Source organism: Syzygium oleosum, unplaced genomic scaffold (genome assembly GCF_021117445.2).
Source record: "Syzygium oleosum isolate NSW1041296 unplaced genomic scaffold, Sole_v2.1 Sole_v2.27, whole genome shotgun sequence".
Taxonomy (NCBI): domain Eukaryota; kingdom Viridiplantae; phylum Streptophyta; class Magnoliopsida; order Myrtales; family Myrtaceae; genus Syzygium; species Syzygium oleosum.
In genome coordinates, this window is record NW_026607511.1 from 1,237,098 (window position 1) to 1,350,123 (window position 113,026).

The window sequence follows — 113,026 nt, forward strand, 5'->3', positions numbered from 1 at the left end:
AGCAGAAACAGAGTTATATACAAACACTAGCGCGAGGAAGACATGCCCATATGTTGCCAAATCGGATTTTAGATAGCATAATCTCCGGCTAAGGAGAGAGTATTATATGGTGCATGGACCATGTAGATCAAGAACATCAGGACCATTGATCATGAGGGCCCCTTAGTGAGATTCACATAGTTAATGATTTGGGTGATATTGATTCACGTGATCTATAAACCATAGAGTAACTTCTCGGCTAAGGCTTACCTAATGCCGTAGCTTTAAGTTTTTTTGTCGGCCATGTAGACCGTATCTATTAAATTAAAAATCAAGTCAATGCACTGGTTTATCACATGCCAGTTGTATAATGAACAGAGATTGACATGGACTCATAAACAAGCGCTATATGTGGATGTCAATCAGTATTGACATTAGCGATACATTGCGCAACCACTCTATCCCTAAATTAGCCACTCTAAGCTAGTTTGAGTCTGTCGTGAAGCGTTAAATCAAATATAGTCTCAAATCATCCTTCTTGAGGTCACAACATAACGCCTAGTGACAAGGCGATCAAAATTCTCCTCTTGGCAAGGTTTCCACTTATTATTAGGTAGTGGTTTGGTTCAGAAGGATATCCTGAAATCATATGCATACCCATAAACTCCTAAATTCACAAAGATAATGAGCATAAAACCATCATCATCCAATAATCCACGCAAGCAATCCAAAATCAATATCATAAAAGAGAGCACATTTCACAAATCAAAACATATAACCTTTCGCAACTTAATTCATCAATTATATATCCTTTTGTAAAGCTTTTCTAAATCATTTCATAAGTTAGATTCGCAAAGCACTACATATAACCTTTTATAACACGTTTCTCAAATAATTTGTAAATAACCAAATAGTAGTAAATGTCCAATCCCAATTTATGCAACAAAAATGCTATTTTGTAACTCATAATATATAGAATCCCTATCACTTTCAAGTCATGGATTTACAAATTCAAAAAAGAGATAAGCACCACTAACCTGGAAATGTCTAAAAGCAAAAAACAAACATTACTCAGGCCGACGAACTCACAATCCTATAAAATAAGCGAGAAACAATATAAAAATCTACCTCAACTACGAATCGACTAAACTAAGATTAATCGCCGAAAAAACGACTCCAACACGTCAACAAAACGCTCACCCAAAGTAGATATTCAAAGTTATTTGCTCCACGGAACTCGTCCGTGAAACTTTAAAAATTCATTTCAACTAACCCATAACTTGAAATTGATTTCCATCAAACCCTACAGTTTCACAACATCCTAACCTATCATTTTCATATAATTCCATAGCTTAACAACTCTGAAACTGAATCCCGCAATTCAAAATTCACATAACTCCGAATTTATTACCTAACTTCTAAAATAATTCCGATTAGATGAACAAAGGGTACGAATCCTTGCCGGGCGCTGCGAAACAAGTTAATTTGGCTTAGCAAGGTCTCCGAAACATTTACTCTCGAAACCTTTATCTTCTTTCTTTTCTTTTCCTTTTCTTTCCCTTTCTTTCTTTTCTTTTCTTTGTTATTTCCTTTTCTGTGCGTGCCCTATCTTTTCCCTTTATAATAAGTGTCTACTTTTCTTTTCTTTTGTTGACTAGTCAAAAATTCCTCTTTGTTTCTTTTTTTAGGCGCCTGCCCATTTTGACTCAGTCAACGCCACTGTTACACTTCCAATTTGGTTTGAGTGGGCGAGGTGTTCGGCTTAAGCAAACCCACACCAAGTTTCCGCTGGTTGTTCGATGAATTGCCATTTTGATTAAGATCAACCAGAACTAGTACGAAATTTTGTTTTCTTAAGGTCCAAGCCACATCTGTTTTTTCAGTTGTTGCGCCATGTTCATTTTCAATCGAACCCCACAAGAGGTTTCTCGCAAGTCTATCAATTCAGTGGAGTCGCTTGACTTCTAGTTGATCACAGCTACAGCATTACATGAGAGGCAGAACTCAAGGGACCGATTGAGTCAGAGTCACTCGCTTGATCTAATACTTCTAGAGACGAAGAACATTACACTTAGCCGTGGAATAGTGTGCGATTCATCTGCATCTTGGCCCCCAAAATTTTTCTGGATTTGTCAATGATGATGGTGCTCTCCAGTATTTCCTAATGCACCTCGTAAAAACCTAGGACTCCCATCACTGTCAAATTCTCTATCAGTTACTGTCAATGTTATCAACTAGATGAATGTTGTCAATAACAACAGTGATTCAAAAGTATAACATCATAGCATCCATGTCATACTTCTTCCAATTCCTTTTCAGGGCATGGAATGATTCGGAAATGTCTGTTGGCCATCCTCAAAAATTTTGTTTCTACTAGAGCTTCCATCACTGAGATTGTGCATTTAACTTTTGTATTTCTGTTTAATCGCTCATCAATAACTCAAATTTTCAGACTTTGGCAGCTGCAGGTTCTCTCCACAATGAATAGAAGCTAGTGAAAGAATGCTGACGAGCCTCTAAATATTCGGAACAAGGATAGCTCACGGCTCAGCGAGAATGCGTCTGACAAAAGAGGCTCTAACCCAAGCAGTCTTCATCCTTTCATTAAACATTTTATCTGCCAATTCCGAAACCTTCAAAAACATTTCTTTCAATATCCCTTCTTTTCAATTGAACGATCAGAGAATAACTTTTCAGGGAAAGTCTACCGTACTGAACTCCAGCATCCAACTCACTCCTGGTGCGAAAATTCTCGTGGAGAACCCCACATACATAGCTGGCCGAGCAATGTACCATGAACCCTTGCACCTGTGGGATAGTTCAACAGGGAACGTGGCAGATTTTGTCAGCCATTTTACTTTGGCTATCGATTCCAATGAGAACGACTCCCATGCTGACGGATTGGCATTCTTTCTCGCTTCCAGTGGATCGCAGATCCCTGAACACTCAGAAGGATGCTTTCTAGGCCTCACATCAAATCTAAATTCTACCAACTCTAGTACTGCATTTGTTGCAGTAGAGTTTGATACTTTCTATGACCATTCGACAAATAAATGGGATCCGCTATGTGAACATGTCGGTATCGATGTAAACAGCGTGGCTTCTGTCCGTGAAACTTGTGTCTCATGGATGGAATACAACATACTCCATGGTCAAGAGCTCCATGCTCAGGTCACATACGATTCTAGAGCAATGAACTTGAGTGTTGTTTTTGGAGATAATGCTGAAAATTCCGTCAGCCTTCACTATCAGCCACTTAACCTGACAGAGTACTTGCCGGAATGGGTGGATTTTGGTTTCTCAGCAACAACAGGGCAGTTGTTTGAGGCTCATACTATTTTCTCATGGGAATTCAACTCTAGTCTGCAAATCCTTGACAATGTAAACAGTACAACAAATGAGACTAACGTCGACCCACCTACAGGTGGTATAACTCGAGGAGAAAAAAGCAAGTCGTGGGTTAGGGGGACTACCATGGGCTTAAGCTCTTTGGTGTTGCTTATCCTTGTTGCAGGATTTGGCTGGTATGGTTATAAGCTAAAGAGAAATAAGAATGATCAAACTGGAGAAGAAGAAGACGTTCCGGGGATTGATGAAGGATTTGAACAGTCCAGGGGACCCAAGAAGTACTCCTACAAGGTCTTGGCCATGGCAACTAACAACTTTGCCAATACCCGATTGCTCGGGGAAGGGGGTTTCGGAGGAGTGTATGAAGGACACCTCTCTGATGCAAATTCCCATGTCGCTATCAAGAAGATCTCTCCAGAGTCCAAACAAGGCGTAAAGGAGTATGCCACTGAAGTGAAGACGATTAGACATCTCAGGCATAAAAATTTAGTGGAGCTCGTCGGCTGGTGTCATGAGAGAAATAAGTTCCTCCTTGTGTATGAGTTCATGTCTAACGGTAGCTTAGACTCTCATTTGTTCAAAGATAAAGCGCCGCTGACATGGGAAAAGAGGTACAATATCGCTCAAGGCATTGCCTTAGGGCTGAAATACTTGCACGAGGATTTGAAACAATGCGTTGTGCACAGGGATATAAAGTCTAGCAATATCCTACTTGATGCACAATTCGAGGCTAAATTGGGGGATTTTGGCTTGGCTCGGATAGTCGACCATGCCAAAGGGTCGCAAACAACTCTAGTGGCTGGGACCACGGGATATTTGGCCCCTGAATGTATCTATACAGGCAAGGCAAGCAAGGAATCTGATGTCTACAGCTTCGGAGTCGTCGTCTTAGAAATAGCGTGTGGAAGAAGAGCTATTGAACCGAGAGCATCACAAGGCCAAATCCAACTCGTGGAATGGGTCTGGGAGCTCTATGGTATCCGAAAGCTATTCGATGCGGCAGATCCAAAGTTAGGAGAAAATTTCGATGCGAGACAAATGGAGTGCTTGATGATTGTAGGCCTCTGGTGCGCTCATCCAGACCCTAAGGAACGGCCTCCCATAAGCAAAGCGATAGCCTTTTTGAACTTCGATGCTTCACCACCCATTCTCCCACCAAATTTGCCCATGCCGACATATATTGTGCCTCCATCTTCGATGCCCGAATCGTCGCACGTTACGTCCGCCAGCTTCAGAAGTAGTGAACCACCGAGTGCTTTCAATTACGAACTGTCCACATTTACCGGTTCTTCCAAGAAATCTTGCAGTTCATCTTCTTCTGCGTTGCTTTCGAATGCAGAGTAAGTTCACTGTTTTTATGGGTTCTGTAATGCGACTTTGGTGTTCTATGATTCGTATGTATTACATGTACACAAGCAGACCTTTAGTTTCAAGTTTCTATTTCCTCTTATTTTTGGATTTTCACATTACGTGTTAGATTTTGTGCCAGCATTGTATGGATTTTGATGTGAAAGTGGGTGTATATGTGTTAGTGGGACAACACAGCAAAGGGTGAAAAGGAAACATATATGACTTTCATTGAGAAAGTATTACAATGTTGATGGGTTTCATACTTGACTGAACAGTCTTGCCTATTAATAGACTCAATCCACGGACCTATACATGCAATTTATCTCTGCAATTGTCAGATATTATTTCTTGTTTTTAATTTGGGCTACAAACTTCAACTACTACCTATTAAACTCATGATCTGTTTCAGTGGCTATTAGTCATCTCAATCCAGGATTTTGTAATTTTGTGGCTTGCAAAATTATGCAGTCATAACGTAAATCGCACTGTCCTTCCTCCTACTCTCGACTTCTCTCTCTCTCTCATACTCACAATCTATATTGGTAACCATCAAACTTACATTAGAAGTTTGAGGAGGGAAAACCAGTTCCAAGGTCTACCTAGGAATTGGCGGATTCGGTTTTTAGTTTCTGGTTTTGAGAATGAAGACAGAGCTTGAAACTATCTCTCTTTTAATTAATTTTTTTTGGATTTGAAATTCTGATATAGTTCTTCCTTAATCCACTTGAATTTGCCCAGTCGGCCGCCTCCTGGAGAGATTACTGAAAACGAAAGCCAGGTGGCTCATGCCAGTCCCAACTGTCGCGGTGTGCTTGGATGGAACTCTGCGATTCTAAGCTATCAGCTGGACAATAGTTAAGCAGCCATTGAAGTCAATCAATTTAAGTTTTCGAGATTTGGTCACCTATAAAATCAAATCTTCAGTTTCCAAAAATATAGATGCTAGAACTATGGTACGTAATCTTGTCTTCAAGATGAACGTCAATTAATCAAATTATCATGTGTGATTGATATTTTCTACGTAGATATTTCTTGAGATTAATAATCAATCAATTTCTTCGATATGAAATCAAAGTCAAATCACTAGCTATCATGAATATTAAGATAAAAATAATCATGGGATATTTTTATCCACAGCATGTGATAAAGCTGCTATATGGGCATCATGGTCACTCAGCTCATATCAATTGTTCCCGGTTATGTTTAGTTTTCCGGTTGTATCAAATTTCCCGGTGATATCTAACTAATTCTCGAGGACAACTTTGAGTACATTAGAAATGTAGATTTTCTGGTTCTGTTCACCGTGGTACCTCCAAGTCTTTTCACACTATATTATACTTGTTCACACGTAGGTTCATCCAATCTTCACCAAGTCTTTTCTTTTGTACATATGATTTCCCTTAAAAGCGAGTATTACCTGAAAGGCAAGCAACTTCTTCATTCATTAAAGCTCATAACGCATATGGATAGTTTGGTCTACTTCAAATTATTATAAGAGGTTTTCTCGTCAGCACTTCCCTGCTCACTAACCCAAACGGCAGCTAGTTGCTGGTACAACTTGTGCTCGCTCTTGAATTGGTTGAAGCTGTTGTAGTGGGCTATGTCGGTTCCCAGGATCAGGTCAAGGGTCGTGCTCGGCCCATCATGTTCTGGGACAAACAATAGAAACCTAATCTTCATAAGCAACTCGATATTAATCATACATTCGCTATATTCACGCTCATCTATTGTAAACTATAGTAAGGTCAATACTCGGCCCTGCGCGCATTACCCTTTATTTGGGGTGTGAAATTAATAGCAGGGACTAAGTCGCTAGTGCAAAAACAACCACCATGACAAGGGTCGACGACCCTTACCCAAATTTATCAAAAAGGTGGCCCTCGCCCAAGCTCTGTCTCTCTCTCTCTCTTCATCTCTGTGTCGTGTCAACAGTGGAGTCAACGGCGGTGAACACGCTTGCTTAAACCCAACAACGGACACCAGAATCTTCCTATGACGGGTGCCCACCAAATTGTCACTTTTGTAGTTCCCCCTCCCTCTTCCCTCTCTATTTTTTGTTCAATTTTATGAAAAAGTCCCTGTCATTGCGCAGAAAGCACCGCATGATTGCACATGCAAGTCACTTGGCGAAGATTTGGCCGGTCTTTGCGCTGGGGATGCATTTGGAGACTAATACGTGTTAAATATGTCTTGAATTTTATGTACTCGGTCCGGTTCATGACCCGACCCGATATATTTTTGTGCGACTCGAAAATTGAGATTTAGTTCGCGACGCGGAGAGTTGGGCCGATAGGGGGGTTCGGGGGCGTAGCTCCCGAGGAAAATTTTCGGGAGCACTATTTATACTGCGGCTAGGTTTTCTCATTGATGTTGAGAGAGAGAATTTTATTTTTCAGAGAGTTTTGTAAGCCGTGAGCTTTTGTCGTTGTTTCGACTTCTGAAAACTGTATTCTCTTTGATTATAGTGGAATCTTGTCTTGCCTCGCCCGTGGACGTAGATCACGTTGTGATCGAACCACGTAAATCCTCGTGTTCTGTGTTTGCTTTTCCGCGTTTGCTATAACAATACGCTTGTTTGAGGTCCTTTTTTAGACAAGGCCTATTCTCGAAACTCTTTTTGAGAAAATGGTTCCACTTTAGAGCGCTATTTGAATTTTTACCATCAAATAATGGAAGTGCATGTGTGAGATTCAAAATGAAGTAAAAAGAGCTCTCAAGTGGATGCAGGTCTAACTAAATATTTCAATGGGCTCAAGTATGGAGCTCTCCGTTGAATCTCCCAATTCCGAAGGTATTGGACAATTGCTGACGCTTTTTACAATAGTGGTGCTAGAGTCTATGGCTGTTACGTGAGCCTCGGCAATATGTTTTAGTGTATGGACTCAACAAGGAATCTTATGGATCATCATCGGTTGCCAAGTTATGGTTTTGGAATCAAATAGTTTTAGCAAATAACTCGGACCGCCAGTTGTGACTTTGTCCCTGAAATTCTTCTTTGTGATGAATCATTTCATTGCTCAAAACCATTTTGGCGACGGGAATTGGAATTTTGCCGGCATAAGTCAAGTCTGTAGTGATGGACAAGTTTTTCTTTGTGAAATGCTCAAGCTTGGGCATCGCAATTTGCATTTTTGTCCTTAAAGAAGAATTTTGGCAACGAAACAGAAGCTTCGCCATTGGAGTGGCACTGCAGATAACCTTGGGGACCGAGTCTTACCCACCGTTGCCAAAATTTAGTGGCCAGAACTTATTCTTCTTAAGTGTCTATTTGAATTGACTTTTATTTTTTACTTTTTTGTTTCATTTATATTTTGCGATTCACGCATTTTGACCTTTCTATTAAATCCGAATCTGGCCTTTAGATTCGAATATAATTTTTTTCATGGCATTTTGAAATTAATTTTGATGGGATTTATTTTTCATCTAAGTCTCAAACAAACAGGTTACCTAAAACATCATATACACATTAAACCTCGGCGAAAATATTGGAAGCTCCAAGGAGGCGTGGAATTTACATAACTCCATTCACCAGTGGCCACGTTCCATGACTGGCCTCACTCTGACTTCATCTGAAAATTCAATTTTTTTTTCCTTTTCTTCTTGCTCTACGTGGCTCGCTCGCTCCTCCAACTATCTTTTTGGGATAGTGATACAAATAGTTATAAACTTTGACCCAATGTGTAATGTGATTCATGAACTTTAGCCAAATGTGCAATGTGATCCTTAAACTTTTAATATGTTTAATGTGGTCCATAAAATTTGGTACATCTTTAAACTAGTCCCTGAACTACATGGAAGAAAAATATTGAATATTTTCATATAATGCAAGGACTAGTTTGAACATGTACCAAAATTTATGGACCATATTGAACATATTAAAAGTTCAAAAATCACATTGCATATTAGGTTAAAGTTAAAGAACCACATTATACATTGGGTTAAAGTTCAGGAACTATTTATGTCATTTTCCCTTTCTTGTTCTTCCTTCTTGAAATCCCTAAATCTAACCCAAAACAGAACTTCATATGGAAAGGAGAAGCACGCCACATTTCCTTCGAGTCTTCTTCCTTCCGGGGATCTACATCTTTCTGTTAGGTATTTCAATGAGGGGATTCATTGCCTCAATGTATGATCTGGGTCCACCCACAAAAGAGAGGATTTCTAAATCTCACTGTGCTCTTAGGGTCCTTGTATCTTGGTTGTTCGTTTCTGGGTTTCAAGATTTTCCATGGACCTCATAGAGAAGATGGCTCCAAGATTGGATTTTTCAGATTGGTAGGAAAAGGAAAATGGGAAGGGAACGCCTGTGACAGTGAAAACGGAAAACCCAATTCCATTTCAATGGTAATTTATGGTCAAAAAGGTATCGTCATTCTCAAATAATGGTGTCTTCACCATAGCAGCACTCACATTAATATTATAGACTCAGGCTATATAACTGGTTCTACACATAATGTCTCTCACGGTTAATTTGAGCAGCTAGTAACATGTTAAAACAATAATATGGGGATGTGTAAGAAAAGGTTACACGGCCTGTGATGACAAGTGACGAGGATGACAGGGATAGAGTTGTGACAGAGTAGAAGGTATTTTATGTGACGGATGTAGCACGTGACAGTTACAAGGTGTAACCGATCAATCAAAAGTGAGAAACATACACACATAGGACCATGGGCTATATGGCTCCGGAATGCATTCATATTGACAAGGCAAGCAAGGAATCGAACATCTATAGCTTTGGGTTTCCCTGGTGGAGATAGGGTGCAGAAGAAAAGTCGATGACTCAAGGCAGTCATGGGACCATGTGGGGCTTGTGGAGTGGGTTTGGGAGCATAATGGAACAGGAAGCCTTTTGGAGGCATTAGATCCGAAACTAGGCAAAGAATTTGATGAGAAAGAAGTTCAATGCTTGACAATTCTAGGGCTTTACGGTGCTCATCCAGCTTATAAGCTCGGGCCTTCTATCAGATAAACAACAGTGATCTTAACGGTAAGGCTTTGCCACCAGACCTTCCCACGAAGATGCCTGTCCATACATATCTAGCTCCTTTTTCGGAAATATCCATGTTATCACTGATTTGTTCATACAAGATGGCCACTGCCAATGAAGCAGGCGATAAATGTGCTCAGTTCTCAACATTTTGTTTGTGTTTCAGAATATGTTAATGGCTTCATAATTATAGATTTAGTTTGCATGGACAGAAAATTTCGGAGGCTAAATTTCAAAGCAAAAAGTCTAACCAATTTTGTTGATTATAATGCAAATTCAAAAAATTTGATATTAAATGTTGAGAAAACCTCCGAATAAATTTTGAAATTGACAAAACTATCCATATGTGTATTGTAAGTCTGATAAATGTCTTGAAGTATTTTGATTCGGAAAGTTATTCTTGGAAGAGAAGCATATGGCAATTTTGTTTAGATTGTGAAATTAATTCAAGAGGTTTAGACTTTATACTACAGATGAAGAGGTTCAGACTTGATACTACAAGTGAAGAACTTCGGACTTAGAGAACTTTGTATGTTCCCATTTCAACACAAGTTATGAACGTAAGTCCAGAACGTAACAGAGTTCAAAACGTGACACGTATTCAGAAAGTACATAATAGCTAGTAATTTGGATTAGATTTCACATATAAAAAGATTCGATTAACTCAATCTTGAAGATTGTTTTGCAACGGATTAATATGCTAAACATCTTGATTGATTGGCAATTAATCTCGAGACAAGCTACTTTCTAAATGGAGAAGCTCTACTTATGAAAACCGACACTTTGGTTGTATGGGCGACTAGATTCAACGGAGATTCAGATTTTATCTCTCAACGGCTACGCAATCTTCTTGATACAGTTCTGTCCAACAAGTAGATTGGAAGACGATCTTCTGGAGACTCTCCAACGTCTAGATTGGAAGTGGAGGAGTATAAAAAGAGACCAACGTGCCGAAGAGTAGAAGTAAGAGACGAGGTCCAGAATCTAGAATTCCAAAATTTGAGTGATCTTCTATCTATATACTTGTCTTTCGTTATCTTTAAAGTGTAATCTTTGAAAGAAACTGAAAAGAGTGATTGAGTGAGATAGTGAGACCTATCATATACTGAAGATTATCATTCACAGTTGTAATATCTTGATTGATCATCTAGTAGAATCCAGCCAGTATGCTGTCATCGTGGGAAAGTGGTCATAGGCTTGATCTAAGCCAAACCTCTATACGTCTCGTATGCATATTTTCTCGTCCCTTAAAGTTCTTTATATTTATTACATTGCACACTTACACAATTGCTATCAAAAACTATTTTAAATCTGAAGGTTATTCAGATGATTCTTGATCTTTTACTTCCGCTTTAAATTAGTCAAGAATTATTTAAAATCACCTATTCACCTCCTCTTGGTGATCCTTGCTAGCCACCTTATTAAAGAGTTTAGCTACCATTAAATATTTCAGTGGGCTTAGGCTTTGAGCCTTCTTATTGGATCTCCTAATTCCGAAGGTATCAGACTTTTGCTGCATTTTTTGCAACAGTGGTACTAAAGCCAATGGCCATTTGGTGGGCCTTTACAATGTGTATTAGTATATGGACTCAAACAAATAATCGTATTGATCATCACCAATTGCCAAGTTGTGATTTTGGTATCAAGAAGTTTTAGCATCAAACCGGCGCCGCAAAAGAGAGGACCTTAAGGGATGAAGTTGAGATTTTGTGGCGGAAATCATTTTTTGTGATAGATCTTTCCATTGCTCAAAACCTTTTAGGTGATGGAACTAGAATTCCGTTGGCATATGTCAAGCATCTAATGATGAACAAGGTTTTCATTGGGAGATGCTCAAGCTTTAGCAACAAAATTTGCACTTTCAACCCTAAAGTTGAATTTTCGTGACGCAACACTAGCTTCACCATCAAAAGGTTTCTTCTTAAATGTAGACCAAGATTGTCGTTTGTGCATATCACCATTGGGCCAAGTTTTATTCTCATGGCAAACATTTAGTTGCTATAACATATTCTTCTAAATGGTCTATTTGGATTTACTTTCACTTTGTACTTTTTATTTAATCTTATTTAGCCTAAATCTCGCGACTTACGCACTTTGACTTTTTTGAAATCTGAAACTCCCGAAACACTCAAATGCTGATATATAGATTCGTTTATAATTTTACATAATTTTGTGAAATGAATATAACGTTTTAAATCTTAACGAGAAAATAAGAAATAGATTTATTTTTATTGAAGTCCCAAACACGCTGGTCACTTAAAATTCCATATATATGTATACATCAATGCACCTCTTTGGTCTTCATGTGCCAGTAAGAGTGTAGAACAAACGGCCAAAGCTTGTCCCAAACGTCAGTCAACTTCTCTTTTCCTAGAAAACCAAGTAACAAGTCTTTTTATCCAAGCTCCACCCCACCAAAACTGTCATGACGTAACAGTCTGAATTTTTTATCCTTTTTCCCGAGATCTATGAAATGAATATTGATCAATGCACTTATAGTGAGATCTCACCCGGGACCCGCGCATTCTCGGGATGCTAACCTTAGGGGTAGGGCTATTACGGGATTGAGTTCGCACGATCAAAGAACTCGACTTGGGTTTGATCTTCGACCATATGGATTGACGAGAGAATGTTTTGAGCCAACCGAGACTGGTCTATCTAATTGATGGTGTCCGAACGGAACTAGTGACAGACCCTCGCAATTATATGACAACCGAGGTCGTTCTGGGTAGAGTAAACTTAAACGTGATTGGACTTAGTGTCGGTCACGGGTCGAGAGCGCGTAATCTCAACGAGCCACCCGTTAGCCAAAGATAAGCTAAAGTCGCGATTGTTCGATTTTAGTCATTTCTTGGAATTTAGGCCCGGGAATCGAGAATTTTGAAAGTAACAATTTTGAGCGGCCGATGATGTTTTTGGCTTGGCCAACCTTGGGGCCACCCATTTCTGCAAAAAAATGGATTTCGGTTCGGGACCGGAAAAATTACGATTTTGCCCCTCGGGACCCCGATGTCGATTTTGAGGCCGTATGAGATTATTTTTAGAGACCGATGTCATTTTGGGGTGGCCACGCACATTTAGAGTTGTTTTGGTCGAAAATTGGAATTTTGGCTCGGAAGTGAAAAATAATATTATTTTAATCCCAGGACTTTGCAGTCGATTTTCGAGAGCTTAAGAGACTATTTTCACGATTCCGACGCCATATTATGTTGGCCACACACATTTGGGGTTGGTACGGTTGAAAAATGGAATTTCGCCCCGGGACCGGAAAATTACCATTTTGCCCCTGGACCCGGTATTGGGAATTCCGAATTTTGGACAATTTTGGGCAATAATTGAGGACTAAAATAAGTGAAAAAGAAATTGGAATTATTGAATTACCACCTTGCCCTTGAATTATTGGATAAAGACAAACGAGGACCGTTGGATCAAGGGTAATTTGGGAAAAATTGTGGATCGCCGACATGTGTCCACCCTAGGCCCACTATTTCTGACCTCTCTCTCTCTCTCCTCCCCCTCATTCTGGCCAGAACCCTCACGATCAGCCTCCCCCCCTCTCTCTCTCTCTCTCCCTCTTTCTCATTCTCTTCATCCTTGTTCCTCCCATCACCATGGTTGCTGCTGCTGCTGTTCCGCCCGTTTCAGCCACCCATCCAGCTAGTTTGTCTCACCTTTCTTCGGTAAGTGACCTCCCCAAATGTCGTCTAGGACCTCGGGTATTGTTAGGCTTATTTAGGGCTTGGTTTAGGGTGAGTTTAGTGGCTGGTTTGCTCGGTGGTGTGTGTTGGCTGATTTCCAGTTAGGTTGCTGCTGCATCGCTGGTTTTTGTTATTTTTACTGTGACTTGTGTGGCCCGAATTTGAGGAAGGTTTCTTCATGAAAGTTGTTCCCAACATATTTAAGTATAACATATTTTAATTTGGGAATTTTTTGAAATCATTTGATGCCATTCGGAAGTCCATCTTTGGACCAAAATAAAACTGCCCGATTTACTGTTCACCCGACCTTCGGGTCTGTTCGAATTTTTATAAATTTTTCCAGGCCTATTTTAAAAATACTTCCTTCACATAAATTGTTGGGGAAATTTGTGGCTATAACATATAAAAATTTTAAGGTTTTCCAAAATTATTTGGGTACCGAATGAGTTGTATTTTGATGGCCTGAGGGGCTGTCCGAGCGAATCGGATTTTGTCCTACTTTGAGTGTTAAAACGAAGTGTTTACGGTTAAAACTGGGTTTTGAGTTCTCACAGAAAATCTTCATTGAGATGTTTTGTACAACATATTCAAATTTCATAATTTTTGGAGTTGGTTTACTATTTATTTCAAATGGATTTCTGTCACTGCGCAACTGCCCAGTTTGGACCCGATTTTATATATTCTCGGTTTTTCTCTCTCTCGAGAATTATTCGGTGTTATCGTGGCATTTTGACGGGTAGTTTGATGCTTGAATGGGCTTGTATGTGTGATTGTGTGGCTGCGAGGTGTGGTGGACCGACTAGGGGCTGAATTGTTTGATGATTGGTAGAATTACGTTTTGAATGGACTTGTACATATAGTTGTGTGATTAGTGATTGTTGGCTGGTTGTGAGTGTCCATTGGACCGAAAATGTGTGACCATGTGTGCCAGGTGTGTGGCCGTGAGGTGTGGTGATGTGATCGCGCATTGAGGTCGCGTGCTAAGTGTGTGTGGTTGTGTGGTGCGCTCGTGTGACGAGGATGTGCATTTGCGAAGTGGATGTGGAGTGTGAGATTGTGTGTGTGTGGCTGTTTGTATGTGTGGCGTGAAATTGGGTGTGGACGTGTGTAAGTGTGGTATGTGTGGAATGAGTGGAATGAAGGTACGGGAATGTGGGATTGGTTGGAAAGGATCCGTCTTGAGGCGTGTACGTTTACGCGGGACGATGCCGTCCCTGACGAGGTGACGATGCCCGGCCTGACGAGGTGTCGATGCCTGACGTGGTCAGAAGACCGTTAGCCTGATGCGTTTTACGCGGGCACGGTAGAAGGAAAGTGCGTGTAGGATTCCGTCCTGAGGCGTGTTTGTTTACGCGGGACGATGCCGTCCCTGACGAGGTGACGATGCCCGGCCCGACGGGATGGCGATGCCTGACGTGGTCAGAAGACCGTTGGCCTGATGCGTTTTACGCGGGCGCGGTAGTGGTGGAAAAGTTGAGAATGAGCGGGAATTGGCTTGAGGTGCGAGGTTTGAGAAAGTGACGCATGGTGTGAGTGGTGTGCGAGTGTGTTTGTATCGCGTGATGTGATGCTTAATTATGGGGTAGAAACTGCTAGACACGGTATGGGACGTGCCCAAGTAGTTTCTGTCTTATAATTGAGACACGTGCGCGTCTGTGAATCATTGCTGCGATATGTGGGCAGTGTTATTGACTAACGTGCAGGGACGTGTATGATGGATTCCAGGTAGGTTCGTGTGTGGTTGGTAGTTTGATTGATCCTTGCATGTTATGCGTGTTGTCATCTGGCGGTACGTGAGTGCCTACGTGGGGTTTTAGGTTGTACACTTATTGAGATTCGTCTCATAGTTGTATAATCCACAATTTCAGACCCCCAGCCGTAAACCCAGGGAACCGCCTCCTCTTTTTGAAGTGTGAAGGGTCGCTTTTAGTGCCCGGTGGAACTGCAGGTGAGTGTCCGGAGGCTCAAGCCCGAAGAATCAGGAGCAGATCGGAAGGCGACCCTTAGGTTTTTCCCTAGGGCATTTTAGGGGTTGTGTAAATCGGGTTGACCCATAGGGAAGTTAGGTTGACCAGAACCCTAATCTTTTGTAATGTCGGTGGCTGAGAATGTTCGTCTGTAATTATGTCTGTAATATGATGTTTGTATATTTGGTGCTGTGGCTGTTTAAAGATGATTGTAGTGTTGTTTGATTGTTCTAGTGTTCTACCCCGTTGTCGTCATCTTTTTGTCCGAGGGTTTTTATATCCGCTTCCACGTGTGGCTTTGATGTTTGGGTTGGGTCGGCGACGTTCCTGGGACGTCGCATCATTTCGACCGGAGTAGGGGATGTCGCGAGCTCGATGGGGTTCGGGGCGTGACACATGAGGCTTGTTTGATTGGTGGATATTCTTCCTCAGAGTGTCGCTTGGTTCCTACCCAGGTCGACTCTATTTCCCAAAGGATGATTCTGTTGACTTGGACTCGGGCTGTAATTTTTCACGCCTTGATTTACGCAAACAATCTGTCTTTCTACAAAATCATTGTGAAAAGACAGACACTCTCTTCTTCACGGTTGGACCTTCATCCCTCTCTCTCTCTCTCTCTCTCTCTTCTCCTGACTGGCTTTGTAGCTCCACCTCAACCCTCATTCGAAGATCCAGGTTTCCTCTCTCTCTGTGCACGTGTGTTAGTCCATATTTAGCGAAGCTTTTTGTATCATTTAAGCGTTAACAAGTAGCCATTAACAGTTTTATTGTCATTTTTTTGGCATAAACAAGTAGCCATTAGCAGTGGCTGCTATACATTAGCGTGGCATCCATCTTGGAATTATACACCGGCTTTTATGGCGGCATTAGAAAAGGCGGGGAGAGTTGGGGACAGGTTCAAATCTCGGTAGCTGGCCGGGATTCTGGACTCGTGGAGTTTCCCCGTCTTACCGAGCGGAAAAAAGAAGAAGAGGATTATATTGCTAGAAATATTCAACAAGAAGGATAAAACGATTATAGGTTGAGAAGATTTTTGGGACATATAGTTTAAACTGGTCTGATGAGACAGTTAGAACGCAGTTGTTACTTAGTCGCTGGTAAGTTTCTCGTGGATGCGTCCATCCAAGAGGGAAGTGACTTCATACCATGATTCAAGTTGATAGGTTTCTTTTCCAAGTCACTGTGGAGTTGGACCTCAGGCCATGTAGTCTCCTTCATCCTAACGTACAAACAGTAGCGTGAGGAAGACATGCTCATATGTTGCCAAATCAGATTAGCATAATCTCTGGCTGAGGAGAGAGTTTTTATATGGTGCATGGACCATGTAGATCAAGCACATCCGGCCTATTAATCGTCAGGACCCCATAACGAGATCCACATAAGTAATGATTCGAATGATATTGATCGCCATGATCTATAAACAGTAGAGTAACTTCTTGGCAAATGCTTGCCGAATGCCGTAGATTTGAGTTTGTTTCTTGGCCATGTAGACCTTATCTATTATTTTAAAATCAAGTCAACGCACTGGTTCATCACATGTCAGTTATGTAATGAACAAGGATTGACATTAGTGTTATGTTGCGCAACCACTCTATCCCTAATTTAGCTACTCTAAGCTGGTTTGAATCCATCATGAAGTCCCCATAATTCATCTTCCACGCTAGAAGCGTTAACTCAATTTAGTCTCAAATCATCCTTCTTGAGGACGTTTCATTCGAAACGATATAAGTTGTGACTGTTTGAGGCTACAGGTCGCATGCCTAAAGTAATTGTTCAGTTGATAGGGTCAAGGCCGTCTGTGTGATGTGGTGGAGGTACTTGGGTTTTGAAAGAAACTGATGTGCATTTCTAGATTTCAAAAAGGCACAACAGGTGGAGCCAAAGGTAATACAGAGAGAGACCTACAGTTTGGTTTTAGTGACGAGGTGTTTGGCATTAAGCACACCAACACCAAGTTTTAAAAGGTTGTTAGATGAATTGCCATTTTGATTAAGATAAAGCAGAGCTAGTACAAAATTTTGCTTTCTTAAGCCACATCTGTTTTCAGTTGTTGCGCCTAGTTCATTCTCAATGGACCCCACAAGAAGTTTCTCACGAGTCCATCAGTTCAGAATCGCTTGGCTTCTAAGGGATCACAGCTACTGCATTACATGAGAGGCAGAACACAGGTGAACGATTGAGTTGAAGTCCCTCGCTTGATCTGATACTTCAAGAAACTACATAACGCTTTGCCATGGAATAGTGTACGATTCATGTACATCTTGGCCCCCAAAATTTACTAAATTTTGCAGTGATGATCATACTCTTCATAAATTTCTAATGCACCTCCTAGACACCTAGGATTTCCATCACTCCCATAACTGTCAAGTTCTCTATCAGCTGCTGTTTATGTAATCAACTAGAAGAATGTTGTTAATAACAACAGTGATAAATTAGTATAACATCCATGTCGTACTTCTTCCAATTCCTTTTCAGAGCATGGAATGATTCGAATTGTCTGTTGGCAATCCTCAAATATTTTGTTTCTACTAGAGCTTCCATCACTGAGATTGTGCATTTGACTTTTGTATTTCTGTTTAATTGTTCATCAATGACTCAAATTTTCAGACTTCAGCCACTGCCGGCCGGCGCTCTCCCCAGTGAGCAGAAGCTAGTGAAAGAATGCAGACAAGCCTCTGAATCTTTGGAAAAATGATAGCTCATGGCTCAGTGGGAATGCGCCTGACGAAAGAGGCTCTAGCACAAACAGTCTTCATCCTTTCATTAAGCATTCCATCTGCCAATTCCAAATCCTTCAACGACATTTCTTTCATTTTCCCGTCTTTTCAATTGAACGATCAGAGTATAACTTTTCAGGGAAATGCCTCTGTTGTGAACTCCAATATCCAACTCACTCTAGGTGAGCCATTGGAGTCCCCCACGGACGCAGTTGGCTGAGCAACAGATCATCAGCCCATGCGCCTGTGGGATAGTTCAACAGGGAATGGGGCAGATTTTGTCAGCCGGTTTACTTTCACTATCGACTCCCATAAGAATTGCTCCCACGCTGAGGGAATGGCTTTCTTTCTCGCTCCCAATGGATCACAGATCCCTGAACACTCAGAAGGACGCTTTCTAGGCTTCACAAGTTCAAATCCAAACTCTACCAACTCTATTACTGCATTTGTTGCGGTAGAGTTTGATACTTTCTATGATCATTCGACAAATGCATGGGATCCGCCATGTAATCATGTTGGTATTGATGTAAACAGCGTGGCTTCTGTCAATGAAACTTGTGTCTCATGGATGGATTACAGCATATTCCATGGTAAAAAATTCCATGCTCAGGTCACATACAATGCTAGAGCAATGAGCTTGAGTGTTCTATTTGGAGATAATGCTGATAATTCTACGGGCCTTTACCATCAGCGAGTCAACCTGACAGAGGACTTGCCGGAATGGGTGGTTTTCGGTTTCTTGGCATCGACCGGGCAGTTTCTTGAGGCTCATACTATTTTCACATGGGAATTCAAGTCTGGTCTACATATCCTCGACACTCCTACATGTGGTGCAACTCGAGAAAAATAGAGCGAGTCATGGATAAGGGGGGTTATCATAGGCTTAAGCTCTTTGGTGTTGCTTATCCTTGTTGCAGGATTTGACTGGTATTATTGTAAGCTAAAGAGAAATAGAAATGATCAAAGCGGTGGAGAAGAAGATTTTCGTGGGATTGATGAAGGATTTGAACAGTCGAGGGGACCCAAGAAGTACTCCTACAAGGTCTTGGCCATGGCAACTAACAACTTTTCCAATACCCGATTGCTCTGGGAAGTGGGTTTTCGGAGGAGTGTATGAAGGCCACCTCTCTGATACAAATTCCCATGTCGCTATCAAGAAGATCACTCCAGAGTCCAAACAAGGCGTAAAGGAGTATGCCACTGAAGTTAAGACGATTAGACATCTCAGGCATAAAAATTTAGTGGAGCTCGTCGGCTGGTGTCATGAGAGAAACAAGTTCCTCCTTGTGTATGAGTTCATGTCTAACGGTAGCTTAGATTCTCATTTATTTGAAGATAAAGCGCTGTTAACATGGGAAAAGAGGTACAATATCACTCAAGGCATCGCCTTAGGGCTGAAATACTTGCATGAGGATTTGAAGCAATGCGTCGTGCACAGGGATATAAAGTCTAGTAATATCCTACTCGATGCACGTTTCGAGGCTAAATTGGGCAATTTTGGTCTGGCTCGGATAGTCAACCATGGCAAAGGGTTGCAAACCACTGTGTTGGCTGGGACCATGGGATATTTGGCCCCTAAATGTATCTATACAGGCAAGGCAAGCAAGGAATATGATGTTTACAGCTTTGGAGTTGTCGTCTTAGAAATAGCATGTGGAAGAAAGCTATCGAACTGAGACCCTCAGAAGACCAAGTTCTACTGGTGGAGTGGGTCTGGGAGCTCTATGGAATTGGAAAGCTATTAAATGCGGCGGATCCGAAGTTAGGAGGAAATTTCGACATGAGACAAATGGAGTGCTTGATGATTGTGGGCCTCTGGTGCGCTCATCCAGACCCTAAGGAACGGCCTCCCATAAGCAAATCGGTAGCCTTCTTGCACTTCGACGCTTCCCCACCCATTCTCCCACCAAAGTTGCCCATCCCGACATATATGGTGCCTCCATCTTCGATGCCCGAATTGCCGCACATTTCGTCCTCCAACTTCAGAAGTAGTGAGCCACCGAGTGCTTACAATTCTGAACCGTCCGCATTTACCAGCTCTTCCTAGAAATCTTCCGGTTCAACTTCTGCATTTCTTTTGAACGCAGAGTAAGTTCCCTGTTTTTATGGGTTATGTATTGCAACTTTCGTGTCCTATGACTAATAAGTATTACATGTTTACAAGCACAGCTTTAACCGGTAGTTTCTTTTTTGTCTATATTGATGGAATTATATGAAAGATACATAGCACGGTCACTTTCAAGGGCTATTACTCATCTCAATCCACGATTCTGTAATTTTGCTAAATCATGTGAATCAGTTTGTTCTCCCTCCTATTCTCGACTTCTGTGTCATATTCTCATCCCATATTGGTAACTGTCAAATTTACACAAATTTACATGACAAGTTTTAGGGGGAAAACCAATTCAAGGTCTACCTAGGAATCAGCGGGTTCGGTTTCTGTTCATAGTTCCCTAGAACCAAGATCGAGCCTGAAATCATCTCTCTTTTTCTTTATATAGTTAATGATTTATTATTCTTGGATTTGAAATTTTGATAAGGGATCATACTTAATCTGTCACATCCCGAATCCTACAAGTATAGGGGAATGAAACGGCAATCCTTCTACTTGAAAGACATAGTGTCAAACATAACCAACATTAACCTGTTATCAAACATATATATTCATCTACAGATATGCTAAAACAGTAATCTGGTTATCGCATCAGAGTTCTACAATCCATCAAAAAGAGATATGCTTTTCCAAACTAACAAACTAAATCTCAACAAATACCATTTCAAACATATATCCAAATATCTCAACTCATATCCAAGATTCAACTACAAAAAATTCCCCGTCAATATCGCTCTCATCCTATTTACCGCTAGCTAAAGCATCTGAAAAGATTTGAGATGAATAGTATGAGCAAACACAATATCCAACCATGGTCAATATCCAATCATGGTCACGACTCGGTGACTGGTGACAAGGCGACCAATATCCCCCTGGCAAGGTCTCCACTATATTGCCGGTGGCTTGGCCCAAATCCTATCTTCATTACAATTCAACTAAACTAAGCTTATTCGGCGACAAAACAACTCCTATGTGCCAAGGAAAACCTTGCCCATTGTCACGCCCCGAACCCTCGAGCGCGCGAACATCCTTCCTTGATCGTGAAATTACGACATCCCAGGACGCAACGTCGACCCATCCATTTTCACTTTAGATCATGCACATACGGAAGCGTATATCTCCAGACAACAACGGGGATAGACGGGAAACATACAACATATATATACACATCATCAGTAGTACATCGGGGATTAATATATTACCAGTCCGCCACGCGGACCTTCCCGATTACAACAACAACGGATAGGGGGTTAACCTAGCTCCTCTATCTACAAGGACAACCTCAACTTATATTTCCCCCTCGACATAACCATATCACAAGAAACGCAATGCGTACTCATATCTGAGCACCTGAAAAGATGGTTAACAATAACGAATGAGATAAAATCTCAGTAAGTTAACGACCTAAGCCTTGACTAGGAGGTCAACTCATCTCGGATGCACCTAAAACATGCAGCAATCTATCGATGGCAGATCAATAGCAAAGCAACCCCTGCTTTGCCCTAACTATTCACACGAGCAGGCTACCCAGCCCAACATAAACATACGTGCCATTAAACAATTGCAAACATTCTTACCTTACCTTGGCACACACGCCCTGCACGTTATAAACTATCATATACAATCATAATGCAACAAGCATATAATGTAATCAGAATACGCAACAACTTTCCCATGCACAATGCATCCACACGTGTCCCGATTATAAGGTGAAACCGCTTCGGCCCGTCCCATACCGTGCCTAGCAATTTCATCCCATAATCAATCGCAATGCCACCACAATCTTTCACGCGTATTCCAATTACTACGGCCACACCAGGGGCTACGGCACAACCCGCGATATTCGCCTTAGGTTGGCAGTCTTCCGGTAAATCCGGGCATCGTCCCGCCCCATCGGGCACGGCATCGTGTCACCCGACCACAATGACGGCATATCTCATAAATGGGTTCATTCCAAATCCGATTCGTGAATGACTACGTCTCCCCTGCTACCAGCGACGGCTTCCAATTACCAAATTGAGGACACCCGTTAGGGCCACGGCCAAACCCTATGTTGGCGATCATCCGGTATACGGTTTTCCGATATAACCGGGCACGAAAGGAACCTTTAGGTGATCATGTACACATAGCAATACTCAGGTTCTATCATTATAATTTTCAATAGCCGATGCAAACATAATCCGTGCTAATACGTTGAAATATCCAACTTCCACACATAAAAATGTACTAAAATATTCACACGTGATTATGCGCATATCAATAAATTCCCAAACTTGGCATGCTTCTATATTCAAGAATCCACAACATATTTATCACATAAAACTTAACAAATAAACCCGACACCTCAGGGTTTATTAATTAAATACCCGTAATTCTATATTTCACCATAACCAAACAATTCAATTTGGCATACAAACCAATATATAAGGCAAATTCTAGCTTAGGCATCACAATTTAAGCCTAAAATAAATACAATTTAATTTCGGAATTTCCACAAAAATATTAATAAAATAATAATATTTTTAATTCCGAAAATTAATAAAATATTATTATTTAATTCCCGAAAATTAATATGATATTCCAACATCTTAACAACTAATTCTTAATTAATTAACACTAAACATAATTGACTTAAACTAATCCGCTCTAATCAAGTTTAACCTACTAAGCAAGGGATTAGGGCGATAACTCACCTGTTAGCGAATCCGACGACACGAGCGCGACGGCGGCGGCGAGGGCTACGCGTTGCACGGTCCGAAAACGACACGGAACGACGATGGTGGCTGGGTCTTGGCTGGACAGCAGCTTTGGGGCGGCTGTTTTGCCTCGGCGAGGCTCGGTTAACAGCGGAAATGGCTTGGATGAGCAGCGTTCAGCTCCGGGGCGGTCACGGCTTGTCACAACGCTCGACGGTTGGCTCCACGGCAGCAAAAATAGCAGCCAAGGGGCTGTTCTTGCTGCTTTAGCCGAACCAAAGAAAGAGGAGGGAGAGTTGGATGTGACTGGGGGGAGAGAGAGAGAGAGAGAGAGAGAGAGAGAGAAGTGGACGGATGGGGGGAGAAGTGTTGCACAGAATGTGCTCTCTGTTGTTACAGAGAATGTGCTCTGAAATGTAGAAGAACAAGAGAAGATTGATCTGGAAATGCACTTGTTACATTCACAAAAACGAGAAGAGTACATAGCTCTTTTAAAACAATGAAAACTGAATTGCACTAACTTAGTAACTGACAAAAACCACTACACCACTAACTAGCAACAAAATAGGAACTGAAAACAACAAACTCCTACTATCTCGTTGACTAAGTAAAACAAAAAAACAACCAGCTAACAGACCAGAACAAAAATGACTGAAAATGGTCCTTAAGACATAACCAACATACTCCTCTTTGGCTTAAGGAGCAGAACACATTCCAGCCTTCTTCTTCAGTAACTCAAGTCTGCTTGCTTGCAGTGGCTTAGTAAACACATCAGCCACCTGATCTTCTGTCTTGCAATAGAGTAGCTTCACTTCACCTTCTTGTTGCACTTCTCTCAGATAGTAGAACTTGATCTTGAAATGCTTGGTTCTCCCGTGAAAAACAGGGTTTTGAGATATGGCTAGTGCAGCTTGGTTGTCCACAAGTATCTCGGTTGGTCCTTCAACTTCCATTTCCGGATCCCGCATCGCCTTTCTCACCATATTGCATGATTGGCTCTGCCGTAAGAGTTGCTAGAAACTCGGCTTCGCGGTGGGTCGAGCAACCACTTCTTGTTTCTTTGAGCTCCAGGTGAAACATCCAGATCCCAAAGTAAAACAAAAACCACTTGTACTCCTCATATCCTCGACTAAACCAGCCCAATCACTGTCAAGAAAGCCTTGCAACCCGCAATTGTCCACTTTAGTAAACTTGACACCAAATGACTGAGTGCCTTTCAAGTATCTAATCACTCTTTTTGCAGCTACCAAGTGTTCTTCACCAGCACAACTTAGGAATCTTGAAAGCACACCTACTGCATACAGGATCTCCTGGTCTTGTTGCAGTTAGATACATCAAGCAACCGACTAAACTTCTGTAAAAACCTTCATCAGTAGGCTCAGCTCCTTCAGTCTTCTGCAGCTTCTCCTTTAGATTCATAGGAGTGTTCACACTTCTACATTCCTCCATCTCAAACCTCTTTAAGATCTCTCTTAGGTATCTTCTTTGACAGATGAATACCTCGCCTTTCCTCTGCTGCACCTCCATTCCCAAAAAGAAGGACATTAGTCCAAGATCAGTCATTTCAAACTGCTTCATCAGCCCTCTCTTTAGTTCTGCAATCTGCTTTTTACAATCACCAGTAACCAAAAGATCATCAACATAAAGAGAGACAATAGTTACACCTTCCACACCCTTCTTCACATATAGAGTCACTTCACTCAAACTTTTTTTAAACCCAAGTTCTTGCAGATGCTTATCAATTTTACTATACCAGGCTCTTGGAGCCTGCTTCAAGCCATACAAGGCTTTCCTCAACTTGTACACATAATCTTCCTTGCCTCTAACTATAAAGCCATCAGGCTGCTCAACATATATCTCCTCCACTAGCTCTCCATTCAGGAAGGCTGACTTCACATCCAGCTGAAATACTTGCCAACCCTTTTGTGCAGCAACTGCTAGCAGCATTCTTATGGTATCCAACCTTGCCACTGGAGCAAAGGTTTCAGAGTAGTCTACCCCCTATACTTGCGCATAGCCTTTGACAACAAGTCTTGCTTTGTACTTATGTATTGAGCCATCAGGATTCAACTTTGTCCTGAATACCCACTTCATTCCAATCACCTTTCGCTTCCGGGCCTCTCAACTAGATCCCATGTCTGGTTTTTTTCAATCATTCGATTTCTTCTTCCATTCAAAGCACACCATTTCACATCTTCACTTGCTTCCTTATAGCTAGCTGGTTCAAGCATAGCTGTATTGCATCTCTCATAGATTTCAGCAAGAGATCTAGTGCCTCTCGCAGGAACATGATCAATTAGATCCTCGACTTCCACTTCATTTGGTTCAACCTGCAATGGCACTACCTCCTCTTCAGCCTTGCCACCTTCCACAGACCAGTCCCACTTCTTATCTTCCATAAAACTCACATCTCTACACACCACAACCTGGTTGCTAGCAGGATGATAAACTCTATAAGCCTTAGATTGCAAACTATAACCCACAAAGATACATGCTTTTCCTCTTGGATCAAGCTTATCTCTCTTAACAGAAGGAACCAGTGAATAGCAAATGCAGCCAAACACTTTCAGGTTACTCACCTTAGGCTTATATCCATGCCATGCTTCAAATGGTGTCTGTTTGTTGAGAGCTTTAGTGGGCAGTCTGTTCAGAAGGAAGACTGCAGTGTTGGCAGCCTCAGCCCAGAACTTCTTAGGGAGTTCTTTCTCGTGTAGCATGCATCTGGCCATCTCCATGATACTTCTGTTCTTCCTTTCACTCACTCCATTTTGTTGTGGAGTGTATGGCACAGTGAGCTGGTGCTTGATCCCTGCATCATCACATATAGCCCTGAAACTGCCTGAGGTGTATTCTCCTCCATTGTCTGATCTAATTGTCTTGATATTACATCCACTCTCCTTCTCTACTTCTCTTTTGAACCTCAAAAAAATCTCATTAACTTCAGCCTTATTCTTCATGAAGTACACCCAACACATTCTAGTGCAGTCATCTATGAAAGTGATGAGGTATTTGCTGCCGTTCAGTGATTCTTCTGGCATTGGACCACACACATCTGTGTGGATTAGTTGCAGCTTTTCACTGGCCCTCCAATTTGACCTCTTGAAAGGAATCCTCACTTGCTTGCCTTGTAAACATGCTCTACAACCAGTTACTTCCTTCTGCAACATAGGTAGCCCCACTGCCATTTCATTTTGCTGCAAGTATTGCAGCCCCTTGCTATGGAAATGACCCAGTCTTCTATGCCATAACTCCTCCTCATCTTGTATACTTTTCATGGCTTCAAAATTCTCATCAACTGGATCAAATGTAAAACACTTGTTCCTCATAGGAATCCTGAAAAGGATGTGACCATTCTCATCTCCTATGGCACACTCACTCTTCTCAAACACGACCTTCAACCCTTTCTCTACTAACTGACCCACACTCAGCAGGTTTTGATCTATCTTTGGCACAAACATAACCTCTGTGATAAGCTTAACACCACCAGGACCTTCAAGCACTACATCACCTTTGCCTTCTACTTCTATGCGTTCTCCATTGCCAATCCTGACTTTAGACTTCACAGATTTGTCTAAATTGCTAAATAATCCTTCATTACCTGTCATATGGTTGGTGCATCCACTGTCCACGAGCCATCCATCTCTAGATGCATTTGAGATGAAGCAGGAGGCAACAAACAGGCGCTCCACTTCACTGGCTACTGCAGTTTGACCTTCAGCTTTCTGTTGCTGATGCTTCTCCCTGCAAATGGCATCAACATGGCCCATCTTGTGACACCTCCTGCACTTCACATCTGGTCTCTTCCAACACTTGAAATGAGGATGATTTTTCTTCCCGCAATGCTTGCATGGAACTGCATTCCACTTTCTGTCATATCCACCACTGCTTGAACCTCCCTGACTATGACTATAATTGGCCTCAACATGTCTTCTATTTTGGTTCCATCCTCTTCCCTTTTCTGCACTATGCAGCTTCAGCTTGGCTTGCAGAGCACTTTCGATAGGCTCATTTTTCCTCATAAGCCTTCTTTGCTCCTGAGCCTGTAGAGCACTTAGGACTTCAGCAAGTTTGATGTCTGAAATGTCCTTAGTGTTCTCAAGGGAAGCAATGGTTGCTTCAAACCTTTGCACCGCAACCAAAACCTTCGAACCAGCCTTTTATCATCTACATCCGTCCCTAGCACCCTTATCTTATTGGCTATATCAACTAGCCTATCAACAAACTCTTTCACGACTCATTCTCCTTCATCTGCTGCCTTTCAAACTCCCTTAACAAGTTCAGCACCTTCATTCCTTTCACTCTCTCATCCCCTTCATATTCTTCCTTTAAATAATTCCATTTATCATGTGCTGAATTTTTTTTCATGATTCTAGTAAATATAGTCGAGGAGACAGCAGAAAACAAGCAAGATTTTGCCTTTGCTTTTCGGGTTACCCTCTCTTTATGGTACCTGATTTGATTGATAGTTGGGTTGTCGGATAGATCAGCAACCTCGTAGTCCTCTTCCACAGCTTCCCATAGGTCTGCACCCTCCATGAAAGCTTGCATCTTCACTGCCCATGCCTGGTAGTTGTCTCCATCGAAGATTGGAGCTATGATGGTTGAGAATGAGGCAGCAGGTACACCAGTTTGTTCCATCTTTCTTGCTCTACTTCGAATTTAGCACTCTCTCACAAGTCCCTTAAGATCAATAGTGCTCTGATACCAGTTTTGTTGCACAGAATGTGCTCTCTGTTGTTACAGAGAATGTGCTCTGAAATGTAGAAGAACAAGAGAAGATTGATCTGGAAATGCACTTGTTACATTCACAAAAACGAGAAGAGTACATAGCTCTTTTAAAACAATGAAAACTGAATTGCACTAACTTAGTAACTGACAAAAACCACTACACCACTAACTAGCAACAAAATAGGAACTGAAAACAACAAACTCCTACTATCTCGTTGACTAAGTAAAACAAAAAAACAACCAGCTAACAAACCAGAACAAAAATGACTGAAAATGGTCCTTAAGACATAACCAACAAGAAGAGGGCTAAGAGAGATATTTTTCTCAATAAAGAGAAGCCACCAAAGTCTAATTTCATTATGGCAAAGCCCCAAAGTCTTCTTCATCAATTTCTTTTATTTCTTTGTCATAAATGCAAGAAGGGCATTTTGGTAATTTCACCATTGAGACTATTCACGGTTACTATTCACGTGGGCTCGGGCCAACAAACTTGGGCTCGGGCTTGAATAGGCCCAATTGGAAGAGAAATGGGCTTGAAAAGCTTAATGGGCTTTCCTTGGGCTTTGGTCTTGGGGTGAGGCCCATTGGGCTTTTTTCTCGGCCCACTCCCTTGTGGGCTTCCATTCTCGGCCCACTAGTTCCTTTGTCCAAAATTTCGAGGCCCAAAACTATTCCCGAGTTTTTACCCCGACTAACTCGGACCGGAAAGTCTCGAAACAATCCTTAATCGAAAACCTATAATCGGATCAAGGCTTGTGCCAAAACTTCAACGGGAAGTGTCCCTAATACGGCCTATTCGAGTTCGGCGGCCTCTTGGAGTGTCGCTAGCGTGACTTATGGTTGATTCGTCAATCAATCCATATTCGACTCTCGTTAATCCATGGATCATTCTCGGTTGTCATGTAATCGTGTGGAATTGACTTATTTACCCGGGGCACGTGATCTGGTGAAATTGACTTAAGATCGTTCGGGTTTAGTATAATGATCATGCGGAATCACCCGCAATATGACTATGTATACTTTCGCCGAATCGATTCCTAACCTTTCACTGCTTGACTCGTGACGTCATAATGTCATCCCGCATCGATCCTTATGGTCGAGCTATTTCCATGGTCGAGTACTCTAGTCGATCGCATTGTCCAACCCTCAATTGCCTTTCCTAATCGAATAGTTGACCCATAAACGATTCGTGAATCGACTCATGGTCTAATCCTGCTATTAGAGCATTGACAGTTTAAGCCACTTCACTTGTCGAATTAGGTTCTGAATCGAGGATGTCACACCCATAACAGATACTCATTTTTGTTCGCTAAGTGCTACTCACGTGTCGAATTAATTCACACCACAACTCTTCCCACCGAACTCCTTTTTAAGTAAACTTATTGTCAAAAGAAAGCTCTTTCTAAGTATGAAAAGATCCTAACCAGCGCTGACTTGAAAGACGGTCAAAGATAGGCGAAAATCATCTGTAAAAACAGTAATTCGTACTTGACCAGCACGCACAACAAACTTTAAAAATTCACTCCGACTAAATTGTAACTCCAAATTGACTTCTGTAAAGTCCCACATCTCCATAACATCCTAATTTATCAATTCTACGTCATAGCTTAACAACTCCCGGATCGGATCCAAAAAATCAGAATTGACTTAGATCCCCATCTATGCCCTAAGTTTAAAAATTCCTCCAATTCGATGAACAAAGAGTACGCATACCGGGCGCTACAAAATGGCGTTTATTTGACTCATCGTGGTCTTTGAAGCGGGTACGCGCGAAACTCCCTCCTCCTTTTCTTTCTTCGGTTTCTCTCTCCCTCTTTTCTTCTTTCCTTTCATTCTCTTCCTGTTCTTGCACGACTCCTCAGTAAAAGTGAGGAGCTGCTTTTGCGAAGCCCAATTCTTACAAAACCACTTGAATTCACCGGATCGACTGCCTACTGGAGAGCTAACAGAAAACAAAAGCCAGGTGGCTTGTGCGGGTCGCGACCATTGCAGCGTGCTTGGATGGAACTCTGCTATCACGAGGCAAGATTTGCATATGCCAAGGCTCAATTTGATTGCAAAGATAGTTAGGCAACCTTTTTATTTTCAGTTTTAGTAATTAAAGATAGACCGGCATTTTCATCTCCGTCTCAGTGAGCCCCGATGAGCACTTAAGCCAGATTGTGAGAGATATCCCTTTTAACGAGAGGGACGTAAGAACAGAGGCATTGGCTTTTCTTGAAGAAAAAGATTGAAGCTATCGAGTTAGCATATCCCCGTTCTCAACATGAGAAAGTCTTACTTGAAATGAGCCTTAACGACTGGATCAGTCATCTACAAGAACACGGGTATCACTCCATTCTATATATAGGAGTTGTATCGTATTCTCGTGGTGACGGTTAGTTGTGAAACTAAATAATTTGTCTAGGCATTACATTTTTTTTTGTCGAGCCCGGCTTTGGTCTCTAGTTTGATTATTCTTAATTCCTAGTCGATAACGGCCCTTTAGATCTTATGCTTGTCATCCCAGGCCACTTGAATAGTCAGAAACTTCTGCACAATGGAGGAATACGTTTCCCTGAAATACTTATTAAATATTTACTTTTTAGCGTTTCATATCAAAAAGCAACATTTTTCAATGTCCATTACGTGCAATTGTCAAATGAAAGTACTATACATGAGTTTTATGATATTCCATAGCCTTGGAAAGCCCTGTTTAAAAAAAATTATATATCCTCATTTATTTTCATGGTTCAATATCAATTTATAGCACACGAAAGAACTACAGCTCGTACCGAAAAAAGAAAAGAAAGGATAAATTCACTCAAAATGGCAGGTAGTTCAAATCGGATGAGCTGGATTCCGGTGTTGAAATTGTTTCAAAGGTAATTTTTTTAGCAGATGTTCGTGACAATTGAGAGGTTGAAGTATACATAGTTTCTGTTAAATTGATTCTGAAACCAAAACATTCATTCTTTCTGAAACCTAAATTCTCATAGTTACAGTCACTGTGAAATTCATTTCGAATTTCTCCTTCAATCCATTTTCTGGGGAAAATCCATTCGGAAACCTAAATTCTTTCCAAGTTTGTGACGTTTTAATCATCTAAAGAATCGAATAGTCTGTTGCGAATAATAGCCAAGCGAATCGGATAAAATAGTGGGAATGAAGGAAAGGAAATCGAACGCCGTATTTACGTCGTTCGGTCCAAATATTGGAATCTACGTTCACGGGGAGAGTAGCATGGAATTCCACTATAGAAACCAAGCGATACAACGAAGATTACAATCACTCGAGCACTCAAACACTCTCTCGGTGTTTCCCAGCCTCTAATTACACCCAATAACTCACTTAGTATTTAACCTTTCACAATTCCTAGTGAAATCTCACTCAAGGAATTATACAAAATCTACTCACAAAAATTTAACTGGCTAAATCACTCGGGTGTAATTACGACATGAAAATCCCTCACGAGAAGAACTCTCTCTTCTCTCTGCCACCGATTGGAACTTGGCGCACTTTTTCGTTGAACGTCCCTCACTCTCCTTTATAATGCAGAAGAGAGAGTCTTCATCATTCAATGGCCATGACCTAATGGTCATCGGTGCACCTCACGATGCTCACATGCGAAAGAGACATCTTGCCCGTTTGCTTCTCTTTTGTGACGTAAAAGAGAGCTCCAACAAACCATGACGAAATAAACAATTCTTTCCCAAGTTCGGAAAGTCCAACTTGCATTTGCGAAGGGGGACTCCATGCAGCTTCCTTTGATCAATGTGCAAATAGAAATAGACAAACAAAGCCCGCATTCCTTTATCTTCTTCAATTTCTCTTGCACCGAACATGTCAGATCTTCCACGTGCGACAACATGTAAGTCTTCTTCCTGCACCCTGATTTCTTCATCTTCGAGCGGCGCATGCAGAGAAATTAATGCACGAACAAACAAGGTCAAAGGACGGTCGCCAGAGTTACCCAGTTTAACTTGAGCCTAATTTGTTCAACGGACTTTGTTAATATATGTTTCGAGTTTAATCTTATCGTACGAAATCTGATTCGAATAAAGAATGATGAAATATACTGGAATTCTTTGTGTTGAATCCGCGATTAATAATTGGTAATCGGCCTTGGATGGATACAAGTTTGTTGAAGCACATTCCGTATAAGAATTAGAGTCTCTGTTCTCAAACTGGAAAGTCCACGTGGACTTTGTGTTGGACTTTGACTCGGTCAGGATGGGTAAGAGAAGGAATTGAGTCGGTGCAAGGAAAGCAAAAAGGGAAACTGAAGGAAATTTACATCCAAAATATTCGTCCAAGATTTTCAATTACGTGACTATATATGTGTGCTTCTTGGGTTTTTACAAGACACGCCATTGTTGAAACAACTTGCAGTGTGGTCTTCATGCCGTCTATGTCCAGGGAAGACTTGAAGCGCCGAACCGAGTGCTTGACGTGAGTCTTCGTGGGATTACATCCTGGCGTTTTTCTTCATGCGTGATATCGAAGAAAAAGTACAAGTGATTTAGCAAATTAAATCTCGTGGTAAGATTTGTGTATAATTCATTCATGACATTGAAAGATTATTTCATGAGGAATTGTGGGGCTAAACAATGTGTGAGTTATTGAATGTAATCGGGGCTTGGGAAACACCAAGAATGTTTGAGTGACTCAAATGTAGTTATGATCTCTGTTATATCGCTTGATCTATAGTGGAATTTCGTGTTGCTCTCCCCGTGGACGTAGATCACAACGACCGAACCACTTAAATCTGGTGTCCGATTTATTTTCTTATTTTGTCAATTTTATTATTCGATCGCTTGGCTTCCGCAACAGTCTCAAACTAGAGACATATTTTTAACATAGTCAATGTTAAATTGTTTTGAAACCCTTCATTTTCTTCGAGAATAGAACCATATACGCGTTTCTTCATTTTTCCTCGGAAAAACGTTCATTCATTCATTACCTGGAAAAGATTCTCTCCAGTCTCTATCCTCATTTTACGGACTCAACGAAGGAAAATGGATCTGGGTTCGACAGGAAAATTTTGTCCTAAGAAAGGGCAAGTGTTGTGCAAATCGGCAAGATGAAGTAGAGAGCGTGTGAGAGGAGTCGACAATCTTAGCAAACCTAGATGCTAAGTGGCAGGTGAAGGAACGCTAGAGATTGATGCCACCCTCAGAGAGATTTCTGCTACAATTCTTCCCTTGTGGATTCTGCCTATTCAAATGAATGGTTTATAGGGGTATTTATAGTGAATCATAAAAAATGGTTGCTATATAAGATTGCGCTGCATGGCAATTCATGTGGGCTGAAATCGATAGACGGTGTTTCCGGTCAATTTTGGTCGGAAATTGCTGACGTGGACGCCGGCCGACCGCCGGCTATTCTACGTGGCGACCGACACAGACCAAAGGGAAAGGGAAAAAAAGCAAAAATAAGGAAAAAAATCATGAGGACCATTTGTTAAGTTAGAATCAACTTTTCGATAAGGGGGGTGAAGATAGACTTCAATGGCTAAATTTTTTTATAATTACAAAACTCACATCCTACGTTTGGCTAAATCCCCAAAAAAAAATTTGGTCATACTCTTTAAATGCCCCAAAAGAAAAAGGCACGAACTTTCACTCGGGGGACAGAAATAGTCACCATTTTATCTTTTCCATCCAAACTCCTACGTTGTAGCCGACGTGGCTAACGGTGATGACACGACAGCTTTTATTATTCAAAGAAATTGAAGAACTAACATCGATGAATCAAAAAATTCAAAAGAAAATTACTTCTCTTCGACCGTCACCATCGTCACAGACCCCTTCCTCCTTTAAATAAAAAAAAAAATTAGTAGTGCAAACGACACAAATTTGCTGGATGTGCTGTGGCGGTGGTGCGTTATTTGCTGGATGTAATGTTGACGAGCTGTTGCTGCGAGTGCCGGTAGTTCTCATTAGTGATCCATTGCATTGCTTTTCTTTTGATTTTTAAATTGTTAAAATATGTCTCGAGTTTGAGCCCGATAGAAGAAACCCGACTCGAGATTAATTATTATTTGCGGAGGTCTAAATATTCCAAATTGGGTATTTTACGGACGTCCGAATATATATTTTCTATTTAGGCTCCGTTCGTTTCGCAGAGAATATTTTCCAAGAAAACATTTTCCGGATTTTCCGATGTTCGGGAAGGGGGGGAAATAAACTAACCCCGAGAAACATTTTCCCTCAATGAGTGAAAACATGAAGAAAAGTAAGGAAAATGTTTTCCTCTTTGGAAAGTGGAAAACATTTTCCGCCGGCCTGCTTCTTTCCCCGCTGGCCGTCGAGGCCACCGCCACCGGTCGCCGCTGGTCGCCGAACACCTAAAAATATTTTCCGAAACTTTTTCAGATTTCAACCGAACACCGGAAAATTTATACCATTTTCTAGGAAAATAACTTTCCAAAAAATATTTTCTAAAAATGTCATATTTTCCGCCAAACGAACGGAGCCTTAGTGTCAAAGTCGAAGCTGGATGAAGATTCCATGCAATTCAGAAAAAAGAAAGAAACAAAATCTGTTTTGATAGCCATGCACATTATCCTCTGGAGGTGACCACGGAAAATAAAAGGGCAATTGTCGGACTTTGACTGTGAGTTCTATGGCCAAAGATTATCCGAAGGGATAGTCCAAATCTTGGTCTTGTGAACCGAATTACACGCAATTTGCATCTCCACGTCGAAGTCGGCCACCGAATCTTTTGGAAATATATTATATATTCTTGAACTTGGCCGCAAGCAGAAGAAGTCTTTGTGCGCTATTGTTGATGAAGAAGACTTCTTGAAGCACCGCTGGCTTGCGAGTACTTGGTGTGCGAAGACGTGTAGAGGAAATTCGTGAATTACATCCATGAAGTTAGTGTTGAAGCCGATTAAATTCTTGCGGTAAGAATTTGTATTAATTCATTCGTGAGATTAAGAGATTATTTCATGAGGAATTATGGGGCTAAACACTACGTAAGTTATTGGGTGTAATTGGGGCTTGGGAAACACTTAGAGTGTTTGAATAACTCGAGTATGATTGTAATCTCCGTTGTATCGCTTGATCTATAGTGGAATTCCGTACTGCTCTCCCTATAGACGTAAGTCACTATAACCGAACCACGTAAATCTGGTGTCCGATTTATTTTCTTATTCTGTAAAATTTATTATTCGATCACTTGACTTCCGCAATATAAATCTCTAATCTTATTTCTTTAGTTTTTAGTAATAAAAAATGTCACGTCAGTTGTCATCCTAACGCGGTTTGCCACAAAAGCCATCGCGTAGGATCATTTAAACGAAAAGATAACAAGGCCATTTTTATACCTTGAGCAAGAATTCGTACTCTCTTTTTTTATTTTTTTGAGGCAATTAAAGACCGGGATTAGATTTTTCCTCAAAGTATAACAGTACGTGAACAGTTTTGGGATTTGACCGTTAATTTATGCGAATGAAATATATTTAAATCGAGAGGACTCGGATTGAGATCTTCAGCCTCAATCTAAGGCTTTCTAAGATCGTGACATCGACCTATTATCGAAGGTTGGTGAATGGTGAACTCGAAGGTCGACCGCTTTCTAAGAAGATAGATGGAGAGACTCCTGTAATTGCGATGGCCGTCGTGGTGACAAATGACGAGGACGACAGCTATTACAAGCGATGTAACAAGCTATGAGAGAGCAAAATGTATTTTATGTGATGGATATAGTACGTGACAAATATCTATGTCACCATTCATTTCTTCATACAAGAAGGCCACTGTCGATGAAGCAGGTGATAAAATGTGCTTATTTCTCAACATTTTGTTTGTGTTTTTTGTTGCAGAGTATGTTAATGGCTTCATAATTGTAGATTAAGTTTGTATGCACCGGAAATTTCGGAGGCTAAATTTCGAATCAAAAAGTTCGCGACCAACTTTGTCGATTCGAACACGAATTTGGAATCTCCAATTAACAATTCGAGTTACCAGGAAACATCAAGTCGAGTTACCAGGAAACATCGAGTTACCAAGTTTCTGATTTTGCAATCAAGAAGTTTTGGCAACGAACATGGCGCCGCTGAAGAAAGGACCTTTAGGGACCGAAAAAAAGCGCGTTTGAGGGTTGTTTCATTGGCGGATCCTTGTTTAGTTTTTCATTGGAGGATGGAAAAGGGGGCACTTGAAAATGTCGCTTGGTCCTACACGGGTCATTTATTTCCCAAAGCATGACCTTGACATGGAGGTGGGCTGTTCTTTTCCACACTTGTACTTTTATCCAATATAAATGAGAAAACACAGACATTCTATTCACTGTCCCTCTCTGTCTCTTCTTCTTCCGACTGGCTTTGTGGCTGGCTGTACCTCAGCTTTCATTCAAAGATCCAGGTTCTCTCTCTCTCTCTCTGTGCTCGTGTGCCTGGCGTTATGGTGTTTTTGTTGGTTTGTCAAAGGATATTCTGTGAAATAAATGCATATTTCAAGTAGATTTTATCCTTTTTGTAGCAGCGAAGTGTTAACAAGTAGCCATCAACAGTTTCATATTTTTCTTTTGCATGAACATGTAGCCATTAACAGTTGCTGCTGTACATTAGTGCGGTGTTCGTCTTGGTGTTATGCACCGGCTTTTATGGCGGCACTAGAAATGGCGGAGAGGGTCAGGGACAGGTTCAAATCTCAGGAGATGGGATTCTGGACCTATGGAGTTCCCCGTTTTACCAAGCGAAAAAAATAAGAGGAATATATTGCTCGACATATTCGACAAAAAGGATTAAATGGTTATTGGTTGAGGAAGCATAAGTCAAGAGTTCATGGAAAGATTTCTTTTAAAGCGAAGAAGGGTAATTTTAGATGGGAAGAATTTTAGGACATTATAGTTTCAATTGGTCCTATGAGACAAGTTGCTAAATTTCTCTTTGATGAGTCCATCCAAGTGGGGACCGACTTCGTGCAATGATTCTAACCCCCAAAAAAAAAGGGGGAAAAGAAAACAAAAAAACAAGACTACTAAAATTGATTAAAGGTGTTCAACACGACATGTTTCTTATCCAAGTCACTGTGGAATTGAACATTAGGAAGTGTAGTGTTCTTCATCCTAACTTAGGAGACTTACTTGTTTTTTTTTTTATTATTTGCTACAACGAGACTGACTTCTAGTGGACTTACTATGGACATGTCTCTTTCTTCTTTTGCTGTTGATAGCACTAAGCAAGAATTCTTTATATTTTGCTGCATTTGCTTGAAAGGGAAGTTGCACAAAAGAAGGATAAACAGAGTTATTTACAAACACTAGCGTAAGGAAGAGATACTCATATGCTGCCAACTCAGATTTTAGATAGCATAATCTCCAGCTAAGGAGAGAACAACATATGGTGCATGCATCATGTAGATCAAGCACATTACAGTGAGATCCATATAATTAATTATTTAGATAATATGTTCACATGGTCCGTAGACCATACGGTTACTTATCGGCGAATGCTTACCTAATAGGGTATTGTGTTAGGAGTAGCGGACTTGTAGACCTTAACTATATTTGTTTAAATCTAGTTGAGGCACCAGTTTATCACATGTTTGTTATGTAACGAACAGCAATTGACATGTACTCCTAAACAAGCACTGTACATAACAAACAGCAATTGACATGTACTCCTAAACAAGCACTGTATGTTCATGTCAATCAGTATTGACATTTGCCATACATTGTGATACTATCTCTAATTTAGCTGCTCTAAGCTAGTTTGAGCCCATCACAAAGTCCCCATAATTCAGCTTCCACACTTGATGCGTTAATCCAATATAGTCTCAAATCATCCTTCCCAAGGACGGTTCAATTGAACCGATATAAGTTGTGACTGTTTGAGGCCACCATCGCATGGCTTACGATTGTATATAATTGCTAGGGTCAAGGCCGTTCACGTGATGTGGTGAACTACGGATTTGAAAGAACCTGATGTGCATTTCGAGATTTCAAAAAGGCCCAACAGGTTGAAGCAAAGGCAATACAGAGAGAGACTTACAGTTTGGTTTGAGCGAGTGAGGTGTTGGCGTTAAGCAAACTGACACCAAGTTTTCGCAGATTGTTCGATGAATTGCCATATCAACCAGAGCTAGAACAAAACTTTGATTTCTAAAGGTCTAAGCCACATCTGTTTTTCAGTTGTTGCGCCACGTTCATTTTCAATCCAACCCACAAGAAATTTCTCACCAGTCTATCAATTCAGTAAAATCGCTTGGCTTCTATGGGATCACAGCTACCCAATTACATGAGGCAGAACTCAAGTGACCGTTTGAGTCAGAGTCACTCGCTTGATCTAATACTTCTAGAAACGAAAAACATAATGTGTCGTGGAATACTGTACGATTGATGTACATCTTGGCCGCCAAAAATTTCTAGATTTGTCTACGATGATCACACTCTTCATTGTTTCCTAATGCACCTACTAAACACCTAGGACTCCCATCACTCCCATCACTGTCAAATTATCTATATGCTGCTATGTTATCAACTAGATGAATGTCATGGATAACAACAGTGACAAAATATTGTAACATCCATTTCATACTTCTTCCAATTCCTTTTCAGGGCATGGAATGATTTCGAAAATATCTGTAGGCCATCCTCAAAACATTTTCTTTCCACTAGCTCTTCCATCACTGAGACTGTGCATTTAACTTTTGTATTTCTGGTTAATCGTTCATCAATGACACAAATTTTCAGACTTCCGCAGCTGCTGGTGCTCTCAGCAACGAACAGAAGCTAGTGAAAGAACGCAGACGAGCCTCTGAATCTTTTGAACAATGATAGCTCACGGCTCAGTTAGAATACGTCGGATGAAAGAGGCTCTAGCCCAAACAGTCTTCATCCTTTCATTAAGCATTCCATCTGCCAATTCCGAATCCTTCGACAACATTTCTTTCAATTTCCCATCTTTTCAGTCAAACGATCAGAGAATGACTTTTCAGGGCAATGCCTCCATTCTGAACTCCGACATCCAACTCACTCTAGGTGCACCATTGGAGAGACCCACAGACATAGTTGGCCGAGCAATATACCATCAACCCATGCACTTGTGGGATAGTTCAACAGGGAAAGTGGCAGATTTTGTCAGCCAGTTTACTTTCGCTATCAATTCCCATATGAACTACTCCCATGCCGATGGATTGGTTTTCTTTCTCGCTCCTAATGGATCGCAGATCCCTGAACACTCAGAAGGATGCTTTCTAGGCCTCACAAATTCGACTCTAAACTCTATCAACTCTAATACTGCATTTGTTGCTGTAGAGTTTGATACTTTCTATGACCATTCAACAAATACATGGGATCCGCTCTGTAATCATGTCGGTATCAATGTAAACAGCCTGGCTTCTGTCAGTGAAACTTGTGTCTCATGGATAATTACAAGATACTCCATGGTCAACAAGTCCATGCTCAGGTCACATACAATTCTAGAGCAATGAACTTGAGTGTTGTTTTTGGAGATGATGCTGATAATTATACCAGCCTCTATTATCAGCCAGTCAACCTGACAGAGTACTTGCCAGAATGGGTGGTTTTTGGTTTCTCGGCAACGACGGGGCAGTTGTTTGAGGCTCATACAATTTTCTCGTGGGAATTCAACTCTAGTCTACGAATCCGTGACAATGTAAATGGTACAACCAATGCGACTACCGTTGACACACCTACGGATGGTATGACCCGAGGGAAAAAGAGTAAGTCCTGGGTGAGGGGGGCTATCTTCGGCTTAAGTTCTTTGGTGTTTCTTATCCTTGTTGCAGGATTTGGCTGGTATGGTTATAAACTAAAGAGAAATAGAAATGATCAAAGTGGAGAAGAAGAAGATGTTCCGGGGATGGATGAAAGATTTGAACAGTCGAGGGGACCCAAGAAGTACTCCTACAAGGTCTTGGCTGTCGCGACCAACAACTTTGCCAATACCCGGTTGCTCGGGGAAGGGGGTTTTGGAGGAGTGTATGAAGGCCACCTCACTGATGTAAATTCCCAGGTCGCCATCAAGAAGATCACTCCAGATTCCAAACAAGGCATAAAGGAGTATGCCACCGAAGTGAAGACAATTAGACATCTCAGGCATAAAAATTTAGTGGAGCTCGTCGGCTGGTGTCATGAGAGAAATCAGTTCCTCCTCGTGTATGAGTTCACGTCTAACGGTAGCTTAGACTCTCATTTGTTCAAAGATAAAATGCCGCTGACATGGGAAAAGAGGTACAATATCGCTCAAGGCATCGCCTTAGGGCTGAAATACTTGCACGAGGATTTGAAACAATGTGTCGTGCACAGGGATATAAAGTCTAGCAATATCCTACTTGATGGACATTTAGAGGCTAAATTGGGTGATTTTGGCCTGGCTCGGATAGTCGACCATGCCAAAGGGTCGCAAACAACCCTATTGGCTGGGACCATGGGATATTTGGCCCCTGAATGTATCTATACAGGCAAGGCAAGCAGGGAATCTGATGTCTACAGCTTCGGAGTCGTCATCTTAGAAATAGCATGTGGAAGAAGAGCTATCGAACCGAGAGCATCACAAGGCCAAATCCAACTCGTGGAATGGGTATGGGAGCTCTATGGAATCCGAAAACTATTCGATGCGGCAGATCCAAAGTTAGGAGAAAATTTCGATGCGAGACAAATGGAGTGCTTAATGATTGTAGGCCTCTGGTGCGCTCATCCAGACCCTAAGGAACGGCCTCTCATAAGCAAAGCGATAGCCTTTTTGAACTTCGATGCTTCACCACCCATTCTCCCACCAAATATGCCCATCCCGACATATATCGTGCCTCCATCTTCGATGCCAGAATCGTCGCATGCTTTATCCACCAGCTTCAGAAGTAGTGAACCACCGAGCGCTTACAGTACTGAACTGTCTGCATATACTGGCTCTTCCAAGAAGTCTTCCAATACATCTTCTTCTGCATTGCTTCGGAACACGGTGTAAATTCACTGTTTTTATGGGTTCTGTATTGCAACTATTCAGTTCTATGATTTGTAACTATTTCATGTCTACAAGCAGACCTTTAATTTCTACTTTCTGTTTGCTCTTTATTGTGTTAGATATTGGTGGTAGTATTTGATATGGATTTTGATGTGAAAGTGTGTGTATGAGTGTTTGTGGGACAACACAACAAAGGGTGAAAGGATTACAAGCTTATGGGTTAAAGGTTTTTTTGGTTGGTCTCTGTTGTATACATGACCGAACAGCCTTGCCTAATCATAGGCTCAAATTATCGACTTATACTTGCAATTAATCTCTGCATTCGTCTGAGAAATCTTTCGGGTTTTTAACTTGGCCACAAACTTCAACTACCCCCCCTCCCCCCATTATTAAACTTGGGCAAAAGAACACTACAAGTGCCATAACTTGTGTACGGTGCTCATTTTGGTGCCATAAGTTTTTTTCTATCACTTAAGTGCTAAAATTTTTGAAAAACGATCACTTAAGTGCCAACTCCGGTGCCGTACACAATTTTTCGCCGGAAATCCAATGTGGCATTTTTTTTATTAATTTCTGAAGCAAACGTGGCTCGCCGGAGATTGGCACTTAAGTGATCGTTTTTCAAAAAATTTAGCACCTAAGTGATTGTTTTTCAAATTTTTAGCACTTAAGTGATCGTTTTTCAAAAATTTTAGCACTAAAGTGATCCAAAAAATTTTTTTGCACTTAAGTGATCGTTTTTCCTCCGATTTGGCACTTAAGTGAGCCGGTCAAAACTTTGACACTAAAGTGAGCGCCGTACACAAGTTATAGCACTTATAGTATCCTTTTGCCATTAAACTTGGGACTTGTAGATAGTAATCCTAGAGGAACGTAAGCTTTTCTCGAAAAATTGATAAATAAACTTCAACACGATGGAATTATAGGAAAGATACATTGTGTTGAGAATAGGTCTCAAGTTCAACCCATAACGAAAACCCAATGCAAGTAGGTTTCCTAGTTTAAGTGGGTTTCCCGAAAGAGGGTTTTCTATTTTGGATCAAATTCTAGTCTATATAGGAAATGGGTCTTCTTTGTGAATTGTATTCAAAATGATCTTTTAGTGTTCAAGTCAATAAATCTTGTAGTAATATATGTGAATTCTTTTGTGAGATCGGCGAGGAATTGTGAGGGCTAAACATTGTTATGCATGAGTTATTGAATATAATTGGGATTGGGAAACACTAAAAGTATTCAAGTGACTCGAGTATGATTATGATCTCTATTGTATCGCTGATCTATCATGGAATCTTGCACTGCTATCCCCATGCAGTAAGTTCTATTGACTGAACCATGAAAATATGAGTCCCATTTATTTCCTTATTCCATTAATTTTATTGTTCGATGGATTGTTTTTCAAAATAATTGGTATCAAAGCCAAACTTGATTGAGTTGAAGCAAATCGGTGGCGACAGAAGAAAGAAAATGAAAATCAACAAGTTTGAAAGGAATAGCTTTGTTTTCTTGAAGATATAGATTGAAGATTATCTATACTAGAGGAACCTATACTTAGCCCTGACTGGGAAGAAGCTAGAGTCAATGAAGCAAATTGATTGAGAATTACTAGATAGACTGGCGTTAGGTGTTATTCCGCTGACTTTGGCTCATAAGGTCATGTTTAAGATCATGAAAGATGACACATTGATAAGCTAAATAGATTTATCTAATAAATCACATGGGGCAAATGCGTTAATTACTAGTTTTTTTTCCTCACAAATTTCGGTTTCTAATTTTGAACCTTTTCTATCTTTAAACAAACTACCTAACAAAGTTCACAAATTCCATGAATGGCCATATTCTTCCTTGAGATGCATCAGGATGATATGATATTAGTTCAGTATCCATTTTTACCAGCATGTCATTTTAAGTGGTATTCAATGTAAGATGGCATTTTGGCTAGGATATGGGAATATTGATGCTTTATTATTAGACCTTAGGTCGAGCAACCCTTGAAGTCTTTGTTTATTGTTAGCAAACCCTATAAAAAGTTATAAATAAAAAAAAGGAAGGAAGAGAAAGTGGGGAGCACAAGTATGGAACATGTGCAGAGAAGCTGAGAAAAGTTACCAAGAAGATCCTATGATGAGTTGCCCGAGGAAGCACCGGCCTTTAACCTTTTCTCACAATTAGATCGGCACAGCTTATCACTCTATCCAAGATTCAGTTCGTGCATTTTATGCTCGAACGTGGAACTGCGAAGCGATTTCGATTGCCCTCTGATCATCGGAAGTTTGACGAATCACTCGACATCCACGGATATTGTTAAAATATATATCGAGTTTGAGCTTGTCGAACGAACTCGACCCAAATTGAATTGCGTATAAAGTTCAAAATCGAACATTTCAGAAAAACGAAGTTGTTTGTGATGGAACGTGGTTTTGATATTTCCATGGTGGGGTGTGTTGTTGGACTTTGACTGTGAAGAGAGAACATTGATAAGCAAAGGTTGATGTGCATTTTATTGCCGATTGGGAAGAAGAAAATAATAAATAAAACAATAAAACGAAAGTCACAATTTTGAACTTTGTTTCCTAATCCTACTCATTAGGGACTTCTCTCTGACAGTGGTAAATGTATCTTATTCTTTTTGGGTCAGATTGTGAGGGTTGCTTCAGCGTAGATATTCACGCTTGATTTTCCATTAAAGTTGAGGGACTTCAAGTTCGTGTGAGCAGATGTTATTGGTGTGATGTCCACGATTGCTTATTCGTAAGTTACATCCCATGAAGTTAGTGTTCAAGCCGATTTAATCTTGTGGTAAGATTTATTAATTCCTTATTAAGATTAAGAGATTATTTCGTGAGTAATTGTGGGGCTAAACACTATGTAAGTTATTGGGTGTAATTGAAGGCTATAAAACATTAAGAGTGTTTGAGTGACTCGAGTGTAGTTGTAATATCTATTGTATCGCTTAATCTATAGTAGAATTCGTTGCTACTCTTCCCGTGGACATAAATCACCTGATCGAATCATGTAAATCTGGAGTTCGATTTATTTTTTTGTTCTATCTATTATGTTGTTCAATTGCTTACTTCCGCAACAATCGGAATCAGAGCTAAGATTGGCTGAATTGAAGGAAATCGATTGCGATAGAAGAGGGAAAAGCAAAAATCGAAATATTTGATGGGAATGATTTTGGTTTCTAGAAGATATAGATTGAGGATTATCTATACCGAAGGAATTTGCACTTACTCCTATCTTGGCAGAAACCAGAGTCCATGGAGCAAGATGAATGGGAATTGCCGGATAGACAAGCATTGGCTGTTATTTGGATGACGTTGGCTCGTAACGTCCCGTTTAACATCGTAAAAGAGAAGACCACTACGAGACTGATGAAAGCCTTGTTAGACATGTATGAAAAGCCCTCTGCAATCAATAAGGTCTCCTTGATGCGACGTTTGTTTAACTTGAAAATGAGTGAAAGTGCGTCAGTTGCAAATCATATCAATAAATTCAATGTAATTATTAGTCAATTGGGTTCAGTTGAAATTAACTTTAAAGATAAGATACGTACTTTGATTCTATTATCCTTGTTACATGATTGTTGTACTACCGTTACTTCTGTTAATATCTCCTCTTTGTCAACAAGTTTGATGTTTGATAGGATTTATGATTTGATTTTGAGAGATGACATATGTAGAAGAGAATTTGATGAACCTGTATTTGCAACTTAAGTAGGTGAAAATAGAGGAAACACTAGAACACGTGTTAGCAGGAGTAATATAAACTTAAACAGATGTAGTCAATCTAGGACTAATGGTGCTATCTGTTAGAGTTGTGGTAAGAGGGATATCTTAGAAGGGATTGCCATAGATTGAAAAACGATAGGGATAAGAGAATTAGAGTTGATTCTACTAATGATGTTGCAACTATAGCTAACAGTAATTCAGATAGTGTTGATTTTGTTTTGTTTGTCACTGATTATTCATCATTTGATGGACACTACAAAAAAACAAGAGTTTTCCAACGAAATTTCCAACGAAAAATTCGTCAAAATTCGTTGGAAAACGAATTTCCAACGAATTTTGCGACGAAAAAAAATTCGTTGGTAATTAGTCGTCGCAAATTTTTCCAATAAAAAATTTAAATTTTCGTTGGAAAAATTCGTTGGAAAAATTCGTGGGAAAAATTCGTTGGAAAGTTCGTTGGAAAATTCGTTGGTAATAATTCGTTGGAAAAAACGTGGCAAAATTCGTTGGTAATTTCCAACGAAATTAGTGACGAAAAAAAATTTGAATTTTCGTTGGTAATTTCCGACGAAAATTAATTCATGGCAAATTTCGTCGCTAAAAATCGTTGGAAAAATTCGTTGCAAAATATTCGTTGCAAAAATCGTCGGAAATCCGCGAAATTTTCCGACAAAAAAATACAATTGTCGTTGGTAATTTCCGACGAAAAACAAGTTCGTTGGAAATCCCGAATTTTTCGGACAAACAATTTTTTTTTTTACTTTCCAACGAAAAAAAGATTCGTTGGAAATCGCAAATTTTTGCGACAAATAATTTTCGGTGATAATTTCCAACGAAAAAAAAAATTCGTTGGAAATCCCGCATTTTTCCGACAAACAATTTTCGTTGGTAATTTCCGACGAAAACAAAATTCGTTGGAAATCCCTCCTATTTCCGACAAACAATTTTCGTTGTTAATTTCCAACCAAAAAAAAAATTCATTGGAAATCCCCAATTTTTCCGACAAAAAAATTTCGTTGGTAATTTCCGACAAAAAAAAAATTCGTTGGAAATCCCTCATATTTCGGACAAGAAATTACAATTTTCGTTTTTAATTTCCAACGAAAAAAAAAATTCGTTGGAAAACCCGAATTTTTCCGACAAACAATTTTCGTTGGTAATTTCCGACGAAAAAAATTCGTTGGAAATCCCGAATATTTCCGACAAAAAATTTTCGTTGTTAATTTCCCACGAATAAAAAAGTTCGTTGGAAATCCCCAATTTTTCCGACAAAAAATTTTCGTTGGTAATTTCCGACGAAAAAAAAATTCGTTGGAAATCCCTCATATTTCCGACAAGAAATTACAATTTTCGTTTTTAATTTCCAACGACAAAAAAATTCGTTGGAAATCCCGAATATTTCCGACAAGAAATTACAATTTTCGATTTTAATTTCCAACGAAAAAAAAATTTCGTTGGAAATCCCGCATTTTTCCGACAAACAATTTTCGTTGGTAATTTCCGACGAAAAAAAAATTCGTTGGAAATCCCGAATATTTCCAATAAGAAATTACAATTTTCGTTTTTAATTTCCAACGAAAAAATAATTCGTTGGAAATCGCGAATTTTTCCGACAAACAATTTTTGTTCTTAATTTCCCACGAAAAAATCATTCGTTGATAATTTCCGACGAAAAAACAATTCGTTGGAAATCCCGAATATTTCCGATAAGAAATTACAATTTTCGTTTTTAATTTCCAACGAAAAAAAAATTCGTTGCAAATCCCGAATTTTTCCGACAAACAATCTTCGTTGGTAGTTTCCGACGAAAAAAAATTCGTTGGAAATTTCGAATATTTCCCACACGAAATTACAATTTTCGTTTTGAATTTCCAACGGAAAAAAAAATCGTTGGAAATTGCGAACTTTTCCGACAAACAATTTTCGTTGGTAATTTCCGACGAAAAAAAAATTCATTGGAAATCGGGAATTTTTCTCACAAACAATTTTCGTGTTAATTTCCAACGAAAAAAAAATTCGTTGGAAATCTCGAATTTTTCCGACAAACGAATTTTCGTTGGTAATTTCCGACAAAAACAAAATTCGTTGGAAATTCCGAATATTTCCCACAATAAATTACAATTTTCGTTGTTAATTTCCGACGAAAAAAAAATTCGTTGGAAATGTGGGATTTTTCCGACAAAAATTTTTCGTTGTTAATTTCCAACGAAAAAAAATTCGTTGGAAATCGCAATTTTTTCCGACAAAAAATAGCAAGTCTCGCTGGTAATTTCCGACGAAAATTTAATTTGTTGGAAAAATAATATATAAATTCATCCTTATTCGTTGCAAAAAATCATGGGAAATCCGCGAAATTTTCATCCAAAAAATTAAAATTTTCGTTGGTAATTTCCAACGAAAACAACATTTGTGGGAAAATACGTTGCAAAATTTGACGCTAATTATTCGATGCAAAAATCGTTGGAAATTCGATTTTTTTCCATCAAAAAAATTCAATTTTCGTTGGTAATTTGCAACGAAAGCTATTCGTGACAAAATTGGTCGCTAAGTTTGCGACGAATTTTGTTTAGCGACAATTTCGATTTTAAATCTAATTATTATCAATATTAATTTTTTTTTGGTAAGAAAGCAATATTAATTTCTACAATGCATAAGTTGCAAAGTCTCATATGATGATATTCGATTTTCAATCTCATAATACGAAGAGGCAGCTAAGCACTAATGAACATCAGGTAATACATTCAAAATATTGAAAGAACGCGGGACAACCATAAAATATTGATAGCTTTGGTACTCGAGAATGAACTAGAAAGGACTAACAATAAAATTATCAGCATCATCATCATCATCATCACCATCACCATTCGCCGCATCATTTTGTGGCTCAGCATTATGCCCATCATCAATTGGATTAATATGAGGTAGAGGAGGAACCTCATTGCGATCGATGTCGAGATGTCGCATGACAATTTGCATTTGTTGTTGCATCACCCTTATTTGTTCGTCTTTCTGTCCAAGTAAATACTTCATTTCTTCGTCCTTCTGTACAAGCAACTGCTTCAGTTGGCTCAATTCTTGGGTTATATGCTCCTCATGCCGTGTCCTCCTTGAAACAGCTGCATTGGAGGATGAAGTTGCACCAACCTTCGATTTGTACATCCTTGACAAGGATCCCATCCCAAATATTTTTCCTCCTTTCATCCCACCCGCTGCCTCCACCCATAATGCCATACTGTCAACCGATGGCTCAGACACAGCACGACCATCACCACCATCACCACCACCATCACCACCATCACCACCACCACCACCACCATCACCACCAGCAGTGCTCATTAAAAGTTCATCATATTTTTCCTATATTAACATTATAGATGGAAATAAAATAAATTCATATATATTACCATAAATATTAAAACATTCATGATTTTCATTCTAGTTTCCTATAAGTCCGAACTATAACCTTACATACCTTAATAGCTTTTGCTCGAGCGCCAGTCCATGTCTTATCTTTTTTTTGGAATGTGCGTTCAAATGTAGCTGTAAAAGTGGGTTTCATCCCCAATTCATCTGCCTACAAAATATAAACATAAATGACTAATCATTACATTAAATGCACTGACATGTATAAACAGACTTACCATTCTTCTTTTATGCTCCCCGATGCTGATAGAGCCCCCAGCATATGTGGCAGACGCAGACCCGTCATTAGAACTAGAAGCTCGATTCTTCTTGTTCTGTTCACACCTTAGCTTATACTTCTCAGTTTCCCAAGTTCTTGTAATTTCCGTCCAATTGTCAGTTGTAAAAAAGGTCGGCTATTCATTTTGCTCTATTTATCACATATCGCATGCGATCACCGATTTTCTTCTTGAAAATTCTTTTAACCTCATCCTCTTCCATTTCATCCCACGTGAACTTACGCTACAATTAATAGAAAAACAACTGAAAATTATCCACTAGGGTCACATGTCACATATCCATTACAATGTACCAGACAATTCGTGACAAAATTCATTATTGACCATCAGTATGCTACACCGAACTTAGTTTGTGAAGAAAGACAACACTAACCTTAAACTCATTCCACCACAAAGTCTTTACTTCTGCAGGAGCGCTGCTAAAAGTAATAAACTGGCCCATCCAACAGTTATTGACTATTTTATTCAGTTCCCTCACAACATGCGTAGAATCCGTGAATCTGAAAACATGTTATAACAATACGGACAATGAGACAATGAAGCATATGGATAATTCGCAACATGAACAATTTTATTTACATCGATAATTTATATATACGTAAAAAATGAAGTACTTACGAATCTCCACATGGGCATATAATGAATCGGGTATCTTCTTCATCATTCGAGTGTTGCACTGAAGAAGAAAGTGGAACCGAAGGAGATCGAATCGGAGATGGAACTGAAGTAAATTCAGTTCGCATGTCCCGAGGTTCTACCCTAATATGTTGTTGAGGGTCGAAGGATGGGCCAATGTGTTCGTGTTGTCCATGAACATGTTGTGGTTGAGGGTTACATAAAAGGGCAGGGGAAGAGGACAGGGTCGGGGACGAGGACGAGCCAGATTCGTTGGAAATTTCCAACGAAATTCAGATTCGTTGGAAATTTCCCACCAAAATTTCCCACGAAATTCAAATTAGTGGTGGAAAATTTCCAACATATTCGTTGGAAATTCGTACGATTTTAAAATATTTCGATGTAATTCGAGGCAAATTTCCAACGAATTTTAATTCGTTGGAAATGTCCCACGAAATTTCCAACGAAATTGAAGTTAGTGGGAAATTTCCGAAAATTTGAAATGCGTGAGAAAATTCGTGGAAAATTTCCTGCGAATTTCAATTTTGTGGGAAATTTCCAACGACTTTGGACGTCGTTGGAAATTTCCTACGGTTTCTCCCACAAATTTCATATTCGTGGCAAAATATTTGCTTATATATTTTTTTGTGGGAAAATTATTTTGAGATTTCCAAAGAATTGGAAATTTGTGGGAAATTTTTCCAACGAATTTATAATTCGTTGGAACGTTTTCCCACGAATTTATAATTCGTTGGAAATTTTTCCAACAAAATGGAAATTGGTTGGAAATCTTTCCAACAAAATCCAAATTCGTTGGAAATGTTTCCAACGAAATGGGATGTCGTTGGAAACTTTTCCAACGAAAAGACAATTCGTTGGAAATTTTTCCAACGAATTTCGATTTCGTTGGAAACGGTTCCAACGAATGAAAATTCGTTGGAAATTGTTCCAACGAATTAAAATTCGTTGGAAATTTTTCCAAGGAAATACAAAGTCGTTGGAAATGTTTCCAACGAAATACTATGTCGTTGGAAAAATATTCCAACGAAATTCAAATTCGTTGGAAATGTTTTCCAACGAAATGCAAATTCGTTGGAAATGTTTCCAACGAATTTGGATTTCGTTGGAAATGTTTTCCAACGAATGCAAATTCGTTGGAATTTTTTCCAACAAATGAAAATTCGTTGGAAATGTTTCCAACGAATTTTCATTTCGTTGGAAATTTTTCCAACGAAATGCAAAGTCGTTGGAAATTTTTCCAACGAAATGCAAATTTTGTTGGAAATTTTTCCAACTAAATGCAAATTCGTTGCAAAATTCTAATATTTTTCCCTACTATTTTAATTCTGTGGCGAAATCTAAGGCTAATTAGTCATGATTCTAATTATAACAACAACAACGACAACAACAATAACAAAAATTTATGAGAAAAAAAAACACATGTCGCAATAATAATAATAATTGCACATAAATAGTGAAAAGTATCAAAAATCATATTCTTCATCTTCATCTTCATCTTCATCTGCACTTTCATCTGCAGCTTCGTCTTCATCTTCATCTTCGTCTTCATCTACTTCATGCGCATCATCTTCATCATCTGTCTAATAATCAAGTTCTGTACCAACTTCAAAATTTGATTCGCGAATTTCAGTTGGATCCACATCGATCATCGCTCCACATGGATCTCGTAAAGTTGGAATGGTATATTCATCAGTTTCAATCGTGTGACGAACTTTCTCTTGTTGATATGCTGTGTCCTTCCAGTATTCCTCGATTTTTTTCCGTGCTTTGGTTTTACATACAGCCCACCAATCGGCTTTGTCACGTTTCAAACTAGGATATGATGCATAATATACTTGAATTGCTTGTTGTGCTAAGACAAATGGTTCATATTTCATATATCTTTTCTTGTGATTTACTTCAACCAAATTAAACTTCGTATGCACATTCATTCCTTTGACGGGGTCGAACCATATGCACTTAAATAACACAACCCGCAAAATTAATGGTCCATGGTACTCTATCTCTACGATTTCATCCAACAACCCATAAAAATCATCTTTCGAACTGCCACCATTGGATGACTGAACACACACACCACTATTCATTGTGGCTTTTCCCATTCCATATGTTCGAGTGTGAAAATTGTACCCGTTTATGAAATATGCTGGCCAAGTTCGTACTCTGGACTTTGGACCCCACGCCAGATGATATAGCAATCCTTGCTCTGTCGCATGATCATGATTACTGTGAACCTAAGGTCACATACGTAATGTCAATAATATATATTTTAATATATGATGTATAAAAAATTCGAATAACTTGCATTTCTTCCACATACAACTTACATATGTTGTGAACCATGTTGCAAATTGTTCCTGGCACAAACGGTCGAACTCATTCGGTGGTAGTCCAAACATTGAATTTTGGAAAATCCTATTAACAAATATCATTTATTTATTAGCAAATGTTTGACACACAATACATATACTTACAAATGTACACTTACTTGAAGTATGGCTCAACTTCTGGACAGTTCCGTAAAATATATGTATGGGCTGCCTGCTTTTCTTCACCTGTTAAGTGCCGAAACTTACTTGCGCCGCTTGGTCGACCCAAATAATTGAAAATAGAGAATGATTTGCAATTGGGATCAATGGGGCCCTCATCATTTCTTCCTGCTCTCCGCCTCTTGCACTGCACGTGCGGCTCAAAATAGTATGATGCAAATGTTGTCACTTCTTCCACAATATATGCATTACAAATTGAAGCTTCGACACATGCCTTATTCTTCACTTTTTTCTTCAAATGATATAAGAACCTAGTTGCAATACAAAAAAATTTATCGGAACATAATATATAATGAAGTAATATAAAATTTATTTAACAAAAAACTTACCTCTCAAATGGATACATCCATCGAAATTGGACGGGACCTGCAACTTTGGCCTCATAAGGCAAGTGAACTAAGAGATACTCCATTGAATCAAAGAACGATGGAGGAAATATCCTTTCTAAGTTGCAAAGAATAATTGGAATATCTCTCTCTAGTTTCTCCATATGTGATGCTTTCAACGCTGTTGAGCAAATATCGTGCAGGAAATTACTTAACTCTGTAATGGCGCCCCAAACAAAGTTTGGTAAAAGTTCCTTGAAGGCTATTGGAATTAGTCTTTCCATAAATACGTGACAATCATGACTCTTCAGACCTATCAACTTGCATTCATTCAAATCAACGCATCTCCCTAGATTCGAAGCATATCCATTAGGAAATCGCACCGATTTCAACCATTGACAAACGACCCGTCTCTGCTCCTTGTCCAATGTATAACTGCTTTTGGTTTTGGTCCCCTGCTGCTTGCATCCACATCTAGTGTTGGCCGATCGCAAATATCCCTCATATCTTTTCTTGCGTTCAAGTTGTCTTTTGTTTTTCCAGTGACATCCATCGTAGTATTTATGACATTATCGAAAACGTTCTTCTCTATGTGCATGACGTCAAGATTATGATGAATAAGATGGGCCTTCCAATATGGTAGATCCCAAAATATACTGCGCTTAGTCCATTTATGTGTACTTCCGTACCCAATAGTTGTGCCGTGAGGGTTTTCAACAATCGTTGAAAACTCCTGCCTCGCTCCCAAATTTGATCACCGGTCAACCTCAATGGTGGATGTGTTCTTTCGATCCTATTCTTGATAAACTCTTTTTTATTCCTTCTGAATGTATGCTTTAGCGGCAAAAATTGCCTATGACAGTCAAAATAGCTGGCCTTCTTACCGTGCTTTAATCTGAATGACTTCGATATCTCCATACATATCGGACATCCTAAGATCCCAGCTGTACTCCATCTAGATAACATTCCATAAGCTGGAAAGTCATTTATCGTCCAAAGAAGAGCAGCCTTCATTACAAATGTTTGATCGGTAGAAACGTCATACGTAGGGACACCTTCATCCCATAGCCGTTGTAACTCTTCAATCAATGGTTGCATATAAACATCTATCAACTTTTTCGGATTTTGCGGGCCAGTCACGATCAATGTCAAAAACATATAAGGTGTCTTCATGCACATACCGGGTGGAAGATTGTACGGAGTTAAGATAACTGGCCAACATGAATAACTTTTTCCTGATTTCCCAAATGGGGCAAAACCATCAGCACACAGACCTAACCTGATATTTCGAGGCTCTATCGCAAACTCGGGATATGTTCTATCAAAATGTTTCCATGCCTCTGCATCTGAAGGATGACACATTAGATCCTCTTCTGTTTCATGATTTGCATGCCAAGTCATGTGTTCAGTAATAGCTTGAGACGCATAAAGCCTTTGCAACCTAGGGATTAAGGGCAAGTAGAACATTTGTTTACATGGTCTACGCTTCTGATTACGACCTTGCCGCCTGTTAATCTTGTACCTAGGTTGGCTGCAGAATTTGCAAGATTCTGCATTTTCATCATCTCTCCAATATAACATACAACCCATACTACATACATCAATCCTTACAACTGGAAGACCTAAATTATCCACTAGCTTTTTCATATCGTAAAAGTCACTTGGCATGATGTTATCACGAGACATTGTTTCCCGCATTACTTCAACAAAAGAGTTAAAGCAATCCACAGACACATTATGCTCTGCCTTGATATTTAACAGTCTTGCTGTCACTGATACCTTCGTGTGGTTGTCACAACCTGCCCATAAAGGTTCATCTGCTGTTTTCAACTCTTCACATAACCGATTAGATTGAAAAGTTCCATCACACACATTCTCATCAAAACCTGTAACTCCTGCCTCTTCCAATTGTGATGCATGACTAGTTCCCACTTGTTCAAGTGTAGGAGTTAAACTAGTACTTGCATGATTCGATTCTGGAAAAAAATTATGGCCTGCTTCATTAAACACCATCCCCTGATATGGATTCAATTGGTCATAATAGCTACATTCTTCCCTCACAAACAATTGGTCGCTTCTTCGATATCCGTCATCAGATATAAATGGTTCACCGTGGTAAGTCCAATTATAATAGTTCGGAGTAAACCCAAATCTACAAAGATGTTCTCTAACTATGTCAATGTCTTGAAATTTTCCATTACTGCACTTTCTACATGGATACCTTAACTTATTTCCATCCATGAACTCATATTTATTACTAGCAAAGTCCAAAAATAGTTCCACCCCGATTCGAAACTCATCAGTCAATCCTTGACGTCCAGGTAGGTTCTTATTATACATCCAACCCCTGTCTCTTTGCATTGTGTCTGTATAAAAATAAAAAAATTCTCGTACAATATTAAAAATATCATATCTATTGTTTAATATTGTTAATTAAAACCATAAAATTCTAACAATTACAATTTTCTTTTTTACGAAATAATTACTTTCAACTTGAAAAAAATGAAAAAATTACCATGTCAAGAAAACTTACCAAGTATTTGACTGAAACCTTTGTAGTAGAAAGTGATCTATTTGATGAGAATTGCAACGTTCACTTGGATTGCGAGACCTTCAAATGGACACGTACCAGAAATAAAAACAAATGACTTAAAATTAATTTTTTAATTATCTTTTATATTTTTCTCTTTTTTTTTTTCTTTTTTTTTTGTCCTTTCTTCTTGACCGGTCGCCGGTCCGGCGACTGGCGAGCTCGCCTGGGCAAGTTCTGGGCGACCTCGAGCTCGCCGGCGGCGAGGCTGGCCCTGGCCGGAACCGGCGAGGGTCGAGCTCGCCCGGAGCTCTCGCCCGGATCGGGCGAGCTCGAGCTCGCCGGCCATGGCGAGCTCGGCCCTCGCGCCGTCTGCGGCGAGGGCCGCCAAGCCGCGGGCGAGCTCCGGCTCGCCCGGATCTGGGCGAGCTCGAGCTCGCCGGCCATGGCGAGCTCGGCCCTCGCCGGTGCCGGCGAGGGCCGCCAAACCGCCGGCGAGCTCGAGGTCGCCTAGATCTCGCCGAGGTGCAGGCGAGCCGGAGCTCGCCGGCCATGGCGAGCTCGGTCCTCGCCGAGGCGGCGAGGGCCGCCCAAACCGCCGGCGAGCTCGAGGTCGCCCGGATCTCGCCGAGGTGCAGGCGAGCCGGAGCTCGCCGGCCATGGCAGCTCGGCCCTCGCCCGGTGCCGGCGAGGGCCAGCCAAGCCGCCCGCGAGCTCGGCCCTCGCCAGTGCCGGCGAGGGCCAGTCAAGCCACCGGCGAGCTCGAGCTTGCCATGGCCGGCGAGGCCCAGATCTCGCCCACATCTGGGCAAGCTCGAGCTCGCCGGCCATGGTGAGATCGGCCCTCGCCGGTGCCGGCGAGGGCCAGCCTCGCCGCTGGTCGGGGCCGAGCTCGCCATGGCCGGCGAGCTTGGCCGGCGAGGCTAGCCCGCCTGTGCGTCGGCGAGGTTGACCGACGGCCATGGCCAGGCCACCGGACCTCGCCCCATGGCCGGCGATCGGCCAAACCAGTGAGGAAAGGAAAAAAAAAATTTTAATAACACCAACAAATACAAATCCAGCGATGAATAATTTTGCGACGAACCGTTTTCGTCGCCAATTATTCATGAAATTAGCCACAACACTTACCGGCGAAAAAGCTTTACCGAGATTGATTTGCGCGTGCACCGATAAGTAATTCGAGAGAAATTAAAGAGAGAGACGGAGAGAGAACAGCGAGGGGATAAGAGGAATCATTCGACAGAGAGAAATTAGGGGTCGGGACAGATATCAAAAACATCATTTTTCGTATTGCAAATTTGCCACGAATAAAATTCGTCGGAAATTTCCGACGAAAATTTTTTCGTTGGAAATTTGCAACGAAATGTCCCACGAAAAATAAAATCGTCGGAAATTTCCAACGAAGCACTTTTCGTCGGAAATTTCCGACGAATTTATTTTTCGTTGGAAATTTCGTTGCAAATTTTCCAACGAAAATTTTTTCGTCGGAAATTTTCGTCGGAAAAACCCGGTTTTTTTGTAGTGGGATGGATTATGAATTATGGATGTTCGTTTCACGCGACACCAAATAAAAATCGGTTTACTACTTATCAATGCACAGATAGCAGTAAAATATAGTTGGGGAACAACACTGAGTGCGATATTGTATGTGTTTGCGATATTAGAATCAGAATGCATGATGGTATTTTGAGGACATTGACTGGAGTGAAGCATGTTCCAGAGTTGAAGAATAACCTGATTTCCTTGAGTGCCCTAAATTCAAGTGGGTCCGATATACTTAGAATATGGAGTTGTGAGAATTAATCGAGGTGCCTTGGTGATAATAAAAGGATTCAAGCATAGTGGCATGTATGAGTTTCAAGGTGAGACAGTGATGAATTTTCCCGTGGAGACGTTGGATGCATCCGTTCGAGAGTCTAAATTGTGGCACATATGTTTGGGGCACATTAACGAGAGAAGCCTAAATGTTCCATATGAAAGAAATCTATTATGTGGCTAATGAACTAAATGTACGCAAGTGCCACTCAGGTAAACAGCAGAAAGTGCAGTTTAATACGCTGTCAAAGAAGTCCACGCAGATTGCAGAGTTGATTCACTTGGATGTTGACAAGTTGTCGCGGTTTCCTTTGAGGAATATTTGGGCGTTTATTCCAAGGCAAAAGTATGATGATGTTGTCAGGATCAAGCAGTTGAGAGCTTTGATCAAAAAGGAGATTGGTAAAAAAATCAAACATGTGCAGACTGATAATGGAGATTGCTCGAAGCTATTAAACGAATTTTGCATAAAGGAAGGCATAGGGAAACACCGCACTAGTGCTAGTGAACGCAACAGATTGCAAAGTTGATAAGAAAAACATTACTAGAGACGGCCCATAAAATGCTTTCAAGCGGATGCTCTTAGTACGGCAAGCTACCTGGTGAATAGATCCCGTCGATTGCGATAGGATGTCGGACTCCCAAAAAAGTGTGGTTAGGTAATGTTGCTAATTATTCTGTTCTTAGAAAATTTAATGAAGTTAGTGTTCAGGCTGATTAAATCTTGTGGTAAGATTTGTTAATTCCTTGTTGAAATTAAGAGATTATTTTGAGAGAAATTATGGGGTTAAACACTATGTGATTTATTTGATGTAATTAAGGGCTAGGAAACATTGAGAGTGTTTGAGTGGCTCAAGTGTGGTTGTAATCTCCATTGTATCGCTTGATTTATAATAGAATTCATTGCTGCTCTTCCATGAACGTAGGTCGCTCGACCGAATCACGTAAATCTGATGTTCGATTTATTTTCTTATTCTATCTATTATATTGTTCGATCGCTTGCTTCCTAAAACAGATACAATGAAACTAATGAAATTGTAGTTCACAATAGTCGGGGAATATTTTTAACTAGTTTTCTTCTGAGAAACGCATAGCACGGTTGGGACTCCCTCTTTCCTTAGCACACTAGTACGAATTTTCTATGAGAAGAAAAAAAGAAGATAGCTATCTAGAAGAAGAAATGTATTAGGAATGAAGGCATAAAATTCCAGTCAACCATCAAAGATATTCAATGGAGACTCTTTCCTTAGCACTAGTTCTTTTCCTTGAACAGGACTTGTTCTTCTTCAGTTTGGCCCTCATGTATTGCTAAAGTTTTCGTCAATTCAACATAAATACCTGCAGCATAATCAAACCTGCTCTATATCATTTCTGTTCATCCTCGCTGTGAAGTGTTCATTGGCTTTGTCATGACAAGTCTGACATCCGCAATCCAAGCTCCAAAGGTAAAGGCAATAAAAGGAAATACTTTGTTTTAGTTTCGGAATTCTCGATTTTGTCACATGCTGTTCTCTTTGTTCTTAATGCCATTTTGCTGGGTTGTGGCAAAATGCTGCATTTTTAATGTGCTCCCTGTCACTTTACGTTGCTTCATTTCTTCTTTTCCAAAGTAAACATATGTGTTTGATATAGTGTTACAGGTTAATCGAGTAACATGGCTAGCTGCTAAATTAATGTTAGTGTTAGCGGTTGGGAACATTCGCCTAGTAGTGAATCTGGAAACTCCTGAATATCGGCCAAGATTTGTTCGTTGCTTAGATAGTCGAACTTGTCAACATTAATCAATTGACCTAAATAGGAACAGAGCTCGGTATTACAATTATTATTGGCCTTACCAAATAACATGAGATCGTTCATGTCCAATTCTCAAGCATGAAAGGGGTAATATTAATGTTCTGCGATAAATGGTTACACTTGCTACTTGTCCCAATTTTCTGAGGGAACAGAAGATGGAACGATTAGTGGATGGACAAAAGCAAATGCAATGCTTGGCAATTTGATTCTGTTTGAGTAAGTAGTAAGTAGATCTTGGCCGTACTTTCTTGATTTGTAGTGATCTCATCATATAACCTCTTCACTTTTCTTATTTCATATGCACCTCCTAACCACACAGGCTCCTGTAATTTGTTTATGGGAAAATAGCGAATATGACTGCGCGGTGCGAGTTGGGGTAGATGATTCCTTGTGCTAAAATTGGTGAAACAAGTCCTTGAACTTGAACTAATTTCTGTACACCCTTCAACCGACTTGGCATGGGTTTTTTGCTGGATTTTTCTTATGAAAATGATCGTGAATCATGATAAAGCACTTATAAGATGGCTTCTTTCAAGTCTTTCCCGCCCCGCATATAGTATGTAATGCTCAAACGTTTTCTTTTCATGGATATCAACACCAGATTGCGCAGTTAACCTTTTTATTTCCATTTAATCATTCACTTGATGAGATGACTAGCTACATGTTCCTTCAAATTTCAGGATATCGCGTGCAGCTGCACGTTGTCTCTACAAAGAGAAATATAGTGAACGAGGAGATTAGCTGTCTTTGCAGCTTCTGAATGACAATGTTTCGCAGCTCAGCGAAAGTGCATTCGACAAAAAGGGCTCTAGCACAAACAGTCTTCTTCTTTTTCATAATCATTCGATCTGCAATTTCTGAATCCTTTGACAACATTTCTTTCAAATTCACATCCTTCCAACCAAATGATCCGAACATAACATACCAGGGCCATGCAAACCCACTGAATTCTGCAATGGAACTTTCTATAGTCCCGGCAGCGCAGAGCGGAAATGAAATAGTTGGTCGAGCCCTATATCATCAACCCATGCACCTGTGGGATAGCTCGACAGGGAATGTGGCAGATTTCACCTGTAGATTTACTTTTGCCATCGATTCTACGAAACACACAGAATTTGCTGATGGATTGGCTTTCTTTCTTGCCCCCAACGGATCACAGATTCCTGAAGGCTCGATAGGAGGCTCTCTAGGCCTCACGAACTCTACCAAATCCACTGTTGCATTTGTTGCGGTAGAGTTCGATACTTTCATAAATCAACAGCTGGATCCAGGTTGTTATCATATTGGTATCGATGTAGATAGCATGGTTTCTGTAAGGACCCGGGGTCTACACTGTGTAATATTATCCGCTTTGGGCCCACTGACCCTCACGGCTTTAAAACGCGTTACACAGAGTAGAGAACCCAAGCCTTATAAACTAGCCCAGGACTCCCCCCTAAGCGATGTGGGACAAGAGACATGCCCACCCTTGCCATCCTAGAAGCCTGCCAGGAGCCGCTTCTTGTCCAGGCCCTCTGGCCCCGGCGACCACTCCCCGCCCTTGTCGGACCGGGTCGTTACCATGATGAGAACAAAGCCTTGAGGGGAAGGGCCAGAGAGCGCCCCAAAGAGGACAATATTGGGCTTGGGGGAGGAAAGGCCAGAGAGCGCCTCTACCCAACACAACGCGTTTCACATGAGCTTTCGCTGCGTGCTGATAACAAAGCCTTGAGGGGTGTGTGATCCCCAAATAGGACAATATTGGACTGGGATGGGTTGGGGCCCTACCCCAGACAACGCGTTTTAAAGCCGTGAGGGTTAGTGGGCCCAAAGCGGACAATATTACACAGTGTAGACCCGGGTGTTACAGTTTCTGTCCGTCACGCTTGTGTCCCATGGGTAAAGTACAGCATACTCAACGGTGAACGACTTCATGCTCAGGTGACATTTAATTCTACAGAAAAGAATTTAAGTGTTGTTTTTGGAGATTCTGGTAATAATTCGACCAGCCTCCACTATCAGCTGGACAACCTGACGGAGAACTTGCCAGAATGGGTGAATTTCGGTTTCTCAGCTGCAACAGGAGCATATTTCGAGTCTCATTCTATTTTCTCATGGGAATTCAGCTCCACTCTACGAATCCCCGACACACCAACGGGTGGTACAATTCAAAGCAAAAATAGCAAGTCATGGGTATGGGCTATCTTAGGTTTAGGCTATTTTGTCTTGGTTCTCCTTGTTGCAGGATTTGGCCGGTACTATTATAGGCCAAGGAGAAATAGAAATGGTACAAATGTAGAAGAAGATGATTGTCAATCAATTGATGAAGGATTTGAACAGTCCAAGGGACCCAAGAAATACTCCTATAGGGTGTTGCAAATGGCGACACACAATTTTGCGAGTGCCCGGTTGCTAGGGGAAGGGGGATTTGGCAGAGTGTACGAAGGCCAGCTCGCTGATGTGAATGCTCGTGTTGCTATAAAGAAGATCACTCCAGAGTCCAAACAAGGCCTAAAGGAGTATGCGACAGAAGTAAAGACCATTAGACACCTTAAGCACAAAAATTTAGTGGAACTCATTGGCTGGTGCCACGAGAGAAATGAGTTCCTCCTCGTATATGAATTCATGTCTAACGGTAGCTTAGATTCTCATTTGTTCAAAGATAAAGCGCCATTGACATGGGAAAAGAGGTATAACATTGCTAAAGGCATCGCGTTAGGACTGAAGTACTTGCACGAGGATTTGAAACAATGCGTCGTGCACAGGGATATAAAGTCGAGCAATGTCCTGCTCGATTCGGAATTCAATGCGAAATTGGGAGACTTTGGCCTGGCTCGGATAGTTGACCATGCCAAAGGGTCACAAACTACTCTATTGGCTGGAACCATGGGATATTTGGCTCCTGAATGTATCTATACGGGCAAGGCAAGCAAGGAATCCGATGTCTACAGCTTTGGAGTTGTCCTCTTAGAGATAGCGTGTGGAAGAAAAGTTATAGAGTCAAGAGCGGCAGAAGACCAAGTCCAACTTGTGAAGTGGGTTTGGGAGCTCTATGGAGTCGGTAAGTTAATCGATGCAGTGGATCCAAAGCTAGGCGAGGATTTTGATGTGAGACAAATGGAGTGCTTGATGATCGCAGGCCTCTGGTGCGCTCATCCGGACCCTAGGGAACGGCCTCTCATAAGCAGAGTAATAACTGTTCTGAACTTTGACGCTTTGCCTCCTGTTCTCCCATCGAAATTGCCAGTCCCAACATACGTTGCACCTCCATCTCTACCAATCGAGTTGCTGCACACTATGTCCTCCCAGAAATCTTGCAGTTCATCTTCTGCATTGCTTTCGAGTGAGGACTGAGTTACAGGGTTTTATGGAGTGAATATTCCGACTTATATTCTAACATTTCTGTTTTTAATTTTACATGTATACATGCTCACATTTCAATTACTGTTCCTTTTCGCTCTTTACTTTTGGACTTTCATATTGAAGATTTGGAGGCATGACTGGATATATACAGATCATATTCTGTTACAGTGGCTATTACTCATCTCAAGTCTGGATTTCCAGGTAGGACCTCGTGCGACGGCCCGGGTAACGGCGACTTCAATGATTATGTAGTCAATAACATGAATCAGAAATCAATGAATGCTAAAAGCAAGCTTGGAAACTATAAGGACACAGCACAAGTCATTTGGGGGCTTGCTCGTTATGCACTCGACAGGTCTAGTAATTCGAACTTTTGATCATTTCATTAACTCAAAATTTTCGTCCTGATCTATGCTCAACATTATCCGTGTCGAGAACCAGTTCCAACGACTAGCTACGAATTGGCCTACAACCGGCAAGTTCGGTTCTTAGTCCAAGGGTTTATTATCGATGTAGAAGTAGAAGTGTTATCATCAATTCTTACCGGTAAATGTAAATGGGTGATAAAAATTCGTCGTGACTATTTCTTTTCACAGTGACAGTCAGCTAAACAAATTTCACTGCCCTAAATCATCAAGTTCAGCTCAACGGGACAATTTTCTTCATCCCAACACCGCGAAATGCAACTCTTTTCCATGTCAAACACCCACCAAACATCATCCTCTGCTTTCTGCACGAAGTAGATGCAGTTTCTCCTGCACCACCCCTCATCACTCACCAAGACATGGACACAACAATTAGCTCCCATGACAAGTGCTCGATCCCCGATGGTACTCGCTTTGCTCCACAAGTAGTTATCGACGTTGAGCCTCAGAACTTCAACATCATCCACAACCTTCGCCGTCCTCCTGGACACGAGAAAAACCACCAAAATTTCACCGTCGATCTCGAGCAAATACTCCCTGAAGCTCCTCTACAAGGCATTAGGAACCGCCCTGCTTGGACACAGGGCGATGATCTCAGCGCGTGAATCCGGACACTCTATAACCGCGAGCGTCCCCTGCAAACTCAGGGCATAGAACTTGCCATTCACACCGACGGCATTGGCGAACTCCATACGCCGCTCTGAACTGTTCCCATAATTCGGGTCCTCAACTTTGCAATCATACTTAACCCACTTGAACTCACCCAGCTGCCCCCTGTAGAGATTACAGATCACGAAAGCTGGGCGGCTTATGCCTGTCACCACCATCACAGCAGGGTCGAAACTCCTCCGACAGTCCGCGTGGGGCAAATTCAGGACCGCGCGCTTGAACGGAACTTTGCAATCCCAAGGCGGGAGAGACGAGTACCAAGACTCGACGGGATTCCAGAGATAGACCTCGGAAGGCCTCGGCTGGCCTCGGCCGATGACGACGTCGTGCGAGTACCCGACCAGGTAAGTCCAGGGGTGCCAGTAGCTCAGTCCCCTCCTGAAGAACCTCCCGTGATGCAACCACATCTGAGGGAACACGATGCTGAAATGCGTGATGTCGGTCTCGGGGTTCGTGTCCAAGAGCTGGAGCTGAAGCCGATTCGATGGGCAACATGGGGCTGGCTTTGATGTCCACGACTTGGTCGTGACACCAAACGTCATGTTGTGCATGAGGCGTGGGTGGTTGCGGACGGTGTTGAGAAGCGGCCGTGGAAGGTCGGGCCAAGAGTAGGAGCCGGTGGTCTCTTCTCTCTGGTCTTGGCTTTCCTTTTGGCCATGGTGCTGCTGCTTCTTCTTCTTTGTCTGGCGCGCCATCTAGAGAGAGAGGAAGAAACGAGAGAGAGAGAGATGCACGTGGAGAAGTTTGGGGGACCATTTTATATCCGGTCGAGTGCTTGGTCACCAAGTTTTGAGGACCTTTCGCTGCCTGACATAGAAAACGCAGAAAAATTTGAGGTCCGACCATATCCAAATGCTTCGCTTGGGAACCACGCTTTCACAAAAAAAAGAAAGATGATATAAATGGGATTAACGTTGAATTCTGGGTCTATGATGACCTATTGTTCTACACAAAACGTCGATCGCCGTCGAGATGAGCAGTTAGTCTGTGTGCCTGTTCATTCATCCGGATGGAAAACAAAGCGACACGAGGGGACGCACGAATTCTGTAACCATCTCCCGCCCCCATCCAACTCGAGCCCGTCAGACACCCAGTTGGATGAGTGCAAATTGTGTATCGTCTCCCATTGATTATAAGGGTCCGTTTATTTCACGAAAAAATGAATGATTCGAAAAATATTTTCCTAAAAATGATCGATTATATCGCTTGAAATAATCAGTCGATGAAAATTATTTTCAGTATCGAGAATAATTTATGACCAAACATTTTCATGGAGGATGAAAATATTCTTAGTTCGTATATTTTTGTAAGTGATCCAAACGATCATTTTTTGAAAAAAAATTTCTAAATTATTCATTTTCCGCGAAACAAACGGAGCCAAAAAAATGCTACAATCTTTCACGATTCAAACACCGCATCCTAAAATGGGGCTATGTATCGATTTAGGTCGAGCCGCCGGTTAACGTGGTTTAAAACTGTTGGGATCTTGTCATAGGAAAAATGGTGGCTGTAACGGAGGACTGGGCAATTGGACTCTGAATTTCAAAGCCTGAAGCTAATTTGTTTGGAGATATTACTGAATTCTGCTGTTTATTTTCCTATCAGGTTAATTCTTACTATAACACTCTAATGTAAATTTTATGAAGTCCTACTTCAAATGAATTAACATACATGATCACTAGTAAGAACGAAGGATGAGTAGCTGCTCACGTATCAATACCTCCATTATGTAGAGCCTATCCATATAGTTTCTACAAGGTTGTTTGATTGGCTTCATAGCTGCGAGAATCAATTTTGATGGTTGATGACTGCATCACTGCTCCAGTTTTGAGAATCAAAATTTGGGTCGTAACAGCGAGCTGTTACAGATTGAAAAAGAGGGACACAACATGAATTTGCTCAAACGCTTCTGCAAACGGATGGTCTTGTCTTTGCTATGCCGTGCACAAGGAAGCAAACTTTGGAATTATTTTATTGATTTGACAAACTTGGACAAATTGATATCATTGGGAAGGCTAATCTTTCACAAGCAATGTATGATATGTTGACACCTTTTCTCATGTGCAAATTGGAGGAAAAATAGCACATGGAATTGATGAACGTAGAATAAGATGGACGGATACCGTTATATATCGGGCCAAAATATTATATGGAAAGCCCAAAGCCTAAGCCCTCAGCCCAACTTCATTCATCTTCACGGATGATACATGTTGAAGCCATTGAAGCCAGCAAACAAACCGAGGAACATAGAAGAAGCCCGTCTGTGAAATAGGAAAAGGAGAAAACGAAGAAAGAGGGAAAATTTTCGCACGTAACCGTTTCGGACGTCCCCACAGGCCAAATCAACTTCGTTACGCAACACCTAGTAAGTATCAAGTAGAGGTGTGCAAAACAAACCGCCCGGACCGAACCGGACCAACCGGTTTGGTCCGGTTACTGGGAGTGTCGGTCCGGTTCCCGGTTCCTAAAAGTGGAACCAGTGTCCAGGCAGTCCGATTCCCGGTTCCAAGGGGGAACTGGACCGAACTGGACTGACTACGTATATATATTAATTTTTTTCTTCAAAAAAATTAGTAAAATATAAACTAAACCCTAAGTGAACTTCATTGACAAAAATTAGTAAAATGTGAACTAAATCCTAAGAGTCAACTATGTATATATATAATTTTTTTCTTCAAAAAAATTAGAAAAATGTAAACTAAACCCTAAGTGAACTTCATTGACATAAATTCATTGACAAAAATTAGTAAAATATGAACTAAATCCTAAGAGTTTGACCCAAAAAAAAAAAAACTAACCCCTAAGTGACCGGTTCCTGGTCCTAAGACCAACCGGTCCAGTCCCCGATTCTCAATTTTGGGAACCGGTTCTCCCGGTCCGGTTCTCGATTCCACCTTGGAACCGGACCGGATCGAGAACCGATCAACCCTAGTATCAAGCCCATCATTAGTCTAATCGGAGAAATTTTTGAAGTTAGGATATAAATTCGAAGTTATGTCAATTTTGAACTATGAGGTTCGATTAAGGAGTTGTCAAGCTATAGATTTATATAGAAATGATAGTTGAGGGCGTTGTGAAGCCATAGAATTTGACAAAAATCAATTCAAAGCACGGTTTGGTCAAAAAAAATTTATGAAGTTTCACGTGTGAGTTACGTGTAATGAACAATATGAGTAACAGACAAAGATGGACCTTCGTTAAAAACGAGTTTCTTCATTAGCGCATAAGAGTTGATTGGTCGACAAATAAGCGCAATTTAGTTGAATTGTTTGTTAGAGTAGTGTATTACTTGGATTTTGGTTCCATTCGGTGGTCGTTTAGTATTTTTTTTCCGAATTTAAAAAAAAAAAAAGTCAGGTCAGAACAGGATAAAATATGGAGCAGTCGAGATTAATTTAATTTTATGTATTAATTTAGCCATAATTCGGAAAAGTGATTTTAATGAAAGTTGAAGAGGACATCCTAAGATTTAATTGTGAGTTGGAATCACTTAATTTGGAGTTAGTTAAGGCTTTCAATTGGATTAAAACTTAGAGGTCAGAGTCAGGGGTAAAATAGAGAAGTTGACCCTTTGGTCAACTAATTGATTTCGCGGCTTCTAAGGCTAATTAGCCTCAATGCCTGTCTATTTGACTTTCCTTGTGACTAAATTGATAATTAATTGCTTTTAATTTCGATTTACGAGTTATGACCCTTTCGTTGGGTAGCTTAGGGATGGAGATTAGAGCTTAATTAGGTGTTAAGTGACCCAGCTCACCGTTTGAGGATATTGTAAATGGGGTTAGTTTTCACTTGACATTAATTAATTAATCCATAGTTGATTACAAGGTAGATGGGTAATTGAATTACATGTCATTATCCAAATCCCAAATCAAACCCGCTTTTTCTTGGTGGTTAGTGGATTGAGTGAACTTGCTTATGTGTGGATTAAGTGATAACATGAATAAATGATCTAACTGACAATGAAAACCAGTGGGCAAGAGCTCGAGGTGGTGGTCCTTGGTGGTGATTAGGCTTAGGTTCATTAGCTTAGCATTAATATTAACTACACTAGTCTAGTAAATTGACATGTGAACTAATGATAAGACTTAATCAAATAGTCTAACTAGAAAATAAAAATCGATTTAGACGTAGAATCGATCTCCTAATGAATATGTAGCTTAGTCTAGATTAGTACCATCTTTCCTAATAAAATGAGTAGAAGGTAGGCCCGCCTTAATCTAGCTTAAACTAGGAATTGGACATAGTCTCTAGCCTCAAGTTCACGAGGATCATGCCTTGGGGCTTAAGAACAAAGCCTTGTATATTCTTTACTCGACTTGGTATCAGGTCAAGCTCATGAGGGATCATGTCTTGGAGCCTAGAATAAAGCCACGTGTATTCTTTGCCCGACAAGTATTGGGTTTTCATTTATGCACATTTAGTTATGCGTTTCAATACTTGGGTGTATAATTCCCGCACTTTTATAACATTGGTTGTTCTTTTATTTTTAGAATGGTTAGAATTAACCTTAGGATCATCATAGATTCCTAAAAACCATCGCATGAACACTTTGGTCCCAAATGTCTTGTTGTCGAGTTTTCCCAAGACTTCGTTACTATTCAGTTGGACGCATTCACGTCGGGTTTACCAGGAAACTTCGAAGTGTTTGTTGCCCAAGACAAATGCAACACTTCGATTGAACATATGATCAGGAGAGTGACAGTTTTGTTCCTCTTCCCTAGCCCATTAGGCGACTTTCTCGTCAGTTTACAAGAGGACGGCCAAAACAACGTAGAAAACCTAAACTATAGAAACACTAGCCATGTCATTCCAAAATAGCTCTCAGAGGGACTGACTAATCAAGACTTCCTGTCTTGTTCTTCTTCTATTCAGTGTATAAATTTAGTCACATCTTCTTGTGAAACCGATCGAGCATCCAACCATCATAGCTCAAAATGTCTCCGAAACAATTTGTTCTTGCACTCCTGCTCTTGATTTCCCTGACATCGACGCATGCGACGATGTACAAAATCATCGACCATTCCGCTAGAGCCCCTGGAGGAAACAAATATGTCGATGAATTGAAGGGCAGCTACATATCCCGCGTTCTATTTGGCGCGACTGAAGAAGTTTTGAACACCCTCAATCAACAGGAAGGTGAGGGCAAGAAGTATGATATGGTAACTCTCCGAATCGAGAGCTTCACTCAGTCGCCACATGCAGTCTCCAGCACTAAAGACAACGTAATTCGGTTGAACGCAGATTATCTCCAACGCTATGGAGGAGATATAAAAGAAGAGTTCGCCGGAGTGGTGTACCACGAAATGACCCACGTTTGGCAATGGACCGGCAATGGCATGGCCCCTAGAGGGCTTATCAACGGCATCGCTGATTACGTGAGATTGAAAGGCGGGTACGCATCCAAAGGCTGGCCGAGGAAGGGCTCAGGATCAAGATGGGACGATGGTTATGCAGTCACGGCTTATTTTCTCGACTACTGCAATGACCTCAAGCACGGTTTCGTCGCGGAGCTTAATGCTCTCATGAAAGATTCCTACTCTGAGGCGTTCTTCGTCAAGTTGCTTGGAAAGTCTGTGCACGAGCTGTGGCGCGATTATAAACTTGCTTATGGTACCACAAGAATCTCCGGTAGCGAGGAGGGCTATCCAAAGCCATACAGGCGCACCCGCCCCTTCGACAATTCTGTCCCGTGGAAGACAGCTGAAGTGGCAAAGAGCGACGTCTACTTGAAGCCACTGGAGAATGATAATTACTTTCGCATAGAGGACAATGGAGTCGTACTTGACACTAACCCCTTTCAACAAAATGACATTGCAGAGAGCGCACAAGACTTGGGTTGGCTTGCTGAGCTCTCCGCCATGCTTGAAAAGAACAGCGCACCAATTCCTTCCATCAATTCAAGGAAACTAGACCCGAATTGGCAGAGGACAAAAGGTAGGACATCCAGATCGGAAACAGACGTGCCCATGAGCAAATGGTACGCTTAACAGCGGTTTTGTTCCACTAGGACAGGCAACTCATCTGTGATTATGCACAGCATTGCTTGGTAATAAATAAGTGCTATGTGTTTGTTCGCGAGCTTTGTATTTTCCTCCGTGTGCTTGTTGGTTTGTGAAGGCCATACGTATATTTCGTTTGGAGTTTGAACTATGTTGTTCTGCTGTTAAAATTTCTATGACACGCAATATAATTCCATGCTGTTCTCTATACGTTTTCAAGATTTTACACCCATCGACTGTGTTATATTGTTGGCGGCTCGCACCGGCAACAACAACAGTCAAATTCTACCGATGATCAGGCTATGAGACATGGAAGTCGACACGATAACTTTGTTGAAGGGACTTCAGCAAGTTCCTGAAGAGTTTCAAACACCAAATCATTCAGTCATCGCTTTTTCCTGTTCGAGTTGTTTCACATTATTCCCACTTCAAGACCTTCTATGGCCTCATAAGAAAAAAAACTAGCACAGACCCAATCCATGTGTACCTGGTGAATCCTAAAAGTCTAAATCAAGTTAAATGCACGTGAGATCCACGGGATCAACGACCAAGATTATTCATTCCGCACTGGATTCTAGCTAGAACATGTTACTTACTGACCATTTGCGACGATCATGAAAGACGGTGATAGTTAATTTTTTGCCGCGATTGCTTTCTATGGATCCGAGTTGATGAACAGATCAACCATCTAACAATACGAGTCCATCTCCCATGTTGGATCATTTACCAATAAGACACGTGACAGAAGAGAAGAGATTTTCCATGTTCTATCATCTTTTATCATCATATCTTATATGGTCAAATGGAGCCTTAACAAAGATATAATTAAGCATCGTCGTAATGGTATAGGTCAAACTTTTAGAGTACTGATTACATATCACACAAAAGTAGAAGTCGGTGCATTAAAAAACTGTAAGGTTTTCATGATCAACTTCTTGACAAGTGCATCCGTAGCACTCCTAGACAAAATTCTTGTATTTATATACAAATCGATCCCGTTATCTTGCGTAATTCAAAACTACTTAACAATGCGGGATTTGTCTACTTTTAAATGTTCTCGCCCAACGTAAACGAAGCGAGAAGAAATTGTGAGATCGTTGAGAATGTTTCCAGCCGTGGAAAAGATTGTACACTCCTTGCCAAAGAGATGAGAATACTAGTGTGATCTCCATTTTCAAACAGGCATGACCAAAGAGTGCTAGCTGCACTGGCCCCGTGCTCCTCCCTCTGATTAACACTCCCTTTTACTGGGCCATATTGCTATTGTCAGTCAACATTCTACTTATGGATGAGCAAGACGAACTAACCGAACTTAGAACTGCTCGGACCGGACCGAACCAGCCAATTCTAGGCAATTCCAAGGGGTGCCGGTCCGATCCCAGGTTCCCATTTTTGGAACCAGTGACCAGTCGAGAACCAAACCAACCGGATCAGATCGAATATATATATATAATTTTTTAAGAAAGTAGAAACCCTAATAATGTTAATCTGCCTTTCCAATTCCCTCTCGCATTTCCCTCTCGCAGCCTCGCCTCACGCCTCGCTCAACGTCAATGCCGCTTGGCTCTCACTACTTTTCCTCTTGTGGCCTCGCCTCACGCCTCGCTCGACATCAACGGCGCTCGGCTCTCACTTGACTCTTAGTCTCAGATGGACAGCCTTTTCTTGTAATCAGTAAGTTTTCCTTGCTCGACTTTCTATTGAAGTGAGGATTTGCATATAGTTTTTTCTTGGGATCGACTTGTGGAGTTGTTTTTTGAGATTTGCTCATTTGAAATCTGCAAATGTTATTAAATTTGTTTTATTACATGGAAACCCTGTGGATTATTTGGTCGGTTTGCTTGTGCTCTGTGTTGCCTTGCTGAGGGAAAAATGTTGTTAGCGAGCATGGTTGACTGAATTTGGGCATCTTGGTTGAAGAAACCCGACATGAGGCAATATCTCGACGAAAGCCAAAAAAACCACCGAGCAGCGAAGTCTCTGCAATTCCTGCTCCTTGTGTTGGCGTTCGCATACTTTCTTACGGAAGACCTGCCGAAGGAAGCACAAGTGATTTGTTTTATGGAATCAGACCGGTCCAATTCTCGGTTCCTGGGTGGGACTGGACTAGACAGGATCGAAAACCGATCACCCCTAATTCTACTTATCCCTAAATCAAGGAAATACCCTTGGCCCCAAAAACTTCAAAATCTCCAGTCCAAAAATTCTCATTCCTGCTTCAGCTTCAACCTTGACAGACACCGAGTCACGCCACCTCCAACCACCACGATGGCATAGGCCAACCACCACGATGGCATCGGCCCCAGCGCAACCCATCTCTCTCTCTCTCTCTCTCTCTCTCTCTCTCTCTCTCTCTCTCTCTCTCTCTCTCTCTCTCTCGGGCTTGGGCATGATGCCCGCATGGGTTCTCATAACACTGCCTAGAAAGACACTTTATCTGTGAATAAAAGGAATATGTATAAACTCGGGATGACTTTGGCCAGCAACTGTTAGGTACTTCATTCCTATTTCCACCGTACATGTATGTAAAAGAATCGACTCCCTGCAGAAAAGAATAATCTAAAGAGAAAAAACTCGATCCATGAATAAACTAAATATGGAGAAAATTGCAATAGACCTTTGATTTTTTTTCTAATTCCTAATTTACAATCTACAAGAAAGAAAGACAAGCAACTTTCTTCGGAAAAAGAATAACTATGAAATTTAAAACAAACATCTCTCAAAATGAATTGGCTTCTAATGTTTGTGTACGACTTACAGAGTAAAAACCGCTAAAAAATGCAGAGCGGATGCTTTCGTTAGTGAACTGTCATTAGCCTGTGAGAATAAATGCATGAAGAAGACTTTGCGCAGCTTGAGTCTCATCCGGCGTGCCGGAGATGACAACGGTCCTCTCAGTTTTCCCAGGACGAGGTTCATGCACTATAACCTTTGCACCAGAAATCTATTGAAAAGGCATCATAGGGTAAACATAAGTTGGACTGAGCTATATATAATAAATCAAAAACTGATAGCTACAGATTGAATACAGTACAGAATGACAGGAATGGTATGTTGAACTTTCATCTCTTGTATCTAGTTTTATCCGTTGGAAGTAAAACCCAGTACCCTTTTATGATACTTTCCATTTACTTTAATATTCAAGAAAGGAAGAATGGTATGTTGACATTTTGCAACTTCACGTGAAATGTAGCTTATGTATTTAGGGAAAAGAGCAAAGCATCACTGAACCAATTAAAAAATTTCCATAGTTTCCAACATGCTATACATGGATAGTCAAAAGATGTAGGAACGGAAGTTCGGCAACCTAAAAGATCTTAAATTTGATTTCTTCACCCTATTTGCATTCAAAACAAAAGTGTAGTCTATAAATTTTTAGGCCAACTAATCAAATGCCGAACAGAAACAAACAGAAGTATCAAACACCAGTTGAGATAAGATAGTCATATATCCCAGGGTTTCAGTCAACTCGAGTTCAGGGAGTAACAAGGGCACATAGAATCGGGCAAGAATATAATTGGCCTTCAAAACGTGCACAGAAACGTAAGTGCTTCTGTAGGAAGAGGGCTTAAAGAGAGGGATGGAAACATTTCAACTCACTACGAACACAAGTTGAAAAGTAGAGCAGAATTTATGTTTGCCAAATTAAGCACACCAAATGAAGCAGGCAATCTCCCAAACAAGCATGTATAAGTCTACCTGTCTCAGTCTAGTCAAATTGCTACCATTCTCCCCATACACACAGTGCATGACATTTTCAGGTACGACGATCTCGACCGAAGTGTTTGTCACAATAGCTGATTTATTCCCACTGCACAAGTTAGGTTATAAGGATTAGTAAACAGAAGAGTTGCAAGGCTAAAACCTAAGAAATGTGCTTTCTGTGGCATCCATTACAAATTCTTGATATTAGTTAGGCACGTCACCCTCTGGGTATGCACAAGAGAAGCACCGTTTACATTATCTAGCAGTTGCTGTGATCAAGTAATTCGGTCTCCACAACTGCAGACATGTTTCAAAATTCACTAATAGGAATTATTAACTTGGAAACCGAATGGCTAATAAGTTTGCAAGCTTCAAGAACAAAGGCTGAGAATCTCAGTTAACTGCAGTCCCACAAAGAGTATCAATAGTGAATTGATGGTTAAACAGTAAAATGCAGGTCTCTTGCCATGGACTGCTGTGACTTAGTCTTCAAATACTAAAATCAATGGGCCCCACTTTGATGTGATAAGGAAAATCTAGAACATGGAAATTGCTCAATTACGCCCTCAAAAAGAAAGAAAAGCCAACATGATCCATTAAACCCAAATCCTTATGAGATATATTTTTTTTATTAAATGCTCACATTTTACCCTTAAATGACACCTATCATATTCTAGACCAAAAAAGTAATGTGATATGCTCTTATAGCTAGACCACAGACTACCAACCTGCCAAGTTCTGTACCACTTCTTAGTGATGTCAAACCTCTGCCACCATCTGAGATGCTCCTTTGTGGAACTCCAGCAACTCCCTGCAAATAAAATGACCATAGAAGTGAATGTGCTCAGAAAAATATCCATTTGATCCCCACATACATGAAGCATGCACCAAAGAAATATGAGCAAAGAGAACACACCTGTGATGTCCACATCCTTGGTGGGGAAGGACGATCAAGATGATGCCTTAATCCAAGTTGATCTGTACTAGGTGTCAAAGTTGTGTATCTGCTAAGACCTGGAGAAATACCTGGTGATGTGTCCAAACCCAGAGCAACAGGATCCTTTAGTCTTCCATAAGGACTAGTCTCTGCCAAAACAGAGGAAGCCACCCTGCTTTCCAAATTGTTCGATGAGCTGGGACGAATGTTATCTCGCAGTCTACCAGTTATATTGTATAACGCATTTTGAACGTTAGAAAACTCCCCTGAAATCTGCATTATAGAGACTAGTTAGGATATAGAAGAAACCTGCGTATATCTGCAAACTACTCTCAACAAGTTGTGTTCACTCAACATGCTAAAAGTTATCAATGTGGTCCACACACACAAGAACCTTAGCATACACCAAAAGCTATCATCAAATCTCAACCATACAACTTTTAAGAGTTTCATGTAAATCCCCCAGAATATTAATAACACTGTAACAAGCAACTAATTAGCATGAATTCTTGTAAACCCAGGAGATGGCACATCTCTCAGTGGCTTGCAACAGAATTTGCACAGAGGCTCCAAAACCTACAAACTTAATAGCTCCATTATATTGCGCTTCATCTTGCATAGAACATAGGCCACATTTCTTGCACATGACCAAGATGAATCACAACATGATGACATAATTGTAATATCCATGAAAAACCTTAAGACTCAGGTCATTTTCAAGAATCCATGAAAAACCTTGAGAATCCAAATAGTTGATCCTTGATAGATGGATAAGCTTGCCTACTTGCAAAGACCCATAAGGAATCTGACAAAACGATTAATCAACTCTTTACCAGTTGAACCACTATACTTTTAGGCCTTCAACATCAAATTCAAACTGCAGCATACAACATTAACCCCACGTTGACTTAAAAGCTCAAACTGCTCATATACTCAAGTATATTTTTCCGCAAGAAAATTATGGTAAATTAAAAATAAGCTGCGGCATCACACCTGTACCACTTCATCATCCTCTGAAGCACACTTAGGGACCTGGTCACCCACCATTATCCAAATGTTAGTCCCTGTTACCCTCCGTGTTTCTGAAACTATAGAGCCTCCTTTTCCCAGCAAGCAACCAACTAGGTTCGATGGGACTACAAGACGAGCAGTAACAGGAGAACCCTTACTTGAGCCAGAATCCAGACCCTTTTCAGCGCCAGCTTCAATTGACCTCGTGAAAACAAGAACAACAGCCTTTTGTGCAGGTGAGTAGCGTGATTCGGGATTCTGCATTGTATTTCAAAGCCAACATCACCTACATCACAATCCATCAAAGGATAACTGGATGTAAATTAGTAAAAGAAACCAAATAACACACCTCAGAAGCCGTAATAGTTATTAGTCGCTCATCACACTCATCTACAGTAGGTCCAACACTTATCGAAGCACCTGATTCATTCTGAAGAGCCTTAACAATGGAGCCCCCCCTTCCAATGACACCCCCAACCCTGTCATTGGAGCAAAGAATTCTGTAGCTAACTTCTTGCTGAAGTGCTTTTGCTTCGATGGTAGGGGCCCTGTCCACTTCAACAGCCAAAGGATGAACTCCTGCACCATAACTAACTGCTCCACTTGGCATTGCGGGGAACACTGGGTTCCGCTGAGGAAGATCTACATGAAAGTCAGGCAAAGTCTGGAGGGACAAAGAATCAAGAGTTCTGCCACCAGTTGTCCGAGACTTGTCAGGTATCTTATCAGCCGGTGGACATTCTTGAAGGCGGCCAGAGACTGCAACAAGTGCCTTCCTTACTCCATGAACCTCCCCTTCGATCTGCCACATGAATGGACACTTACACAAATAGCAACACCACTATAATAATTCAAAGAGGAGAAACATCACTCTATTCCCTATGGCATCCTTTGGGTTCAACTAACTCCACTTATAAAACGGCTTTCCCATATCCTAGTGACATGAGTGAATGATAATAGCATCACAACAAGATAAGGTTGAAACTCTGAATAAAACTAGCAGACGAGCTATTTGTATTCCTTATGAAACAAATCTCTTGCAACTAGACCACCCCATCGCCCTTCCCATGAGGTGAACCATAAGTTAGCAACACCTAATTGATCATTGATGCAACATTTTAGACAGTCAATTTTATCAGTCAAGAAAACCAAATGACATTTTGTACATGTAAACTTGTGAAGCGTATATCAGAGACATCTCCATCTTATCACGCATTGAAGTTTCTCAGAAGACCCTGGACATCATTGCTCTTGCATTCTTTCGTTCGTGTAATGCCACCGCAAGAATCCTAGCTAAGCAATATCATTTAAAGTAACAATCTTCCAGAGGTCCGGAAGAAAGCCGAACGGGGCCTCGCCTCGATAGTCACACCAGATATTTCATGCTTATTCAAGTTGCAAACTTTCTTATACATATGCTAAAACCTTTCCAAAAGAGCGAATGCCGCCACGCGGCAACAATTAAGACTCTTTAATTATATCCAAACGGGCATAACTCTACCTTGAACATTGCAAGCACCCCCTTACCTCTATCATCTCTTCGCCGGCAGCAGCACACGCGGGCAGCTGCTCGGTCAAAACCCTAATCTTGCAGCCACTCTCCTTCCTTATCTTCTCCACCGTCTTCCCTCCTTTACCGATCACCGACCCGGCCTGGCTCTTCCCCGCCAAAACCCTGCAGGAAACCACCCCGACTCCCACGGCAGCCCCGTTGCTCTCCGCCGCGACCTCCAGGATCCTCTCGAAAACCCTCACCAGCGCCTCCTGCGCTCTGGACACCTCCACCTCGCCGCCCTCGACATCGCCGTCGCCGTCGCTCGCCCCGGGGCTCTCGTCACGACTCTCGCCGCCGCCGCCGTCGAGCGAGACCGAGATTCTGGCGGAAACCGCGCTCGGGGCGATCACGGTGATGACCCGGTCGGGCGACTCCTGGGGCGCGTCCTCCACCCGAATCCTCGCCCCGGTCGACTGCTGGAGGTGCTTGATGGTGGCGCCGGACTTGCCGATGACCCCGCCGATGCGGGACGCGTGGCAGAGAAGCCGGAACGCGGCGTGGCCGGGCGGCACGGAGAGGGGCTGGGGAGGGGCCCTCGACCGCTTGGAGGACGGGCCGTTCGCGGCGGCGGCGGCGGCGGCGGGGAGGCTGGGGGTGGGGTCGGGCATGGCTGCCGAGGGCAGGGGCAAGGGGCGGCGCTTCGCGGGGAGAGCGGGGAAGCTACTGCCCATGCTCTTCAGGGCCGCCACCAGAATTCATGAATTTCGATAAAGCTAAGGTTTTTAGAGAGAGAAAGAGAGGATGCGGTCGTGACCATGGAAGTTGCAGATACGAGGAGGAAGAAGAAGGGGGAAAAAGAGACGGTGGCCTGCCGGTAGCCGGTCAATAATGGCACTCCATTTGTTCCTCTCCTCGTTTTTTACTTCTTCTTTTTTTCCATCTTTTTTTTGTCCTCGTACTTTTTTTTTCCCTCTTGAGAACAAAAAATTGCTATTTTCGATAAATAAAGCCGGTTTCCCGTCGGTTAGCCCGACAAAAAAAAAAAGAACAACGAACCAAGGGGAGAGAGAGGAAGGGTGTTTCGATCGATCAACCTGAAAAACGAGGATTGTAAAGGTGTAACGCTCGGGCTGTTTGCCCCGCTTTTATGTATCGAAAAAAAAGGAGGAAAAAATTTGAGCGTCTTAGCCAATTCTAGAATCCCAATATGGCGAATGCAAACCAAGATTACTCACGAGTACTTCTAGAAAAAAATTACCCGAAAACAAGCCTAATATGCCTTGCCCTACTTTAAGTTTTGCGTTACAATTTTACACCTTACTTTAATTATTCTCGTGTCTCTATTTACGAAAATGTCACTTTCCTCCCAAAAGCTCCATACCCCCCTCCCCCGGAATCCCAAATTGTCCAAATTACTCAAAACTAACTTAAAACCAAACCGTCCGAGTATGAACAAGATGCCAAAATGAGTTCATAAGGAGATGCAATTTGATCTTTTTAATATGTAGTCTTGTTTAGAGGAATGTGAACAGTATAAATTATCCTCGTGTCTCTATTTACGAAAACTGTCATTTTTATTTTTCCAAAAGCATCCATCCCTGAATTCATGATTTGTCGCAACCGCCCAAAATGCTCAAAACTAGGTGAAAATTAAACCGTCCGAATCTAAACAGGATGCCAAAATGAGTTTATAAGGAGGAGCAATCTGGTCTTTTTACTGTGGGGTTTACTTAAATAGTATTTGCCAAAATAGAGACATGTAAGCGGTCATAAGGTCAAAAGGTCATATATATATGCTTTTGTTATTTTCTTAAACAAATTTTGCCTTTAAAGATGAAGTTACATTATTACCTGTACAAATTATGTGCAGTGTTACATAATTGTTTGGGGGCAAGTAAGGTTTTGAAGCCATATCATTCTTATTTTGTAAAACTAGAAACCACACAATAATCATAAATTTTTCCTGCAAGTTATTAAGATCCGTATTCGTTTCTTATTTAAAATGGATAAAACCGAATATTACAGTAATTGAGATAATTACAAGCACTTTGTATAATTCAATTTAGGTACTTTCATCCTTTCAACAATCTAAATATATCTTTTCTAACTGGATCATTTTTCCATTCCATAACTATTTTCATTTTTCTCCACATGCAAGTGTGTAGTCTTTTGCCAGTTTAATAGAATGAAATCTGTGTATATTGTATGATTTATGGCAGCATAATTGCACATTTCCTCCGATTCATGCCAAAGAGATATTTTTTACCAGAATTTCACCGGGAAATGAGCAAGAACCAAACCATTCCTTATGCTACAATGGGGAAAAGTGAGCAAACTTTGTCTGCAGTGCTGCAAGAGAAACCACAAATACTTTGAATCCTCTAGTTTCTTCTTGTCTTCCCGAAGAAAACTTACTTTTCAGAGTTTCTTGTTCTTGGAACTTCAGTGACAGCATGAGAAGTCAATACATACTGACCAAGCTTGAGGATTAGAGGCTCTCTGAGGTAGAGTTGGCTCCTGTCTAGTTCCTCTTTATGACATTGAGCAGGCTCAGCTGGGTCATGCCTTGTTATGTGTCACTTTGACATTTTGAGTATATTCTAACACTCAATCGTTTCAGAAGAATACTGTATGAGACACTGACCGTGAAATGAGTTTTTTCAGAGTAAAAGCTCACCAGAAAGTTGGGCAACAAAATGCTGTAATTACCATTTGGAAATGTCTGGTTTTAGTGCCGATGCATACATGACAAGAAAAGGCAGCAGGATAGCTCAGACCGGGAAAAAGAAAGACGAGAAAAGTGAACAAAGAATTCATCTATTATCATATACGTTCATAGTACAAAATTTTATCAGCCGACTTGCTGAGACAGAAGGACAAGAAGTCCTTGTGGACCCACTAGTATTTCATTCAGAAAGCTGACCAGTCCAAACCAAACAACTGGAGTCACGTCAACACCACCGAGGGGAGGGATCAGCTTCCTTGTTGGTATGAGAAGTGGTTCCGTAGGAGCATAAGCAATTACATAAGGGAACTTCCCAACAGGAAGTTTCGGGTACCATGACATTACTATTCTCACAACAAAAAGGAAAGCAAAAGCCGAGAGAAATGGACCCAGGATCCCAATCGCTAGCTTCGCTGTTGCAGGGTCCAGATCTGCGATAACTAATCCATTTAGGGTATCTGTGGCAAATTGTGGAACATCAAGCTTAAAATTTCTAACGGCGTCATGAGAATTGAATAGGTCTGCCAGAGTGGCTGAACTTGATGATACCAATTCAGCACTAGAAGGTACTGCAACCTCCCAACATGCGCTACATCTCACTGACTGGAGTTGAAAACCTGATTTTCTTCCATTGTGCCACTTGAAGCTTCTCTGCCACAAGTAGAAAGCCAATTCACTAAGATACTACAACCATCTGAGTTGCCATGGACTTCGTAGAAGCCATATCACATGTGGTCATGGCATATCAGAAAACATAAGCCTTTGCTATCTGTTTCTTGAACATTCCTAGGCTAAAAAGAAATAACTTTTCCAAGATGATGAGAGATTGGTTGGGATGAACTAATCAGTAAGTAATGGTAGTTAAATTTTGGAGGCTGCACTCACTGGCTCTATTTCCATCTATTGGATGAAGACGGACAGTGCGGAAATGCAACAGTTCGCAGCTGTGCTCTCTTCTTTAGAATGAAGTAAATTTCTTGAGGCAATAGATTTTGAGCTGGGGATCTTTGTGCTCTGCCTGCTTATGTACTGTAAATTACCTAACCAAAGCCTCATCGGACGAAGTTACAAACAGTTATCAATCGGTTGTTTCAGGCTCAAAGACTCTATATTCCAGGTTATAGAAGTATCCTTCAGAAACCAATGCCAATCTTCCAGACAAACAAGAACCAGGTGACAAAAATTGCAGAAACATGGTCAATTTCCAAATTTTAGGTAAATGAACATTGCGTGTACATCCTTACCAAAAAAAAAACATTGCGTGTGCATGAGCAGACTAGACTTGCAGATTCAGCCAAAGAACCAATAAACAACAGAAAGGTACATAGGCAGACTCACTAAGCTGACTGCAGAGTTAGGGAAAGTGATGTGGAGGGCCATCAACAAAATCGGTGGTTGGTACACAGGATGAAGTCAAATTCACTCTAAATCATCCGGCATTGACCATATGGTATTTAACCTTATCTATTAAGATGCCGCAGTATCAGTTAAGATTTATGACGCCATTTATTAATTTGACCATACAGAAGCCCGCCATTCGCATAAAGGCTACTAAACCCTCTTTTCCTCTTCATGTTCACCGTCTACCCTCGAAAACTTTTTTCTCCTCGGGCCTCACTAGAACGCCCCATGTAACATGATCCAAGAGCAGTGCATGATTGACCGTGGAAGTGTCGGATATAACTAACTTGATGAAAAGGACGCAACAGATGATAGGATTACTTTTCGAGCAACGCCAGGCACACTACGAAACTTTGCAGAATTTAAGTTCACTATTAGCGGGTGCGGCAGAACAAAGGGTTGTTTAGAATCCAAGCACGAATGGGTGGTAAACCAAATTCCGTGAACCCTCTTAGCACACCCAGCATTATTCTTTCGGAAAACAAGATCCTACCGATGCACCTCCACTGATGCAGGATCATGGGTTCGCGAAAACCATCCAAATGAAAAGGCACCCAGAAAGCATAGCCGGTACTAAGATCAAGAAGACTCACCGTCGAGGGGAGCTTCAATGGTTGGCTCGCCAGAGGACGACACCCTGCCAAAATTTGGAAACAAGAAACCACCAGAAAATTCAATCTTCAAGTGCAATAGAAGAACTAATTTTGTGTTAGCAGGACAGGCGAGCATCACGCAGTACCTCCGATTTGAAGGTGTATGCCAGGAGAGAAGCAAACCGCCATCGTCGTTGCTCTGCGAGAGAGAGAGAGAGAGAGAGAGAGACTGGTTGTGGACAATGTGGAGGGACCGTTAACGTTTTATCCTCGACGACGACAAAGGATGAGGTCGGGATGTTCATCTGACCCGAGTCGACACGTGAACCGGTTAAAGAACCGGTTTAGGTGTTCTGATTTTACAAGGAGTTTTGGCGGTTCCATTTGAACTGTTCTTACATGATTGTTTGGGGGCTATATAGTCGGGGCGATCGGTTCTATGGTGGGTCGGTTCCCATCTTGGAACTTAGAATTAAATTGGGCCGGGTCGATTTTCTATTTGTGGAATCGAGAATTGGCCTATCCGATCTTGGAAGCAAACCAAACAAGACTAACTGATTTGATCATGTTCAAGGATTGGTCTAAGAACAGGTGATTTCTTCGGTTTTTTTTTCTATTCTCTATGAGTGGGAATTTCCCAACATTAAAAGAAAATTTTATTTACTAATTAGGATTTACTTCAAAATAAAAAAAAATTATGACATATTTGGCCATCCGAGTGGTCCGGCCGGTCCGAATCTTTTTGTGGATACAGGAACCGGACCGGTCCCTTCAAGAACCACCCAGAACCGGTCTGTTCAACTCAGCCTAGTCCAGTTTCGGATTGGATTGGGATCAATGCACACCTTTACTATATCGCACGTCTTGCAACAGTACATGAAGTATTTGCATGTTTCGTGATAGCTCGGGGACTTTTATTAACTTTTCTCATGTTACATGAATGTTTAGGATAGTTCATGAACCATATCATAGGAATTAAAAGTTGAAGGATGATATTGCACGTTAATAAAAGTCAGAGACTATTATGTATTATACACGAAATCAAAATTTATATGTACAAGCCAAACCAGTATTCAATTTGCGAAACGACACTAATGATATCTAAATTCTTATGTACATACAAATTAAAAAATTACACCGTACGTTAGATTCAATAATTGATGGAAAATTTACGATAAAATAAAATCATATTTGGAAAACTAAATCATACTATTTCGTTTGATTCACGTCATATTTTTATCGATATATTCTATTTGTCGAACCTGAGCAGGTCGTTAAAAGGCTCCTAAGTCAATGAAGGGAAACACCCTATGATGGAGTGTTCCAATTGTGGCTTAGGTCCCGATATTCCGGGGACGTAAAAACAACAGGAGGTAGAGGCGGCTCCCACGTCTCGGGAAATATGATGACTAGGTGCATTCGGTGTCAAAAGACGAGAAGGTATTCCATACCTCCCTCTAAAAGAAAAAAACGACAATGGGGAGGGACAGGGCGGTTGTAGCTACTTCCTTTGCTAGGTAAAGTCTTACCAAACATCGAACGAATGTATTTTGTCGAATGTATTCCGCTTGTAAATTTCCATTTAATCATCGGCCACACGCACGAATCATGAAAAAAAATACCCACCACGAACGAATCTGTGTTCTGGCTGGCGTCTGAAAAATCCACGGTCATCGAAAATTCCCAAGAGGCAAAAAAGAAAAAAGAAAAACAAAAGGCAGGAAAATTCCACGTCATCATCAGAGGAACCTACCTATGTCGAAAAGAAAAGAAAAAACATCCTTATCTTCCTTTTCCTTAGCTTCCATGGTCACTGCTCGGCCCGAATCGTCAGCATCATCGTCGCTCCTCTCTCTCCCTCGCCACCGCCGCCGCCGCCGCCGCCGCCTTCCGGTCGGCCTCCTCCGCCGCCTCTTCTCTCTCTAGAACTCGTGCCCCTCTCTCTCTCTCTGGAACTTGTGCGCGGGGGAGGCATCGAGCGTCGGCGATGGCTTCGGCGGCGCCTCCGAGCCCGCACCAGCTGATGTTCCCGGGCGCGCGGCTCTCGACCTGCGCGTCCGCGAGGCGGGGGTCCCTCAGCCCCTCCCCGCCGCCGCCGTCGGCGCTGTTCCCCTCGCAATCGCTCTCCAGGGCCCCCGATTCCGCGCTCTGCCACTGCCGGAGCAACCCCTCGGAGGGCGCGCCCTCCCCTCCCGGCGACGGCGGCGACGGCGACCCCGCCCCGTGGGGGTGGGACTCCGCCATCTGGGGCCTGCTGAAATCAGCGGCGAGGGCGTTCGATTCCTACGTGAACGCGCGCGCGAAGGAGCCCGAGGGCGCCCGCGGCGGCGGCGGCTCCGTGCGGGGAGAAAGGAAGGGGGTGGCGGCGGAGGGAGATGGGGAGGAGAGCTGGGATTGGGATCGGTGGAAGCAGCACTTTGAGGAAATCGACGGGCAAGAGCGTCTGCTTTCGATATTGAAGGTTCCTGGTTGTTTCCTCTTTGTATGTTTGTGCTTTTTGAGAAACCATGTGTATGTTAAACAAATTTCTCTTTTTTAAAGTGTAATCTGGGTAATTGGTTAAATTTTCTGCTGTCTGTTTTGGATTCTTGATGTTTGATAACGTGAAGTAATTGTTAAAAGTTCTAATGGGGCCACTGTATTCAATGGCATCTCTTCACTGAGTCGATTAATCCATGAAATGCAGTAGTTTAAGTTTGGAAAAGAAGGAGTCTGGCAATTTGAACCCGGTTGCTGAAAATTATCATGCGTTTTTTCTTGTTGCCTTCGCTTTATGAGCATCTGATTTACACTGATCAGATGCTTTGCACCCATTGAAAAGAGCATAGACATGTCTTTGCTGGTGATTCTAAGGTAACCACTTCAATGGAAACGAACTTCACCTGCCGAAGGAGGGCTTTGGCTGTCAATTTCTTGGCAACCTGATACAGTTGTAGGCTACCCCCAAAGGGTCATTTGGACCTATGGTGCACGAGTGTTAGGTTGTGGAGGAACGAGGAGGACATTCGGTATCCTCGATATGTGGAAGAACTTAGAAACAGGTGAAGTTTGTGAGAGTATGAACAATAAACCATGTCATGGCAATGGCATGACAATAAACTATCAGAAAGTGTGATTTGCTAAGGGTTACGACTTCTTTTTGTGTTATTTATAGTTTGATAAATACGATGTCGATCGCATGTTGACAAAGTACCAGAAAGTATGACCATGAAAAGCCAGAAAGTACGCAGGAATTATGATTTTGTAGATTCGCTAGAGGGATTAAAATATTGTCTTCTCTAGAGAGTCTCCCACATGACATATTTAACATTACAATTTACTACTATGGTCTACCATATGGACATCTGAAATGACGAGAGGGTGGTAAAAGAAATAGAGACTTCCTGAGTTGACTGAACCTGGAGGTCGTATTACAAACATGTCTCCTACTGCGGATTCTTTTTTCTCGAATGATTTAGTTAGTTTATAATTTAACCATGTTTATCCTAAATGATAGTCAAATTTTTAAATTTATACGTTGTTTTAACAGTCACAATTAAGTAATGCTGTGCTCAAAGAGGATTATGAAGAAGCCGGGAGGCTTAAGGTGGCAATTGCAGCTGCATCCACCGGTGACACTGTTGGCAGAGTGATGTCTTGCCTGAAAGTAGGAACTTGGACTTCCCTGAATCATTTGTTGATTCCATTATTCTGCAGCACTAACATTTTGTTGTCTCTTGTTTTCTGTTTCGAATTTCAGAGTGCCATAAATGAAGAACGTTATCAGGATGCAGCTTTTATGCGAGATAATGCTGGTACTGGATTGGTAGGTTTCTTTGGTACACGCTTTTGCTTATTCTAAGTGCAATACTCTTTAGTACACCTAGAAGTGTATGCTGGAGTTTGGGAAAGGCTTGCGTTGTTACATAATAGTTCTGGATATATCGATAAATATATTGTGATAGTTTATGATTGTATATATATTGTGATAGTTTATGATCGTGCTTCGTATCTCGTTTGATGAATCTCTGTCTAAAATGATCATCGAGTTCCTTTTTTTAAATGTTAAAAATAATCTGGTGCCATAATCCATTATCACCTCATCGTAGTTCCTGAGATGAACTCTGTTGAACAACTCAGAAGAACAGTATTTCTAAGACTGGATAACAAGACATTGTGGAGGAGATTAGCAATGGTAATATGGAAAGGAAATAAGTAGGGATGAAGGTTCTAAGAAGATTGAGTTCTTGGGCATTTTATTATCGAGTTTTTCCATTTTCACTTCGGGCAATAATTGAAGCGAAGCGGAATTGTAGCCCTATAATTTTCTAATTGACTAGAGAGGACGAGTAAAATCGCACAAAAGAATCTAGTAAAAAAAAAAAAAGCAAACGAAAATGGTGCGATGGTTGAGATTAAGGGATTGCCAGTTGAAGCAGTTGGTGGCTAAGGCCAAACTTTCACTTTTGTCGGTGCTAGTTGTTTTTTATGCTTCGACAAAATATTCCCTTTGTCTTCGAATCATTGCCCAAGCCTCTGTATGCTGAACCATGTGTTGAGATTCAATAAGGTGACAAAACCAATCCTTTTCACACTTACAAATTCTTGCATGTTCATTCATTTTTCAACCTTGAGTGCCCAAGATTAGCAATTGAAGTAGTTAGACTTTGTGTTGTATTTTTTTCTTGATTAACTCTCAGCTTACCTTGGTTTGGATTTCTATCGTGTCTGCTGAAGCATTTAATACATTATACTTGCATCCTCATGGCATTATGTCCTTTGTTATTTCATGGTTTTTGCTTATAGGTGGGATGGTGGTCTGGGACTTCAAATGATACATATGATCCATATGGTATAATAATTCGTGTTACTGCAGAGCATGGAAGATATGTGGCAAGGAGTTACAGTCCTCGGTAAGCTCGTATAATTAAAAGTATTATTTTCTAACGTCAAATTCATCACATGTGATTTATGTCTGATTCCAAGCGAAAAACTATTTGAATGAAAAAAGGCTTTCTCGGGCGTAAGGCTCGAACCCTCGCAATCTATCATTTTTGTCAGTTAAGTTTTCTATTTGAGCCACATTGTTAGAGGTTGTAATATATATATAGATTCATAATTTTGTTTTGCCAGAGGTGATAGAGTCAACTATGGTCCTGTCATTCCAGTCCTCCTTGACTAGCCCCTTACATTTATGTGGAGAGAGAAAGAGAGAGAGAGATTCTCATTATAAAGAAGGGCTGTGATGGAGGTGGGTTGAGCAATTGGTGAAAGGCAACATAGAGAATGACATTTCATTTGATCCATTATAAAGAAACTTGTTTAATCCATGTCTCTCCGAAAAGAGAATGGAATTCCTATAAACATGATCAAAGGCTTTGTCAATGTCAACTTTACACTTGATGCCTGGATAAAAAGATTCGAAGCGTGTGAGATGCTGAAACTAATTTAAGAGTGACAGCCTTGAGCAAATTATCAAGAACCTTGGCAGTGAGTTCATAACTGCTTCCTACAAAGCTGAGAGGTCGGTAGTCTCTGATATTAGTCTTTTTGAGTGTCTCAAATGTATCATAATCTGTTAAGTGGAGACAGTTTGTGCCTGTATCTTTGAGGGTTTTTTTCGTCAACCAAGTTTCTGGGGAATGTCAACCATTGATGCCTAAATGCTTTGGTCAAGAGTAGGGTCAATGTCCATGTTCCGCTTTTCTTCCATTATGTCTTCATGGTCTTGTCAGATTAGGTTAGGTTTGATTATGGAGTGAAAAGCATGCTGACGGCTTTATCTGGTGCTTTTTTGAATGCAAGATGTTGAATGCCTATTTTTCATCCAAACTATTTCATTGTTTTCCTTCCATTGAATATGCTTAAACAAACCTGTATTTATGTGAGCTCATAAACAGGTTTAAGTGAGAGCTTCTTGAGATTGCAATAGTATCCGAATGTTGTTGTGATGCACTCTTGTGCCATGGCTGCTTGCATGTGTAAATTACACTGGGGGAGGAATCTATACTGAAGTGTTCCTTTTGTATGTCAAGATTAAGCTGCAAAAAAGAGCCCTCAAATAGTTAGTGTCAACGTCCATTTATCTAAAGGTCCGATAACTGATACATGCTGTGCTAAAAGTATTAGCGACTGACATCTTGTCATGCCTTATATAACAGTGCAAAATGAAACATCGAATAACAAGGTTAGATTCCCAGTGGTAATTTGCTTTGCAGTATCCATGCCTATGAGGAAATTTTCTATAGATGACAAATTGTCTGCATTTGTATATTTCTATTTTCCTAATCAACTACTATAATAAAAAGCGATGGCTAATCAACAATGAGCTCCATGTTGACTCATTTTGTAGATTTATTCTAGATATGAAGCAATTTGCTTGTGGTCGTTCCAGCTGTCAGCCAGCTATAGCTCTGGAGTACACCTACTGGTTTATTGGTGAAATTCTTCGTTTTGGTGTTTGCTGAATATAGTATTTTTCCAGGCAACTTGTGACAGCCGCACGTGGTGTTCCCTTGTTTGAAGTTTTCTTGAAGGTGGACAAGAAAGGCGAATACCAGCAACAGGTATATCTTTTCCTTTTAGGTATATCTGTAGCCTGGGTATTTGTCATCAGATCAAGATAATGTGCTCTTAGTGACAGTTCTTTTCAAACGTTCTTCATTTGAATCTCTCTCTCTCTCTCTCTCTCTCTTTCTTTCTGTGTCTCTGTGCGCCGTCCCTTGGCATGCTTGGGCAACTCTCTGAGATCTAATCTCCTGTTGTTCCTCAGTAGCTCAGTGGTAGAGTGGTTGGCTGAATGCAGAATTATGGTGCCATTTTCTTTGCTTTGATGTTGTAATGTCTTGCTATTGAAATCCAAAAGGTTGTCAAGATCGCTTTTCCTGCTAAGATAGGTTTTGTCTTCTTCTGTTTTTTTTGTTTTGGGGGGGGGGGAGAAGCCTTATTGGAGATCTTTATTGATGCTCTGCCCTCCTAAAATGTCAAAAGTAAGCTTATTTTTAGAGCAAATAATATCTGGATATGTCTTATGGACGCAGTGTGTGATGTTTATTGGAAATAATGATGTTAACAGAATAGAAATAGGTAAATTTTTCTGAATATATCAATTGTGGTGTGTGGACAATGTCATTGCTAGTAAGAGGCAACCTGAGGGTATGTTTTGTTGTTATTAATGCCAGAGAGGACTTATCAAAACAATAATATTTTGTTGACTATAGTCAACTACTGCCCGGGATCTGAGAATCTTTGAAGTGAGGGAAAAACCCACAGACTGTCACTTAAGGACTTTCTGACTAAATAATAATAGCTACCCCTGATTAGTCTTGACAGTTTGACATAATGGGAAAAACTGCTCATAACTTTCTTTTGGTGGCCTTGGATGGAATTCCTTTAACATCCTCTATTATTACTTGAATAAGGATACTTGGCAATAGCTTTATTTATCTAGTTGGGCACATCTCTATTTATCCAAATGCCATATATGCTCTGCTTGTATTCCATTAATTGTGTTAAATAGCATAATTGCCTGGATTCTTGGACATGCCTCTGCTTTTGTCCTTAGGATATGCTTTCTTTCATGCCTACATGTGCATTGTGTTTGTGTTTTCTCTTGAAAGATGAAACTCATGCCTGACTCCACTTTTGAAACTTCATATCTCAGTAAATTTAGTATGTGGAGTATTTTCTGCTAGCTAGACTGTGACACTTGATTTTGCATGTGTGTTTAAAGGTATTCACCTGATTTTCAGGCTGTGTACTTGAAGCGGAGGGAAGTTATTCAAGATCCTCCTTTAGGTTCTTTGTTGTCTGTTTCTGAAAGCAATACTAATCCAGCAGACTCAATTGAGGGAAAAAATGATGTCGTCATTGCCACTACAGAAGATGATGAGGATGGTAGTGGTAGGGAAGATGGTTCTGATCTTTCTGAGCAACTTCCTGGTTTTCAGAATATTCTGAGAGATATGATTCCTGGTGTTAGGGTCAAGGTTATGAAAGTTACAGCACCAGGGAAAGTTGACAAGGACCTTATAGCTAAGGTGATTGAGCAGATGATGGAGGATGAAGAGGAAGAAGATGATGTGGACACTGAAGATTTAGAGGCTGAAGATGAAGTCAAGAGTGAAAGTGATCAAGAGAGAGATGAGGTGGAAATGGATGCGATTCCTGGAGTTATTGAAAGTGAAGGGCCAAATGAGTTTGCGGTTAAAGTTGTTGTTGGTGGCCTTGTGCAGAAACTTTCTACCAATGTCCCTACAAAAGACTTACTTCGAGTGCCAGCAATCCTAGAGAAAAAGGGTCGTTCTTCATTTTGTTTCTCGATGATTAAGGATGTCAGTGGAAAGGACTCCAGCGGCAGGAAACAGTCTTCCGTGGGTAGGGAAGCTAAGTTCCGGAGTGGTCGTAGTATTGACCAAGTTATGCTTGATCTTGCCAAGTTCATTGGTGGGGAGAAAATACCAATGAAGGTCGTGTAAACTTGTAATTTGAGTAATTCCATCCTTTATTTCTTCTTTCTTTTGGGTTCTGGAGGTTTGGATATCTAGTAATTTTGCTTTTCAATGGTCCAGGTTCTAAAAGATGTCGGTGAATTGATAAGCCTCACTCTCAGCCAAGCTCAAAATCACAGATCCCTTTCTGGATCAACAACCTTTAATCGCATTGAAATACCAACTTCTTTTGATCCTCTAAGTGGTACTTTACTTCTTTAGTTAGTATGGATTGTCATTCATGGTCAAAACATTACTTGCAAGTAAAAATAGATGATATCCCTATACAATCTTATTTGTCAGGACTGTACATTGGTGCACATGGAATTTACTCCTCAGAGGTCATTCATTTGAGACGTAAATTTGGACACTGGCAAGAGGATGGTCCGACCAAGGATCGAACAGAACTCGAGTTTTACGAATATGTTGAAGCCTTAAAACTCACAGGAGATCGCTATGTGCCAGCTGGAAAGGTAATCATCTTTCATGTTGAGATCATGTATTAAGTTTGGATTATTGATATAATGATAGCCCGTAAAGTCATAAAGGATGACTATGCATCAAAGTCAAATGAAGCTAGTCTAGATAGGTTTTGCAGTAATTGACCCCACCATCCACTTTCAACAATGAAAAAAGGTTTGCGAAAACGGTTTGCTTAACTTCAGTGGAAGGTTATAATAAGTTGAAATAATTGCCTGCTTTTTGTTCATAATTTTTTATAGCTCATAAATTTATGTCGTAGATATTGCTACTGTGCTTGGGGTAGACAGCTTTTCCTAAGATTATTTAATTAACTTCAATGTTTGATCATCTTTTCCTAAGATTATTTAACTTACATTGTATCCTCTTCTTTGAACAGGTGGCATTCCGTGCTAAGATTGGTAAAAGATATCAGCTTCCCCATAAAGGAATCATTCCAGAAGAACTTGGAGTGGTATAGTTTATTTTGTGATCTGAAGTGCTACTCTGCTCAATTCCTCATTTTTCATGACTCTTGTCAAATAAATTGAAAAGCTGCCTATCTTATGACTATTCAGATTGCTAGATACAAAGGACAGGGAAGGCTTGCTGAACCTGGATTTCAAAATCCGAGATGGGTGGACGGTGAGCTGGTTATTTTGGACGGGAAGGTTAGTGTTTCTAATAGTCTTCTCCATCTTGTTCAGGTCACTGGATCTTTAATTCCTCAAAGTCTCCTAACAATAAGATGTCTTTCCGTGCAGTACATTAAAGGGGGGCCTGTCGTTGGGTTTGTCTATTGGGCCCCTGAATATCACTTCTTGGTGTTCTTTAACCGGCTAAGGCTTCAAGATTAGACTCACATTGTACATAGCGTCTGAGCGTGCTACCATTTTCTCCAGGCATGGAGTAAGTTATTCCTCACTTGAGGTTAAGTGGGTTTGCTGGTAGTGAAGCTGTCATTTAGTTCTCTAACAGTGAATGAGTTGGACACGTTAGTTCATTTGTTATAGGTTACCAATTAACTTTTACCATGAAGACGACACTTCAATCCTTTGCCGGGTACATAGTCAAACATTTTTTGCTTGAGGAGATCTTTCTACCACCTTTTCTTCTTCTGAAAATCCATAAATATGCAGTAACGGTGCCTATAAAATCAACCCTTTCATATCTGCTGATGTTGATAAGAGTTCTGAAAAGTCCTTCTATTGTTGGTTTTCTTTCAATTATGATTAGTGGCACACATGTAAACCCTTAATCCCCCTTTCCTTGCTGCTCCAGTTTCCAAAATCTCGATACAGCATGTTTCATTTACATCTTTGTTCAATGAGATGGCATATGCTTTTACCATGTGCTTGTCTTTAGGTAGACATCCGCCCAAAGTGCTACTATATTGCAGCTGGTTACAATAGCTATAGGCGATTTGCCTGTGGAGTGACCTGCAGAGGGAGGATGCTTCTTAAATGCTCCGATGGCCGAATGGGAAGAAAAAGCATATGCTGATGATGAAGTCCCCTTCGCTATTGCGCTACTTCCTTTTTGTCATGCCGGAGGTCTCTCGTGGGATTCTGACCACTTCTTGGTCATTCGTCCTTGATGGGTTCCGCTTCCAGGCTGAGGATGTAAGAGTGTAGTCAGAGACACTAATGGAGCAAAGGCCTCTCAAGGTATCCTCTTCATGGATTATCTTCAGTCTTTGCCATACTGAGCTAAATTCTTCGATACCTTGTTCTCGTCTCCTTTGATATCTAACGTCATGATCCCAAATGTAAATGAAGATGGGATATTTTTGACGCGTGAGAAGGGTGTTTGGATGCGTTTATGGCTTCACGAGATCTATCTTATTAGAACTTTATGTAGTCTCCCTGATGATATATTCACTGTTTGGGGATGGCAATCTTCTTCTCAAAACATCTGGTATTTTCAGGTTGTCTCCCTGTCTTCTGTTGCGTGGCATGTGTTCTTATTGATTTTCTCTTCTTTCTTGTGATGATTTTCCCATTGAAATCCATCCTTGAGATGTGACCATATAGTTGACCACTAGTGTTCTTGATGTATATTTTTGCCAGTATTGTTGGTTTTCACATTTGAGGATATATTGGACATTTTTGCATTGTGGAAAAAAAAATATTGACATGTTTAAAGCTATAGTGTATATAAAAGTGATTAGTCATGTATGAATATTTAACTAATCAAAAGATTAAGGGTGCGTTTGGTAACCATTCTGTTCCCGGAAATAATTTTTGCTTAGAAATGATTTTTTTTATTCCTTTCCCGGCAATAATTTCTAAGCATCTGAAGGCGTTTGGTAGCTGCTCAAAATTTTTATTTCTGGAATAGAAAAAGAACAGAAATGTGATTGATAATCGCACAATTTTTTTTTATTAATAATATTTTAAATATTTTAATATTTCTTTCTTTTTTTTTCTTTTCTTTTTTTCTTCTTCTTCTTCCTTGGCCCATGGCCAGGTCGCCGGCGCCGGCAATCGGCCATAGGCCCAGGTCGGTGAGGGCGAGGGCTGGATCGAGGGCGGCCCTAACCCAGGCCGCGAGGGTTTAGCCCTCACCAGATTTGGTGAGGGCCGCCCTCGCCCAAGTTGTGAGGGTCCAGCCCTCACCGGCCTTGGCCTGTGGCCAGTCGTCGGCCATCGGTGACCGGCCACATGCCAGGTAAGAAGAAGAAGACAAAAAAAAAAAAATCTTTTCCATTTCTGATTCTTGTTCCTAGAATCAATAATCAACCTTTTTTTATTATTCTTGATTCTATTCCAAAATTGATTCTGGGAACAAATTTGTGCTTGGAAATAAAAAATTTACCAAACGGATTTTTGCTTTTTTTTTGTTTTCGGGAACAAAATAATAGAATCGGGCACTGTTTGGCCAGTTAGCAAATATGCCCTAAGTTGCTAACTACATAAAAATTGAAGATTCATTAACTCGTTTAATTCTTTCATGGGTAGTTATATCATGATTGACTTTTGATATTTGGTTGTGGGGAAGTTCTTGTACAATCGACTTCTCGGAAAAAAAAAAAAGAAGACTGGCCTCTCATAATTAAAGTAGCCGAATTAGGGCTTCTGATGGCCGATCAATTAGTTGTTTGTGATCCATAATTTTTTGAGGAATAAAGTGTTTTCGAAGTCTTAAAACTAGTCACGGAAGTGTAATTGAGTACTAAAATTTTTAAAACGTGCAATCCACAGGTTATGTGTATTTGGATCACGGTGGTGACTTGGATGACCATAGATCATTAGCGGAATACGTGTTTTCATTAGCAAGTGGTGCAGTGAGTTGGAAGGCGTTCTTACAAGACGATATTGCCTAAGTCTTAAAATTTATCACGAAGGTGTAAATGAGTATTAAAACTTTGAAAAGTGTAATAAAAGGAAAGACTTGATTGAACCAATTTGACAAGTTATAAGACTTTATTGCACTTTTTAAAAGTTTTAGAATCTAATTACATTTTGGTGATAAGTTTTATAACTCGATTGCGCTTTTTAAAAGTTTTAGTAATAAATTGCACTTTGATTTAGGACTTTCAATACAATTTATTTTATTTTATTTTAGAATGACAGTAATTATGAATGTACGACATTCTTTGCAATTTTAATAATGATGTCAGATTATATCTGAAATTGCACGATGACATTCAACTTCATCGGACTCCATTCGTGTGTACAACATATTTTTCTTCCACCTATGTTTACTTTTCGCAAGAGACAGAGGACAACCGGGAGCGCAAACGCACGTTTAACTAAGTATATAGATAAGAGGGAAAAGAGGAGAAAGAATCTTGAAGGTATCGATTGATAGGGTCAATTTTATGGTTTGCATTCATACGAAACCTTGGAGTCTCGCTCATGAATCTTATTTTTTTTTAAAGAATGCCGAAAAGGGCCTAAACTATGGCCAATGTGATACCAACACCTTAACTTCTTCTTTTTTTATGGCACGAAAGATTCCAAACTTGTACCAATGTAACAAATATATCTTCCGCCACAATTCCATCCAAGACGGTTGTCAAAAATTCTACGCGGCAGCTAACGTGGACAACAGCAAGCAAGCAAAACTGACTGCAATCTTATGTGGCTTTGGTGAATATATTCGTGGTATCACAGTATCAGTAGCTGATGTAAAAAACACTTATTTATTTAGATCCACTTACAAATTCACATGTGTCCATTAATTCGAATCAAATAAAAAAAATTAAAAAGTATGATTATTTTCTATCTTCCTCCTCCATACACAGCCACATTGGAGCCTGACCTCCGTGGATCTGACTTCTGCGACTAATATGACAAGCATTTATTTATTCAGATCCACTTACAAATTAACATATGTCCAATTACTCGAATTAAATAAAAAAAATAAAATATATGATTATTCTCTGTTGTTGGAAATAGATGCGGAAAAACAAAAACAGAACACAGGGATTTACGTGGTTCGATCACAACGTGATCTACGTCCACGGGCGAGGCAAGAGAAGATTCCACTATAATCAAAGGAGAGTACATTTTTCAGAAGTCGAAACAACGACAAAAGCTCACGGCTCACAAAACTCTCAGAAAACAAAATTCTCTCTGTACATCAATGAGAAAATCCAGCCGCGGTATAAATAGTGCTCCCCAAAAAAATTTCCTCGGGGGCGTAGCCCCCGAATCCCCCGAGACATTGGTTCGCTTGCTCCAGGTTGAGCCTATCAGCCCAACCCTCCGCGTCACAAACCAAATCTCAATTTTCTCTCCACTTTCGGGTCGCACAAAAAATATGTCGGGTCGAGCCATCAATCGGACCGAGTACATAAAATTCAAAACATATTTAACATTCTCTATCTTCCTCCTCCATCCACGACCACATTTGAGGTTGATCAACGTGACCCTCCCCCCAAAATCACAATCGAGGAGTCGTTGACATTGCATCTAGGCCTACCACTGCTACGCGTCTAAGCCGAGCCACCCCAATATTGTCTTTGTGGTAGACACCATCTTTTCGAACACGACCTCTATTCCACTATTGTCCATTCTGCTTTTTAAGCTCGCAATGTTGCCAGTTGCCGAGGCTCATCCATGACCATCTAAATTTCGACCTTTCTGTCAAGGCTCATGGCCATGGACGAGCCGCCATCGCCAGATCTGTAGGCACGACTCCACGCTTGGACCAGCGGCGGCACTGTCGACCAACATGGAGCTCAACGCCGCATCGAGTTTTGCCACCAGCGACGAGCCCGACAACAGCATTAGGCCGAAACACAAATTATAATGAGCTTGGATAAAGAGAGAAGGATGGTAAATAGAAGTGCGGCATAAAAGGGTGGAAGGAGGGAACGACGCAATGGATATGGAAAGGTGGCGGGCATCGAGGATGGAGGTTGTGGAGACTTGGCTGGTGGAGACGATTGAGCTTGATTCTCAACTCAATGGACGGCCAAGCGGAACAATTGTTATGGATGGAGGAGGAGAGGAGATAAACAATCGTACTTACAATTTTTCTTTATTTGCTTACAACTCAATTGACATGTGTTAATTTGTAAGTATATCTGAATAAATAAGTGCTCGCCACATTAGCTGCTGACGCATTATTATGATTCCACATCACATTTTCTCCTTTAACATGCCGATTTCAACTTAAGCAAGAGTATATTTGTCACACGGGCACGAGTTTCGTGATTTCTGGTGACACGAGACAAGCTCGGGGTGTATCGACGTTTTAGGGTGTGCTTGTTTTGGTGAAAGTATTTTCCCGGAAAGTATTTTCAAGATTTTCATCTATTTGGTCTTTCGAAGATGATTTGGTCAACGGAAAATACTTTTCGATCAACGCAAATATCATGTTTAATTTTAGTGGGTATAGCACATGATTTTCTGTGATATTTTCTATTTTGTATATGGGGACACGAGAATAATAAATGCGAACGTGCAAAGTAGTCTCCAAAACTTTCATGTTTAATTTTAGTGGATAAGCGTAGAGTACGATTTTCACCAGTGTCCGACTGCCACGTGCCAGTTCCACCCCGGTCCCGCGACCGCCACGTGTCCGTTGCCCAACTGCTTTCCCTCAGTTTCCTTGAATGGCAGGTGAAGGTATCCTGCTTTTCGCTCTGAAGCAGACGAGCTCGCTCGAGGAGGAAGACGACGACGGCTACGAACCAGAAAGCTCTTCGCTTTCTTGATCGGAGCTCGACACGCGCTCATGCCCAAGATCGCCGGCGGTGAGCCGGAGCCCAAGATACACGGAGCGCGACGTATGGTGACGGTTCGGAGCAGTTGAGTGAGGGGCGAGCTCTTGTAGGGAGCTGCAGGAGATCCTTTTGTCGGAGGAGGGGGGGTTGAGGAAGATGGCGAGACAGGAGGGGGCGGAGGGAGGGGAGAACTCGCACCCGCAGCTGCAGCCGCAGAGGAGCGCCGGCGGCGGGTCGGGCGGCCGGAGGGTCCGGGCGAGGCCCGACCCTTTCCTGGTCATCTGCCGGTGCTTCAGCGTCCTGACCTCCATCTGCGCCATCCTCTGCATCGCCGTCAACGTCCTCTCCGCCGTCCGCTCCTTCAAGAACGGATACGACGTACCCTCTCTCTGTCTCTCCGTCTCTCTCCGTTTATGTGTGCGCGCGCGCGCCGTGTTGCTCATTGCTATCTGAATCTAATGGTCGTGCTGGGTCGTCGTGTCTAGGTCTTCGACGGCATATTCCGGTGTTACGCGGTGCTGATAGCGTTCTTCGTGGTGCTCGCCGAGACGGAGTGGGGATTCATTGTCAAATTCTGGAAGGTTGGTTTTTGGTTTTTCCTCTTTGGATCGTCCGGATGCGTTTTGAACTGTAGTTTCAGACACGCCCGTGCAAAATGTGTAGAAATTCTAGAGAGAATTGCACTTGCCAGTTGCCAGTCTCTGACTATGCTTTTGTCAATATGACAAATCTCATAGAGTAGAAAGTTCCCAGTAAAGATCGATTGCTGGACTTTGTTAGCTGCTTGGCATGCTTGAGATGAGTTGTTGTCTTCTTAGTTTCTGTTATTGTTCTTGTTGGAGCTTGTACCCTCTCTGCCCTGCCTAATGAGCAAATTTGGTGAACGTTTTTCAGGTTTTGGAATATTGGGCTGGGAGGGGCATGCTGCAGATCTTGTATGTACTGTTAAAAACTCCTCCTTTATCTCCTCTTGGTTCCTTTGAGTCGTCTTATGGACCTACCAGATTGACCCACTTTCAGTCATCAATTTCACACAATCAGAATATGAAATACTAGCAATTTGTACTTGCGTTCTGGTTGATATAGCCACGGACATATCAAGTTTAAAATGATATTTTGTCCAGTCTAGAACATGGTTTTGGTTCAAGCATCGAATAATCTAGTTTGCGATATGAAAGTTCCGGGAACCTCATTTGTAAAATTTAGGGTTAAAATTTTTTTATAACTTGCCTTCTGAAATAGTTGTCCCTTTTTGTCCAGTGTTGCGGTGATGACAAGAGCTTTCCCAAACTATACTGAGGAGCAGCAAGATCTTGTTCTCCTTCAGAATATTGCAGCTTATATGCTCCTTGCTTGTGGTGTGGTATATGTTGTTTCGGTAAGGTTATTGCTCTGAACTGGTTGTGATCATATGCTCAAAGTCCAATATTGTAATAATTTCAGAGGATTTCCTGAGCATGTGTGGTAGGGTCCTGAAAAATGATGTGCAGCAAAGTTGTAGCTTCACTTAGCATGCCTGAAGATGTAATTATATTGTTGTCAAAGTTGACCTTGGTTTTTCCTCTGTGCAACCCAAATTAATCTGAGAAGAAAACTAAAATCCCGTAGTGTTATGGGATGAAGACATCTCGCCAAATATAGTTAGTCCACAGGCCCTTCATTTTCACGACAATTATTTGCAGCTTCTGATCTTGTCATGTATTTTCCAAATTACGGTTTAAGAACACCTGATGAAGAATGTGATTCTATTGGTGGACTGGATAAACACACTTTTGTAGTTTCCATTACATTTGGATCCGAGGAATTTAGTGATGCTTAATCTTTTGCTTTGGTATTGATTGACAGGGAATTCTGTGCATAGGCTTCTTGAAACGCTCTCGACAGAAGAAAGAAATATCAAGGGAGCAGGCAGTGAAGGACTTGGAGGTAAACAATGTTATAGTTAGTGCTCATTGGCAGTCATTGTGATCTTTCTACTAGATGTAGCATTGGCATCATATGTGGTCTCTCCACTTGCGGATGATCACTTCTTATTTTATACATGATCACTACTATGCTTAATTTCCTCTAGCACTTGCATTCAGAAGCTGACCTGACCATATTGAAACTTGCGAACACGATTGAATCTGCCACTGAAACCACAACGTAACTTCATCGGAGTCTAGTATATGCCAAGCAGATCAGTTCAATTGAACAAGCACTTAAGCGCAAGGTTTCCTTTTGGTTTTAGTCTTGGTTATTGTCTTCTGTGCTGGCTTCAAAAGTGAAACTTGCTTAAAATAGGGTCAACATTTAGTTGGCTAATTTCACATTAACAGCCTTGTTTTCTTTTTCTGCCTTTATTGCTTGTTACGGTGTATTTGGGCTCATAACTTGTATCTTTTACCATCTTAGGACCTGGAACGGCGCAGGGAAGAACTTGAACAATTGCTTATTGTGGAGACGGCGTGAAGGCACTTTAAATTGAGATACTAGCGGGACGTCTACTTCTTGGAATCCCAATCAAAAGACCAGCGAAAATGATCTTTGCGGATATTCTGACCCGATTCTCATGAGTGTTGCTTTCTTTTCTTTTCATTAATATCTTTGTACTTGTCTATCTGCGGCAATAGTATCATTCTTTCTTTCTTAAACTTTTGTCGAGTGGTGTTTGGCAGTTGTATGGTTTCTGTAAATTAAAATCTTCTTGATTCTTTTCTAGGATGATCAATTACGAAACAATGTATTTGTCGACATTCCTCAACTGGATTTTGCATCTTCAAAGAATCTTGGCAGGCTGAACGGGAGGTTGCCGAATTTCAGATGTTCGCATAAGCTGTAATTCAGTAGAGCTCTGCATTATTTTCAGCTGTTAATGGGACTATTGATTAGTCACAATGTGGAAAAGTAGCTCATCTTTGTACGAAATTCCGAACCTTTTTGTTGATGAATGTTCAAATTTGCTCTTCCGTGTAAGACATTGCCTTTTCTTATCAAAGAGTGAACGAGGGATCAAAGTCGCCAGGGTGACATTTTTCTACGAGCAATATGAATAAGTTTGCAGATGAAAACGAAGGCAAGGCCAGTTTACCTCCGATAAGTTGCATTTTTACTAGGATCTATAAATACGCGTAGAATGAGTAATAGGTACAGATTCAAGGCTTCAAGACCAAGATTCTCTCTTTTTCAATAGAATGGCCATAAGAGCAGAGAGACAGATTGCTCATTGCACTTTGATGAACCGAAAGAGGCAGCTCAAGGTTAATCATGAATGTCGACACCTGCTAGTCGCTGTATACAGGGACATGCGCACACGGGCACACTCGTTGGATCAAAGTGGTATTCCGACCAGGACTTCACAATTTTAAATCTGTCACTTTCAAAACAAGTAGCTTTTATCCCCTTTTGTTACTATGGTGTAAGATTTCTATAGATCAAGAAATCGCATTGATATGCAAAAGAGAAAACCTATCTAGCAGGATTAGAGTAACGAGGCATGTCGCCGGCTTGACTGAAAGAGATAGTTGTTGTCTGCCCCACCATTTTAAGCTTGAACAAAGAAAGGACTATCTACGGTAAGCAAATGCCATAAAACGTCGCACATTGTGGAGAAACTCAAAATGACTCTACAGTCACTTGCACTTCCACATTGTGAGTACTCAATCGAAATTCACACCTGAATAGTCCACCATTCGATATGCTACTTTCAACTTTCTGTTGGAGGAGGAAACTACCATCTAAAGTAATCAATAGGGAAAAATGCACTGTTTCGTCTATTCTATCAGCAAAAGGAATATTGTAGCTTACACTGCAATGCAGTTGTAAAGTATAATTGGTCGCCATTTCGGTACATTCTAGATAGAGTCCATCCACACAGAACCTTACATTTAATTCCTTTACTTCTTCTCAGATGAATCTGCATCTTTGGTGAACTTTGTGCGCCATCTCTGCTTATTCTTCTCAACTGTATTAAAATTTTCAGAGAATTTTGCTAGCCCTTGTCTAAATGCTCCAAGGTTTACACCATTACCTACCAAAATACTTGTCACTCCCATTTTTGAAACCTGCAAAAGTAAAAGGTATACTTCCACAAAATAAGCATGAAGAACCAATCGCGTCATTGAAAATCCGCCATAAAAGCCATAAGAACCAAAAATTACTTATCGTTCAAGATGCTACCTCTACAAATGATGTAGAAAACAGGAATAAACATTTAGTCTAACTAATGAATTACCGCTTCAATGTTCCTATCCTCATCATCAAAGAAGAGCATTGAGCTGAATGGCACCCCTGTCCTTGAATGAATTCTCTGAAAATGCTCAGTCTTGTGTGACCAGCTAGAGAAAACCTCCTGAATAATTGCAAAAAGAAAATTGAGCATATCTGAATCCAAAAAGGTGAGCCAAAGACTATGAATAATCCAAACTCATCTAGAGCAACAAACTCCAACTGCGCAACAAAACCACATTGTCTGGTAGAGGATGTATAACATCATTCAAATTCTCCTAAGGCAACAATTGACAGGACTATGATTGCTTGACAAAACCACCATGATCTGGTATAGGAAGGGTAACATCATAAGCATTTCTCCTAAAGCTACAATTGGCATGTTATTATTTCATATACCCTTAATTTGTTCGACCTTTGATGAAAAGTATACCAGTTGATTATAATGCATCAAAGATGGCTGACAGATTAGTGGAAATGCCCTACTATGTCTGACCACAAAAATAAAAAAAAAAAATCACTGAGTCAGCATGCGGTTCAATATCAATTTCATTGATTGATCTTGTTTGTTATGATTGACTGATCTCAACATAGATAGAGTCTATCTTAAATTTATTTGAGTGGAGATGCCCAAAACTGAATCTTTTATGGTTCATATTACGGGTTGGGTTCATCTGTGTAATAATCTAATAATCAAATGAACCAAGTTGAAGACATGAAAGCTTCAGATCAAGAGGATCCCCTTGCATCTAGAAATTTTCCTTATCTATAAACAAAGAAATATAGTTCTAGACACCCAGATGGATAAGCATGCGTATTGGCTGGACTCCATTCAACCAACAGCAACTCTAACTTCTACAAGATCTCTCACATATTGTGACACGTCTGGTTGACTAAAAATTTCCGCCACTTAGCCAGACAGTTCAGTAATTGTTTCTAATCCCATTCATCATGATTAAGTTTCTCAGATTAAGATCATTTCTGTCTCAAATTTGTCCGACCTTTGATGAGAAAAAAGTCATGTAATTATCTGCGTCACCCATGCCAGATGAATCAATGAAATGCTATAGCTAGCTTGACCAAGAAAATATCACCATTTAGCCACATAGTTCAAAAAAACAGTGTATGATATAGTACTGAGGTGAATTCCTTGATGCTCTAATCACTATGTACACCAGTGAAGACGGCATAGAGTAGATACAATTATGTTCTAAACACCAACCTGGGCAACAAACATCGACTTCAAGCTAAGTTTCTCCAGAAAAATCTTGGCTATATCCGGAGTTGGTGATCTCGAAGCAATGGCAACATCGATCCCCTTGTCTTTCAGGGCAGAAAGGATACCTTTAGCATGGGGGTAAAGAGCAGGCATTTCGCGTTTGGAGCGACATTCGCTGGTCGTTAGCAAGAAACCGCAACAAGCAAGTTATAAAACGTTTTACTCACAATGCAAAAGGCAAATCAAATCAAATGAAAACCAAAGGGCAGCCTAGCACTCAGGATTCACCAAATCTTTGTATTGTACTTTCGAAAAGACCCTCAGGCCATAAGAAAGCCAATGAATGCGGAAAAAGGAAAAAGAAAACAGAAACACAAAAAAGACCTTCCAGCTGCAGAAGGGTGCGCAGTTCAACGAGCTGCAAATGTATCAGAATCAATTCATAAGCTACAGAATACAAATGGTGCTGATACCAAACCACATGAAGCTCAAACACCGAAAGATTCAAAGAAGAAAACATCAAGATAAAGAAATGAAACTAATTCACAAGTTACGACCGATGCCGATATCAAATTACTCCTGCCCATCTTCCCAAACCCATGCACATCCACAGAAACAAAAACACCAACAGGATTAGCGTCCAAGAGCTAAAATTTCCCATTTTGCCACCAACCCTATTCATCCCACGAACGCCTCGTCCGGTCGCGACGACTCGACCCGAAAGGAGGGTTTTGTCCAGAATCTCATGCAGAGATGCTCGCGATGGGCACGATGACGAAATGACGAAAGGTTTCCAGAGGGCACAGAAATATATATATATATATACGTGCAGAATCCGCAAGAAAAGAAGAACAAGAAAGGGAGAGAGAGGAATTGGGAAGAGAGAGAGAGAGAGAGAGAGAGCGACGAACCAGTAGAAGGGCCAGAGGGTGTAGTCGAGATCGAAGACGACTAGCCTGGGCAGCACCTGGAACATGCCCATCATCTGCAGCGCCTCGTCTTTCACCTTCTCCTCCCCCATCTCTCCCTCTCACTCTCTCTCTCTCTCGATGGGAGCTAGCAAATTGGTCGACGGGCTGCGTCGTAGGGGTGTGCAACCGGACCGGGTTTACCCGGGAACGCAGACAGCAAAGTCAATTCTGTCCGGGGCAGTGGCACGATGGGTGATCCTGACTTTTGTCCAGCACATGACGGGGCAAATGACGCAAAGGGTGTTCGACCCGAGTTTTAGAACCGGTTTTAAGTTACTGTAAAAAACCCTAGCATTGAGAGTGCAAGTCCCCTTTCTCAATCTGCTCGGTCGCTCCTCCTCTTCGCGAGTCCCCTTTCTTCCGGTTTCTCGTCGCCGCAGCGCTCGCCGCTCATCGCGCGTTGCTCGTCGCCGCGCTGTCGCCCGGCCGCTCGTCGTCATGGCCGCTGCTTGGAGTTCGATTACCGTTCAAAGCTGCTCTTGATCGAGGGACTCGGGTCGGGAAGAGCTCGCTCCTCTTGAGCTTCACCTCCGACACCTTCGAGGATCTGTCTCCCACGATCGGTAACGATTTCCTTTTTGGTTTTCCCGCCTTGCGGTTCGTGTGGAGATTGCGGTTCCTGTTTTCCGATTCGGATCCGCGTGGTTGATGCTTAGGGAAAAAAAAAGAGTTTTCTTTGAATCTGGTTGTGATCAAAAAGGAGTTTTTCGTGTGCGAATTGTATTGTTGAGCCGAATTTTGTCTGTTTATTAGCTGACTTACGGATATGAAGTCGGGAATTCGGGTTTGACCAATAAACTAGATGTGCTTTGCGAGACTAATGATCTGGTTTACTTCCCTCTCCTGTACATTCAGGTAGCAGCATTGGCTACGCTTGCCATTTTGAGGGTTATATCTGCTTCCTCTTCATCAAAGGAAACTGAAAAAGTTCCAGTCAAATGTGTAACATTCTCACAGCCCCCTGTTGGAAATGCCGCCTTAAGAGAGTATGTTGCAGAGTTCTTCTACCATGATTTAAGTTGATATTGGTTGTCACTTTTCCTTCACCTTTCCTTGTTCTTGCTTTTATTAATGATCAAAATTTTTGAATGTGCTCTGATTGATAATTCGGTAAACACTGTAGTTCATAATGTTTCTTAGAGCCTGTTTTTTCTTCCTTTCAGCTATGTCAATACAAAAGGGTGGCGCAATTCTTCAAGAGTTCTTGTATTCGGAAGATTTGGTGCCCGTATTTTATCTCCTGCTTATTTTCATCATTATAATTCTCAAGTGCCATTGACACTGCTGAAGTTGATCCTGAAGCTTCCCAGAATCTAATGATGAAACGAGAGGGACCGAGAGAGAAATTAAAGAAAGGAAACGACGGTGAACAGTTGGTTCTAGGATTGGGCCCTGTACAAAAATCCTTCTGGAGACTTTCAAGACTTGTTCCCTTGGAAGGCATGAGAAGACAATTCAACAAGTTCAGTGGAAAGCATGTTGATTCTTTAGAAACATCTACTAAGAGTTCTGCGGTGCCTGAAGATGAAGTAATCGAAAGCACAATCTCTTGAGATCCAAGAGGGTTCTGATGGTATTTCTTTAAAACCATTCTCTGACACAGATAAGGGGTCATCGGATATGACAATGTCCTGGAAAGATGATGGAAAATAATGGCAAGAAAGGTGGGGATAGAAGTGCGTCGTCGTGCCGAGTCCCGCGCGAGCGAAGCAAAGTCAATGCAATCGGGGCGTGGCACGATGGGTGATCCCGACTTTTGTCCAGCACATGACGGGGCAAATGACGCAAAGGCCGTTCGACGTGATTCCTTAATGTTAACCGGACGTATTTAATATGATTCATGAACTTTCAGTACATGTTCGATGTCATCTTTTTATTAATTTAAGATCGGGGATAGCATTGAACAATTTCATATAGTCCAAGGACTAAAATGAACATGTACCGAAAGTTCATGGATCATATTGAACAAATTAAAAATTTATGGATTATATTATACATTGGGAGAAAGTTGATGGACCGCATTGAACGAATTAATTGTCCGGGGACTACGTTGTACATTGAGCCAGAATTCATGGACCATTTGTGTCATTTTCAAAGCGGTAAATTTTCTTATTTATTTTTCAACCAAAATCCAAAGTACAACTCAAATTTTAAAGGGGAGAAACCACTAAAAATTCCAGATTATGTCTACTATGATACATTTACCTTAAATATTTTTTCTGTGACACAAAACATCCCAAACTTGTAACCGTGCGACATATTTACCTTTCATCAAGATTTCGTCAATGAGCATCGTTAAAAGTTTGCCTATATGGATGTCGGGAAGGCAAACGATGTTGACATGGCGTTTACGAGACTTAAGTGAAATAAAAACGATTTTATTTTGGCTGAAAAATTATCTGACGGAACCTTGATAAAAGGGTAAATGTGTTATATATATATACACACAAGTTTAGGATTTTTTATGCCACAAAAAAAGGTTCAGAGTAAATGTGTCACGGCAAGCATAGTTTGCGATTTTTTCTGTCACAAAAAGAAAATTAAGGATAAATGCGTCACAGTGAACATAGTTTGGAGTTTTTGGTGGCTTTTTCTCGATTTTAAAAGATTATGAAAAAAGTTTACATAAGTTGTTGTGTCGTCATTTTCTACGTTATGAAAGTCTTATGTGAAAAAGAAAAGGCAAAACTCGTGCACCGCAAGATTTGAATAAGGGAAAATGTCAAAGACTATCTCCGTATTTCGTCTCATTAATGCTTACTTCATCTACTTTTAAAGCTACCTGTTTGCATCTTGAACATTAACTTTGGAAATTATCTTGCATCCTTCACATCTAGGTTGCTTGCAATAATGTCATTTCCTTTCTCACATTACCCCCACCCGAATCCTAAATTTCTTACCACACCCAAACCCAAACCCAAACCCAATTCCACCAACCCCAAGATTAGTCGCCGCCACCGGCATCATCGCCGAACCATTTTGTCATAAGCCTCGCCAAATATGAAGAACGGTTGTAACCGTACTTAGCGCAATAACTACTAGTGAACGGGCCGTAATTAATGAGTTATATAAAATGGTATCGCGTAATCATGGAAGGGAGCATCATCATCGAAACTTATACCCCCTCGATTTTTGCTTTCTCGGTTCATTAATATCGTTACCTTTTTCAATCTCCATCACCGTTCATCCACCGTCTTTCATCTTTCAAACTTGGCTTCTCATCTCCGTGACAACGCCCGGCCATCGAGTTCCTACCCAGAACCGCCACCCCATTAAAAAAAAAACCAGAAAACCAACTCTTCGATCGAGGGTTCTGGGGTCCTCCCGTGGATCATCGGTGCCATCTTTCGCTATCCGGGTCGGCACCCATTTTCGGCCATACCGGAGGCCTCACCTTAGCAAGAAGAGTGCTCTTTTTTTTTTTTTTATAGTAAACTTTTTTTTTCAGTGAATCAAGAAAAAAAAAAGGAAACAAAGAAGAAACAGAATCAAAGTGTGACAGTCAATCCAAAACACATGTATTGTAAAAAACATAAAAAAAAAAACACACAAGATTTTTCACATCACCAGCAACAGCAGCAGTGCACTTACTCCAAGACCTGTCAGTCAGCATCTGCTCCTCCTCCTCCTCCTCCTCGTCTTCCCCAAGTGGCACCCCCTCCATTCGCCCTCCCCGGAATCTGACAACGTTAACACCAAAAAGCAAGCACCCCACCGTCCTTCCTCGTCACCGCGCAATGACCGAAACGCCCCCGCCCTCCCCGCCGTCGTTGCCCGGTTGATCCGTAATTCCCCCGACCCTCCCCCGTCCTCTTTCGTCATTCTTTTCTCCCCCCCCCACCCACGAGGACCGTCCCCCACTTTCTCTCTCTCTCTCTCTCTCTCTCCGGAGCCCTGCCCGAACGAGCTCTCGGAGAAAAAGTTCGGATCTTTTTCTAGAGAGAGAGAGTTTCAGAGAGAGAGGGAGGCCGAGACTGACATGGACGGCGGCGGCAGCCAGGGCCACAGGGCGGAGGCGGAGCGGTGGCTGACGGCGGCGGCGAAGCTCCTCGCCACCCGCGACTTCCAGGGGGCCCGGACCTTCGCGATGCGGGCCCGCGAGTCCGACCCGGGCCTCGAGGACGCCGACCACATGCTCGCCGTCGTCGACACCCTCCTCGCCGGCGAGCCCCGCGCCGTCGGCGGCGGCGGCGAGCCCGACTGGTACGCGATCCTCCAGCTCGGCCACCTGACCCAGAGCCTGGAGCTGATCGCGACCCACTTCCGCCGGCTCGCCCTGCTCCTGAGCCCCGACAGGAACCGCTTCCCCTTCGCGGATCAGGCGCTCAGGCTCGCCTTCGACGCCTGGTCGGTGCTGTCGAACCCTAGCAAGAAGGCATTGTACGACAACGAATTGAAGCTCAGCTTGCTGGGGCAGCTCGGGAATCAGACGCCTCCGTCTAGAAGCGTTAGGGGCGCCGATGGGAATGCGCCGGCGGAGGACGAGAGGCCGGTTTTCGGGAACGGCACGCCGGTGCAGCCTCGGGCTACCCGGCCCGCGAGCCAGGCCACCGTGTCGGTGTCGGCCAGCTTCTGGACCGCGTGCCCCTACTGTTTCTATCTCTATGAGTACCCTAGGGTTTATGCCGAGTGCGTGCTCAAGTGCCAGAATTGCAAGAGGGCGTTTCAAGCGGTGGCGATGCCGTCGCCGCCGGTGTCCGAGAAGGACACGCACTTTTCTTGCTGGGGGTTCTTCCCGATTGGGTTTCCGGGGCTACCGAGTCGAACTGAGGGCGCCTCTGGTTGGATGCCTATGTCGCATATGGTTGCATGCCCTGCTCCTGGGCAAGGAACCACACAGGGAGGGCCAAAAGGTGGGAGTGCTGGGCAGAGACCTGCCCCAAGGGTGTATTATGATGACGACGACGACGACGTTTATGTAGAGCTTTCGGAATCGAGTGATGATTCTGGTGAAGAATGGGGGAGTAAAAGAAAGACAAGGAGAGTCGGTAGGAAGAGTCAGGGGAGAAAAAGTGCTGCTAACAGAGTGCCAATAGAGAGAACAAGAAGAGGGAATGCGGATGCGGGTGAGCAGGGAGATGTTGGTGGTGGGGATAATGTGGTTAGTGGGACTGCTGCGAAAGGTGGGGAGAGGACGGAGTCGAGTAAGAAGTCGACAGAGTCGAGTAAGAAGGCGACGGGGAGTTCTACAAGGAAACAGACTGGGAAAGGGGGAATGGGTAAGTTGGATTTGAATGTGGAGTTCAGTAATGAGGTGGAAGAGCCTGCAAGAGTTGTGAGTCAAGGGAATAGGGCTGGAAATGGTGAGGAGGATAATAGCGAAGGGACAGAATTTTTCGAAGGGCTTGATGAGTTCCTGAGCAGTTTGCCCATACTTTCTGTGGTCAATGACGATAAGGTTAAGGCTGCTTAGGGTAGTAAGGCTGCTTTCTTTGTTGCTCTTTGTAGCTCTCTCTGGCATGGTTGTTTGTTGTATTTTAACCTGTGGAGGAACTGGCAATTCCCTTGTCATGTTCTCCCAGTCTTTGATCTTGTAGTAAAGCTAGTGTATATTATGTAGCAACCTTTTCTAACTTCTCCGGTGGTTTTTATTTTTTTTTACTCCTTGGGATCTTCTGGTTTTCCTGAGATGGATTATTGATAAAACATGAGGAGTTCTCTTTAAGTTTGCTTGGACTTTTTCACTTTTTATGCTTGCAACTGCACATTTGCATGGGAGTTTATTCTCGTGCTTTATCTATTTTGTTGATGATTGGTTCTGGTGATGAAGTTTTTGGTAAACTTGATGACTTAATTTCGAGATGTTGAAGGATGGTGGAGTTGGAAGAGAAAATGTGTTTCATTTTCAGCATCATGGTGTTAAAGAGGAGAAGGTAAAGTATTCAAACCTATGCATGCCTTCTTTTCCTGAGTCGAACCATTGTATTTAGTTGAAAAAGATGTTAATGAGAAGATCCATGCACTGTCTGTTAATGAGAAGATCCATGCACTGTCTACTGAACCGTTCTCTTCCTCTGGGGCTGACATATTTGTAATACTATGTGGAGTCTTAGTATGATTAATCTAGGTTTTTTAATTTTGTACTCCTTTTGGCGATTGAACTCAATAACATTCTTTGTTTAATTGTCTTTTCTAGTGGTGACAGATACTATAGGTTAAAATATAGTTAGAGCTTGGGATGCCCCCACTAAGCGTCTTCCTGGAGTTAGAAAGACCTTAGATTAGTTAGATAAGCTCCTTTTATCATTCTAACTTGATACTTTATGGAGTGTTGACTGTGTCAGCTATGCTGAGCATAATCCAGGATACAGGTCATGGTTGTTGGCTAGCTTAAGCAGCAATGGTTTTTTCAGGGCCAGTTTTTTTTAGTGAATAATTAGAATTCTGGGTGATGTGAGATGAAAGTTGGCATTTTATTCTTCAGCAAACCTTTTTCTTTTTAATGGGTTCCCATGTGCTTGGTTATCGTTTCGTTGATTTCTGAGCTTAACTCACCATTTCATTCTTGATTGGAGCTTCCTTCTTGAACAGCCATTTATATCATGGTTAATGTAAGGTAGGGGAAAAGAACGGGACTCTGCTGTGTTCTGCTTGTCGGTGCCGCTGTTCTCCTTTTGACTGGGAATTTAAAGGATCCATTCATCCTTCTCGCAGTTTCTGCTTTTAGTACATTTTTCATTTTTTTCCCTGTTCCATGGAGTTTATGGTGGACCAATTCAGGCATTCTTCCTCTTTTGCAAGTTCCACAGTGATTATCTCTATCGGCTTTGATATTCCATATTATTGGTTTTTTTATTTCTTTTACATGGCTTCCAAGGAGAGGATAGCAGAGAAGGTAGCATCTTTGCATTTGGCCTTTTTTTCATGCGAAGGGACCTTCATGATTGTGCATTCTGTACAGCATTCTATTTGTGTCTGTTGATCTCCTTCCCGGTTGTCAGAGTATGTGTGTCCATTCAGAGAGAGAGAGAGAGAGAGAGAGGGAGGGAGGGAGGGAGGGAGGGAGGGCGGGAGGGCCGGAGGGAGGGAGGGAGCTTTTTGATGTCTTCAGCAGCTTGTACAGTCTGATATATGGATGTTCTCTGTCAATTTTCTAGACTTATTCTCTTTTATTAACAGTCATAGAACATCAAAGTGATGTGTTCTTGACATCAAAAGCTTCTGTGCTTGAATTGGTCCACCATCTCCAGATGTTGAGTGTACCACGTATAATTTTGCTAATAATAAGTTCTGGCTACCATGTATTTATGTGCATCTACTACTTTGTTGGTACTGAAGTTTTTTAATTTGCAATGTTTCTTTTGGAAGACTCCAGTTTGATTTATGTAGATAAACTGTTTGGTATATTTCGAGGAGAAAAACCAAGAAAGGCATTGGCGTGGGATCATGGTGATATATACTTTTGGCTTTAACACATGTATGATTTGCATAAATAGTTTGGCTTTAACATTAACTGGTTGAAACGTTCTACTTTGAAAGAGAATCAAACTAAAAAGTGTTCTTCCTGTCTCTTATGATTTTCTAATGGCCCAAACGAGTGCTGGTAATTGGGTTTGGTTTTTTTTTGGTTAAGAACTGTAGCATGTGACGGCGCTTGCTAATTCAGGAACAGCACATGCTTCGTGTGTGCTATTTGGCAATATTGTGTATATATTCATACAGCCTAGCTTAAAGTAGGAATTTTGATTTGGTAGAGGAGAGCAATGGGTTTGGTTGTTTGTGCCGTGGCATCCGTAGCCGAGGAAGCAGATAACAGAAATTTGAAAATGTGTTGAATACATATAATTTCCATAATCTCGACTATTGTATCTTGAATGGTTTGGAGCTCTGTTGAATTTAGGTCTGCAGCTAGTTTTCGACCTTCATAGGCGCCCTTTATTGGTGTCACATATCATACAAGCAGGAAGGGCAGGTTTCAGATGTGAAAAGTTTTGATAATGGCATGAAAGGCCGGAAGACAAATGCGTATCGGAGAAAGGCAAAGTTCACCGGCATCTTTGCAGAAAGAGTACACAAAGTTCTTGCAGGTATGCGCGATCACCGATCTGTCTCCATCGATGCACTAAGCCACTAGCAAGTAGCAACTTCTCCTATGATTGAAAAAAGACAATTGAAGCTGCAGGTTGGTTTGTTGTCCTTCTAGACATTTGGGTCTCCACTTGTGCAGTTGGTTCCTTGGAGCAGTTGCTATGAATGTACCGTCTACTCTCTCTTTTGGACCAGCAGCTTGTTGTATTTAAAGTTGGAGGCTAATCTCCATAGTTAGAAAACCAGTCAGGTCTATCATGCCACCTTATCTATGCTCTAGTCCTTGAGCTATTCTGCCCCTTTTCTAGACCCTTTTTTTGAATTATCATTTTGCGCTTTCTGAAATTTTCAGTTCTACAAGGCAATTTGGGGTTGAATTGTCGAAAGCAAATTTTCGACTTTTAGAAACAGTTCTTCAAAAACAAATTACTCGGAATGGGAAACCAGTTTGACACCAAAAATGCATATTCTCCCCGTGTAGAACGAACTTCCTTGTTGAATACCCTCAATGACTGTACAATCTTTGCGAATACACAACACAAGTGAAGTCATGTAATTGCGAATCGTTGTCTTTGCCGATGACCCCTCGGCAAAGTTACTTAGCCATGATCAAAATTTATCGCATTTTAAAGTTCCTTCTTGTAACTATGCTCTAAACAAGCGTGATTCATACTGCAAGACGAGGAGGAGTTTGGTCCAATGACAGCAAGGAAATGTTCAGGAGAGGATGATTGTTTTTTCAACCCTATTGGACAAGCTCATATCCTCTTTTTACAAGATATAGCAATTCTAGCAGCTTCTCTGCTAGCTTTCCTTTTATCTCGGTTTTCGGCTTGGACGAACAAGAGGAGTAGGAGGAAGAAGATGACTCGACGAAGAAGAGGACGCGACGAAGAGAAGACCACTCTGAAAACGTTTTCGATCCAGAAGATGACTTGTACCAATTCATTGATGTTTTAGGGCTCAGAGAACGTTGCCTGTAAAATAAGGATGTCGGAGAGAGAGAGAGAGAGAGAGAGAGAGAGAGAGATAAAATAAGCCAGCTCAGCATTTTTCATTGGGCCAGATTGGATGGACTTAATAAAGAAACTTGATTGAACCAATGAAACAAAATTTATTGAAAATTTTACTACTGAATTGCAATTTTGCGATAAGTTTAGAACTCTAGTATACTTATCCCATTAAGAAGCCTCCTCAAGTTAGGAAACTTTCTTGGATCGGATTCATCTACGGGTTTAATTTCGTGACATATTCTCAACATTATTTGAAGTCAAGGTTAAGAATGTCATCATTTCTCTCAAATGGCCTACACCTGAAGTGGCCATTGCAAATCTCTCGTTGCCTGCTTAATTTTAGGATCACTCCAAGATCAATGGCCCAAAATATCGTCAACTCCAAAATGCCTCCTATCAAGATTTTCAATGATTGTTTTACATACTTATGAACTCAAGGGTGTTAATTCTTGATACAACACTAGTGTTAGAAATCCAAACCGGCATGACTTGATACTTATTAACCTTTTTTTTTATCAAAAAAGATTTACATTGAAGTATCATGATTGCAATAATAAAGGATAATAATAATAATGTCTTGAGCAAGACTTTAAAAGGCTCAAAGGAGATAGGGAAAGGAACTCATCGGTACGGTGTAGAAATCTCCCTATAAGTTCTTCTTGTATTCCTTCCTCCTAGGGAAGACAAATAATTGAGAGGAATTTAGGGGGCTTTGGATGGGGAAGGTAGACTTCACGTCCGCTTCGACATAGAACGGCACAAAAAAAAGAGACAACATGAGAAGAAAGAGATGGCAATCGAAATCAAAATGATGAGGATGATAGAAGAAACACACATGTGCGTATATTCATTTAAAAGATAACTAAGATAATTCTTATTCCACCTAAATCGTAATGAATCAGTTGACAACATCATATCTCTCTCTCTCATACGTTCACAAAAGAGGTTTCTCTCCTAATTCTGCAGGAATATTCCATGGAAAACACCATTGCTCCTGTCCGGTGTCTCCTTTGAGCCTACAAGGACCCTCGGGCGAGATCTTCCAAACACACTTGTTGCAATCATCTCTCATAGCCTTATATATATCAAACCACTTCAATTGACCTGGCCACGAAAAGCTGCAAAAGAACAAAGTCGTCAACCAGAAATTGGGTCGGAATGAGAATTCCCATTTGCTCGTTATATCATGGACTCCGAGATCGTCGTTCTTGGATTTGCAATGAACTGTTAGAATAGTTCCACCTGGCAAATTGTTATTGATCTCAACATGTGTCTTGCCCCAAACATCTCTTACGCAACTAAGGAGAAATAAAAGATAAATAAATAATAGCTTAGCCGATGTATTCACCATTGTGGCCTGTCATTGCCCCAACATCAGCGTCCTATTTATGGATGAAGTACGGAGGATATAGATAATGCCAGCTTGCGACAACCATATCTCCTTTTTTTTTTTTTTTTGGTCTAGACCATATCGCCTTTTGTTATAAGCCAAATCTTTTGCAAGTTGGGAAAGAAGGTGCCATAAGGAAGTTTTTGATTTTGGTCACCTAACTTGCTATAATCATATAACCTTTTATTCATGTTCCTTTCACTCTAGGATGAGAATTCCCATATTACATTTTATATTTTTCTTTATTACATTGGGATAAGAATTTCCATATAAGATGAGCTCCAAATCAAGTTTAATATCTCTTATGCATAGATTAATTCCCATATTACTTTAGGGTCCGTTTGTTTTTCGGAAAATGTACCATTTTCTGGAAAATATAAAGAAAATGACTTCATTTTTTGGTGTTTGCCTAAAACCTAAAGAGCATTTTCCGCCGTTTGGTAATGAAAACATGATGGGGAAAATTATCAAAAAATTCGTATTTTTAATTAATTTTTAATTTTTATACATTTTTTTTATTTTCGTTTTGCTTCTTCCTTGGCCGGTCGTCGGCCATGGCGATGGGGTCGGTGACTGACCACGGGCAAGCTCTAGCCTCGCCGGCCTCGAGCGAGCTAGAGGCTTGCCGCCAAAGGCCGTGAGCTTGCTTGATCTAGCGATGCCCAGGGTCGTCGGCCTTGGGTGAGCTCGAGCCTCATCGCCAAAGGCTACGAGCTTGATCGATCTGCTAAGGCCTGAGCTCGCCAGCCATAACGATGGTCGGCGACCAGTCTAGGAAGGAGCAAAAAGAAAAAGGAAGAAAAGAAAAGGAACAATTCAAAATAAGAAAATATATTTTATAAGAACAACTGTCTCATTAACCAAGGACCCGAGCACGAGTGCCGGGGACCTGCAATGGCCTTTTGTGGACCCGGGCCTAAGGGTCGGGACCATAGCTTGAGCGTCGAGGACTCGAGCGCGGCTTTTATGGACTTGAGTTCGGGTGCCGGGGCATCCGGTATGGGCACCAGGAGTTCAGGCCCAGTCTTGATGGACCCGGGTATGGGCGCCGAGGTCTTGGGCCCAATCGCCGAAGACTTGGTCTCGAACATTGAGACCTAGGAACCAACGTTGGGATTTCCATGCCCAAGTGTAGAGTTTCTGATTCGAACGCTGATACCCACTCATATTTTAAAAATCGTTTTCCGATTCTTTCAAATAGGAAATCA

General features: G+C 41.2%; 9 protein-coding genes and 2 pseudogenes across 15 annotated transcripts; 8 read left to right on the forward strand and 3 right to left on the reverse strand.

The window, feature by feature from the left end:
• The first annotated feature begins 1,672 nt into the window (after nt 1–1,672).
• Nucleotides 1,673–5,016, forward strand: LOC130135107 (L-type lectin-domain containing receptor kinase IX.1-like). The gene has a single exon (XM_056303471.1). It carries the CDS (start codon nt 2,536–2,538, stop codon nt 4,669–4,671), a length of 2,136 nt encoding a protein of 711 aa, XP_056159446.1. The 5' UTR covers nt 1,673–2,535; the 3' UTR covers nt 4,672–5,016.
• A 12,967-nt stretch (nt 5,017–17,983) lies between these two features.
• LOC115684318 (L-type lectin-domain containing receptor kinase IX.1-like) lies at nt 17,984–20,096 on the forward strand (annotated as a pseudogene).
• Nucleotides 20,097–35,817: 15,721 nt separating this feature from the next.
• Nucleotides 35,818–40,727, forward strand: LOC115684289 (L-type lectin-domain containing receptor kinase IX.1-like; annotated as a pseudogene).
• A 17,620-nt stretch (nt 40,728–58,347) lies between these two features.
• Nucleotides 58,348–61,004, forward strand: LOC115684316 (L-type lectin-domain containing receptor kinase IX.1-like). Its single transcript, XM_056303492.1, has 2 exons — nt 58,348–58,900; nt 59,443–61,004. Exons 1-2 carry the CDS (start codon nt 58,348–58,350, stop codon nt 60,912–60,914), a joined length of 2,025 nt encoding a protein of 674 aa, XP_056159467.1. The 3' UTR covers nt 60,915–61,004.
• A 5,883-nt stretch (nt 61,005–66,887) lies between these two features.
• On the forward strand, nt 66,888–68,238 carry LOC130135117 (uncharacterized). The gene has a single exon (XM_056303504.1). The coding sequence runs from the start codon at nt 66,955–66,957 to the stop codon at nt 68,005–68,007; it is 1,053 nt and encodes a 350-aa protein (XP_056159479.1). The 5' UTR covers nt 66,888–66,954; the 3' UTR covers nt 68,008–68,238.
• Nucleotides 68,239–71,245: 3,007 nt separating this feature from the next.
• LOC115684328 (KH domain-containing protein HEN4-like) lies at nt 71,246–75,968 on the reverse strand. 2 transcript variants are annotated; one of them, XM_056303463.1, is made up of 7 exons: nt 75,200–75,968; nt 74,022–74,474; nt 73,655–73,930; nt 72,641–72,934; nt 72,453–72,535; nt 71,719–71,830; nt 71,246–71,541 (listed from the first exon to the last, which is right to left on the reverse strand). In XM_056303463.1, exons 1-7 carry the CDS (start codon nt 75,896–75,898, stop codon nt 71,404–71,406), a joined length of 2,055 nt encoding a protein of 684 aa, XP_056159438.1. In that variant the 5' UTR covers nt 75,899–75,968; the 3' UTR covers nt 71,246–71,403. The 2 variants fall into 2 exon arrangements, with proteins under 2 accessions (XP_056159438.1, XP_056159439.1); XM_056303464.1 differs by lacking the exons at nt 71,246–71,541; nt 71,719–71,830 and adding an exon at nt 71,919–72,021.
• Nucleotides 75,969–77,968: 2,000 nt separating this feature from the next.
• LOC115666955 (protein COFACTOR ASSEMBLY OF COMPLEX C SUBUNIT B CCB3, chloroplastic) lies at nt 77,969–80,146 on the reverse strand. Of its 2 annotated transcripts, XM_030588600.2 has the most exons (3): nt 80,033–80,146; nt 79,887–79,930; nt 77,969–78,543 (listed from the first exon to the last, which is right to left on the reverse strand). In XM_030588600.2, exons 1-3 carry the CDS (start codon nt 80,073–80,075, stop codon nt 78,019–78,021), a joined length of 612 nt encoding a protein of 203 aa, XP_030444460.2. In that variant the 5' UTR covers nt 80,076–80,146; the 3' UTR covers nt 77,969–78,018. The 2 variants fall into 2 exon arrangements, with proteins under 2 accessions (XP_030444460.2, XP_056159299.1); XM_056303324.1 differs by lacking the exons at nt 79,887–79,930; nt 80,033–80,146 and adding an exon at nt 78,778–79,716.
• Nucleotides 80,147–81,829: 1,683 nt separating this feature from the next.
• LOC115684311 (protein EXECUTER 1, chloroplastic) lies at nt 81,830–90,724 on the forward strand. 5 transcript variants are annotated; one of them, XR_008814562.1, is made up of 12 exons: nt 81,830–82,368; nt 83,416–83,532; nt 83,626–83,691; nt 84,672–84,778; nt 86,350–86,431; nt 87,617–88,333; nt 88,436–88,559; nt 88,658–88,827; nt 89,214–89,288; nt 89,392–89,484; nt 89,578–89,722; nt 89,827–90,724. XR_008814562.1 is itself a non-coding variant. In XM_056303383.1 (11 exons), the coding sequence occupies exons 1-11, from the start codon at nt 81,874–81,876 to the stop codon at nt 89,668–89,670; spliced, it is 2,139 nt and encodes a 712-aa protein (XP_056159358.1). In that variant the 5' UTR covers nt 81,830–81,873; the 3' UTR covers nt 89,671–90,724. The 5 variants fall into 5 exon arrangements, 2 of the variants coding, with proteins under 2 accessions (XP_056159358.1, XP_056159359.1); XR_008814561.1 differs by having other exon boundaries at nt 90,179–90,724; XR_008814563.1 differs by having other exon boundaries at nt 90,183–90,724.
• Nucleotides 90,725–94,904: 4,180 nt separating this feature from the next.
• Nucleotides 94,905–97,794, forward strand: LOC115684284 (uncharacterized). The gene is made up of 6 exons (XM_030609025.2): nt 94,905–95,369; nt 95,477–95,572; nt 95,886–95,926; nt 96,252–96,369; nt 96,837–96,917; nt 97,386–97,794. The coding sequence occupies exons 1-6, from the start codon at nt 95,148–95,150 to the stop codon at nt 97,440–97,442; spliced, it is 615 nt and encodes a 204-aa protein (XP_030464885.1). The 5' UTR covers nt 94,905–95,147; the 3' UTR covers nt 97,443–97,794.
• A 926-nt stretch (nt 97,795–98,720) lies between these two features.
• LOC115684285 (uncharacterized) lies at nt 98,721–101,491 on the reverse strand. The gene is made up of 4 exons (XM_030609026.2): nt 101,328–101,491; nt 100,420–100,591; nt 99,205–99,321; nt 98,721–99,034 (listed from the first exon to the last, which is right to left on the reverse strand). The coding sequence occupies exons 1-4, from the start codon at nt 101,435–101,437 to the stop codon at nt 98,867–98,869; spliced, it is 567 nt and encodes a 188-aa protein (XP_030464886.1). The 5' UTR covers nt 101,438–101,491; the 3' UTR covers nt 98,721–98,866.
• Nucleotides 101,492–105,333: 3,842 nt separating this feature from the next.
• On the forward strand, nt 105,334–107,052 carry LOC115684283 (uncharacterized). The gene has a single exon (XM_030609024.2). It carries the CDS (start codon nt 105,367–105,369, stop codon nt 106,798–106,800), a length of 1,434 nt encoding a protein of 477 aa, XP_030464884.1. The 5' UTR covers nt 105,334–105,366; the 3' UTR covers nt 106,801–107,052.
• Nucleotides 107,053–113,026: the final 5,974 nt, after the last annotated feature.

Excerpts from the sequence above, each read along its gene's own strand:
- LOC130135107 (XM_056303471.1), top strand. The coding sequence starts at position 2,536 with ATGCGTCTGACAAAAGAGGCTCTAACCCAAGCAGTCTTCATCCTTTCA.
- LOC115684316 (XM_056303492.1), top strand. The coding sequence starts at position 58,348 with ATGTTTCGCAGCTCAGCGAAAGTGCATTCGACAAAAAGGGCTCTAGCA. Across the intron at positions 58,901-59,442 it reads TAGCATGGTTTCTGTAAGGA|ACGCTTGTGTCCCATGGGTA; the intron begins CCCGGGGTCTAC and ends TTTCTGTCCGTC.
- LOC130135117 (XM_056303504.1), top strand. The coding sequence starts at position 66,955 with ATGTCTCCGAAACAATTTGTTCTTGCACTCCTGCTCTTGATTTCCCTG.
- LOC115684328 (XM_056303463.1), bottom strand. The coding sequence starts at position 75,898 with ATGGGCAGTAGCTTCCCCGCTCTCCCCGCGAAGCGCCGCCCCTTGCCC. Across the intron at positions 72,536-72,640 it reads CAAGGATGTGGACATCACAG|GGAGTTGCTGGAGTTCCACA; the intron begins GTGTGTTCTCTT and ends TTTTATTTGCAG. Across the intron at positions 71,831-72,452 it reads AGTGGTACAGAACTTGGCAG|TGGGAATAAATCAGCTATTG; the intron begins GTTGGTAGTCTG and ends TAACTTGTGCAG.
- LOC115666955 (XM_030588600.2), bottom strand. The coding sequence starts at position 80,075 with ATGGCGGTTTGCTTCTCTCCTGGCATACACCTTCAAATCGGAG. Across the intron at positions 79,931-80,032 it reads CATACACCTTCAAATCGGAG|GGTGTCGTCCTCTGGCGAGC; the intron begins GTACTGCGTGAT and ends AAATTTTGGCAG. Across the intron at positions 78,544-79,886 it reads CATTGAAGCTCCCCTCGACG|AGAAGCTTCAAGTGGCACAA; the intron begins GTGAGTCTTCTT and ends TACTTGTGGCAG.
- LOC115684311 (XM_056303383.1), top strand. The coding sequence starts at position 81,874 with ATGGCTTCGGCGGCGCCTCCGAGCCCGCACCAGCTGATGTTCCCGGGC. Across the intron at positions 88,828-89,213 it reads GCTATGTGCCAGCTGGAAAG|GTGGCATTCCGTGCTAAGAT; the intron begins GTAATCATCTTT and ends TTCTTTGAACAG. Across the intron at positions 89,289-89,391 it reads TTCCAGAAGAACTTGGAGTG|ATTGCTAGATACAAAGGACA; the intron begins GTATAGTTTATT and ends ATGACTATTCAG.
- LOC115684284 (XM_030609025.2), top strand. The coding sequence starts at position 95,148 with ATGGCGAGACAGGAGGGGGCGGAGGGAGGGGAGAACTCGCACCCGCAG. Across the intron at positions 95,573-95,885 it reads TCATTGTCAAATTCTGGAAG|GTTTTGGAATATTGGGCTGG; the intron begins GTTGGTTTTTGG and ends AACGTTTTTCAG. Across the intron at positions 95,927-96,251 it reads AGGGGCATGCTGCAGATCTT|TGTTGCGGTGATGACAAGAG; the intron begins GTATGTACTGTT and ends CTTTTTGTCCAG.
- LOC115684285 (XM_030609026.2), bottom strand. The coding sequence starts at position 101,437 with ATGGGGGAGGAGAAGGTGAAAGACGAGGCGCTGCAGATGATGGGCATG. Across the intron at positions 99,322-100,419 it reads AGTCGATGTTTGTTGCCCAG|GAGGTTTTCTCTAGCTGGTC; the intron begins GTTGGTGTTTAG and ends GCAATTATTCAG. Across the intron at positions 99,035-99,204 it reads AGGATAGGAACATTGAAGCG|GTTTCAAAAATGGGAGTGAC; the intron begins GTAATTCATTAG and ends TTACTTTTGCAG.
- LOC115684283 (XM_030609024.2), top strand. The coding sequence starts at position 105,367 with ATGGACGGCGGCGGCAGCCAGGGCCACAGGGCGGAGGCGGAGCGGTGG.